The following is a 144,179-nucleotide window of genomic DNA, read 5'->3' as shown; positions in this document are numbered from 1 at the left end:
ATCAATTATGTGTTAGAGATTACAACATATATTTACAGGTATAAAACTTGGTAAGTAATATTTTGTTTCCAAAGGGAATATTTATAAAATGGCAGATGAAAAGTCTTAACTAGATACTAGCTTGCTCCGAGGTTTAGATGGGGCAGGAGGATTAGGAAGCATAGATGTGCTGTAGCTTCCCATTGGTGCTATTATCAGCCGTATAACACAGTAAAACACATTCATCCAGTGAATACTTCTCATGAGGAAAAAAGAAAACTAGAAAGTAAGAAAGGAAAAGCAAAACTATGGTACAAACAAGGAGTAATAAAACTACTTTTCCTTTTTTTCTTCTACAGATGCATAGTTAAAGTAATATATAAAGATATAAATTTATATGAATGCATATGTATGTGTGTGTGTATAGACAGACAGACAGACAGAGAACTACTAACAGAAAAAGGTCAAGGCATCCATAGAAATGCGAGAAACAAGACACAGAATATACAAGAAGGAAATTAAAAGGAAACAATATTCAACTTTACATATTCTCATTAGCAAGAAGGGAATTATTTAATTACCTAGACTAATAGATAAGAAATGCAAAGTTTAACTGGGATAAAGAAAGGTTTGACCAAAAGGCAAGATATGTAATGTAATATATCTGAAATAACCAAGCTAATAGGAAATTTTTCCGTGTAGAAGATAATAGAATGGAAGCTGTACAAAGCAAAACTACTATTTCAATATTGTCAATTGAGCTTTTTTAATATTTTATGAAATAATGAATAAAAATTATATTAAAAAAACTAGAAACTCGTGGCAATGGATAGCGAAGACAACAGGATTTCTATACAACAATGTCTGGGCAAGAGCAATCTGCTTGAGTTAATAAGAACTTATTAAGAAGACTTGCTATTAATAAGAATTAAAATAATAAGTCTTCTTACAGTCTGTGTCCATTTTATTACCAGTCCAGTGATGCTGGTTCCATTAGAGGAAGGAAGCAGACCATGTACAACTCCAAGTCAAGTAGAGCAGTAGACTTTTGCCCCTAAATCCTGCCCCAGTGGGCAGAATGTAATGTGCAATGCAAGTCAGCACTTCTTAGTTTTTCTCTCACAGACCACTTGAAAACTTTTCACCTGTCATTGTGGACCACTCACACATACACACAATAATAATAATAATAATAATAATAATAATAATAATAATAATAATAATTTGCCTTCTACAGCCCCAATTATGGAAGACAATGGGACAAATAAGGAATTGTTTCTTTACTAAAACCCCAATTATAATGCATTAAGCAGCTTGGATCTTGTATTTCTAAGCACACTTACTTGGATGTATGTGGCACTGAAACATATAAACAACAATATTACAACAATAAAAACAACATTACAGCAATAAAAACTACTGTACCATATACAATACATTCAATAAAACAGTGACATTATTAATACGTTAACTAAATTAGCATCTAAAATACATACAATTACAAACAGAAGTGGAGTATTTTTGAATCTCTTATAACAGATTGGGTGGATAGGCCTGGTGGAAGAGATCCGTCTTAAGTGTTTTCTTAAAGGCATCTAAGGTGGTAATAAGACGGATCTCCTCCGGCAAGCCATTCCACAGTTTAGGGGCTACAGCAGTGAATGCTCTGTGGGAAGTTGTTGTTAACCTGGTCTTTCCATGCATACATTGTTTTATGAAGCACAGCGATACAATGCAGCGCTACACAATGCACAGTACATACATGATTCATATTTTAATAATGTTTGTCACACAGAGTTGCTTTTATCATCAAAATAATTGCTATATGATATGAGCATTTTAGAATAAGATAATAGAAATATAAATCAGAGTAAATGCATTGGCAGATATAATATGAATTCTGGCATTGTTCGTCTTTCAAATCTGGATGTTCTGTTTTTGACAGCCATTTTCCTATTAATGTGCACAGAGAAAACCAGGGCTGCAGTCTTATGCACTTTTACTAGGAGTCAAATCTATTGATTTCAGTATGTTTTACTTGAATGTAGACATACATAGGGTAGCATGGGAAGTGTAAGGGATCTTACAGTATGGGCTAAAAGACAGGATGCATGTACTTTCTCCTTACTTCATACATTTTCTTATATGTGAAGAGCCTGCCCAGCAGCATGCTCAATGAAGCCTATCAAAATATCACTGTAATTTTGTCATGGAGCATAATCATCCAAGAGGGAGAAGTCTATGGAAATGTGGATGGTGTTTGTCATACTTCTGAAACTTCACACCTCCTCAGCCAAAAGTTTTAAGACTTTGGACCCAGCACACAACCTGATACCGTATTCACTACCTTGTGTTTTCACATTTTCAGGATTGTTTCCGCAATCATGAAGGGAACTTTTCTTCCAAAGCAAGACTGGCATAAGCAGAGGCTGGTCAGCAGTCTCTTCTTCACATTTTCATCAGAGTCTACCCACCTGCCTCTCCCCACATGTCATTTCATGCCCCACCAACATTTAACAGATTAAAAGTGGGAGACATGTGACCAAGCAACATCAGAGCATGGCCAAGATGGCAAAACTTAATAATTATGGTTTTCCATTTCAAAAAGTGCAAAACTGAATTTTGGGACTCAAAATTTTGGCCTTTGTCTATCAACAAAATCTATCCACTCCCTTTCCTTCCTTCCCAGCTGACTGTTGCTCAGTGGAGAGATTCTTTTCTTTTTATACTGACTTCCAAGTGAACTGCTATATCCTAGATAAATCTATTTTTACCAATTGCATTATGTGGGCTCATGTAGCAAGCCAATTATTCTGAGTAGACACAACATCTCTAAAATATCATGTTTGGGCAGATTCTGAAGAAACATTCATGCAGTGTGCTGCACAAGTGCCCAACTTGTAATTTTTCAGATTAAGGATATAAATCTTTAGCAGTTTCACTCTCAATGGAAGCAGTAAGTAATTTTAGCAATTTTCTTTCTGCTGAACATCTTCAAAAACTGCAGAAAGAAATAACTGCAGAATAAAACCTGAACTGTGAAGAGTCTCTTCAATCCAAGATTCTTTTTCAGGACTTCTCAATATTCAAGAAATTTCATTTTTAATATTGAGCTGCAACTCCTATTAGCTGTAGTCAAAATAGCCAATGGTTGATGACGTTTGCAGTCCAGTAACATCTGGAGGATCACAAATTGCATGACTTATGGTGACCCCATGAATTTCATAGGGTTTTCTTAGGCTAGGAATCCTCAGAGGTGGATTCTTCTGTCAGTTCCTTCTTCTGAAATATAGCCTAGAGCCCCTGGTGTTTGTTGGTGGTCTCTCATTCAAGTACTAACCGTGGCTGAGCCTGTTTAGTTGCCTAGATCGGGCAGTATCATGATAATACTGTTTCTGCTTTATGCATCTCTTTACATGTTCCTAGTACTCTGTATATATTATTTTATTATAATCTGTGGAATAACATGCCAGGTCAGTATATATAATTACTTTGAAGAATTATAGTATGGATTTTATCACACAAGGTTAAAAAGCAGAATTTTAACAGGATAAAAGCATCTTTGGTGATATATATTGCATGATGTCATGTTGATCCTGCTTCTGCCTTGCATTCTTTTTTTTCTTGTAGTGCACCTTTTCACTGATGGGCAAAACCTGTCAATACACTCTCAATCTCGCTGCCATTCTATTACTGCCTTCATGCAATAGGCCTCTTACACTGCAGTTCCACTTCTCAGGCAGTCATGTAGTGTGAGGGAGTGTGATTCTGCTTCTCTTCTCCCTCCTCCTCACAGTGACTGAGGCCACCAACAGCTTTCCTGGCTGCTGTGCATACATTCACACTGAAGCCAGGTTTGGAGGTGGTTGGTGGCTGTGCACACAAGAGCCCCATGCTTCAGAAGCTGGAAGGAATTGGCTGAAAAGTGCATATCCATACAGCAGCTGGCTTCAAGTAGTAGTTGGCAGCCATGATCGCTGAGTCCCACCCTTCCTTCTGGAAGATGGTGTCTGGCAATGTGGAAAACAGATAATCCAACCATGGATTGTTAATGCACTATTTGTGGGGGAAAGTGTGGTAAAAAATTATGTCAAACCTGTATGTTTCCATTCTTAAACTAGCATGACTAAGGCTGGACAGCAAGCTGGTGTGATAAGATCCTGTGTTGGAGCCTGAAGTTACCTGGTGAATTAATGGCAGGGGCAGAATCTGCTCCAAGGATTTCCTGATTTTATTGTATTACCAGTTAATATTATACAGTGCGCCCGCGTCATATGTGGCTTTCAGCGTGTCCCATTGCAACTAATGGGGTGTGTGCCTGTGGAGCGTGCATGCCACTGTGTGCACAAGCCCCATTCAGTTAAATGGGACTTGAGCATGCGTGGTATTTGCTTTACGCGGGGGAGTCCGGAACAGATCCCCCACGTAAAGCAAGGGCAGACTGTACCTAGTCATGATGCGGTTAACATAGCCATGGGTCAGTAGCCTCTTAAATTTGATTCATGTGACTACACTTATCAGAAGGTGGCGGGAATAATGGTACTGTCACAGTAGTGCCAAAGAATAGCAGAAACACTTGGCATGAAGCTGCAGTATCAGTAAAGCAGATTTAGTATATTTTCATTGCACCAAATAACATCCACTTGGCTTGTTATTAGAACAAATGGCATACATTAGTGACAGGCATTTGCAAAAATGAAGAACTTACAGAAGCCTGCACGGCTCATTAGACTCTTGTTGTATGCTAAAGAGGGCCATACCTTATTATAAAGAGAAGATAAAACCAGTAATGTACCAAATGCATACATAAATTCAGTATTAATAAATGTGAACATGTTCTTTGTGAAAATAATAACAACAAAACAATAAATTACTACTACTGCTACTACTATTACTACTGCAACAATAATGGAAATCATTTTAGAAATATACCACTGACAATCAAGCACAAAGGCCTAAATATATATGTCATTTTGGACACTGAATTAGTATCTCTGCTGACATCAGTTCTGACTATCCAGTACTCCATTTTCATAACACATGAAGGATTCATATTTCCCCCATTAAAAAATATGGGAGAAAGGGCACATGAGCACAATCCATGATGACTCACATGAGGTTCAGCTACTCAGATGAGGATTGACATCGGGTTCAATGGAGCTGTCCCATCTTTGTTGCTTTCCCTGACTTGTTATTTGTTCATGTATTGGGCTATGCATGTCACAGAATGTTCCTTATGGCATAAACTGGAAAGTCCTCCTTATACTTGTCCAGTTTTACGAAAGGCAAACAGTTCTTTTAGGAGAAAATGAACACCCCAGTGGATGAAAGGTTTAAGAGATTTATTAATACAAAAGCACAGTTCATAAGACATAAGACAGTAAAGATGGTACAATTGCAAAGCTCACTGAACCCTACTAAGCAGACTTACCTCTCTGTTCAGCTGTTGTGAGTCCTGGGAGACAATAATAGAGATGTCCCAGGCTGTCTTTGTACAACAGCCTTACTGGCTGGCCTCACTGGCCTGAGCTTCCTTAGAACAATTCTCTCAGGAGGTTTTATAAGCAAATCCTTGCTGGAATACAGGCTATTTTCCTCCTCCCACCAAATCACATCAGTCTCAAATTAGGCATGTATGGTATAGGGGGTTGAATGTCGGACCAGGATTCTGGAGACCATGATTCAATTCCTAGCTTGGCCATTAAACCCTTTGTGTGACCGTGGGCAAGTCACATGCTCTCAGGTTTAGAGGAAGGATACAGAATGGAGGTGGGGATTATCATTCACTAAATTGCTGCTGAACCATCGCCATCAGCCCAGGTCCCAGCCACACTCCGCCAGCACTTTTTAAAATTCGGAAGGTTTTCCCACTTCTAAAAAGTGCTGGCAGAGCACAGCTTGGACCCAGCTGGGGCCCAGGCTGATGGTGGATGGTGGTTCAGTGGTGATTTAGTGAGTGATAATCCCCACCTCCACCCAACTTCCTGACTCCAGCCAGGAAGGCTGGAGCCGGTTCAAAATGCTGAGTGATAAGCTCCTAAAACTGAAACCCAGAGCAGATTCACCCACTCTTCTGCCATCAGAGCTACCTGCCTCCACTGAACAAATGGAGATGCACTCCTGTTCAGACCCTGCTGCTCAACAAGGCAAGGTAAGAAAAGGTTCAGAGAGGGTGCTGGATAGGGCACACACATAGCTAAAAAGGATGGGAGCAAAGGACATAACAGCCTTCTCTCTTAATCACATGCAGTTGCTGAATATTTTAACATGGCTTCTGTAGTTCAATTCAATCACCATTCTCCACAAGCCAGAGGCACAGTTTGAATTTGGCATCTGGAAGGGAACAAAACTAGTTTTTGTTTCACAGCTGGAAAAAAATCCCCAAATTTTAAAATGACTATGTACTCTAAAATATTTTAAAATAACACTTAATATTAGGGTTGCCCCCCCCCTCACCTTGCTGGTTCCACAGGTCTGTATGTTGAACTTCATCATCATGATCATTATCCGATGATGATGATGATGATGATGATGATGATGATGATGATGATGATGATATCCATTTGATTAGGATTTTTGTCAAGCTGGAGGCAGGAATCAATAAATGTGGTGCACTATGAGCAAAATAAAATGAAAAGATGCAGACTGAATTTTAATAGCATAAATAGCTTTGTGAGGCAAGAAGTTTCTATGCTGACATTACAATCTAGAGAATCATCTGGCAAAGAAATGAAGGCAGAAGAAGTGTTCAAGGCTGAATGCACACAGGGAAATATTTAATACTGTCTAGTGCGGGGAGCTGTATTTCAAGTTTTTTATGGCAGTATTTAGAATTATTTTTTTTCTGACGGCTGGACTAAGGAGCTGATTGTGGGCAATTGTAGCCAGAATGGGGCCATGATGTGAGTTCTTTCATTTGCATCCCTGATATCAGGCTTGAGATGAAAAACTTGTAGTCAGGAGCAGCCCAGATAAGGGGAGATCTCTGGTAAATCTGGTGGACTCCAATCCAGCTTAATTTGGTCTTCCTCTGACATAATTGCCCGATCCTAGTGAGCCTAGCATACTATTCCAATATGTGCCAGTCAGTTGCTAGCTGTTTTATATTGCTTACCCTGCATGATGTACTTTAATTTCCATGGGAAATTCAGAGTGGTGGTCATTTTCTCAAATACAGTGGCTGCAATCATAAACCTATGGGCTGGGGAATAGGTAGGAGAGCTCACCTTGTGCACCAGTGTGCCATTCCAGGTGATGAACCTGGCCATTGCCCAAGGGTACTATACTGTTGACAGTTTTGTCTCAAGCCTAAAGTGTAGCCAGTAGAAAGTACTACTCTGTTGACTGATAGAGTGCCAAACTCCTAGTAGCTGTACCTTGTCTGATCAGTCCAAAGGCTTCATCTCATCTGCCAACTGTAGAAGATGATGTTGTGTACTCTGTTGCCTGCTGCATATATAGTGAACTTTAGGGCCAATAATAAGCATTTTTATAGCCTACAACTGAGTCTCATATCTGGAGGTGCCAGGTTCCTTGTTCAAGAATCTCTCTTAGGCTGCTGCCACACTGCAAAATTAATACAGTTTGACACTGCATAACCTACCACTGACTCTCATATCTGGAAGTGCAAGGTTCCTTGTTCAAGACTGTACCTCTCTCTGAGGCTGCTGCCACACTGCAGAATTAATGCAGTTTTACACCACTTAGACACCATCCTGTGGAATTGTGGGATCTGTAGTTTGTTCTGGCACCAGAGTTCTGTGACAGAGAAGGCTAAATATTACAAAACTACAAAGCCCAGAATTCCATAGCAGTGAGCCATGGCAGTTAAAGCAGTGTTAAACTGTGTTAATTCTGCAGTATAAATTCAGCCTTAGAATAAGGAAGCTTTGGGGGTGGTAAATGTCTGTATTATGACTCCCACATACTGGACCTTTTGGAGATAAAGGTTTACTCCCAATCTGTTTTTTTTTTTGGGGGGGGGGGCAAAATAATCTCTCAGGAACTTCTTGCTGCTAAGAAGAGTCCTCATTGATTTCATTCTTGCAGATCATTTTCTTGCATTGCAATGAATGGGGGAAGCAGGTCTGTAGTTCTGTATCAAGAATGCATCACTTGATCTTACCTGTTGAAATCACTTACCTTCAGAACAACCTTCCCCAAACTAACACCAACCCCAATACTTTGGATTGCACCTCTTAGCAACTCCAGCCATCGGTTCTGTGGGGTGATGGACATTACAGTCTAACACCAGGTTTGGAAATACTGCCTTAGAACAAAATAAAACTTTTGACTTATTCAAGACAAATTAAAACAAAACAAAACAAAAAGTCTCTACCATATATTTTATTACTAAAATAGGACTGCATCACTGCCCTCAGTCTGAAATAAACTGGAACCTTCTCATTTTCTCTATTTTAGAACTATGGAAATAACATTTGTTTCAACAACAATGCTATTTTTTTCTGCAGTAACCACCGATTTTAATCACTGTGTGTGTCTAACAAAGTTGGCATTTATATAAAGCCGCTGCTATCTCCAGATTTGTTACCACAACACTGGGAATAGATTTTATTTGTTTTATTCAAAATTTATTAGTCTCTTTATATAGCTGCAGCAGTTTGCCAACGAACACTGCATCATTACATTTTGTAAGTTGCACTATAAATGTGCAACTTCATCCAAAATTGTACTCTATGACACATTCTTGGCTATTATTCATGTTCTTTGCATTAAATTGCTGGTTCAAAACCTACAGCTAAATGGATGAAGCCCATATCCAGTCCATAGGGTTACCTGCACATATTTGCTATGGTTACTTTTTTACAGTAACGAGGGCATAACAATATTTCTTTTGCAAAATAATTAACTGGTATTGTTAAATTTTGATATAATGAGTAACATTTTGGCATTATTTCCAAATGTATTGTTCTGGGAGGAGGGATTTTTTTTGCCATTTTTGTATTTCTAAAAAACACATGAAAAATAATATTTTGTTGCTTTTAATGGCTGTCAAGTTGACTTTGACTTGTGATGATCCTATGAATGAGACATCTCTTTAGCTTTCTTAAAAAAACCCTTCAAGCATTGTCACTGTTTCACCTCTCTCTGTGATACAACCAGGTGAAAAGGCAGATGACTGAGGTGAATCTTAGAATGTTAGGACTGACTACCAGGGGCTCTTTGACACTACGCATTTATAGCACTATGGTTCCATTTTAACTACCATGGCAATATCCTATGGAATCTTGAGATTTGAAATTTAGGAGGGGCATTTTGAATTTCCACTTAGAGACTGAACTACAAACCCCAAGATTCCATGTTGGGAAGGCAGTTAAAGTGGAATCGTGGCATTATAATTCTATATTATCCAAGGGCCCCAGGAGGAGTTCCACACTAGCCTCTTTTTGTATTACTGGCACTGTTTGTTCATTCATTTATCATTGAAAATTCAGATGATCCTTGCATTTCCCATGTCTTCACTCTTTGCTGTTAGATTTATTTAAAGAGTTTGTTCTCTTTGAGACGTTTTGGATTTTCAGGTTCATATATAGAGGTCAGCAATGGAGATGCAATGGGCTACAATGCTCTGCTGTTCATAACACTTTATTGCCACATCAAAATGGTATCATATTCAATGAAACTCTGAAGATTATTGCACCGGAGTTAAAATGTTCCCCGGTGCGTTCTAATGGGGGCAAGCACGGAGCGTGATGGGAACCCGATGGGGCCCAGAACGCTAGTTTACTGCACACAGGGACGCCGCCACTGCCATCACACGTTCCCATTGCGTTCCCATTGAGTTCCAGGGGACGCCATTTCTGGGGACGCTTTGAAACAGTTCCCAGAAATGGCGTCCCCTGGAACTTAATGGGAATGCAATGGGAAAGCGCGGCGTCGGCATTCCTGTGTGCAGTAAACTAGCGTTCTGGCCCCCATCGGGTTCTCATAACGCTCTGTGCTCACCCCTATTAGAATGCACTGGGGAATGTTTTAACCCTGGTGCGATAATCTCCAGTGTGTGTATGTGTGCCTTCAGGTCACCTGTTGACCTATGGTGATTCCATGAATTTCACAGGGTTTTCTTAGATGGGTAATCAGAGGTGATTTTGCCAGTTCCTTCCTCTGAAATATAGCCTACAGAAGCTGGTATTCATTGTTGGTCTCCCACCTAAGTACTAATCAGGTCTGATCCTGCTTCACCTCCAAGACCAGAAGGGATCTGATGCCTTTAGGATATTTAGGCTTTACATTATTATAGCATATCCCAGTTCAACCCCACTTAAATAATGCATCAATTTACTGATTGTTTGACAATTTCAAGCAGAGCTGGTAATGGTTGGGTACAGGGTTTTGGAAGCTGTAGTACAAACACATAACTTTTCCACACTATCATTAGAAGTAATGTAAGAGATCCCAGGGCAGTGTATGCAACATTTTGAAAGGACAAATAGAGTATGAAAAATACTTCAGTTATTAATGAAGAGGCTTTAAGAACTTTTAAAGAAGGAAACTAAAAAAAAATCTTCACCAGTCTATTAAAAATTAAAAGTTTAAATATAACATTTAAACTGTGAAATTTAAAATGACTGGGCAAAGAGGAATGTTTTAATGTGGAAGTGAAAAGAAAACACGTTGGTGCCAATTTTATTTTCAGTGGAAGGGCTTTTCTATGGATGAAATGTTGAACTTTGTAACAAATCAGATACATCTCTCTTCATATGCAATTTCTTTTTAATGAGGGAAAGATTATCCAGATTTGTTGAACTAAAATGACTAGCGCCCCCAACCCCAATGGAATGATTATGAGAGTTATATTCCAGCACATCTGGAGGGCACCCATTGGAAAGATTATTATAAATATTCAGAAAATTATTTTTTTATTTCTTTTCAAGAAAAAAGTTCTTTGTGAATCAGATCTACATAGATTTTTACTCATTAATCAAAACAGGGAAACATGTTTTGCCAAAAATATCTAGTGAGTCATAAATTTCTGTATATCTCGATGTATTTTGGTTTCATAATATATTGCTTCAAGTTTCTAAAACAACAAGAGGCGCATTAAAATATTTCCCTTTTTTGTTTCATTTCAAGCACGTTTACCATTCACTGCTTAGCTTCATTATGTATCATACTCTGAATCTACAAATCAAGTATAATTGGACTTAGGGAACTGATTGGATTTCTAATTAAGCTACATTGGAAACAACAATGTGCAATCAGTAAATATTCTGACTATGTACATTTTAAAGAGCAACTCTTGGGCTTTTTGCTGATGACTAGACACCAGTGTCATTAAATTTGTTGGTGGCAAGCAAATTTGAAAGCTAAAATAGAGGCAATTAGGAGAGATCTTGAAATATTTAATCACGTTTGTCCAATTAGTGCGCAATTAGGCAATGGTGTGGCGTGGGACAAACATTCTGCCTCAGAGTTTGGTGGAAAAGGATCCCTTTGAAATTTTGCTGTTTAGTTTATTGATATATAAAAAGGAAGTTATGGCTGTAATTTCCAATTTTAAAAAATACTGTGCAGATGGTCTGACTATATATTTAACAGTGTTAAACAAAACTAAACAACAGTAGCATGTTACCTGAAATTACACAGCTGTGATCAGTGAATGTGCTCCAGATCATGGTAGATTACAGCTGGGTTTAGTGTGTTTGTTGGCGTTGCCAGGTATTCTCTGTCAGAAGAAGCCTAAACTCATCACCAGCCATGTGTTCCAATGCTGATGATTCATTGTCTGAGTCATTTGGGGAGATCCTATTCCCCACATGCCTTCGTCTTCAGGGACTTCTTTTGTTGATGTGCTCTTCAGTTCTACTGTTGACCTTGGTGTGGTTGATTGTTGATAGCTTATTAAGGTTATTTGCTTTAATGAGTGTTTGCTTGCTTGATTTTAGGATATACTCTGTTAAGATTAGTCAGGTCAGCAGGAAATAAGCCCAAGGTCAAATTGAGATACAGTGCATTCAAATAGATGATGATGACGATGACGATGATGCCAGTACATGCTACTGTTATATATTGGTGAGGATATCTGCTTAGTTTCATGTGATTAATGATGCCCTTCAGTGATAGCAATTTTAATTTTAATTTTAGCAATGTGTTTATTGATAGCAATTACAAAAATCACCTTTCCCAACTAGCCTGATGATACTGGTGTCTCTACATCCCTTCAGTGTTCCAGTAGGGAAGGTCAGAGGGAATCACACAACCCTTCTTTTTTGGGCCATGCAGCTATTATTAGGCATGGAAAGCAACTGCCATGCATTTACTTCTATTGTATTTATTTATTTCACTTATATCTTGCCTTTCCCCTATCACAAAACCAAAGGCTGATTGCAACAAAGTGAAAATGAGGTGCAACTAAAAAATCAATAAGAAAGCAAGTTAAAACATAATTGAACAAGGTATCATATTAAAACACCATGCTAAAATAAATGGATTTGGGACTATTTAAATTCCTGAATGCATTAAATTACAAGCCTTTGAATTCTAATTTGAATTTTTCTCTATTAAAAAAAATATCAGAAACTGGCCTTCTAGATCAAGGAATCCATGTTGTTTTGTAGCTGAATTAACGGAACTTCTGTTTGTATCTCTTTCCCCTCAATGCCGCAGACACCCACCATTTTGACAAGATTTCCATGAGAGTAAGTATGCTTTTCCTCCATAGCACATCAGTTCCATTTCATCACTCAAAAGGAGAAACACAGACTGTGTCCAGATGGGAGGTCTTCTCCCATGGTTGCAATGCTACAGATGGCTTCTGCTATATGAGGAGAAGCCATCTGCACTGCTGTCCCTGTCCCCGTGTTATATAAGGTGCATAGGCTATCTTTGTAATGCAGCCAGCCTTGTCTGGGTGGCAAATTGCATTCTTTTTTTTTTTTAAAGATGTGGGAGTCATGTGCTCCAGTGCTCTTTCCAGTGAGCATAGAGCCCTTGGAAAAAGATTAAACCAAGCAAAACACAGAATGAAAACCCTGGTCAAACTATTACAAATACAGGGACAGGGACGTGTTCAAAATGATGCAGAGAAGGGGCTTGTGATGGGCCCTCAAGCATCCAAAAGGTGACTACAGCAGTAACACAACAACTCTCCCAATGGTCCCCTTGCTGGACACAAAGCCTGCTGTTCTACACAGTGTTACGCATAGTTTTGTTGTTGCTGTTGTGTACCTTCAAATCGTTTCTGACCTATGGCAACCCTAAGGCAAACCTATCATGAGGTTTTTGGGGGTTGAGAGTATATGACTTGCCCAAGGCCATCCAGTGGGTTTCCATGGCCAAATGGGGAAACAAATCTTGATCTCCAGAGTCATAGTCTATCACTCAAACCACTACACTACATTGGCTCTCTAAGCAATTTCTTAATTTTCTGCCCTGAGCATGGAAATGGTATGTTTTTGGAGGTTAGTTCCAAGAGCATCCAATCAATGTGGCTGGTGATTCTGAGAGCTCCAGTTAAAAAGTAGAATTTCCAGGCTCTGGGTTTGAATTCCCTCAATAGTTTGTGGAATCATCAACAATGGATTGTCTTCAGTTTAAACTTGATATTTGGAAGAGAGAAAACGTAGCGCCCTGCTACTTCTGGCTATATAACTAAGGTAGAGAAGGGAAAAAACAAGAGATATGTGGGAAGAAGTGAAGTCAAGCCTGAGAGTCTGTAGGTGATGATGGAAGCAAAACAATATAAAGGGGACACATACCAGTGAGCCCTAACTACCTGCCTTTCCCTCTCTTGCCCCCTAGAGATGTATAGTCACTTTACAAGTGTGATGGAACAGTTCCTCAATTTGTTTTTTATATGTTTCATTTTACTTGAAGAACAGAAGCTTTATGCTGAGTTCTGTGTGATAAAGTCAGTTTTATTTCATGCCATTCACCTTCTTTGTTAAGATATAAGTACAGTATGCCCCTGTTAGAAAAAAGCAATATATATATATATATATATATATATATGTCTAATACACTGGGGAATAAGAAATATGTTTATCTTTGCTTGGCAGACCATGCTGTAGTAGATGGTTGCCATAATAATTTACTAACTATGTGTGTTGGCACATCTTGATTTATTTATTTGTAAATTATCTCTTTTCTTTCCCTTGCCTTTCATTCAGTGAGTCAAAACTGTTACCAAAAATACACATTATTTCAAAAGATATATTACACATAAAATAACAAGACAGCTGACAAAAATAAATGTACAAGCCCTCAAACTGATAAAATATATGTTTGTTAGGAATCAGGTGGCCCTCCAGCTGTTGTTGGACTGCAAAGTCCACAAGGAGTGTTGGAAGTTGCAGTATAACATCTGGAGGGTCACATTAGTCCCATGCCTCATATTCATCATTATATGAAACGATATCCAGGGGTAACCCTGCTGGCCATATAACAATGTATAATAACAATCAAAATCCATAAAAGAGTGATTCAGTGGGACCTTATAAGCTGCTGGGGTTTGGTTCCAGGACCCCGCCCCCCATGGATACCAAAATTTGAGGATGCTCAAGTCCTATTAAATACAATGGCATAGTAAAATTGTGTCCCTTATATATAAAATGGCAAAATGAAGGTTTGATTTTTTGTATTTATCTATTTTTAAAATATTTTCAAGCTGTGGTTGCTTGAATCCATGGATGAGGAATCTATTGATATGGAGGGACAACTGTACCTTTACTGTGCCAAGCAAAATGCAGAGAATACATGATGCAAGCTTTCAAAGTCCATTAGCTTCTTCATCAGGCAAAGGTGTTAAAAATCAAACAGGAGAAAGAAAGAAAATGATGAAAAAAATTATCCCCGTTTGATTTTTAACACCTTTGCCTGATGAGGAAGGTAGTTGCGGTTCAAAGGTTTGCATTATGTCTTGTGTTCATTTTGATTGGTCCAATAAAGGTACAACTGTTTTGTGGATTTTGGATATTATTGTATATCACCTTGAATTTTTGACATTCTCGAATTCTATAAATATATTTTCATCAGAGAAAGATGGACATTTGAATGCATTTTCGTGCTGAATTTGGAAAAAGGAACAATTAAGATTGCCAAGCTGTCCTGATGAGCTGTATCAGCTACTAAACCAGGGGTAAGATGCTTGTTCACATTACTAGATGGCTATCCAATTGCTGCTTTTCACATATAGTTGACAATTGCTGGCTACAACTAAGATTGCAGATTGTTTCTGTTTATAGCTTCCTCTCACCCACCTACCTCCCAATCCTAGACAAAATTACTTTGTTTTTCCTGCATATCGAGTGCAAACACTTTTTGGTTTTTTTAACTTCATTGCAAGGGTGAAAAAATAGCCTGCTAATACTTTCTCTCTTCTGTTATGGACACAGTCCAAATCAGAACTTGGAAAAATTGCCTTTTCGGGCTGTGCTGGTCTCAGCTCCTCCAAACAGCAGGGCTACTTGTCCAAGAGCTTATTCAAACATTTCTGCAGCTTACAATATTAATTTGGGGGCAGACTTCTTGGAACTTCCTTCCTTGGGAGGTCCGGTTGACCCTCCTTGCTGTCTTTTCCCCAGCAGGTAAAGGTCTTTTTCATTGAAGGAGGCATTTCTTTTTTAATATGTTGTAGCAGATGGAGCTTTTAATGGGAAGTGTTGTATTTCTCTTTTATTACGCTTCAGTATGTTTTTAAAACTTGTGTAGTCAAAGGCTTTCATGGCCAGCATCCATAGTTTTTTGTGGTTTTTTGGGCTATGTGGCTATGTTCTAGAAGAGTTTATTCCTGAAATTTTGCCAGTATCTGTGGCTGGCATCTTCAGAGAATGCTGGCATGGAAAACAGTGGGGCATATACATACTGTGTGACCCTGGCTAGGAAGGCGTGATTTCCATGTTAATCTGTATATTGTTCTGTTGTTGAATGGCAAGACCTCAGGGTGGGAGAATATGCAATGAGAATTAATGTCTGTTTAGTTAGTGATCATTGCCTGCTGGGAAAACCCCTGACCCGGGGTGGTTTTCATTTGCATTTTGCTGGGTCTTGATTTTAGTGTTTTTCAAGACTGGTAGCCAAACTTTGCTAACTTTAATGGTTTCTTCTTTCCTGTTGATGTTGTCTTGGTATTTGTGGATTTCAATGTCTTCTCTGTTCATTCTGACCTGATAGCTGGTGGCATGGCCCAGAATTTCAGCGTTTTCAAATAGCATTTTATGCCCAGGATGGTTTATAACATGTTCTGCTACTGCTGATTTTTCCATCTGACTCATTCTTCAGTGTCTCTAATGTTCTTTGATTCGTGTTTGAACACTGCATTTGGTGGTCCCTATGTAGCCTTGTCTGCAGCTGCTTGGTATGTGGTAAACTCCTGTGACTGTGAGAGGGTCTCTCCTTCCTTCACTGAGTGCAGCATTTGCAGGATTTTCTTGGTTGGTTTGTAAATTATTTGAAGATTGTGTTTGCTCAACTGGAAAGGGTGCGATAGCCACTGTGCCACAGCTGTACGGCTCTCTTACGGTACTGCATTGTCCAGACACAGTGCTGGAGGAGTGCCGTGATGCCATGTGCTGTGTGGAGCGGCATGCAGCATCACAGCACCTTGGGGGCGGAGCTGGGGTGTGCAACATGTAGACGTGATGCCCTGACTCTGCCCCTTAATGGCCAGTCTGAAGAGCCCCTCAGTCTCAAAGGTGCTACAAGATCTCTCTACATAGTATTCTACAAACTAAGATGGCTATAGCTTAGAATTCTGGAGATCAGGGTTTGATTCCCTGCTCACAGATCAAAATCCACTGGGTAGCCTTGGGCAAGTCACACTCTCTTAGCCTCAGGGATGGCAATGGCAAAACCCCTCTTAAGAAACCTGCCAAGAAAACCCTATGATAGGTTTGACTTATGGTTACCATAAGTCAAAAATGACTTGGAGGCACGCAACAATAACAGCAAGCTGCCTTGAATCTTGTGCTGGAAGAAAAGCGGGATATAATCAAAAAATTAAATAAATATGACCAGATATGGAGCTTATTATGGAGCTTATTATGAACCTCCCCCCTCCAACCTCACCATCTTTTTAGACTTTGGAGAGCTCCCTGTGCTTCCTGGTTTCCCACAATCACTGCTGCTGTTTGAATCTCAGAGAGAAACAGCATCTGAAAGGAGAGGACCTGGTCAATGTGTGATAATTCAATGGTCACTGGCAACTCTCCTTTTATCTTTTAGGTTTGGCGGGCCCATCAGCCCAGCTTGTGCATTGTTGTATTTGCCACACACATCCTGGGACCAATGGGGTGGGCCACACACACGCACACATCTCGCCTCCAGAAGGAGCTGAACAGCTGTGCCTTGAAAGAATGATGCTAATGTGGCTGTGTGATTTGGCAACTCGACTAATGTGGTTTGATCAGATCTCTTCCCATGACACTGTCAACAGTGTCTGCTGCGCCACATTCTGCTGCCTCCCAGTAACATATATGTAATGAGTGACAGGAAATCAAACCCCTACTTCCCACTCAGTAGCACACAGCAACTGCCTGTCAAAATCACACAGATGGCTTGGAATCCAGGGTTTGTTTTGTTAGGAAAGGGGTGGGGGTGGAGGAGGGGGGTAGAAAGAGACACAGAGAGAAAAGATTGTTTTTCCGACCCTCTTTCCATATTGTACTCCAGACTGTATGAATTTGCGAGAAGGGTCTGTGGAAATTAATTATACTCTGAGTGCTTAGTAACCAATGAATTGTAAATTGTACATTATTAAAACAGCATCAGAGCACTGACTGATGTATTATTCTCGGGTGGGGGGGGAGTGAATGAAGATTAGACCTTTTTGTGCTTTTGAGGTCTTTTCTAGATACCATACAGCAAGCTTTGAAAAGAAAATATTGCAGCAGGGGGTTTCTCCCCCCCTCGTCTTTTTGTTTCTCCGTCAACAGCAATTGTATTGTTTGTGAAATTTATATGCATATTTTTGTATGTCAGAAAAGCATTCCAATCTCAAGATCCAGACCAGAACAGTAGGACTTGTAGATCTCCCCACCTCCTTCAAGTCTGCCAGCTAGACAATTGGTGTGAAAAGATGTCTTCACAGGCTGGTCCAGTATCACACATATATCTCCCTGTCTGTGAATGTTAAAATACACAAATTCAGAAGTCCCTTGACCCTCCCCAACATATCTCTTTATATTTCCTTTCTTCTCTCCCTCTCTCTCTGTCTTTCTCTGTATTTGTGTGCATGCATGTGTGCATGTATTAGACATTTACATAAATTGGGACTGTGAATTAATCACCCTGGCTTCCAATGCCTTGCCCTCAAAGTCCTTGGCAGAGATTTGGAGGCAATGCATTAGAGGAATTGCAGTTACCTGTAATAAGTTTGTTTTTGTTTTATTTTTGCTAATGAGTGTGAGAGGGAAAGTAGCATAACAAGTAGGAATAAAGTTATTGTATTGGAATTATGAATAACATTCCCTAGTTACTTTCAAGGCCTACTTTTAAAGTGCATTTTTTGCTATTTTATAGGCATTTTGTCTGGAATTTTTCAAGTTTTATGTCACTTGATTCTTTTAAGTAATGGAAAAGCAGCAAGCAATGCAGCACATTGTTTTCAAACACTGTGTTGAGTAATGGCAACAAATTACTTTTTTAAATGCTATACAAAATTGCAGAGGGAAATTACTTTTTTTAAAATTATGTTTTTACAGGTGATAGTCCCTTGTTCTTATGGAACTTTTAGCCTTCCTTCCTACACATGTACAATTCTGGGACTCGTAATTGTTGACAGAACCTGTCATGCAGGCAAGCAAACATCATCCCATCATTCAAACTACAAATTGTAATTTAACTGTACAAGTACACTTTGCCTGTCTTAGAGGAGGGCCTGGACCAGAAAATCACTTTTTGGAATATTTCTTCTTTTGCTTAAAAACTGCTTCTGACTGACTCCTGCAAACCTCACAAGATCTACACAATAGTTTTAGGAAAGTTAGTTTTCATAAATATCGATCAGGCTGAACTACAGTGTGATCTCCATTACCCCTTTTGGTAACAGAAACACAATCTGGGCCACATCCTTTTGGCTCTCTGGTACCATTAGAGTATACAGTTATGCTGGACCCTGGAAAGAGAGCCCATGCAAGCCATTATATGTGTTCAGGATGTCATCAGCACAGTTGGGAACCCTGAAAAAGTATTAACTCCTAATCATACAGAGTAAGCCCTCTGTATGTCCGTTTGTATGCATGTAGGGCTGTTTTCAAATGTGCAAATGAATGAGCTGCAGGTGGTGTTGCAAGATCATGGCATTAAGCTTTTCCTCAACTTTATGCATATATTAATTTGAGTGTGAGGAGAAGGCTCCAAAGCATGCCACATGGCTTTCATTGCATGAGAGGAAGCTCTGAAATAGCTCTCTGCATGTTGACCTGCATTTCCTTTTGTTTATTGCATCAGTTTATATCTCACCTTCCTATTAAAACAATCTTCCAGAGAACTTACAATTTATAAGTAAAAGTGCAAATGCACAAGTATAAACATGTAGTCAAAGCAGCAGCCATTTGCAACACCATGAAAGAGGCAATATGATAATTAAATACAAAAATGGAGGTAGCTGTGTTGGTCTGTAAGAAACATGAAAGTCGAAAACTCTGGATAAATATTTCAGCCATGAGATTTCCAGTTATACTAAGTCCCAAGAAGAGCCATTGGTAAGCATGCAGGTATCAAATTACACCTACCAGCCTCTGCTGGGATAGAGAAAAGTTAGTTGGTATCTCTGTCCACTGATAACCTGCATGTGGGCACCATTCAAACATTCATCTGACAGCCATTGAATGGTGAGTTGTAGAGAAAAGGTACATGTAGATGTATTCTTCCTTGCGTCATGACCTGTGATGACATAATTTGAGATATTAGTTGATGGATATGTATGTGTGAATCAGGACTTGCTTTCATGTCCTAATAAATCTTGGTGCCTTTTGTGTGTCCTCAGCTATTTTTATCTTTGAGGTCTTTATCAAGCACTTTGGGGCATTTTAAAGGACTCTGTTTCTGATGCTTGTCCTGCATGTTGCCCATATGAGTCACTGTTTTCAGTACTCCAGAATGTCCTGGACTGATTGACTTTGCATTGCCTTTGGTCACTGTAGGAGATTTTAAATGGCAGTTGTTAGCTGTCAACAAGTAACCCCATATTCAAGCAGAGCATCCAGGTATGAAGGGGAAGAGCTTGGGAAAGGCTTTTTGAACAACGGATGGGTTCAAACCAGAGCTTTGAGATATTACAAGTTGAATCTCTCTTATCCAGAATTTCAAAATGTGAAATACTCTATAATCCAAAACTGATATAGTGAGACCTTTGCTTTCTGATGGTTAAGTATATGTAACCTTCTTTCATGGACAAAATTACACACACTGAACCATCAGAAAGCAAAGGTGTCACTGTGTCAACCACACCTGAAAATTGTCTTATTTTTTATTTTAAAATATTGTGTGTAAAATTACCTTCAGGCTATGTGTGTAATGTGTATATGAAACATAAATGAATTTTATGTGCTATCTCCAAGATATCTTATTATGTATATGCAAATATCATCAGAAAAATCAAAAATACCAAACACTTCTGGTCTCAAGCATTTCAGATAAGGGAGACTCAACCTGCATGGTTTTGTTTTTTTTAAAACTACACCTCCCAGAAATTCCTAGCCAGCATGGCCCCTGGATGAGTGTTTCCAAAACAATAACCTTCTGGAGCTCTTGGAGGGAGCCCATTATGGGCACTGTGCTGAAGATCCTTCAAATGTAGAGCTGTTTGTGATTGTTCTCTTTCTCCCTTAGCATCATCTTTCTCTCTCTGGTTGGCATGTTGTTGTTGTTGTTGTTGTTGTTGTGCGCCTGCAAGTCATTTCCAACTCATAGTGAACCTAAGGTTTATGGTGACTTATGATTTATGAGTTATGGCTTATGATTTATGGCAACCCTATCGTGAGATTTGCTTGGCAAGATTGGTTCAGAGGAGATTTGCCATTGCCTTCCCTTGAGTCCAAGAGCGTGCGACTTGCCCAAGATCACCCAGTGCATTTGATGACTGAGCTGGGAATCAAACCCTGGTCTCCAGAGTGGCAGTCCAACACTCAAACCACTACATTACACTGGTTGCCATTGTGCCTGTGAATAGTCAGAAAAGTGATGGTAAAAATCAAGCACACAAGTGCAACTGAAATTATTGATAACGATTTTGAATATTTTAAACAGAACATAATGTAATACTGCACATGGCTATATCAATGCCATGTAACAGTAGAAGACTGGCCTATCTTTCAAAACCCTCATCTCACAGTTATAACACTGGAGAGGTCTTGTGGTCAGTTTTTCATCCCCCATAGGCAATTCTCTCACCTGTGTAAAGTGCAGTTCCTACTAGCATTCAAAAGAGGGCAGCAGTTTACCTTGGCTGCCAGGAAGCCAAGGAGGGAGGAAGCAGGAGAAAGAATGTCTTAAGCAAAAATCAGTGGTTATGAAAAGCACACATCATGTTCTAAAAGATTAATTTTAATGTACAATGAATTTATGTTCTTGGGGCTGTATATTTACATAGAAATGTTTTTAATTGATCACAGTTATTAGCAAATTCATTTGGCTTTTTGAAACGACTCCTTGTTGCATGTCCACGGCTGTCATTATAAAATATATGCATCGGGATGACTGTGCATCCAAATGAACAATATCCTCATGTTGTATGTTGAAATGAAATGCTGTAAGAAATGTTCGGCTTTACAGGACAGTACTGGGGCGGGGGGGGGAGGAGATCCATGTTACTTCGTTATCAACACGGTTATTATGCACCTGCTTTGGATAACCATAATGGCAGGCAGGGTACAGAATCAAGCCTAAAGCCAATAGACGCTGTGTCTTTAGAATAATTGTGTTGAGACTTCAAGTTAAGAGAAACAGTTGTAATTCTCTCACTGGTCTTTGGATTTTAAAAATTACCCAAGACATTGTGGTTGCTCTTGATGATATGATAGCCAGAAACCATTTCCTGAGTTGCAGGAAAACTCTGGTAGCCTTCCCACTATAAGATGCAGAATGGTTACAGTGTCTTACCACACTGAGGCTAGCACAGCCAACCAATGACCCTTTATGCTTTCAGACCATCGTTGCAGAAAAAGTAGGGGACATGGCCTTTTCTTCTTGTACTGCATTGACAAACATACCATTTTTACACTAGACTGAGGCCAGGGCTGCCCCTGATCAGTAAGCTCTCCTTGTCTGATCTTCTCTTGACACCTGGTCCTTGGTCTGTTTATTAATTTTGGGGAGTCCTTGGTATCTGCTGGGGTGTGGTCCCAGGACACACACACACACACACACACACACACACACACACACACCCTGTGGATCCCAAAATCCATGGATGCTCAAGTCCCATTAAATACAATGCTGTAGTAAAATAGCATTTCTCATATAAAAAGGGAACATCAAGGCTTGTTTTTTGGAATGTTTAAAATTTATTTTTTTAAAAATATTTCCAAGCTGTGGATGTTTGAATCCATGGACAAGGAATCTATGCATATGGCAGGCCAGCTATACTGGCAAGCTTGACAATAGCAGATTTTAATTGCAAAGTTAGGGGAATGTGAAAGGTTTGTTCTCATGAGTCAACTCTGGCCCCTAAATATTTTGCGTGAAAGAGATGTATTGTGACACCCAAGAGCCCTACAATACCCACCTCTCTGGAAGTCTGAAAAGAATCCTATTATTCTCCTTTTCCCAATGGTTTACTACTTCTTTGTTGTCACATGCCCTAAAAATATTGCCATCCCAAGTGGTCACTTATTAGAGTCCTAAATATATCCTTTCAGTTCATAGGATGAATCTACACTGCAGAAACAATGCTACCATTTTAACTGCAGTGGCTTCATCCTACAGAACCCTGAGAATTGTAGTTTTGTGGGACACCAGGATGTTTTGGCAGAGAAGGCTAAAGATCTTGTAAAACAAAAAATCCCAAGATTTTGTAGGATAGAACTACAGCACTTAAAGTGGTGTCAAACTGTATTATTTCTACAGTGTATATGCACCCTGAGCCTCACTGAGTTCAGTCAGTGGATTTTACTCTCAATAATGTGAGTATAGGTATGCTGTCAACCAATCTAGTCCTGCTCCTTCTGTATTGGTCATTTTATTTATCCTACTTTTATATGGTACCCCTTCACCATTTGACCCTTCACATCTATTTTGTAAGGTAGATTAGGCCAAGAGAGAATGACAGGCCCAAAGTTATGGTGTGAGTTTCATGGCTAAATGGGGATTTGAGGATGGATCTGCTGGGTCTTAGTCCCAAGCTTTGACTACTTGGGTCCCAAGCTTTTGACTACTGCACCACATTGATTCTTCATTGGCATACTTCTTTATGGGTTTCACACCAGATGTGCTGCAGCTGAACCTGGGACATCATGTCTCAAAGATTTAAGAGGACAAGTTTTTCTCTTACACATTATAGTGATTATACCCCAAAAAACACATTAGTAAATTAGATGTTTGTGTGTCAGCTTTTGCCTGAAAATCAAGATGCAGGAAAGAATATGAATTCTCATTAAAATAGGATTCTGGATAAATCTGATGGCTTCTTCCAGACAATCCTGTTTATATAATCTCTAGTGCAGCTATTGACGGTAGTGTGGAAAAATCTGGTGCATTTATTACTTAGATTGTAGTGAAACAGAGTGGGTGGTTTGCTGCTAAAATATGTTGTTTTCTGGAATTCTGGATGACTCTAGGAGGATCATATGTGACAACATATTGGTTACAATGTTTGGGACTTTTTAGTTTAGAAAAAAAACAAGCAAGGGGAAGATGATTGAGATGTATAAAATAATGTGTGGTAAGGAACTCCCTCCCTGCTTTCCTTTCAACGAAAGGCAAATGTCGTTTTATTTAAGCAGGCTTTCCATTTGTAATCAGGGGAGCTTCTGACTGCAATGTTATGTTTTATTATTTTTTTAAACTTTTGTATATTGTTAAACCATTGTTACCTCAAGATCCCTCTTCCTTTCACCCCTCCCCCCTCTTTCTGATATTAAATTAATATAAAAAGGAATGTTTGAGCCCCCAGCCTGAGGAAACAACCACACCATAAAAGGAGATCTGGGACTGTATTTGGAGATCTGGAAGGCTCAGCATGGAGAGGTGCAAGAGCATGTAGCTGAGAAGAGATTAACCAAGATCGGAGTCTGCACAATCCATTCATTGATGGTACAAGTAAACAGAAATCCATGAGTATCTCCCTCTGGGAGCCATATTCTTCTGTCCAGGGACATTTGCATTGATTATGTGACCATTCCCAACTTTCCCTCCCCTTTTTCTCTCCTGGAAAATCCACTCTAATTCTGAATTCTGCCTTGGGATAGGTTTTACAATATCAATATGCCTACTTGGGCACCACCAATTTGATTTTGCTTGAAGTCAGACAAGCCCTTTTTGTTTACATCTTGCTCGATTCTTCAGCTTGCTAGCCACGACATGAACCCCAGGCAGCTTCCACTTCATGGTGTCCCCCTGATTGGAGTTCCATTTCTGGAGTCTGTATAGTACTGCCCTCTGCGTCCCCTTACGTTGCTGTCTGCTACCGCCTTCTATATTGTTAGTTCTTGGATGTGTGCATGAGAGAGTGTCTTTGCGTGGATGGTAACTTCCTTCAATTAATAAATGAAACTAATTTTGACCTCTCACTTTGAAGTTCTATTTTTGGAAGCAATATACACAGGCTAGATCCCCACTTCTGTTGCCTGAGCCCTCTTGCTGCTTTCAATTGAGCTAATAAAATTCTCCCATTGAATATTAATTGTGAGTGCCCTCTTGGGACCCTTGCATGTGGACAACATGATTTTATATTTTTAATGTGTGGATTTTTAATTTGTAAAAAAATTTTTAATTGAATGTTTAAAATTTTACTTTCTTTGGTAGCTGCCTTGAGTCCTGCTCTGAGAGAAAAGCAGCAAATTGAATGAATGAATGAATGAATGAATGAATGAATAGGCTGTTTCCCACTCCACTCTCCCAGCGATACTAGAATTCAGGATCATTCCAGTAAGCTACATGATGGGACATTCAAGACAACAAAAGGAAGTACACATTATGAAACTACAACAGAATGTAGTGATGGCTGCCAATTTGGACAGCCTTGAAAGACAATTAAACAAATTCACGAATGACAAGGCTGACAAAGGCTACTAAAAATTACCTTCAGTATCATCGTATCCATGCTTCTCAGTATCAGTTGCTGGGGAACACAAGTAGGAAGGTGCTATTCCCTGTGGGTTTCCAGTAGGCATCTGGTTGACCATTGGGGGAACAGAATGCTGGGCCAGAGAAGCATCACTTTTCTGAATACCAAAATAAATATCTGTTTTCATGCCAAACCAATATTGTTTACAACTAATGTAATGTACATGCAAGTTCTTATCAATGGAATATGCACTCTTCCTCTTTCTTCTTCTGTGGCTAAGCTGCGTGTCCTTGTTGGTACACTAAAGAAACCAATGCTCTCTAGTAGGCACGTTGTAAGGGAGTGAGGTGGAGATGTAGCAGTAAGATGCTGCCAAATAATACACATGTGATATTATGATACCACTGTGGTTCAATTCACTGATGGTTGTTCTGCATTCTCTGTGGTAGTTTCTGGGTGATAATTAGAAGAGGAGGAAACTGCACTGAAATTCCCTTTTTATGTGTGTTTAAATGAATCTCAAAAGAGCCATGTGGCGGTTTTTATTTATATTAATTCTCCCCTATCCCTCCTTTTCGGAAACCTTCACCCACTTCTACTTTGTGGTGAGGAAGTCAATTTTGTGGTAAAGAAGCAAACCGAAACAAAAACAAACAAAAGGGAAGGGAAGGCAGGGAAAGGAAATGGAAAAAGATATATGTATTTTCAGTAAATATTTACTGAGCCAGTCTATTATTGTATTCACAGAGATACAAGGGTCAAAAAGGTGACATAGGCAAGTGGTGGAAATGAGCTGTACTACACACTATAGGTCTGAGTGTGACCCAGCTTTACAAGCAAATGCTGTGCAAGTAGGGTTGCCATAGCACCGGACCTCCAAACCAGGAAAAATGTAGGACAAAAATTTCAAATGTAGGACACACAAAAATGTGTCCTACATTTGAAAATTATGTCCTACATTTTTCCTCGCGATCGCGGCGGGGAGCGGAGGCCAAGCGGCGAGGGAAAGCCTCCACTTAAGGAGGCTTTTCCTCCCCGCCTGGGCCCCGGGCCTCGCCGTGATCAGAGGCCAGGATCGGGGCCTCGCCTCCTTCTTGGCCCCCGCAGGGACCAGGAAGGAGGTGAGCAGGCCGGCGGCGACCTCCGCGGCCTCGCCTCGTTCCTGGCCCCCGCAGGGACCAGGAAGGAGGTGAGCAGGCCGGCGGCGACCTCCGCGGCCTCGCCTCGTTCCTGGCCCCCGCAGGGACCAAGAAGGAGGTGAGCAGGCCGGCGGCGATCGCCGCGGCCTCGCCTTGTTCCTGGCCCCTGCAGGGACCAGGAACAAGGTGAGGAGGCTGCAGGGAGGTGGGGAGGTTGGCGCGGCTGCTCTGTCCCAGGCCTCGCTGCCCTCCTTTTCCTCCACGCTGTCATGGCCAGCCAAGATCAGCTCTCGGAGGATGAGGAGGAGGATGAGCCTCCTCCAGAGCAAGGGCTGATTGAGGCAACGCCAGGTGCTGTTCCTGCCCTGCCAGGTCCCAGCTGTGATCCTCCAGTCCCAGAGGAGGAGATTCAACCAGGTCCTAGTGCCACAGAGAGGCTTCCTTCGGTACCACAGCCTAGTGGTGAGTCTGGAGACGAAGCTTGCCTGCAGGTGCCTTCCTATCAAGAGAGAAGGGCCGAGAGTGCTTGCAGGCGCAGATCCAGGAGGATTGCAGAAAGACAGTTAGCAAATCAGCCTCAGGTGGCTCGAGGGAGAGCTTCCCTGATTTAAGTGGAAGAGAGGCTTGAGTTTGTTGCTAGAGTTTATTGCATGAGCCCTTGGTGTGATTGCTGTCGCTCTAGCTCCAGACATCTTGTTACCTTGCTTCCTTGCTACCTTGACCTCGGACCGGACCTTTGTTATCTCTTGGCTATTGTGACCTCGGACTGTTTTGACCACGCTGCTTTCTGGCTTCCTGACCTCGGCTCGTCTTTCGGCATGCTTGACTTTCTGCAACCCCGACACCGGCTTGTTTCCTCGGCTTGCTCTTTGACTGCTTCTCCACAAGGTTTGTTTTGCCTACACGTATCAGCATAAGTCAGAGATTGCTGGCAGCAATCCCGGACACACGCGGCCATGCGCGGTGGAGGAGGAGGAGGAGGAGGGCAGCGAGGCCCCAGGGTTGCCTAACAACCCCGCTGCAACCGGGCTTTTCCCGGTTTTTGGCGGCACCCGTGCCGTGACCGGGCAGGCGCCGCCAAAACCGGGAAAAACCTGGTTGCAACCGGGTTATGGCAACCCTATGTGCAAGAGCAATTCCTAACTCTGTGACATTCTGGCATCCTCAGAGATGCTACAAAGGATCCAGGGAGTCTAGATTGCACAGTGAAGCCAAATGATAGCAAAATGTGCTGAATGAAAAGGACAAGAGTAGATGTTTTGATCCTTGGTTTCCACATTATTAGTGTGTAACAAGGAGCAAGTGAAACAGAGTTTTCTTGTCTTCTACTTCCCCTGGCTGCCCCCAAAATCTTCCTGGGAGGATCCTCAAATCTCTGGTGCAGATTTTGGAATGATATAAGTGGCTGCAAGCAGGAGCAGGAATTTGCTTCACTAGGAGATGCTGTTCCATTGGTGGGCAGATATACTTGAATGTTGCCCATTCTGCCTGTCTTGTTTATTTTTCTGTAGCATTTCTTTTTAAAGAAAAAGCCATGTTAATCTGTTGCATCATAAAAAGAAACTGAAAGAACCCAGCATGAGCTTCAAGATCAACTGGTATATTTTAACATGAACTTTCATGGATTTCAACCCACTTTTTTAGACATGTGTGTCTGAGGAACTGGATTGGTATCCATGGAAAGCTCATAATAAAATAAACCAGTTAATCTTGAAGGTGCTGCTGTATTCCTTTCCCCTTCCTCGCCTTTTCCTTTCTGTCTTTTCCTGTACAGGATAGACTTGCTACTTGTTCCAAATGCCCCTGAACAATTTGTTATTAAAAATATGCAGAGGTGGAGTTAGCAAACCACAGCCCTGGATTAAAGAGACTTGGAGCAGTTCGAATAAGAAGATACCCTTTGTGCATGTGTAAACAACTGTTTGGGAGTGCCAACTGTATGCTATAGTGTACAGGCTTGGCAATATTGCTAGACCAAGAGGAGCCCTCCTTGAGCAGGACCTACAGAAAGGGACATTTTGGGCATCCTGCCCCCAACCTGTATCCCTGTTGGCACAGCTGAAACTGGAATCCAGTGGCAACAACCCCAACTTCAGCCTCTTCAGTCACTAGAAAATGTAAATAGAAAATAAATGGTAAATACTAGTGGTAAAAATAGTGGCAAATGGTGGCAAAGATGTAAAGAGAGTTGCCCCCACCTCTGGAGCATTGTTCTCTGTATACCATGGTATCAGATGATATTTGATTTTTTTTTTATATGTGTGCATGTGCACTATACCAGCACCAGCATGGGGCCTGTAGCCACCAAAGACCCTGGAGCATTTGCTCTCGTTCTGCCATTGATGATCCAGTCTTGACAACAGGCTGTTCCTTTTCAAGAGATCTCCCGGAGCTGGTGAAAACCAATTTAATTAAATACATTATGCACCCTCTAAAATACAGTTCTGACACATGCCATACATCATTTTCTTGCAGTCTCACTACATGCTCACATTTTGAGAACGCTTCATATGGCAAGCACAGTGGGGTAACAGAGTAAAGCTGAGCCCGTGACCGACCCGAGAGGATATATTCATCTGCTCTATGTCCTCTATGGCAGGAAGAAGGAAACAGAAATAGGTTGGGGAAAGTGCACAATTGCAGTCTTACTGAGGAAGATGGGACTTCTGTTAATCAGTGATGCTATTATACTGTGGGATCTGTGGATTTATCCCACTTTTGCCTCAGCCTTATCGTATGATATCATGGCTCACCCAGTGTTGCTGTGATGTGGAGTCGCTGGGAATTTGATTTTTTTTTTTTTTTAGTGCTGCAAATAATCTGTTAAGGACCCCCTTTCCTGCTATGGTTCAGTAACCAGTCTGTGTGTGAATGCCTCATTCTGCTTCATTGCAGGAATGATTGACTAGTGGGTGTTGTGTGGTTGTGCTCTAGTTATTCCTCCCTTGGGGATTCTAAAGGCAATCTCTGGCAAGAAAGCCTTAGACTAGTTCTAGTGCTTGGGAGGGGAGGACAAGATTTCCCAAGAGAAAAGCTGTTACTCCTGGTCTGTTTTCTATGCTCTGCATTCTTGTAACCCTTCTTAGATTTTTTTGGTAATGTTTTAAAATATAATTGTTTTGCTCTTATAGTGCAATAATTGGGGAAATCATGACTTGTTAACCTTTGGAAATCACTATTCAGATGCCTTTACTTAACAGGGGTGTTTTTCAAAGATCTCTCTTTTGCTTTCCTATCGTATCTTGTGTCATAGTATTACTGCCACAGTGCTCGTTTTTTCTTAAGGTAGTAAATGTCATAGCACCACAGCATTGTGCCATAATTGTGTCACTATAGCTTAATTTCATTTATAAGTTTTTTAAAAAAGGAAATCAATCACGATGCAGGAGGAAGGTTTAACGGCAGTGTGAACAGCATTGTCAGTACTGAAGAACTTATGGTGAGGAAAAGAAAAACAGGGGATGTTTCACTATTAAAGTGCAAATATAATGAGAGAACAATATATAGCATCAGTATGCAGCTATCTTTGCGAGGGCTGGCAAAGCATTTTTGAAATGGGACAAAACAACTGACCAGTGTGATAAGCACCCTTGTCCCCATCTGCAGGGATCAACCAAGTTTACATTTCTAGTTGGCATCAGGAATTTCTTCAGTTATGTTTTAGGTTTGTTTGCTTTTTAGTTTTGTTTCCTAGAGCACACCAAAACTGAAAGTAAGAATACACTGTGTTACTTTAAAGTGGGCCAGCAGACAACATGGAAATTTTAGGCAGCTATATTTCATCATTTTCCTCTTGTACAGGAAAATTGGGTCATTAAACTATTTGTAGCTAAGTTTCTCATCAAGTAGAAGTAAAAAAAAAAATCACTTTATTTGCTTTATGCTTAAAACTCTTGAAAGCAGAACTAAAACTATTTCAACAAATAAATGTGCTGTGTAGTCTGCAGCATTTTGTAGGTTGTCCCTGGAAACATTGCCATTGTGTCATTTGACATATTAGTTGTTCCTCCTGAATAAGTTGTAAGAAATTCCATGTAAAAGGAGGATGCTTATGAAGAATGCCCCCCTGCTTCTTCTCTTGATAAATGTACAAATAATTGAAAGGAAGCACTGCATTCAGACTTAATGGAATCAGTGGGACTTAATTTAGTAATGATTTCAATGAGTTTACTATAAACATGACAAGAAAATTTTTCCTGTTTCAATGAGACTATTCTAAACATCACAAGTAATCCTATATACGAAGTTAGCCCTCTTAAGTCCAGTGAATTCCAGTTAATTCTGTATATGTTTGCAACCTAAGTCTGGATCCCGATTTGGTAGGGACATCCCAATTAATCCACTGTCATCCCACTGTTTCAGCTGTTTTTAAAATATCCCAGTTTCTCTCTCCTCCTCCACTTTCCCCCTTTGCCCCTAGCTTGCTTCAATTGCTGCATACTGAGTTCAAAGTGCAAAATTAATGTAAGGTCAATTAACTCTATAGGAGGGAGAGGAGAGGAAGAGGCAGAATGTTGCCTTTCCCAATAGGCTCAGGCTAAAGCAAACTACTGCAACTCTCCAAGCTTGTCTTCTTCCTCATTGATAACTTTTGTTGTCTTGACCACACTCGGAAGTTGCTTGGCTATACATGTGCTGGTTTTCCTTTATGAAATGTTGACAGGTATACATTCTGTTATGTGTCCTGTCTCACTTACCCCAGTATTGACAGTACAGGATGATGGTGCCTTGCAAGACTTGTAAGGAGGACAGGAAATTGGATTATGGATGTTTAAAAATGTTTGAAGAATTTATAACATTTGCACAAATTCACCTGTTTTGTTTATGCTTTGGATGGAATGAATCTGGGGTTTTAAGCAGTCAGATTTGAGAGAAATTGACAGATCTGTCCATCCAGCCCAGGGCATTTATTTAAAACTTAAAAAATTGGATTTGAAACTCTGATATTCAGCCATGGTACAGTGCTGAATTAGAGCTGCCATCTCTCTCTCTCTCTCTTAATCTAAGAGGTTCCCCATCTCGAACACCTATATGGGAAATGCAATGCAATACTCTCTATGCTGAGAATAACTACACTTTTTGAACTTAATTGGTGCAAAAGTGGGATACGTTTGTTCTGTTTCAGTTCTGAAGAATTTATCAAAATTCACAAGTGTTTTTGTACTCAAGACAGAAAGACCCTAAGCTGGAAACATTCAAATATGAGAAAAGGCGAAACTATCAGTGGTGTAGTGGTTTGTGGTTTCTAGGACTCAGAGAGGCCAAGATTTGAATCTCCACTCAGTCATGGAAACCCACTGGGTTACCACTCTCTCAGCCTACCAGGAATGCCCTCTGAAGAAATCGTGCCAAGAAAATTATGTGACAGGCTCAATATAAATCAGAGTCTACTTGAAGGCACATAATGACAAAGATATGATAATTTTGTAGCTAAGATTTCTCTCCAGGGAGAGCAATAGTGATATCCCCTCTGGCGACATCAAACTCCCAAAAGCCTTTGAGAGATTGCATTATATATAACATGAAGTCAGCACTGCCACAGTGCCATTTCAAGTAATCTATTTTTAAGTGAACATTTTTTAAAGTATATACCTACTGTGTGTCATATACATCAACAAATCAACAAGCCCAGTGTTGCTTTTGTTTAAAAGAAAAGTGGCTTCTCGAAAAAAAGTGTAGTGTAGAATGGAAAAGCTGTAGCATAGGAAGCAAGCTTAGCCCTACCATTTGGCAGATATAGACAGCCAGCATAGGTGACAGATGGTGAGAACAGCAGCAATGGCAATCCATCGGCTGTTCATACTAATCCTGCCCTGCACATATTCTCTTTGTTTGGATGACAGAGTTGTGTTATGTCACATATCCAGATATTGTGGAGGATACTATTTCATTACTGGCACTGCCCTCCATATCCAAGAATTCTGCATCCACATATTCAATCATCCACAGCTTGAAAATATTTTTTAAAATATTTTTTTTAAAAAGCGTTATTTTGTCATTTCAGAGTATATAAGAGACACACTTTTACTACGCCACTGTATTTAATGGAATTTGAGCATTTATGGATTTTGGTATCCACAAAGGGTCCTGGAACCAAACCTCAGCAGATACAAAGGACCCACTATATTCATCTGGAAGCCTCATCAGTTTCTGTATGGGCAAAGGGGCAGGAGGAACCATCTTGTCCTTAGCCTCAGGAAGTAAAAGGTCTTTGGTAAGCAGCAAAAGGGAAGAGTCCAAGCTACTGTTCTCCCTACTTAGCAGCTTCATTTATATACCACTTAATACTGCCTAAGCAGTCTCTAAGCAGTTTACAACTGTAAGCTAATTGGGTGCTCATTTTAGGGACCTCAGAAGGATGCAAGGCTGAGTCGAGCTTGAGCCCTTGGCTGGTATTGAACTTGCAACCTTAAGGTTTGTGAGTGAGTGGCTGCAGTACAGCATTTAACCACTGCACCACCAGGGCTCCTAATCTACTTGTTCATATTATTTTCAAATCACACCCACAAACAAACACACTGCAAGTGGCTTTTCTCCTTACAGAGTTCTGAAAGTATGGAGATTATCGCACTGCGTTCTGAGAACGTTCCTATCATCACGTGATGAGAACGTTCCTGGAACAGATATTACTGCATTAGTAAACTAGAACGTGATCAGAACGTGATCAGAACTGCATTTTACCGCACAGCGATTCCTGAAACCGTTCCGAGAACATATTCCACCAAGGCCGCCTCCGTCTCCTGATTGGCTGAAAGAATGACAGGGAGGGAGGCAGGGAAGCAGGCAGGCGAGCGACTGCAGTGAGGGAAGGGGTGTGTGTGTGAGAGAGAGGGGGGAAAGAAGGAGGGAGGGAAGGGAAGGAAGAAGGAGGGATCGGGAGGAAGGCAGGGAGAAAGAGAAATGGGGAGAGATGAGCCTTGCAAGTTACATTCCAAACCTCCTTTGCAAGGCTGGGAAGAAGGAGGAGCTCCATGCAGGTCTCTTCAAGCCGAAGGAAAGCAAGTTGCCAGGGAGGGACTGGGCCAATGGCAGAGCCCCGGCAGCCATAGCAGCTCTTTAAACCGGTTAGAAAAGAAGAGTCCTCTGCTGTCATCCCAATTCCACATTTTGGCTGCTTGTCACCCTTTTGCCTCCTGTGTGTGCGCGCATGTAATGTGTGCCTTCATAGAATCATAGAATCATAGAGTTGGAAGAGACCACAAGGGCCATCCAGTCCAACCCCATTCTGCCATGCAGGAAATCACAATCAAAGCATCCCCAACAGATGGCCATCCAGCCTCTGCTTAAAGACCTCCAAGGAAGGAGACTCCACTACACTCTGAGGAAAGAGTGTGTTCCACTGTCGAACAGCCCTTACTCTCAGGAAGTTCCTCCTAATATTGAGGTGGGATCTCTTTTCCTGGAGCTTGCATCCATTGCTCCGGGTCCTAGTCTCTGGAGCAGCAGAAAACAAGCTTGCTCCCTCATCAATGTGACATCCCTTCAAATATTTAAACAGGGCTATCATATCACCTCTTAATCTTCTCTTCTCCAGGCTAAACATCCCCAGCTCCCTAAGTCGTTCCTTGTAGGGCATGGTTTCCAGACCTTTCACCATTTTAGTCGCCCTCCTTTGGACACGCTCCTTTTTGAATTGTGGTGCCCAGAACTGGACACAATATTCCAGGTGGGGCCTGTGAGCTTCCCTCCCCGCTTTAATTCTTGTCTGGCTCTTTGCGATGGAATTCTGGGAGTTGTTTGCTTGCTTTTGTGTGTTGCTCCAAACAGAGGAGCTTTTGTGGGTTCCTTCCTGGAGGGAAGGAGGAGAAGGTCCTGGGCATCCCTGCCATCCTTGCCTCCTGCAGGCTGCCAGCACAGGAGCCCCGCTGGACATGACACTAGAGGCCCCGCAGAAGCAGCCAGACCCTCTCCCTCTTGCTCTCTGCTCTGGCCCCCCTGTTTCCCTCTCTCTTTCTCTCTCTTTCCCTTCTTTCCTCTTCTCTCACTTGTCCCAACTTTCCTCCCTTCCCTCCCTCCTTCTTTCTCCCCTCACACACACACACCTTCCCTCACTGCAGTCGCTCGCCTGCCTGCCTCCCTCCCTGCCTGTCATTCTTTCAGCCAATCAGGAGACGGAGGAATGAGAGAACAGATTTGAGAACACATAAGAATATCGCACACACCTCTGTTGGAACGTTCTCATCACGTTTCAGCTCTCTGGGAACACATTCATATCTGTACCCTCCTGGAACACATTTGGAACACATTTAAACGTTCTGAGAACCCGATTGGAACACATACGTGCGGTATACTCAAATGCGTTCCATTCTCATCACGTGATGAGAACGTTCTCAGAACGCAGTGCGATAATCTCCAGAGTTGCATTTCCAAACTGCAGAGCCATCACTTGTCATCTTAATGTTCAACTAAAATGTACCTTCCTATAACTTAAGATCTGATCCTCTTGGTACTCTTTGCCCTCTTTTGAGTGAATGTTCCAGTAGTGCATGTACTAAATTCTTGTTGTTAACTGTCATCAAGTCAACTTTGACTTATGATGACCCTATGAATGAGAGACTTCTGAGTCACCTTCATGCTCAGGCCTTGCAGACTCAGGAGTTGGCTTCCTTGATTGAATTCATTCACCTGCATTGTGGTCTTCCTCTTTTCCTACTTCCAAGTTCTTGCATGTCTTTGTGCACCCTTGCACATTTCTAAATAAAATACTTTATTTATTGAAACTGGAGCTCTCACTGAAGTTATTACCAGTATATACAGCTGAAATGATCCTTGCAGTTACCCTCCTCTTGCAGGCCTTCTTTTGAACTATAATTCCCCCCAATTTCATGGAGATGTTCCCTTTGTGGGTGGGGACTTCCAGTGTCCCCCACCTTTTAGGGTAACACTACAGTTTAGAATGAAAACTTGTATGCAATTTCCCTTGCCTTTGTAACTGACCACTTACCTTTAGAATTGCTGCTGAAATACTATAAAGAGGCCTTTGCTTACTGTGGGCTAACTAGTGCTACTTCCCTTACATACAGAATACTGGCATGAAGGGGGTCAATGTAGATATTAAGCAGAAAGTATATTTCCTGAAGTTAACCAATTTCCTCTCTGCCAGGGGGATTGCCTTAGATCACAGACTTGCAAATTAAGCCTGTGTTAATTTTCTAATGATTGTCAATCACAAAATTTAGCACACCAAATGAAAGATATGTAGGTGCAGAAATTCATGTGCTATAACATGAAGACCCACCTTTTATGGGAGCAGCTCTGTGAAAGAAATGCAACACATCTAATTTGACCCTGGGTAAAAGCTGGTTTCCCTAATATCTACATATCTGTGGAGAGAGTTTTTATACACTTTTGCCCCTTTGTGAACCATAGCATGTAAGCCACAATCACAGGCTTACCACCTTAGTTTTACAGTATTTTCAGTCTGCAGATAAGGAACTTGACTGAAAGACAGTGATTGGTTCAATCTGGCCAACATGTACATTTGCCAAGGTGAAATTCCCTGGCTGTAAACCACTAGTCCGGGGTTAGATAAATTAGCCAAGGCCCAAACACAAAAAAAGGGTTTAAATGACAGAGATGACAGTTTCTCCAGTTCCCACCAGTACTTATTCAGGGAGTCCCAAAGCTCAGTCGGAAACTTGTTGTAAGCCGGGATATATACAGACACAGAGAGTGCGAGTGACGTTGTGGGGTTTTCCCCCTTCTTTTTTGAAGTATAACCTCTAGCAGATGCTAGCCTTACTATTGAAAATGGAAAACAAGGAAACTGATTTACATGTTTCTCTCATTATTTCACACATACATATATAGGACCAAATTTGAACAAAGCCATATTTATCCCCTGAGCCCTCTTCTGATGTTAATACCCAGGTGTTTAACACTCTGTCTTTCTCCTCCTCTATGTGTACAGAAATAGCTCTCAAAGACTCAGAGGCAGCGTTGCACAGCTGCTCTTGCCCTCAATACACTCTTCATTTTTTCATCTCACTGTGGTCACTAGTCAAAGTGGTTGTCCAAGGTTTTGTAGTGCTGTGAGCCATACTCCATCTGAAGAACAATCATATCAAAATAAGTTCCCAAATATATTTTTAGAAGTGTACTGCGACTCTGCGAACCCTGCAGAGAAATGCAGATGTTATTCAGACAGTCTTCAGGAATGCCATGTAATTCTTCGTTCTCCTCTGGTCCTAGAATGGTCTAGAAATGTTGTCCTAATTATTTTTTTATGTGAAAGAATAAACACATAATCCTTTTTTTTAAAAAAGCATCTTGGAAACATTATTTTTTCGACTGCAATTCTCAGAATCTTTCAGCCAGATTGGCTAGTCACCATGCTGCCTAGGGGATTCTGGGAGTTGTAGTCTAAAAAGCAATTGTCTTAATCTCTGATTAAAAGTAATGAAGCTACACACTTTGCAAAAGCAGTACTGTCTTTTTCAAGAAGTGAGGTTCCTTTGCTTCCTTATGGTTATCAAGTTATGAAAGCAGTATCAAGCCTGATTCCACTACACCATTTATACCTACCTGCATCTTAAATTCATCTTCATACATCTTATTCCTCGTGCCCACACTAAATGATGTGTGAGAGCTTTCTTGTATATGGAAAGCAGCCTTTTACAGGGATGTCTTGAACCTGGAGTATTTATTAAGATCTGTTGGAGCAAAAAGCAGTGCTTGACTTTAATCTCCCAGTTACGCATAGCTTGTACATGTAAAGTCAGCTCTCCATATCCAAAGACTCTTTATCCATGGATTCAACCATCCATGGTTTTAATATATTTTTAAAAGTATAAATTCCCAAAAGCAAACCTTGATTTTGTCTTTTTATATTGAGGACATCATTTGACTACTCTGTTGTGTCTAATGGGACTTGAGCATCCATGGATTTTGGTATCCTGGAACCAAAACCCAGTGGATACGAAGGGCCCATTGTATTTACAGTATTTATTTTGCTGCAGCTGTTAGTTTTATTTATTTCATTGTAATGCAGTATTTTTACTCTATAATTGCTTATTATTGCCTAACAAAGCAATTCTATCTAAGGCGGGTTACAGACGGGCAAAAAGGGGTGTGTTCATGACGTCATGAAGGTGTAGCCTTTAGACGGGCCTTACCTGAATGCCGCCATGAACGCGCCGCCCGCACGCCCCAAGCGGGAAGAAGCGGCATTAAAAAGGTGCCGCTTTTTCCCGCTTCTTTTTGATAAGCGGCGTACGTGCGCATCTCCGTATGTAAGCTGCTGCACCGATATGCCAGAATTGTTACGCTGCTAATTTAAGTTGCCCATTTAAAAGCTCCATGTCTGCTGCATCGCATAATGAGTCGGGGTCCCGGGACATGCGCGGTTTGCAGTCAGGCTTTAATTGCAGCGTCAGATGCCAGGCAGCTGTGGAAGCTGCGGCACAGCTGCACTCTATTTTAATGCTCGTAACCCTAACCCTAGAGCAACATGTACGCATGCGCTGCTAGAATTATGGAAAGTTTGGAATTTAAAGTGAACCCCTACACACATTCCTGCGCCATTTTCACCTAACAATAAAAAACCACTAAAACTTTAAATATTTACATATGTACAAGGGAGGTGATGGGGGATGGCAGGGAGACAGCAGTGGCAGCGGTGGCAGTGGCGACAGCTGTGGCTGTGCATTGCAGATTCAGCAAGAGCACGGGGACCAAAGGAGAGGAGGCATCCATGATGCCAGTGAGACTGGCAACGTGCAAGCGGACAAGGATGCCATCACCAGCTGGCAGGAGGCCACCTTTGTTCTTGGGTAGGGTGGGGGGAAAAGTTTAAAGGGGCCTGGGCGCTTTAAATGTGCACATACGCTTTATGCCGCCGGTGCTGACTGCCGCAGCTGCGCAGCTGCGCATCCGCCAGCCGGCAAAAGAAAAAAAAAAGCCGCATTTTTGGCCGCCCGTGCGGAAGCTGCCTTTCTCTTTGCAGCGTCCTGCAAGGCGGCGGTATGGAAGCTGCGGGTAAGAAACGGCCCCAGGTGAGGCGTCTTCACTACCCCCAGTGTGGAAGCCCCATCCACCTTAGCCACGCCCCCGGGGCGGGCGGTCTGGAGGCTCCGTATTCAGGTGAAGACACCTTCAAGACGTCTTCCCCTGCCCGTCTGTAGCCCGCCAATGTCATTTTTCTTCTTCTTTATGGACCTCTATCAAAGATAATGAGAGGGAATTAGTCTATATGAGATAGGGGAGAGCTGCTGATTTCTGATCAGTGTGTGTGTGTGTGTGTGTGTGTGTGTGTGTGTGTGGACAGAAGGAGCTATTGTCAGCCCTTCCACCCCTGTCCCCCCTGCCTTTGAACTTTCTTTCTTTACTTTCTTCAATAATCATTCTAAATCTTCAATATTTTCTGCTAGTACTATGGTGTCATCTGCATACAAAATCGTTGATGTTCCTTCATCCAGTTTTCACACCTCCTTCCTCCAGCTCTAATCCTGCTTTATGTATTTTGGTTAAACATATAAAATGCATGGGAGAAATGACAGTGTTTACTGGCATGAAGGGGGTCAATGAAAATATTAAGGGGAAAGTATATTTCCTGAAATTAACCCATTTTTCCTCTCTCTTTCCCACTCTCTGACATTGGAGTTTTCATGCTGGAGAGTGACTGATGGTGACGGTTGGACCTCCTCTTCTAAAAGGTAGCTCTGGCTGCTCTTTGCCCTTGGAGCAGGATACATGATCAGTGGCCCTTGAGATGCCATCACAAGAGTGCAGATTTTGTTTTATGATCGTATATATTTTATTATTATCTACCTAGAGACTGCTAGTTGATGGGTAGCATCCAAGTGTAGTAAACAAAATAAATAAATGAACAGCAACAAACAAGCCTGTCCCATTGCTTTACAGAAATAATTGCCTGTAAACATTCTCTGTTTAGGAATGGAAATGAATTATTTATTTAAACAAACAAACTTTCTTGCTTACTAAGACAGAATTGACAAATAATGGATTTTCACTGATAAGAAACAGGGGTTGCTTCAGATATGTCTGTTTATTAGGCAGGTAAAATTTATTTATTTGTTTATTTGGGCCATTTGTTTAATTTAATTTTTTTTAACAAAGTGCAAATTTCAACATCTGCCACTATCTATGTATCAATTATTCATTTTAAAATGTCATAATTTTTTTTACAATACCTTCCCCACATTAGAATAAATATAGTACAATCCTTGTTAGGTTCATCCTTATAAGCTATTCTGTTTCTTCTGCTGTCCAGTTCTGTTATAACACCTCTTTATGATAAATTCATTCCCTTTGTATATAATACGACGGTGTATCTATCCATTTTCTAATACCAATTTAGTATACAAAGACAGTATACTATTATGCTCTATCCATACTTAAGTTTATGTATAATATCTCGAATTCCAAGTTTTCTCTCTTCTTGAAGTCTCAATAATTAGGTAATTCTTGTGTGCAAGAGCTACTGTGATGCCCTATTTCTCTTCCCAAAATTTTGACACGGTACTACTAAGGTCATTTATTAAGGTCACTGGTGCTTCCTACTTTCCATGGAGTAAGAAGACGGTGATCCCCTGAAGACTAGTTAAACACGTCAGTATGTACAATTGTTACAACTGGTGAGCTTTGGTTATTACATGCATAGCTCTGCCCCAATTGCTAACTCCAGCAACGCTTAAATACTCACAGTGTAGCAACACCTCACACACCTGTTCAAATAATAACAATAATCACCCCTGTTACCTTCTGTTGACACTAACCCGTATGCTTTTGCTTCATATAATAAGTGCCTGTAGTGAGCAGTGAACTGACAGCTTGGTGGGTGGGGGCGGGAGTAACTAGAGCTCTTTGTTTACCCATATCCAGTTTGTTACCACAGATACTCCCAGCCAAGAGTTGAACAAAGATTGGTTTGACATCCTTGTTGAGCAGGATTTGCCCCCTCCCATAATGCTTCTCCACCTCCCCAAAACCTGGTGATTCTGTGCAGAGTTGCACAGGTGTTCCCTCACACCTGTCTGACAGAGAACAGAGTAGGGTTTGTTAGTAACCTTGGACTTACCTGGCATCAAGTATTTGTTTTAAGGTTTCTGTGAATCCAAGTAAACAAAGCATGATAGTACGGCTCACATTGAGCACTGAAGCTTAACGGCACGAACAATTAAATCCAAACAATCTTCATAAACGCTTAATCCTCTTCCTATAGATGACAATGGCCAAGTTCCTGTTGACTTCGATACCAACGAAGAGAGATGTATCACATTACGTCAACACATTATGATGTGAGCTCCGTTTTCAGGGGAGCTCAAGCACAGCTATTGAGGCATGATGTGACTATGCAATACAGCCACAGGAACCAAGGTACTTCAGCACACAGCATATTTGTAAGCAAATAGAATATAGAGGCAGTAGCTGGTGATAGTCCTCCAGTTACATTATTTGCATATACGACCTGCAGTGATTTCCTCGGTTATATTCCCACATCCTGCCCTCCCCGATTCTTCAGATCTTAGTCCTGAACCTTTCTGAATCATCTTGAGAAATATACTTTCCTCCCCTAATTTCCTCTTCAGTATTCTCTTGCGATCCCTACACATGGCTTCTCTTTCCTTCTGATGATAATACATAGGGGAATAAATCCTCTGAATTTGCCTGTATCACAAGCTGCAGCTGTATATGGCACTACAGATTCAAAATAAATCCACACAGGCAATTCTAATGTGTGAATTGGCTTCCAAAACCCAAACTGAGGCTTCATGCATTCTAGAGATCACAGTTCTATACCCCAAATTTGCTTTTATGAGTTCAGAGCTGGCCCCAAAATTGGTTTTTGGGGATCATGGAATACATACACTTTTGATGGTAGATTCCAAACAAATGCCATCAGTATTAATGGACAACAGGATCTCGGATAAACATTAGAGGCACAGATGAGTCAAAATATTTCTTTTTTCTCCAAGATGTATTGGCAAAGAAAGCCACATTACCAAAACATGTTAACAAATCCTAAGAAACTTTTACATGGCTAGATTTTAACACATTTGAGTATGTGGATTTTCTGAACACGCTGCTACTGCCATCCCATGCTCCCTTCCTTTTATTTTTATTGTGTTTCCATAGCACATGATGAGGTCTCTGTTGGATAAGTTAACACCAATAAAATAAATGAGAATGAGAAGTTTAGATGGGCACACAAACAACTTTCAGATTAGATTTTGTGAACTGCTTTCATTTTACAAGCAAGCTAGTTTGGGAAAGTAATTTTAGCTTTCTTATTATTAGAATTGCAGATTTGCTGTTTACATGGAAGCTTTGATTTTTATTTCACTCTAAATGGGATTCTGTAGTGCAGTTGAAAAACCCTTAGATCCTCCGCAGAGACCAATACTATATGACAAACTCATGATTTTAAGCAAAAATACTGCTTTCCTAACTCTGCTTCCCCTTTAGCTGACAGAGACCTTTTGGGCTGGATCCAGGGGTTCTGCTGGAATGGTGGGATTTTCCAGTCTACTGCTGGAATGGTGGGATCCAACAGAATGGAGGCAGGGCAATCCCCTTTTCCACTGCAGCTTCCCTGTATACTCCAAATCTCCCCCTGAGGGGTTTTAAAAACATCAACCTATGGATCTGGGGCATGACAAGTTTCCACTGTGACCAAGCACAACTATGGATTTTCCTCCATACCAGTAAGCATGTAAATAAATAGAAAATGAAATAAAAATCTCTTATCGGGAGATAATGAACCATCTTCTGACTTGTAAAACTCTTCAGAAACAACTATGTTAGAGCTATTGAATTGTATTAAAGATATATGTTGAGAAGTACAGTTAGTGCAAGGAAAAGGCAGTGAACTGAATCAAAACAAAACAAAACATAAAATCTATCTCCCTCATCTCCACTGTTCTTTCAGTGGTCCATGGGGATTCAACACAGATCCAGTGACTCAACAGTAAAAATTAAGACAACATTTTAAGGGAGAAGCTGTAATTCCTCCTCTCCCTTCCCCGATGCAAAAGACTAAAGATGATAGACTCTGTGGGAAAGGGGTAGGATTTGATGATGCTATAGGATTTGGACAAATCTGCTACTTCTGGGAGTGTCCCGGATATGTAATGTTTGGGAACATATTTTAACTGCGGGAATCCCCAAGGCTTGTTTACTGTATATACTACATCCACTTGCTAGACTGTGGCCTTGTGATTAACTGACCTTTAGAGAAAAAGAGAAGCTTTAGGAGAATGTTTCTGTGATTTTTACTGGGCATGTTAACCAATAATAAAGATTGCTTGTAGTACTATGTACTTGACTGAAGAAGAGAACATATAGAAAGGTTTGATGCGCTATAGGGGGCAATCCTGACATACATCCAAGTCAGCCTGAAGTGGACCCAGTTCTTCCAACCTAGAAGAGGAGGCAGAGACCCACCACAAAAATCTTTAAGCTGATTAGGCTAAAGCTAATTGTTCTAGAAATATAGCACGTCAGTGACTCTCTTCTTGAGTGCAGGTGCATTTGATCTTTCGAGTGCTCCATCTTTCAAGTGAAGTAATCAGCTTTATCAATCCCTTAATATCATATAGTTGTTTCTGGACTGCTAACTGGAAGCCTACTCATTTAGCTAATATCAGCAAGCAGACGGTTGGTTCACTGACTGCTCTCCTTTTTGATAAAGTAGTACAGGATGTGGTGCTGCAATTGGGTTTTCCAGCAAATTCTTAGTTGGAGATCCCCATAAGTCTTAAAGTACTCCAAAACCTACTATCACTGGAACTTACTTCCAGCAATCAGATAATGAATTTCACCCCATCCAGTTCCTGTATCTATTGATGTCCACAAAGAGAAATAATTTTGTTGCCCAAAGGTAATTTATCTATTTGGAGGGAAGCAGAATGGTATTTACAGTATAACTGATGAAAAAGCATCTGCATCTTTCCATACTTTGTAGCAAAGGTGGAACTATGTATTGGACTGTTTTACTGTAAGCCAACTCAGTCCTAGTTGGAGTAGGTGGGATATAAATAAAAGTAGTAGTAGTTGTTGTTTTGGTTTTTGTTGTTGTTGTTATTATTATTATTATTATTATTATTATTATTATTATGGTGCTCCAGAGGTTTTGGGCTTCATCTCCCAGAAGTCCCAGCCATTCTGGCCAAGGATAAGAGATTATGAGAGTTGTAGTCCCAGTATCAAAGGTCCACCACTCCAATTTTATAAAATGGAAGATAGCAAATACAGTATGATGAAATGGTGATCAAAGAAAAGTTTAACTTATCTACGTATATCAGGCTCAGGGAATTTGCAGCTACATCTATGAAAAGTATTTGTCATGCACATCCCATGGAATATGTTGCAGGGCTTTCATATATAATACCACAGAGGGTGAAAAAACCTGTTATGTTCCTGTGCCTTGAAACCAAGGTTCTTTCTCTATACACCTGTCAGCTTCTACATGTAGAGGCCTTTTACTAAGCAGTTCATCCACAGTGTTATGCATTTATGACATGAACATATATGAACCAGCACATGGAAAGACATTCTCTTGCAAGCCGCCCTGGTTTATGCTACAATCTGTTTTGGTGCCTTTGAGTATGTTCCTCCTGATTAATTTTTCCAGAAGAGCTCTTCCAATCTGTTGATGACATGAAGAGAGATTTATCTTTAAATGGACTAAATACATATTTAGATGATAGAATGAAGAATCTCTGAAAGAAGTGATAGCCTATTGAATAAATAATGCATCTTTTAAAAAGTCTAAATGCGACTTTACAAGATAAAGTGCAAGTGCTTCAAAGGAACCATTGATCTATGGAGTACATAATATGCATGTTAAAAAATGTTTGAAATACTTATTTACATGACATACAGCTCAGAAGGAGCCATTACGCTCTTCAAGTAAATGGGATGCATTGTAAAAAATGTCTAAGCGTTGCTTTTATCAACTGCTAGGGAATCATGTTCTCAGTTAAACAAGCTAAGCTAGTAAAAAAGATGTTAATTTGCAAATGAGCAAGAACATTGCCCCCAAATTAGAATCTAGAAATTCTAGCCCAGTGCTCATTAGACAGCTATGCCACCCATCCAAACAACATCCTTCATTTTTGCTCACATGGTGGTTATCAGTACATATATTTGCATGTTAAATTGTACTCTCAAGAGCTGATGAAACACAGCCAGGATCTACTATAAAATGACTGTCGTCATTGTTTGATTCACTCATAGTCTGTTATGGATACACTTTGTTCACATTTGATCGAGTACAAAGGTTTATGGGCCCAAAACGTCTTATTAGAGTTTGGATCTAGCAATAGTTGGAAAATTTACTGTCAAGAAATCCACATCCATTTTCACTCTGAATAGTAATGCAAATTGAAGTCCATAATTACTGGGTATGGAATATGAATTTGTTCATACCAATGTTACAAACTGAGCACTATTTCCTCCAGAAGTTATTTTCCACATTGAAGCACCATGAGACTTTGTGCATTGAAACCAGTGTTCAGAGGACCAGGTGCACAAAGCCAGCTGCTTTGTAAATGCATATGGAAAAATTATTTCAGCTAGCCACTTAATCTCAGTAAAATTGTTGTTGATTGCTGCCTCCCCATGTAGCCAGATTATCTGACCAAATTTTTTTTTTTTTTTTTTTTTTTTGCTGGATGATTATCATTCACTTCTCACAACTTTTCCTTGAAAACATTTGTTTGTAGTCCCTGATACAACTTGAAGAGCCAGCGTGGTGTAGTGGTTTGACCGCTGGACTAGGTCCCTGGTTCAAATCTCTGCTTGGCTGTGGAAACCCATAGGATGTTCTTGGGCAAGTCACATTTTTTCAGCCTCAGAGGAAGGCAATGAGAATCCCTCTCTGAGTCTGAACAATTCATGCTGAGAAACCCTTGTTATAAATTTGCCTTAAGGTTGCCATAAGTCAGAAATGACTTGAAGGCACACGACAACAACAACAACAACAACAACAACCAGAATCTCCATAAATTAGTAATGACTTGAAGGTACATAATATCTAAATGTTCTTCTTATTCTTGGGTATGATTTAGGGGACAGCTGTGGTAGCTGGTGGCTTCTACATCATTCCACTCCAGGTTTGTATACTTAAAAGAGCTTTCCAAAGGGCTGAATCTATTTTGGGAATAAGGTTAAGTACCTTGGCTTTTTCATTTAAAGTCTGGATGAAAACCTGGAGCACATTCATTGCCCCAGTGACACAGATGCTACCAGCCAGCACTGGGAGAGTAAGGACTGGAACAAATTGCAGAAGTAATCCAGCTTGAACTGCTTTAATGGCCCTTACTCAAGTGCTAGGGGATTTGGGGAACTGTAGTTTGTTGTGGCACTAAGGGCCTTTACAGACGGGGGAAAAGGGTGGACAGAGGTCACCCCTTTCTCCCCCTAGCTCGTGGCCGTGCCAACCAAATGGTGCAGCAACGATGCACCATGAAAAAAGGAGCCAAAAATGCAGCTCCTTTCTTTGCCGCTGCTGAGGTGCCATTAGTGCCCTGGAGTGGCGCAGTGATGTCCCCTGGGTACTGCACCATTTGGATGCAGCGCACGAGGCACGTCATTGGCATGCACACCATCTGAACGCACACATGCCAAGATGGCACCCGGACAGCATGGTAGGGCTCAGGAGTGTGCAGATGTTTCGCTGTCCCAAACCCTAATTTTGGCCCAAGGCATAGTGCCCGTCTCTACCAGGCCTAAGTCTCCAACACGATTCTGACAGGGAAGATGTACTGCCCCTCAGGAATGAGTCAAACCAAAGTGCTATTCCTAAGGGTGATACAATAAAATCTGGCATTGTCAGTGGCTACCACAGCATTACAAATCAGGAAACAGCTTTGAGGAAACATATGTTTCCCCCAAAATAGCTTCTGAGAAATGCCAAGCAGATTCCGAATTTACACAAGGGAAGTACATCCATCACTGCTTCTGATGTCTAGAAGGATTTGTAGCAAATCTTACAAGGCAGTAATTCTATATGCCAATCAATCTTGTGTGTATGCAGTGACATATCCCTCCCACTTTAATGTACTGGCCATCACCACATTTTTCTCATGTAATTACAATGTCTACTGGTTTTCCCCTTGGAGTGGGAGCTACTAACCCTTGAGCATATATGTTCATTAGCACCTGGCAGCTCTAGTGTCACTGAATCCTTTCTGCTTTTTAGTATGAATTTTAAAAGAGCTGTCCAATGTGCTGAACCTATGAATCATAGAGTTGGAAGAGACCACAAAGGCCATCCACTTCAACCTCTTGCCATGAAGGAATACACAATCAAAGAATAATAATAGCTCCTTTTAAGTTCCGGCTAAAACCTGGAGAGGATTCATCACTACAGTGACATTGGAGCCATCAGATGGCACAGAATATGCCATAGAAGTAGTATTCACATTTAGGTGAGATCAGGGTTGGGCAAAGTGCAGGAATATAGGCATATATGAGGAGGGACTCATCTGTTACTATTATATATGCATTGGCAGATGTTTCAAACATCACCAGTAAAATAAATCCAGTGAATAGGCTGGCATATATTTCCATGACAATGCTGTAGCAAAGGCATACTGCATATGCAAGTATATTTGTTTTTTAATTTTATTTTCCAGTTGTTTGTTGTTGTTGTTGTTGCTGCTGTCTGTCTTCAAGTCATTTCCAACTTATTGTGACCCTAAGGCATACCTGTCATTGGGTTTTCTGGGACTGAGAGTGTGTGACTTGCCCAAAGTCACCCAGCAGGTTTCTATAGCTGAGCAGGGAATTGACCTTTGATCTTCCAAGTTGTAGTCCAACACTCAAACCGCTACAGCACACTGGCTCTCAATTTTCCAGTGAAACTCAAGTAAATCAAAGACTTATAGTAAGTATCTATTATTATCAGTCATCCATTGATAACTCCCTCAAACTCCAGCATACGTGAAGTGTTTTAGGCTGTTGCCACATTACCATTTTGTTGTTCAGATCTTGACAATGACATGTAGAGCAACATACATAGTGGCATAATAAAATGAATCTCATACACAAGAACCACACTTTAAAAAAAAGGACGGTATCATAGAGAGAAGAGGAAGTAGAAGTGTCTTTATGCATTTTGCTTTTCTATATTTCTGTTTTGCCTGAATCAGACTTCTTCTATTTGAGAGTTGTGAATGTTTTGTTACAGATGAGGTAATACAGCAGGCCCTTGGTATCTGCTGGGGTTGAGTTCCATGATGCCCCTTGGGTAACAACATCTGTGGATGCTCAGATCCCATTAAATACAATGGTATAGTAAAATGGTGTCCTTTATATAAAATTGTAAAATCAAGGTTTGCTTATTGGAATTTATACTTTTTTGGAATATTTTCAAGCCATGAATGCTTGAATCCGTGGATAAAGAATCCATTGATGAGGGCCAACTGTATGACTATAGACTGTATAGGACATTCTGTATGCTCCTCTGGGTATATGAATCTGTTGTGGAAGGAATTTAATAATGCAAACAAATGTTATGATAGCCAGGACAGATTTTTGAAATGATCACTGCTTTATGCTGAAGTATATGAATATAATTTCACAGTTGAAGGAACAGCGTTTTAATTTTCTCTGGAACTTGAAGTTTATATTTTTAAATAACCTTGCGTGAGATAGTGCAATGTAGTTATAAAGATCATGTTCAAGTCTCTACTGAACCACAGAGGGTGACTTTTGACCACTCACACACTCTCTGGGTGCAAAGGTGTCACTGTGTTATTGTGATGAGAATGGGGGAAGAGTAACACCGTGTAAAGCCTTGAGCACCATGCCCAACCTTGAGCTGGAAGAAAGACAGGATACAAATAAGACATACTAGTCGTGTGACAGCCAGATAGATAGATAGATAGATAGATAGATAGATAGATAGGGCATTCCAATGAGCAATATTCCACCTTTTCTCAAAATCTAGAAGAGGAAGGAATAGTTGGGCTCTTCTCTTCTTTTATTATCTGCATAGCAGAAAGCAGCTCAGCAGCATCTTTCACCACAGCACCATAACTATGCATCATTAGTCTGTCTACTCCTCCATGCAGAACTATTAGAAGTACAGGAGATATTTTGGGGTCAGAGATTTGGCAGTGTATACAGAACTAAACAGAACTCTATCAAGCCCATACCTTTTAAAAAATGAGAACACATGGAGGCTGCCACTCAGCATAAGTAGCCCTTGAAGACTATGACCAGAATATGGCTTCTGCTCTGCTAGACTGCAGAGATCAAACAATGCAGAAAGTAGAGTCTTTCCGCACTGTTTATTAAACCAAGGGTGTTTCCAAACAAGGCCTTTATTGCATACTTGCCCAGTTCTCCTTAGGGGATCCTGACATCTTCCTTAGTTTGTAACTCTTGTGTATCCCATTGCTTCTTCTATAATTTTCTCACCAGAAACAAGAAGCAATATAATGGGAAAAGTTGGAACCACTGAACAATGCCTTTTGAGTAGCAGTGCTAAGAATCCTTCATCTAGAAAATACCCTCAGACTAGAAAATCTTCTTGGAAATCTGTACCATAGCAGATGATGGCCAATTTGATCAAGATGCAAACAATGCACCCCACTTCTTTTTTTTTTTTTTTTTTTTGTATTTTTGCTGCTTTCATTCCATAGGGTTAAGATCCTTCACGTGGAAAATTATGTACCTTGATGGCAGTAGCTGAAAGACCCATACCCAAATGACAGCTGACTGGCTGTGGCACAAGAAGATCTGTGCAGTACTCATGAAACATTCAAAGCGGGATGAACAATTAGGTTATTATCCCTAATGCCCATGCATTGATTTGTATACATTTTCTTTTGCTTTGCACATTGATCAAAAGCAGGAATCATCAACCCTTTACTAGACCTCAAAATTTCTCTGCACTGAACACTTTATGCTTCATGCAGGTCACATCAATCATTGGGGGATCCAGCATTCCTTAAACCTTTGTCACTTGAATTACCTTTTTTAGAAGACACCTCACCACAAAACATGGTGGTAACAGTACATTAGCCATAAAATGCTTCTAATGAGAATGATGTCAGCTAAGGGTTGTCATCAAGCATTAGATATGTTTTTGGGGGAGGAAGGGTAAGCACCATTCTCAAGGCAGAAGTTCTAGAGTGAGATACACAACTCACATTCCCTAACAGCCTTAACTGAAGACTTCATATGCTTCCCACAGTGAACTCCACTTTGCTAGGAATTACTCCTTCTATGCTATTAAAGGCAGAGGTTGAGCCACCCTGTCCCACATTGACCCTGAAGAAACCCCTGTCCATCCCCACAACAATCTTAAACAGGAACATTGGTATAGGAATAATGTGAACACTTTCTACTAACCCTGTGTGCTGGGGCAGGAGTAGAAGGAAAGGGTATATGTATGTGCATGCATCCTTTATGTTGACTTTAAATATCTTCCAAGGTTGAAAAGTGTGCACTCCTGTTCTGGAATCTTCCAACATGAGCTCTAAATATCCACAAACTCCTATGTGGGAATGCAGAAAAATCACAGAAGAAGAGCATACAAAGAATATTCCATCTGTCTCCTTGTGGATTACTACCTATTTCCATGACAGGATAAGAAGCATGTGTGATAGAAACATTTTGTGCTGGAAACATGCATCATTGTAAAGAAACCCAGTGATGAAAGCCTAAAGATTTTATGCATTTATTTGTTATAATTTTAAGAAAAGTAGATTTTTGCAGAGCAATTGAATAGAGGCTGAAAACCAAGAAATAAAGTTGACATTTGGAACATAAAATACAGATTATAAAATGGAAATAAAACCAGTGCACAAAGTTCTTGTGGGTTTTTTAAATAATGGAAGTGTTTGAAGCATAATAATGCTGTATTTGTACTTTTCTTCCTAAGAATGTTATGTTTCTTCTTAAGAAACACCACCTTCTACAAGTATTTATTAGCAATGTACAATGCTATAATGGGAGAATATATATTTTCTACCAGTACTGTACATTCACCTGCAATGTGAGACTCATGCTGGAATAACGTGAGCAAAATGTAAGTAAGCATTTCCTACATTTTGACACCAGCACCTCTGCATCCATATCACTGTATGGAGAAGGCAAGAACTCACCATCTTCCCTTGTAGTATACCCACAGTGAGACCTGCTCTTTCTGTCTGTCCTTTTTCTGCATTGATTTTATAAAGCACAGAATCAAAAGTGTATTGTAATCCTTTCATTTTAACAATCCTTCAGAGCCCCTTCACACTACCAAGCAAGAGTTGAAATCTTGGTCACACATTATATAGGAAATAGGTTCCAGTGAACTCTATGGGCTTGACATCAGAGTAAAAGTGGACTCGTTATTTTCCTTCCAAGTAGAAGAGTATCTATAGTGGAATTCAGAGATGTTTTTGTCAAGTCATGGCTAATGACCAACTATTTCACAGAGGAAAGGAAACATCAACATATTGTAGGTGATCCATATGTCTGATCAAGGCCAATCTCTGCTAAGCAAGATCTTACTAAAATCTACACTAAGATCCTCAATGTTCCCATTGATTCCCAGTGTGGATGCTACAGGGTTATTCAAGGATTGGTGCAATCACTGCATGAAACAGTGATTACTCATGCATCCTCTGTTTCCTCACACAAACTTCCTACAGTTAGTACAACCAATTGAAATAGTTTCTCTGTAATCATTTGCTTAGTGTTTCTTATGTGCAAGGCAGTAGTAACTATTTCCTACTTGCTCTTTGGAATGATTATGTTGCTGATCTTAATGCAACAGATGCTGCACAATGCTCCCCCCTGCTGGGGACAAACAAGCCTATTCTGCCTAAAGTATAGGGAAACTTTTACCCTCCATATATAATGGACCAAAACTCCCATAAATTCCTTATCATGGACTATGCTGGCTGGGGCATCTGTGAGTTGTAGTCCAAAAAATCTGGATGACCAAAGTTACCCCATCCTGGCCTTCAGTATACTTCTTCACCTGTCAAATACATTCCAAGGTTGAAATCCCCAGTAAATCTTAATTCTTGGATGTAAGATGCATTTGGATTTTTGTAGACTTACGTTTATGCATTAATTTTTCTCCTTTTCTTTCCTGAAGGAATGTTCTTAAGTTACCACCTTGAATCACAGTTTTGGGAAGAACACAGGTATAAATAATTGAAAAATGTAATTGCTACTCAATTGATGTACATTGATTTCTTAGGCTCAGTCTACACAGGCTAAAAATGCATCCTTACCTCGATCCCAGTCCTGTTGGAATACAGAATATTCCTCTCCTTCCCATGTGAAAACACTTTTTTTAAATGCCTGAGGGCTTTAGGCGATTTTTAAAAACCCCATTTACTGTGCTGTTTTGGGGAAGAATTGGGTTTTTAAAAGGTGTGGTTTGACCCCCAAATTGGGATCCTGGTGGAATTGGAGGTTGGGGGGGGGGGTTGGTGGTTGGTCACTTGTTTGTTCCTGACACAGAAGGGCAGCTTCCTTGTTTGTATTGGCTTCCAGAATAGGTGGTGTTGCTTTATTGGGGAGGGGGGATTTGTTTGTATGCACACATTCACAGGTTAGCATTTCACCTTCACCTTCTTTAGGAGCTTCACTTTAGAGAAATGCAGGTGGGCAATCAAAGAGAAAACAAAGGCAATCTGATTAAGCATATATGCAAAGGTGTACATGCATTGTGGGAATCCCACCCAAAAAGCCCTGCAGCTGTGGTTGTGTGACCAGACATAAACCAATACAGTGAACAACACGTGCACACAGTAGAAAACTCCCCTTGTGCCAATGTGGCTACGTAATGGGGGTCCTGTGTGGCTTTCCAAACTGCTGTCAGTTTGAATTAAAGCATGTGTGTGGGGGAGTAAAGGGGTCAGTCTGGGACAGGGACAGTCGAGTGGAGCTCTAGTGTCCCTCATGCAGACTCAGCCCACCATCATGTTTTATGCTATTTTGTGCCTCAAAATCAACTCTGGATAACAAATATAATACAACTACGAGTCTGCCCTCTTTAACCTCACGCAACAGCATCTGCCAATAATTCTTAAAAATATTATATATTAAATGGCACATTGTAAGAGTTAATTTTTGCGGCACAATTCCTCTAGAACCATTCAATTAAAGGTAGAAAATGAAATTGTTAAAAATAAAAGCATTACTTGGAGGGATGAACTAAATGGGGCTATTCTGAAGTACAGTGAAAGAGGCTCATAATACACTGCTTTAAAAAAAACCTATTCCAATGAAGTGTATTGTCAGATGCTCATTACACAGTTGGGCCTCTTTTTGCAGATTTCAGCTACTTGTACAAGTTTCACTGCTTTTTCATAGTGCAACTGGAGTTTCAGCTTTCATAGGCGGACTTGCATGGCTTTCACTGTGTAACCAAACCTCTCTCCCATTTACAAGGATGTACTTGCTTTTCAATGTCACTATGCAAGGAATGATAACCATCGAACTGAGCAGTCAGCAGCACAGAAGGTAGCTTTCAGTACATGACAGTACTAGATCACTTCAGAAGGAGTCCTTTTAATTGAAACTAATGAGAGTGGAAATAGTTTCAAGGTTTTGAGGGAACAAGGTCATTTTAAAGAGCCATACTTGGATCTCTCTCTCTCTATCTATCTGTCTCTTTGTATTTCTTGTGCTCAATACACGGATCAGTTGAAAAGATGCAATGACACAAACATACATGCTTTTTACAAAAAAACAACAACACTTTCTTCTGCTCACTATACTGTATTTTTAGTGTCACTTGTGAAAATGCCCTAGGTGACTTCCCAAACTAACCAGGAATGTATTGAAAGTAGTTCCAAGAAAACATGTGAAAGACTCTTTTGGTTCCAACTCTCCATACCTCTATTCACTAGAGGAACATTTTTCTATTTGCCCTTAAAAAGAGAAACAAGAGAATAATAATATGAGTGTAAACCACCTGAGGCAATTTTGAATATTCCCATCGTTTTCCTGTATGTTAATACCCAAGATAAGTGTCCCTTACATGAAGGCAAGTGCAGGTCTTTGACCTTAACCAAACTCAGGCTTCAATATATTATAAATACTGCCTCCAGCAGAAACCTGCTTCAAAATCTTTTTCTTTTCCCATTTGCAAGTAATAAAGGACAACATGAACTAGTCCTCTTTGTCAAAGTAGCCTTTCATCATTCATTTGAATTTCCTTGTTTCCAAGAATGATTGCTTTATGAAAGAGCTGCTATTTTTGTTCATTAAAGATAATCAGGCTAGAGTAACAGACATTTCAACTCAGGTGTCTTTTTCAGGGTTTTACCTGAATAACCTCCATTCACCAGATTAATAATCATCATCCTCATGAGTGTACAATGCCCCATATTTGCAATGTTATTCTCATGTTTTGGCTCACATCATGTCAGTATCAAGCATTTTGGTAAGAAAACAGTGATCTTGATGACATTTACTATATCAATAGCTATGGTATTTTGCTATGTTTATTTCCTCAGAAATATTTACCGTAATTGAAAAGACAATCCCTTATATCAGAGCATGAGACTTTTTAAAATCAAGTCTTCCCATATATATACATTTTTTTTAAAGCTAACCAAACCACACAGTTGGTTGTATACAAAACATCCAATTAATTCCTTCTTAATTCACCCACTTTCAGGAAAATCCTTTCTTACAGAAGCATGGACTTACTATCACAAGAAATAACTTTCTCAGAAGCTGTCTGGACAGAAGGTGGAACTGGACTTTACAAACTGTTGCTATAAGATTAACTATTAAGCATCATGCAGGAGGAAAGTGAAGCAGATGTATAGAGCTCTGGAAGTATTGAAAGAAGGAAGAAAGAAGAGAATCACAGCACAAGGCACGTCAATCTAGTTTAATGTTTACATGAAGAAGTTACACATAACAGAGACTGAACAGGATTTTCAGATGTAACAGAGCTGCAATGAAATGAAGGCTGCTGCATATTAGAAAAATAATTTTGATACAGTCATCTGATTCTGTTTTTGGTCTACATAAGTTCTTTGAAATTGATTTACACCAATAATCAGACTGAAAATGTCCCTGTTGTCCCTCCCTACCCTCCAAGTTTCAGTATCAATAGTCTTTGGATGAAACAGTGACTGTACATTTGTTGATAGTTTGCCCTTTGGTTAGAAGCAGAAAACTTTTTTTTTACTGTTTTTCCAAGGTAAAATGCCACAGGGTTAAATTCTGGGGTCCCAGGTCCCCTTGGTGTTACAAAACCAATGTTTTGGTCAATGTTTTGTGATAATTTTCGGTAACATTTTTTAAAAAATAAATGTTAATTATCCCTCAGCACAGTACCCATATTGGAAAAAAGTAGTCATCTCAGTTAATAACAAATAAAATTCTGACATCTCAATGCTGTTGCGCATATTTTGTAATATAAACCTCGGTACCTAACAGACAAAAGGTAGTTCCAAAATTGTATGCTACAAACATATTTTAAATCTGAATTAGAAGAGAGGAATAAACCCACATTTGTATGGATAGAACAAGTTTATTTGTGGTTAGATATTGCATGCATTCTTGCAGGACTGACTCAGCTCTACCTACAGCTGTAGCTTTCAAATTTAAAAGGGAGTGAGGAGGTGGGGAACTATCCATCAGAGACATCCCTCAGCATCCAATATAATCTCATTATCAGCAGTTCTGCACTTGAGCCAGAAAACAATTTTCCCTAAAGAAGTATTCCCACAGATTTCAAAAGAAAACATACACATCTTTATAATATTTACAAAAAATATTTAATTAAAAATATTTTATAATTACAGTAGGTCTATTAAAGCATATACTTTTCTCACTTACACTTATAGAACCTCTCTCTATATACATAGTATGAAATGTCGCTTTCTCCTCTTCTTCTTCATTTTTTTTAATCTATACAATATGTAACATTCCTTCAGGGAGAAGAAAGTCCCCGAGGAAACAATAAAACCATCTATTTTAAACAATAGATGTCCAAACAAAAGTTATCTACAATGCCTCTGGTAGATTAGTAAAGCTTCAGATTTCAGCTGCTCAGCACATTAAAAGTTAAAACTTCTACACTCCCCATTTGTCCTTGATCTTCTCTCTATCCAACAGAAGAGCCACACTCATGCTGAAGATTTAAACCCCCTCCCTCCCAGACAAGAGTACAATTCACATCTGATCTAAAAACAAAAGAATTAAGAGACATGTGTGTAAAATGCTATGAACGTGCAAAAGTCGTGAAAAATTCTCCTCTCTTTCTCTCTAAAGGAAGTATGGAAAGAATTCAGGAGTAGGTTTTGTTTTTTTCCTTTTTGCCCAGTGGCTGATATTTCTTTCTTTTCCCCCCCTCCCTCTAATGTGTCTTTCTTTCTGCTTCTCTGGCTCAGGATCTGCCTGCCGCACACCTGTGGAAGAGGAATGAATAGAGGGGGGGTGTGAACCATTCTGCTCCAGACTGACTGGCGCCACCAACAAAACAGAAGACATGCTTGATCAACAACCCAAAACAAACCAGGTCAAACAACAACCGCAGCTCCCAGGCTAGGCCAAGCAGAGGAACACACAGCTGCAAGTCCAAGCTAGAGAAGAAAAGAGAGAAGGCGACTGTGGAGGCGCCCTCCTAAAGTCTCCTTCCTCCAACCCTGTTACTGCAGATCAGGCATGGTGTGTCTGCAGGGGACATTTTGCACCCCAGTCTTATTACAGAGCTTCTCTTGTTGCAGAGAGTTCAGTGGGACTTGCTTCCCAGTAAATGGGTAGAGATCACAACCTTGTTGCCAAAGAAAAAGCTGTGTAAGAGAACCAACATCATTTCCATCATGTATTTTTTCATCACATTTAGGGAAAGGGAAAGGAACTCCTCAGGAATGTGCTAAGAAGGCAAGCTGATCTGTGAGGCAATTAAAAGCCCTTACAGTTCAGAAAGCATTTCTTTTTCTTTTCCTACTTCAAGCAATATGACGCAAGTGCTCCACTTTCTTTGTATTTTGTTGTTTGTCTCCCTCTGGAACAAGTGGGAAAGCTTGATTTAACCTAGATCAAGCCTTTAATATATATAAGTATATATAAGTTTAGAATCTGACTTGCCCCTTTGAAGTCTAGAATTGATCAGAAAATATTATTAAAAAAACTGCACACCATGCCACTTCGTAAAACTATTAAGCTAGGCAAATAAAAATGAAAAACAATGGGATCACACTGATTTAAATCAAAGTAGACTAACTGAATTTGTTGGTGGAGGTTGCAGCTTACTGTTCCAATTCTCCATACACTTTTGATACATATTTTTCTCCTACTGATTTCAGTCATTTAGGGCAAGTCTCCCTTATCTGGAATTCCAAAATCTGGAATACTCCAAATTCCAAAACTGGTGGCTCAGTGTACATAAACTTTGTTTTATGTACAAAACTGTCAAAAATATTATGCACAAAATTATCTACAGGCTATGTTTAGAAGATATATATGAAACATAACTTAATTTCATGTTTAGATTTGGGACCCATCTCCAAGATTCCTCATTATCACAAATATCCCCAAATCTGAAAATATCCAAAATCTGAAACACTTCTGGTCCCAAGCATTTCAGATAAGGGAGACTCAACCTGTACTGAATTTCCAATAAGCGTACCTAAGAACCAAAGTGCTCTATGGTTTAGGTAGAACTCTGACCTGATCCTAATTACATTTACTCAGATGTAAGGGCCACTGATTTCAACAGGGCTTACTTCCAAGTAAGTGTTCTTAGGGGTCACAGTCCTGGACGAAACATTTCCTACCAAACACATTGTATAAAACAGTAGAAATGCCATGTTCTGAGCTCCACTAACATACCAGTCTCAAGAGAGGACACTCACCTTAGAAGTGCATGCAGTTCAGCGGCACAGAATACTGTCCCCTTGCTTATTCACAGCACCTGCCTGCAAAAGAACAACAGAAACAAGAGTGGGAAATTAGAGTTGGTGCAAATGACAGGCTTAAGCAAGCAAAAAAGATTTTCATTGTCCAGCTATACCTTCTTTAGACACACTCAGGCAAAGGAAGCTGGAGGGACGAGTCCTGTTTTTCTACAGACCCTCTCCCAATGTAGCCATTAGTGACACAAGCTGTAAGCTGTCAGGTGTGGCAGCCTTTTGCTTCATAGCCCCACAAGGACCACCAACTGCAGCAGAAGCTCACACACTTTCACAGGGCAGCACAACCAAGCAAGAGCAAAATCTAGAGCTCTCCATAGAACTGTGATATTTAGATAAATACCTGTCACATGGATTCTTTCTCTGAGCCTACTTTTACTACTGGGGATGATGGATTGGAAAGATGGTATTCTCCACTCTCACATAACATATAACCTTAAGTGAAACAAAGACTATTTACATTTGCCTATCTGTCATCTAAATGCTCAGAGTCCTTCTAACAGTTTAGATCTAAACACACTGACCCCAATCCAGCTATAATCACAAATACCACAACTAATGGACAATCTCTCTTCGCTTCCCAAGATGTGCTCAGCCCATTCTGAGATGCCCAGGTCATCTATGGGATGTAGATGTATACTGTACTCAGATGTCCATTTTATACATAATGGTCACACCTGAAAAAGACTGCTATTTGGGTAGCCCTCCCTTGCTAACCCAGGGCAAATGTGGAGAAATCTACCCGTGTAAGAAATGGAAATGGCGTCCTTTTAACCTGTGTGTGTGCGAATGCCTTTAAAGTCACCTGTTGACTTATGGCAACCCCACTAATTTCATAAGGTTTCCTTAGGCAAGGAATACTCAGAGGTGGTTTTGCCAGGTCCTTCCTCTGAAATATAGCCTACAACACCAGGCATTCATTGCTAGTCTCCCATCCAAGTACTAACTAGAGCTGACCCTGCTCAGCTTTCAAGATCAGATGGGATCTGGTGCCTTGAGGGTATTTAGGGAGAATACACATTTGGTGAAGTGAACTGAGCTGAACACGCAAGGCTATCTACATTTCGCTGCATACTACTCTTTAAAGAATGCCGATGCAGTGCATGGATAGTTAACTGAATGGCAAAGCTTGGCAACATACACAAGTGCCATTGCATCTCCTAGGATGTTAAGAGTGTGTAGGTATGCACCTGTGTTCACATCTACAGAGAAACATATGGAGTCCCATTGCATCTGGACTTCAATATCTAGGCTGCCCTGCAACCCTCCAGCCAATTAACCCATATTCTGAATCTTTGAGAAGCTTCCCTTCCAGAGAGATTGGCTCCAATTGCACCCATAAGCAGGCATTTTATGGGGTACTAGGGAATGACACCTGTCTCTGTCGCTTGGCCTCAACACTCTTGCCTCAAAAAAGGGAGATCTAAGAGAAGAGGGTTTGACTGAAGACAAGGCTGAGTCGCAGAAAGGAAGAGGGACTAGGACACTGAGAGGCCAGGGTTTGAAGCCCGTCTTGGCCATGGAAACCCACTGGGGTAACCTTGCTCAAGTCACACTCTCTCAGCCTCAGAAAATGGCCATGGCAAAACCCTTCTGAAGAAACTTGCCAAGAAAACCCCATCAGAAGGTCACTATGAGTCAGAAGCAACCTACAAACACACAACAAGGGTGGTTAAACTAGTAGCAGGTCCCCTACACCAAAAACCCCAAACTATTTCTTCAGTCCTGTTAAAACAGGATTGGGGGGGGTCCATTTCTTTAGCACTGTCAGAACAAAATGGGTGTGTATGTGCGCACAACCCATTTCTTCTGTCAGAACCGGACGGGGATGGAGGGGGGTGTCCATTTCCTTAGTCTGGAGTCAGGGGAAAGCAGTACATTTCTTCAGTCCTGTCAGAAAAGGAAGGGGGTGTCCATTTCTTTAGCACTGTCAAAACAAGATTAGTTTGTGTGTATGTGTCAATTTCTTTACTCCTGTCAGAATAGGATGAGGATGGGGAAGGGTGTCCATTTCTTTAGTTGTTAGAACAGGATGTGTGTGTGTGTGTCCATCTCTTTATTTTTGTCAGGACAGGACAGTGGGGGCGGTGTGTGTGTTGTGTCCATTCCTTTAGCCCTGTGGGAACAGGATGGGTGTGTGCGCGCGCCCACTTCTTTACTCCTGTGAGAACAGGATGGGGGTGGAGGGGGTCCATCTTGTTACTTCTGTCAGAAAAGGATTGTGTGTGTGTGTGTCCTGCCAGAACAGGATGGCTGCTCTCTGTCCATTTCTTTAGTCCTGTCAGAACAGGATGGGGGGGGGGGGGAGGCACCCATTTCTTTACTCCTGTCCAAACAAGATGTGTGTGTGTGTGTGTATGTCCATTCCTTTTGCCCTGTCTGAACAAGATGGGTGTGTATGTCCATTCCTTTACTCCTGTCAGGATGAGTGTGTGTGTGTATTTCTTTACTCCTGTCAGAATAGGATGAGTGTGTGTATCTGTCCATTTATTTAACTGTGTGAATAAGATGTGTGAGTGTGTCCATTCCTTTACTCCGATCAGGAAATGTGTGTGTGTGTGTGTGTTATTTCTTCAGTCCTGTCAGAATAGGATGAGTGAGTGGGTCTATCTATTTCTTCAGTCCTGTCTGAACAAGATATGTGTGTCCATTTCTTTAGTCCTTTCTGAACAAGATGTGTGCCTGTGTGTATTTCTTCAGTCCTGTCAGAAAAGGATGTGTGTGTGTCCATTCCTTTACTCCTGTCAGGATGAGCGTTTGTGTGTGTGTGTGTCTATTTCTTTACTCCTGTCCGAACAAGATGGGTGTGTGTGTGTGTCCATTTCTTTAGCTCTATCTGAAGGTGTGTGTGTGTGTGTCCATTCCTTTACTCCTGTCAGGATGAGTGTTACATCCTAACAGGAGTAAAGAGCGTGTGTGTGTGTGTGTGTGTGTATTTCTTCAGTTCTGTCAGAACGATGTGTGTGTGTGTGTGTGAGTCCATTTCTTTACTCCTATCAAAACTGGATGAGTGTTTTTGTGTGTGTATGAGTATTTCTTCAGTCCTGTCCGAACAAAATGTGTGTGTGTCCATTTCTTTACTCCTGACAGGTTGTGTGTGTGTCCATTTACTCCTGTCAAAACTGGGTGAGTGTTTGTGTGTGTGTGTTTCTTCAGTCCTGTCCGAACAAGATGGGTGTGTGTGTCCATTTCTTTACTTGTCAGGATGTGTGTGTGTGTGTCCCCCTTCCTCCCGTCCTTCCAGAGGGCTTCCCTCGCCTTAGTGCCTGGGAGAGAGAGGCGACTCAGAGGCGCCCTCCTTTCCCGGTCCGGAGCCTGAGGAGGAGGCGGGAGCCTTACCGGGTCGGCGTTGAGGGCGCTGAGCGGAGTCCTGGGAGGCCCCGCCGGGAGGAGGACGGAGCCCGGGGGCGGCGGCGGGGGCTGGATGGGGGCTTGCTGCTGCTGCTGGCGGAGGAGGGCCGGGTGGGTCTCGAGGGCCAGCTGCAGGTCGAGGATGTAGTCGATGACGTGCTGGAGGATCTCCACTTTGCTGACCCGCTTGTTGGGGGGGATGGTGGGCACCAGCTTCCGCAGGCGGCTGTAGCAGTCGTTCATGTCGCACTGGAGGCACAGGGACCCCGCCGCCGCCGCCGCCGAGGCCGCCCGGTCCTCCTGCTCCTCCTGGGCCGAGGGAGGGCTCCCCTTCAAGCAGCCCGGAGCGGCCTCAGCCAGGCAGCGCACCGGCACCTCCACGCCGACGCCGCCTCCGTCGCCGCAACAGCAGCCGCCGCCGCCGCCGCCGGCCAGCGCCTTCCTGCTCGGGTGCCGCACGGGGCTCACCGCCTTCATGGCGGATCCGGGGCCCAGGGGACGGCGAGGAGCAAGGAGCGAGAGGGGGGTCCCTCGGCAAAAGAGAGGGAATGGGTTTGCAAGGGAGAAGGGAAGGGAAGGGAAAGAGGCTCCTGGGCAAAGGAGGGAGGGAAATGGGTTTGCGAAGGAGGGAAACAATTGCTAATTGCAATTTAATTGCAAAGGAGGAAGGTTTGGGGAAAAGCAAAGGCGGGTGACAAAAATAATGCACCCTGTCTAGATATATCTCTATATAGATATATAGGAGACAAGGAAAAGGATCCCAGAGTTTTCCTCCTCTGCCTGCCTCTCGCTGCTGCTCCCAGCTCAGCCGCCTCTGCTGCTCAGCCCAGTTTGTAACGCCGCTGTATATATAGAGCGGGCTCCGGTGCAGGCTGGGCGGGGCTCAAGCGCTACAGGAGCCCGAAGAGGAGGAGGAGGAGGAAGGGAAGGGGAGAAGGAGGGAGGAGAAAGGAGAAGGAGGAGAGCGAAGGAGCGGGTCGGTGGGAGGGAGAGAAGAGTAAGAAGAGAGGAGGGAGGCTGTGTCTGTGGGAAGGGAAGAGCGGAGAGTAGGGCGCCGCCGCGCCTTAGCCAATCAGAGGCAGCGGCTCCCTCTGTGGAACGTTGCCTCAGCCAATGGCGGCCGGCTTCGTCCTGTCAAACGCTGTGTAGGGTCTGGGGAAGAAAGGCAGGCAGTGGAGCCCCAGGGAAGAGAAGGAGAGAGAGAGAGACGGAGGGAAGCTGGTGAAGAAGGGCGAGATATATATAAAGTGCAAATGCAATGCACTTTATCCTCCCTTCCCAAGAAAGTGATCATAACCAGTGGATTGCAACCTGCAGGATGGAACCCAGAAGCCCAGCATCCACTGGTTCTGATCACTTTCTTGGGAAGGGAGGATAAAGTGCATTGCATTTGCATCTCTTCTTCAGGGATGCTCCATTCATTATCATTTCATCCTCTCCTTTTTGGAAAGCAGCAGCAGCAGTCCCTAGTTTGCTCCTATGCATTTCCAAATCCCTTCCCTTCTCTCCCATCTCCCTCTGCAACTGGGATATTTTAGTGTTAGACAGCCATCCACTTCCAACTCTGAGTGCAGAGAAGAAGTTCTTGAGGGCAGAGAAGGAAGGAAGGAAGGAAGGAAGGAAGGAAGGAAGGAAGGGGGAGTTGTAGAGGATATTCCCCCCCTTAAGAAAAGCAATCACCTTGCAACATTAAATTAGAGCACCATAACGATTAAAAATTCATGGCGATAGGTTATTTAAAATTCCTCCACGCCATATAATATTAATCCATTTAATGTAAAATTCATACCTGTAACTTGATTTGCCTCATTACTGCCCCACATCACGTATTAGTTCAGCATACCGTGTTTTAAATACGACGCTGTAAAAAAAAATGCCCGGATGTGTGTGCTTTTTTGAGGCGGCACATTAAAATTAACATGTGCACAACCGCCCTGGCTGTAGTGGACTTGCAGCCTTTTAATTTAATAATGTGCCTTCCGCCAACTTTTGGAGATTCGAAATGGAAAGCCATCAGAGCGCTGCGTAATGAGCTAAAACTTCAACCGTTAGGAAACAAAATATCATCTTGCGTATTTTTAACTCTGCGGTTTTATGCTCCATGGAATAACACAGTCCCTCAAGATTAGTAGGATGCTTTTGCAGGCTTGACTGCACTGGATGGAGATGGAAGGTGCCATCTTGTCTTTTCTTACTTTGGGTAGCCAAATGGTGCCTTGGGCCAGCCTAGTTTTCTTTTTCAGGGCTGGCCCAAGACATATTGCAATCCATGCTGAAAGGCAAGATGACACTTTCCATCTCCATCGCCTGCTAAAGCTTATTTCACTGCTTTCAATTTGTCTTTTATTACGGTGGGCCCTTGGTATCTACTGGGGTTTGGTTATAGTGGTATCCCTACTGATACCAAATTCTGTGGATGTTCAAATCCCATTAAATACAATGGCCTAGTAAAATGGTGTCCCTGATATCAAATGGCAAAATCAAGGTTTGCTATTTGGAATTATCTAATCTATCTGTCTATAGTAATATATTACAGTGGGCCCTTGGTATCCACTGGGGTTTGGTTATAGGACCCCCATTGATACCAAATTCTGTGGATGTTCAAGTCCCATTAAATACAATGGCCTAGTAAAATGCTGTCCCTGATTTCAAATGGCGAAATCAAGGTTTGCCATTTGGAATCTATCTAATCTGTCTGTCTATAGTAATATTTTCAAGCCATGGATAGTTGAATCTGTGGATAAGGAATCTGTACATACTGAGAACCAACTGTACCTGTCATTCAGCAACTAGTTTAGGAGGTTCTGGAAGAAGTTATGTGCCATACATAGCTCTGTCCTCCAAGAGATGGGAACAGCCAAGGGGTTCAGGAAAAACAGCCAAGCAGCAACCACTATGCCTCCCCCCCAGTGTCTGCTGCCTGAAACAATCACCTTGTTTGGGTTAATAGCAATAGTAGCTGACCGTCCAATTGTCCCAATGGCAAGGACAGTAGTAGTCCTCTGTCAGCCCACTCTTTTAGCTGCTTTCAAAATGCTTTAAAAAAAGATCTCTCTTCCCACTTTTGCCCTTGGTCCTTGGCTTACTTCAATTGCTGCTAGTTTGCACTCAGCAAGGAAGGGAAGGAATGTTGCCCTTCCCTGTAGGCTCCGTCAAAAACAAACTGCTGCATCCCCTCCTAGCTTGTCTGTTCTTCCTCAGTAATAACTTTTGCCATCTTAACTGCACTCTGATGTCTCCTGGCCATGCATGCCTTGCTTTTCACCTGTGACATATTGGAAGGTAAGGAATCATTGGCTGAACTCCCTTTTGCCTAGGAACCTGGGCCAATGCTACTGAATCTTATTAAGGCTTCTCTATTAAAATATTATGGGACCTGAAAGTCTTTCTGCATAGCAGCTTAAAGCCTTTTTTACCTTGGGAGTTTGCACACATTGCACCTGCATTCTGCCGAGGAACAATCATCCAAGGTCAAGTGAAGGAATCTCTTTTTAAAAATTCAAATTTTATTTTATTACAGTTCAGGAATTGTATGACAGTTGAAACTCTGACTGATCTCTGTGGCAAGAGGGTCATTTCTCTATAGATGGCGGCCTCTGCTTTCCTCCATAGATCTCTTTGTCTGTCGGTTTTAAAGTTCTGTTTTTAAACCAGTTTTGTTCAAAGATCAGCCCTTCACTGCATTTTTAAAAAAAATGGTAATTGAATAGTTCTCAGGCCTGAAATGCTGTGGCTTCTTCTGGTTATTAGAATCTATTTGAGGACTTGGATGCAACAGAAGTGGATTGGAGTAAACAGCTGGAAGAGGAACACAGAAAGAAGTAGGAACACAAGAAGTAGGTACACAAGTCAACATATACTCGTGTGTGTGTGTAACTTAGGATTCATCCAGACTGAATGAAAAAAAAGAATGAGAAAGCCCCTGATTTTGCTCCTGTTCTTTCCAGTTTTATTTTGGAGATCCATAACTATTTTGTTTACTCCAGAATATTTCCTATCAGCTTCATGTACAAACAGAATTTTTTTTAAAATCAGGTCAGTTTATTTTAACCCAGTATAAAATCAGAATGAAATACCACAAAATCTGGGATTTTTAAATCAGTCTGGATGCACTATCAGCTGCTTCAGTTACTCTGCCTTCCCCCTTCACTACAGCAACTTAGGGGCCATTCGCACTATATAGTTATAGTGCTATTATTCCATTTTACTACTATGGTTCCACCCTCTAGAATCCTGGGATTTGTAGTCTGTTGACCACTGGAGTACTCTGGTTGAGGATTAAAATGCCCCTCCCTAAACTGCAAATCCCAGAATTCCTTAGGATCATTGCACTTAAAAGTTGAGTAATGGCACTAAATGCTTAGTGTGAATAGGCTGCTAGTATAAAAACTGTCTGCTGGGCTGTTCCCCGACCAGGAGACAAATTGCTGCAGGATGTTTTCCTTCCCATGCTCTCTTAACCCACCCTCTTTGCCCATTCTCTCTCAGATGACTTAGCCCCTATTCCTATAGCATCGCCCACCCCACATGCACCAGTAGCCTTTCAGAATTGGGGCTGTTTTATGCAGCTCAGCCATACAACATCGACAGAAATGTTTATGCTGTTTCCTTCACATTTAAATCTGGTATGTAGAAGAGTATTTTGCTACAGTCATTTAATGTTTTAAGTTCGCTTTTGGAATTCATATAGTAATATTTTCACACCCTTCACGTTCATGCTAATTCCCAAAAGTGATAGAGTGATTTGACTCTATGCATTTGGTAACTAAAAAGTCTTTTAAATAATACTTCCTGAGCATATGTATGTGTGTGCATGCATTACTGGGAGAAAATGCCAAGACATGCTAAAGCCAAAGCTCAAGATCTCCTGTAAGCACTCATCTCATGACAAACATGAGTTCATGTATATACCTCTACAGAGAACATGCATTGACACAGGAGAACAGTAATTAATTTTGTTAAATGATGATTATATGCTCCTATTTCTCTGTTGAGGGTTAATCATCCTCTTGATTCTGGAATACCAGGAATTTCTGGGCTGTGGACTGAGTTGCTAGAACTGAAAGGTACAGGAGAACACACAACTATAACTAGTACTTTGTTGTGGTGTGCCATCAAGTCATTTTCGAGCTATGGCAACCTCGCTTCCACAAAGATGAATCTATCTTAAACGTTTTCTTGGCAAAATTTGTTCAGAGGGTTTTTTGCCTTTGCCTTCCTCTGAGGCTGAGACAGTGTGACTTGCCCAGTGGGTTTACATGGCTGAACAGGCATTGGAACCCTGGTCTACAGTCGTAATCCAATGCTTAAACCACTATACCTCTCTAACTCTACTACTGTTTTAACTAGTACACAGATATTACATTTTGTTTGACTGTGTGCCCTTGAAAAATATATCTGACAACATTCATTGTTTAAGTAACTACCTTTGTGCTTACAGCTGAAATCATTACTCTCAAGTAAGCCCTGTTAAAGAGAGCCAGCGTGGCGTAGTGGTTTGAGTGTTGGACTAGTATTCTGGAGCCCAGGGTTCAATATCCTCCTTGGCCATAAAACCCACTGAAACCTTGGGTGAGTAACATAGTCTGAGGGAAAGGCAATGGAAAACCTCCTCTGAACAAACATTCCCAAGAAAATCCAATGACGAGTTCTCTTTAGGGTTGCCATAAAATGAAAATGACTTGAAGGAACACAACAACACAGCTTCAAACTTGACACACACATAAGATCAGGATGTGTGTTCCTATTCCGAGTGACCAAGTTCGGGATGTGGCTGCTAGTCATATTAATATCTCAACCCAAAATAGACTAGCCCAATCAAATTTACTTGGAAGTAAATCCCATTGACCTGAGTAGAATAACGATAATTGTATTAGAAATGAGATGTCATTGCACTAAGCAATGGAGAGGTGAAGATTAGTTGTTCTTCCACTTTTTACTCAGTATTTACTTGGCTACATAATTTATTTCTGAATACTTATCACTGTTAGAAATAGTAGTTTCTAAATTTCTTAGTGCTAATAATTTTCCTCTTCTATAGTGTCCTGATAATATATTATCCCCTACACCATCCCCCATAAATTAACCTGATCTGTAGACTGAGTAGGTGAACTAAAATCTTACTGTTCTCATCTTAATTAAAATCTGTGTGAAACTAGATATACTACTGTAGTTAATTGTTTTGGTTGTATAGAATCAGTTCTTAGAGCTAATCTGATTTCACTTTAGGAAACTGGTGGGAAATCCCAGTGTGGATCCCATTCTCCCGGTGCCAATCTGGTCTGAACAGATGTGCACATGTTTTTAAAGGACTCTCAGTGCTGAACTGTTCTTGAATCTTCAGCAACAAGCTTGCAGCAGGAAGGGGTCTGTGGCAGAATCTTCTAAATCGCATGGTTTGGGATGTTATACCCCCACCTCAAAGTCACAGTATGTAGAATCCAACCTGCAAAGTATATAATAAGGATTAAAATAATTAGCCAGCACATGTTTAAATTGAAATATTTCTTTTAAGTGCATTGGCTTGCTGAATTTGGCATGTTATCCCTCCTCCATTTTGCTAATGCGTGAAGTGATGCGTGAAATACTGAGCAACTGAGAGCTTTGGGGAAAGGGCGATGGCTGGGAAAAAAAGATCTGTGTGGAGTATAAAAGCCATTTTTGTCAGCATATTTTCTTTCAAAGCCTTATATCTCCTTTCACAATCCTAAATAGCATACAATACATATAATATTCTAAAAAAAAAATACAATGATAATAAAAGCATGCAGATAGAGCCTAAATATCAGTCTGAAAATAAACCTTGGATCTCCTGTAAAGCCTAATGAAGCAATAATATCTTAATCCAAAAAGAATGCAAAAGATGAGGTGGGAATTTATGGACCTAAATAGGGAAGAAAGTTCCCTATTTATTCCACAACCTTAGAGCACAGAAGATGCTGTGACACCTCCAAAGTGTTCTGAGTCTGACTCCTTTTCCTGTGATGATCCATAAGATCACCCTTACCTCTGTCTCTTGTAGGCCTCATTCACTTTTATGCTTTTGCGCTGAATAGATCCGAATCGTGTCATCAATGTGACACCGAATTGAAGTTCCCACTAAGTTTGCCACAATCGAAGCTGTCCTTGGCAATTTAACACACTTCATGTTCACATTTCCTTTTGAATCAATTCAAATGAAATGCTGGTTTTTTTAACTGTCAATCAAATGAGGCACATCTATGTCACACCGCTTCAATGATGTTTTTTCTGGCTGTTCAACATTAAACACCATTCCCTTGGGGGGAATCCCCCCTCTGTTATCCTCGGAGGATCATGGCAATGGCAAGCCCCTCTGAAGAACCCTTGCTGAGAAACCCCCATGATAGGTCTGCCCCTGTGTACATAAGCCCTCCCTCCTGAGTTCTCAAATGGGATTGACAGCACATTCCCATTGGCGGCTGACTCCAAAAACCTGGTTCATTTTAAAAGAGGCATTGGAACTCCCAGTTCCAAAAGAACCAGGGTAAGTGGGGATTTTGCTCACACATGCCCACTGCAAACTGCACCAAGTGTGCTTGGCAGGAGTATGAACGCTCCCCCTTTAACCCAGTTTCCACACTGGGTTATTTCGTAGTGTAAATGGGCCCTTATGGAGACTTTAGGAAGTCACAGATTTTCCCATGTCTGTTTCTTTTTCTGCAAAAAAATAGTCTACAATCAGCCGTCCACATTTTCAGCTTTGACTTTTTCAGCTTTGGTTATTTATGGATTTAATTAATATATTCGCTTTAGAAATCTCTAGGTCCTCCAATGCAACTCTGCCAGAAATTGACTGTAGAGGACCTAGAGATTCCTAGAGAGATGTTCTCTCAGGTAAAAAAAAAAAAGTCATTTTTTGTTTGCGATTTTTCCACTTTCATGGGGTTCCTCTGCCCCTAACCCCAGCAAATGTGGAGGGCCCACTGTAGTTCAACGTGCTTCCAACTGCCTTGAGAGCGTCCTATATGTATATAGGTTACTATTTAGAAATTAACATCTGGAATGGCACTAATATTAATATCATTGAGTTATCCATCTCTTTAGTATCAGTAGGTCAAACTAAGCTGTACAAAAAGGAAATGCTCAGCAGCAGCCTTTGGGAAAAATCCCATGTTACTCATGACTAGACTCATTGAAATCATAACACACAAGACTGATAAGTCCCATTCATTTAAATGAGTTTGCTCTAGTTGGGACTAATTTTGGATTAGCCCTTTAAACACAACTACTCTATTAAAACGTAGCTGGTTACCAAAACAGTCCATCATTGAGGTCCTGCCTATCAAAGTGCAAGTTAGAATGAGAAAGGAGACAATTCTACCATTTTGTGTTTTGTGACTTTTAAAGATTTTTAAAAAATAATTTAAAAGTTAAATTAAAGGCAAGGCTTTCAGTGCCTTGGCAGAAAGATATAGAAATGTAGTAAGGAGATAAAAGAGGAAAGAAAGAAGCAAGCAAACAAATTTACTCAATCCATTCTGTTTTCCAGTTCTGAGTTTCCTGAATGGGTCATTATATGCCTGCCACATTCAACACAAACATTGCCAAATTTCACTCCACACCTCAGATTCTGTGTCTATGTAAAATAATCATATTTTTCTCCCTATTTCTGATATTCAGAAGTAGCACCCAGCTCTTATACAACACAAAAGGGAAGCATCAACAGATTCAGTGACAGTTTTGCAGCGGAGAGGCAATGAAGGGAAATCTTCCCAAAACATCCCAATGAAGATTGAGGTTGCTGCTCACTGACTTTGATATACTGACTGTTGGGGAATAAAAACTAGAAAACTAGGTTGAAGGGAACAGAGAATAGAGTAATTCGAAGGGAAGGAGGGCATGGCTGAATGCATGAACCATGGTAGAGGAGCATTGCATGGATATACCCTAAAACTGTCCCAGTTAACAGGGAACGTCCCAATTAATCCTTTGTTATCCCACTTGTTCAGCTGTTTTAAAAATGCCCCACTTTCTCTCTCTTTGAATTTCCCTCCCTTGTCCTCAGTTTACTTCAACAAAGTACCTTCATAGTTCAAATGTAATTTGCTCTCAATTTTGGGTGGGGATGTTACTCTTCCCAGTAGGCTCAGGAAAAACCAAACTGCTGCAGCCCCTTCTAGCTTGTATGTTCTTCCTCATTAATAACTTTTGTCATCTTGACATATTCTGATGTTGCTTGGCCACTTGTGTCCTGGGCTTCATCTGTAACCGGTTGGAGGATATAATTGTGGCAACATTTTGCTGCAGATCCCACTCGTATCCCAGAATACAGTGTTCCTCTTATAACAGAATAGCTTCTTCATGAAGCCTCCCTCATCTGCATCTGCTTTCCAGAGCTTTTATCTGACACTCACTTTTTTCAAATGTGTCAAATGTAGCAGAACATTATCGTTTTATTCTGCTCTTTTAAGTGCAATCTGTAAATCTTTGAGGATGCCTAGTCATACTCATCTTTTGTGAGCCTAAATTATACATTTCCAAGCCTTGTCCTTTTAAGCATTTTCACTCTCAAAGAAATTGTATAATGGTGTGAACATTATAGCAGAGAGAGAAAGACAGTCAACATAATGCAGATGCTAATGGGTTGGGTCCACATCATTGCATGCGTTCAAATGTGTGACCATGGGAAAGTCATTGTTTTTCCAATACCTAAAAAAGGTTGAAGAATTCTCATGAGTATCCTGGAAGAAGGATAGAATTCAAATGCAGCCACTAGGATTTATATTTTTGTCTTTAGCAATATGCAAATAAATATCAAGCAATCTGTATAGATTATACAAATGTACATTGACCATATGTGTTTCCAGCAATTAGAAGTTATAAATGGAATTTTCAGTTTTAAAAGGAAGCAGAAGATTACATTTTTAAAAAGAGAAGACGATCTACATATCCTTCTAAGGATATTTCTTTACCATCTTTCCCAGTTCATATCTTTACCATCAAATTAGTCCAGTTGACAAAGTTGGTGTTCTGAGTATGGCAAACTGAATTTAGCTCTCTGTCTCTGAATCCGTGGATGTATAGTTCACTTCAGACAATTTCTTCATTGACATTTCTTTTATCTAGGTCATGCCTCCTCGGGATTCCATATACTGTCAACCAGTGACGATAGCTGGCAATAATTCTTGCAACAGAAGAGGAACTGAAACATGTGCAGTAACATTACCACTGAATTTACAGGTGCCTTGCACATGAAATTACAGAACACCTTTAGATTAATGGGTTGCCGCACAGGAATTACATTTAGGGTCATAAATTCATTTTTGTACCCCTTGGTTAAATTAAGCAAATACAGGTGCTATTATTGTTGTTATTTATTTATTTCATTTGTATGCCACCTTTCTCCCAGGAGGCACCCAAGGCAGCTCAGCCTCTGGTTTTAAAAACTCTATTTTATAGTCTTTTTCTGCCCATCCAAACACTTCAGTTTTCCATCTTGTGCTCTGCCTATGTAGAAGTTGTTTTTTTAAAACAACGACACAACAACCACAATAACAACAGTATAGGCATTGGAAAGGGTGTCTGCAGTAAACAGTGTTATGAAATTTGAACTGGGAAAGAGTAGGATATGCCTCAGCCAGTCCCACTCCAATTGTGTGTGCCTGCCTACAACACGCAAAGTAATAGCATGTTTTAAAAAATATGTAACTTTGGCCACCAAAGTGGAAATATTAACAAAAGCAGAAGCAGAAGCTGTTCAAAGAAAAAGTATCTCTATGTGCATTTCTGAAGAAGCTTTCAAGTGTTCTATAGGAAGTTCACAATTGTTTTGTTTACTTGTGCAAAGTTACCTGACCTGTTTGTTTCACTCCACACGTGCGTACTGTTAGTTTTGAATAAAAACTTTGGTGAGACATTCAAAGACATAGCCGTATTAGTCTGGAAAATCAGTATGCAAAGGGATCTTGTAGCACCTTTGAGACTAACTGTAAGAAAGAAGTTGGCAGCATGAGCTTCTGTAGACTTCAGCCTACTTCCTCAGATGCATGTTTGGAGTGGAGAACCTAGAGACAGATGTATATAAACTGAACTGTTCTTCAGGTTTGTTGTTGTTGTATAGGAACTTACCCCTATTCTTTCCATGCTAATTCTGCCCCTGGTACCAATTTTTCTGGTAAAGAAGTAGTGTCCAGGAACACATCTACTTTGTTAACTGAGGTATAGTCAAGTAATCTAGGATTTTTTTTAATAAACAGGAAGATGTATGAGGTGCTGCCCAAGCAATTATTTATATTTATTTATTAGAATATTTACATCCTGTCCTTTATCCAAAGATCTCAGGGTGGCTTACAATAAAATAAATTTAAAACAATAAACAATTATAAAAGTTTTAAAAGATTCAAATATATTAAATAGTTTCCCTATTAAAAACATAATTTAAAACCAAGTAAAACAAGCTTGAATAATATAACCATAAAACATGTGTGGACAGGATGAAATCAGTCTGGCCTAAAGGGAATGTTGGAATCCCACCAGTGAGGTGGAATTCCACAATCGAGGTGCTATCATAGAATCATAGAATCATAGAATCGTAGAGTTGGAAGAGACCACTAGGGCCATCCAGTCCAACCCCATTCTGCCATGCAGGAAATCACAATCAAAGCATCCCCAACAGATGGCCATCCAGCCTCTGCTTAAAGACCTCCAAGGAAGGAGACTCCACTACACTCTGAGGAAAGAGTGTGTTCCACTGTCGAACAGCCCTTACTCTCAGGAAGTTCCTCCTAATATTGAGGTGGGATCTCTTTTCCTGGAGCTTGCATCCATTGCTCCGGGTCCTAGTCTCTGGAGCAGCAGAAAACAAGCTTGCTCCCTCATCAATGTGACATCCCTTCAAATATTTAAACAGGGCTATCATATCACCTCTTAATCTTCTCTTCTCCAGGCTAAACATCCCCAGCTCCCTAAGTCGTTCCTTGTAGGGCATGGTTTCCAGACCTTTCACCATTTTAGTCGCCCTTCTTTTGACACGCTCCAGTTTCTCAATGTCCTTTTTGAATTGTGGTGCCCAGAACTGGACACAATATTCCAGGTGGGGCCTGTGAGCTTCCCTCCTCGCTTTAATTCTTGTCTGGCTCTTTGCTATGGAATTCTGGGAGTTGTTTGCTTGCTTTTGTGTGTTGCTCCAAACAGAGGAGCTTTTGTGGGTTCCTTCCTGGAGGGAAGGAGGAGAAGGTCCTGGGCATCCCTGCCATCCTTGCCTCCTGCAGGCTGCCAGCACAGGAGCCCCGCTGGACATGACACCAGAACCCCCCCCCCCCCACAGAAGCAGCCAGACCCTCTCCCTCTTGCTCTCTGCTCTGGCCCCCCTGTTTCCCTCTCTCTTTCTCTCTCTTTCCCTCCTTTCCTCTTCTCTCACTTGTCCCAACTTTCCTCCCTTCCCTCCCTCCTTCTTCCCCCCCCCCACACACACCTTCCCTCACTGCAGTCGCTCGCCTGCCTGCCTCCCTGCCTGTCATTCTTTCAGCCAATCAGGAGACGGAGGAATGAGAGAACGGATTTGAGAACGGATAAGAATACCGCACACACCTCAGTTGGAACGTTCTCATCACGTTTCAGCTCTCTGGGAACACATTCAATCTGTACCCTCCTGGAACACATGTGGAACACATTTAAACGTTCTGAGAACCCGATTGGAACACATACGTGCGGTATACTCAAATGTGTTCCGTTCTCATCACGTGATGAGAACGGTCTCAGAACGCAGTGCGATAATCTCCATAGTGTCTGCTCTGCTGAGAATCACTGCTAATCCTTTCACTGATAGATCTATATTCTATGTACAGTGGACCCTTGTTATACGCTGGGGGTTGGTTCCAAGATCCCCCATGTATAACAAAATCTGTGTATTCTCAAGTCCCGCTAAATATAATGACATAGCAAAATTGTGTCCCTTATAAAAAATGGAAAATCAAGGTTTGATATTTGAAATTTATACTTTTTTGGAACATTTTCAAACCTTGGATGCTTGAATCCACGTATAAAAAATCAGTGTATAAGAAGGGCCGACTGTATTTAGGTAATGTTATCTAATCCTTTGAAAAGCCCTGTATCTTGAGGGCCCTCAAAGCACACTGAAGCAGTACCTTTTGTAAATGTATATGCATGGTGTAGTTGTTCTGAGGGCTGGACTAGGACACAGGAAGACAAAGGTTAGAGCCTCTGCTTGGTCATGAAACCTACTAGGTGACCTTGTACAAGACACACACTCTCAGCCTCAAAGGAAGGGAAGGGCAAACTCCCTCTGAACAAATTCTGCCAAGAAATCCTTATGATAGGTTTGCCTTATAGGTCAGAAATGACTTGGAGTCACACAACATGCTGTGTAACCAAATATTTCCTCTTAATTTCCCTAATTAAATCTCATGTGAGTCATCAAAGGTGGATGATGACCACCAGTATTTTCAGAACCTGTTCTTGTATTTTCAAAGAGTGTGCATATCTTTTATTATTTCATTCTTCTCTTGGAGTAATGAATTTATAACTGGTGTGCTATACAGATGATAGTTTGTTTTAATCAGCTATATTACTCTGACCATTTTAAGTCCTAATGATAATAAATTTTATTATCCTTTTCTTTACCCTAGTCGTAACACTTGAGGAAAAGGAGAACTTGGATTGCTGTTGTGGTGTAACAGCTACCATGCTGAGTGTGATGCATAGTCTCATTAAGATAAGAGATATAAGATACAGGGCTCTTGGAAGGATATTGTGTTATCTTACCAATAACCATAACTATCTAATATATATAAAAAAGATTCAACAGAAATAGTTTTTACATAGTGCTTGCTTGATAATTTGCCATTATGGCTCAATGACTGCTGTTTCATACTTGGCTATTACATCTCTAGTTTCCGCATATAATTTGCTAACTATGCTCTTCCTAGATAGGTTTTGTTTTGGTGGTATGCCTTGAAGTCGTTCCTGAATCCTGACATGTGGTGATCCTATCATTGGGTTTTCTTGGCAAGATTTGTTCAGAGGGGTTTTTGCCTTTATCACCTTCTGAGGCTGTGACAACGTAATTTGCCCAAAATCACCCAGTGGGTTTCTATGGCTGAGTGGGGATTCAGACCCTCTTCTTCACAGTTCTAGATAGATTTTCAAAAACTGCTATAAATGGTAAGGTGTATGTTATGAAAACCCATAAGTCAGAAATTACTTCACATAGCAACAACAATGCTTGCTTTGGCGCCAGATTATTCAGGTTCAATGCTGATATCTGGCCTGGCACTCAGTTGTTGAAAAAAAACATTTGTCTTCAATTCACTATACCACCCACTATTCTTGAATCCCAACTTGGGCAAATTCCCTTTCAGGGAAACTGATGAACTATGATAAATGGAATTAGTAGAGCTGCTGGACTTTACCTATTTTTGGAAAACTGGAAATGCTCTGCAAATACTTAATCTAATTTTCCTTGAGAGCTCTCAGAATTTAGTAACTTCGCATCTTCTAAAATTTTCTCTGGTTGAGAAAACATTTGCTTCAGTATAGCCACTGTGGGTGCCAGTTGGGTGGACAGCTCATCCTCCCTGCAAATCTGAAAGCCCCAATGGTGAGCCACGTTTTTCTGTCAGTGTGGACATAGCCAAGATCTCACACATGTAAGCCAGTCTTATGGAAATGTCTACATTTTACTACATGTACATGTATGGTTGACAAATGAAGCTAAAACCTGATCATTTCCTGTGTTTGCACAAAAGGACTTCATCCCTTTTTGGAAAAGTAATTTGCTTGTAGTTTAAAAGTGTGGAAAAGTTGTTGTTGTTGTTGTTGTTGTTGTTGTTATTTGTATCACAAATCCTTAAACCCTCTCTTCCTTTACCCCAAGACATCTAGGAAAATCTGGGACTTGCAGGACAAGAACTTCCCAGCTTTCCCAAGCACGGGACTTTACTGTGTGTTTCATGCTGATCCTTTCTTTTTCAGATATTTTTGTTGGTATGATTAAGTTAGCCCAAACAGTATGTAAAAACTCCTCATGCCAATGAGTCCCCTGGGGGTCAGTGACACCTGTGAGATTTGTGTACCTTGTGGGAACCCAAGAATGGGACCTAAGTCAACATACATTTTTTGAGGATCATGACCTAGGTGTCTTCTTTCACAAAGCATGGTCATCCAGCTGTAGTGGCAGTGTTCCCTTTCATGTTTAATGTTTTAGAAAGGGAAGTCATCTCTCCTTTCATCCTTATAATCTACAGTTTCACCCATCTCCTAACACAGTAACAAATATAGTCCCTTAGATTCTCACTGGTTGTGTCCCCCCCCTCCACTCTCATTGCACTGAGAGAAAAGACATTTCCCTCGGCTAGAGCCTCGGGTTGCTACAACATCAGCACCAACTGAAACTTAACTTGATACTATAGAAACACAGCACACAATGGGCAGGCTCTTGAGACGTCATTTATTTCCAGTTGTTATTGATGGCCTTTCATACTTTGCTCGTGGGTCTACTTTACCTTGTCACTTATGAGCTACGAGGTTATCAATAACTCATGGAAATAAATGTCTTATTGATAGCTCGCTGTATAGTCAATGCTTTGTTTCTCTTGTTCTCTCTCACACACATATATAAAAATATACCCGGTCATATATAATGCAAAGCAAGGAGAGAATGAATAAAAATGTTTGATGTTACCTTTCCTCTTATCATTGAATATTGAGGCTCTTAAGACTCAAGGGGTTTTATTCCCCCTTCCTTTCTTCCAAAGGCATTTCACAAAGATCTGTCCCTAATTTATTTATTAAGGTAAGCCTGAAGAACAAGGTAAAATTACCAGACTGGCCGATCAGTGCCTTTATATACACACAAGCGCATTCATATTTAATGGAACAGTCTATAGTGTTGTGTCTAGAATAAACTTAAGGTCAGATCTCTGGGAGACCAAATCATGCTATTATGCCTGATGAGAAATGAATACATGCAGGAACTAAAAAGTGCTGAGCTGAAAGGGAACCGTATTGAATGCAAAAGAGGCATTTTGAACAATTCATTCCTAAGTGAAAGTGCTTTTTCCCCTTAGTTTTCCTTCCTTGCCTTGATCTAACTAAAACTGTTGTTGAGGCAGGTTAATGATTGACCTTTGCAAGAACCACATACCAATCTTTGTTCCCTAGCAGTCAGAAGCTTGCAGGGGCTAGAAATCTTTGACAGAAAGAATAGGATTAAATTGTTGTAAGAAGTCCGCTGCAGGTGATGATCAATGGCAAAGGGAGGAAAATGGTTTCTCAGAACACTTCTACATTGCTTGAAGAGTGCCATCACAGCAGATCTCTGGCACATTTATTAAAGATGTATATTCTCGAAATGTAACAGTTATTTTTCTTTAGTCAGAGTCTTGAAAACTATGCCTTATTTAAATACCATGAAATTGTGTTTTTTAAAAAAGGAGCAAAAATTTAGACAGTTTGAATTAAGAAATTAGATAACAATTAAACAACTTCATTATATAACTATTAAAAATTGAATAAATGAAAATCTGTTCAGATTGCTGTCTAATTAATACTAATCATTACTTTCTTATTAATATTAGTCATGAAAAGAAATTGAGACACATTGGGAATTATTTCTGTAAGCATTTATTTAGTACAGTCTTTAGTCAACAAGAATCTGAAAGAGCAGCATAATTAAGAATAGGGTATTAATAAATTCAAGTAATCATTATACAACATATCAAGTCATAGTTTAGGGGAATTTAACATGCCCTTTTACCTGCTGAACAATGAACTCAGAGAAACTGGTTGCTTGTTTGGATTATCTTAAATCCATTGCAAGACAAGGGATGCACATGTTTGCCTTTTAAATAAACAAGAACAACAATGCTGTGAGAACAAACTGTTTTGGAAAAAAAATCTGGAGAGAGCTTGGTTCAAATTTTGAGTCAAGAAGTGATTGATTAATCAGACAATGGATTGATTTATCAGCAGGTCAATGAATTTTTCAGCGCAACAGCGATTTTGTATTAAAACAGTAAATTAAATATTTTAAATAGCATACAGCAAAAATGCAGGCAATGACACACTGAGTCTATTTAAAGTGATAATAATATTTTAATAAAAAACAACCATAATTAAGTTCCTTTACAGATCTAACCTCAACTCTTGCCATATCAGGTCTGCATGCTAAATTTAGCCATTATGGTTCAAAATGTTTAAACTAATTCTTTGTTTCAACTATTTTGTGTGCTTACTAATATATGTGTTTACTAATATGTCAAGTTCTAGAAAGCAAATATATTTATTTAAAAAATCCTCAACTGTTATTATGAGCCAGAACAAATGAGCCAGAACAAATGTGCAGTCCACATTTTAGTTTGAAAAGTGCTCCTGCCTAAGCAATATTGTGCTGCAGTTAAAATCGCATTGCATGCAGTCCCTATTTGAGTCACCTCAAAAGTAGATTCAAAGTACTATAGTTCAAAGTTATTCCCAGGTAAATTAGTACAGGATAGTATTGGACTGTAGCTTTAAAGACTCCTCCAAAAGATGGGAGAGGGGAAAATATGACTCAGACAAATTAAGCATTTTTAACTCCCACTGATTTTAGAGAAAGAATTAAAAACATGCTTACATTTCCCCCATTAATGGGACTTTAAAACATGCCTAATTTGTCTGGGTGGTGTCCAAGGTAATTTATTTTGAGTGCTTTAATAACCTAGGCAGTGGCAGTGCTAGTGCCATAATCCATAATCCATATCCTGTTCCATGTAACGCATGGGAGAAGTAAGCTTGTTGTAGGGAGGGAGATCGCCATTTAAAAAAATAATTGGATAGATGCACTCCAGTCCTTTGTTGGGAGAGTGCTGAGTTTAGAAAGAATTAAATAAAAAGTTCAGACTAAAATAAAAGAAATGGCTACATAAAATGCTCTCCCGCTGACTCAGAGGAAAGGGATAGTGGTGGTGGTGGTGATTACCAAATTCCTTTCTGCAGTGTCCACCTTGGTTTTGGTAGGGATCAGAACTGTGTGTTCCCCAGATTTTGTTGGACTGTGACTCCTAGCATCCTCCACCATTGCCTAGGCAGGCTATGCTGGTTAGGTTTGATGGAAGTTACAGTACAACTGCAACAGGAAGGCCACACAATTTTCACCGTTGGTTTCAGGGAATTTATGTTGAAGTGGTACATCATCTAAAGTGGTATACTAAACAATAAATGAACAGTTAATTAAATCAGGTTAAAAGCACCAACCTGTGGGCATGCTATGTCTGTGTACTTTGCTCATTAACAGCAAAATCACGGTATGGAGATTGGCCAGTAGGCACCCATTATACTTGCATAACCAAATGCCAGTCAAGGTATTAGGTGGGGGAAAGGATAGTGAAAATAATATCATCCAAGTGACAAAACACTGCCAGTTGAATTAATCTATTTGAATGTTTAAATGACCTGGGACTAGAACACAAATGTATGGCAAGTGAGGTGTTTCATGGTTGCTGCTCATGGAGAAATGGCATATTAAGAGGTAAAATCTAAAGCTGGTATTTATTCATTCATTCATGTATTTACACAGATAGGACATTGGGTGGGCTTTCATTAAGGAATTTCCCTCCAAGTAATGCTTTATTATTGTACAAATAACATCTTGCAAGAGTAGGATCCATGTGCAAAAGTGGTGGGATTTCTGAACCCAAAGACATCAGACTATATAATTACCTGACAATTAAGAAAGCTTGATTGTCTGGCTGAGTAAGAAGGCACGGCTTTGAAATGTTTACTGGGAAACTGGAGCGAGCTACTTTCTCTTGTGTATGCAATGTAACATGTATTGTCCTTGAGAAGGAAAAGGGTGGGAAGCAGGAATATGTTATTTGATAGAATTTGCCCTGTGCTTGAAAATTTTTAAATATACCAATCTTACCAAATTGGACATTTCTTCCCAACTGCATGGACTAGAACTAATTATTGTTATGGAGAGCCAGCATGGTGTAGTGGTCTGAGCATTGGACAGCGATTTTGGAGACCAATGCTCAAATCTTGCCTGAGCATAAAAACCCACAGGGTGACCTTGGGCAAGCCACAATTTCTCAGCCTCAGAGGATGGCAGTGGCAAACACCCGCTGAAGAAATAAGGGTTGCCTTAGGTTCAACAACAAACCACTGATGTATTTTAGTGCCCTATTAAATGAGTGGATGTTGCCAGGTCCTTGTGTTCTTTATGCAATTTGCTATTCTGCCAAATTATCTTTATTTCTTCTCAGAAGAAGAAATACTGTACCGATACTATACAATGGTACTTTATAGTGTCTGATGAACAACAAATAGGCAGGTCCTTTTTTTGGTCAGGGAATTTACAATCTAGAAGAGCTGTCAGTTCCCTCTGCATACAGCTCTTGCATATTTCACATTTCAGTTGGCCAATAAAGGTATCACTGATAGATTTTTGTTTGTATTTGTTAAATGGCCAACACAGCTACCCCTGCATGTTTTTTGCATATTTCGCTAAGAAACCAACCATCAATCCCGCAAGTAGTTTTGTACCCTCTTTTTTTAAAAAAGAAAAGAAAACTAAACAAAATATGAGTGAGATGGCAAATGTGGTATTTTCATTTCTGTTTTGTTAAAAAGCAAACAGCCTGCCTGAAGCAGGAGGACTGGTGACTGAGTCAGAATTTGTTTTCTGAGTATGCACGCATGTTATTTCAGTTGTAAAGCTGGAAAGAAGCTGGGATTGCACAGCAGCTGAACAATTCTCGGTGAGCTCCACTTTTATATTAGGTCTGTCATCGCCTTTAGTTACAGCTGGTAACTGGGATTAAAGGACTGAGCCAAGGGCTTTGTGGGAAAAGGAAAAGAAAATGGGGGGTCAAGGAAGCCGGTATGAAGGAAGAGGGACAGCCTGGTTTCAGGTGGCTCCATGAGGGATGAATAGATTAAAATAGGATTTGGTCCCTGACTGGTGCAAAAAAGCCATTTTATAGTCTTGACCCTGGTTGGTGGAGGAAGCACTGTTTAGGTTCCATTTCAGAAAGAAAGGTTTATTGGGTTGGCACCTCCCTCATTCCCCTGGTTGCATCCAGTGATGGCTTTGTGCATAAAAGTATGTTCACTCATGCTGGTAACCCTAATGTTCTTACTGCAATGTCCTGCCTTGGCACCATGTTCCACTATTTGGAGGGTCCTCCAAATTGCTCCAATCATCCACAGATGTCTTTGGTAGGCACAGGGGGCTGTAGTGGTAGAGTAAGATCAGCATAAAGCAAGTACATTATCCTACATATAGATAGATGTGCCCATGGTGACTAGAGGTCCTCCTTTTTCAGGACATGTTTTACATTCTGTCAAGAAAGATTCCAAAATGTTCTCCATTATGACCATATATTTTTATGCTGCCTTTCTCCGAAAGGGGACCCAAGACGGCTCACAATATAAAAACACAGTAAAACGATTTTTTAAAGACAATGAAAATAGCCTAATTAAAACACTACAAAGTTAAAATTTAAACATACAAAAGTTAAAAAACACAATCTAAAACAACAACACCCCCCCCCCATCAAACCAGGCTTGCATGATTTTAGAAGCATGACGATGAAGCATGAATTTATATTTATATGAGCATTTTTAGCTTTTCTTTGGTAAGATCTTAGAGATTTTTCTTGAAATGTCCTACATTTTGCAATGCCTTGTCCTCCTTTGTGGTTAGGACATCTGGTCACCTTGGATATACCTTCCACTAGAACAAAGCTACAATTAGTGTTTTCAGGTAACTAGCTCCAAATACCTAGTTCATTATTTATTTATTTATTTATTTATGCAGCAACATTACAAATGTAGGCTGCGTCTATCTGCAGAATTAATGCAGTTTGACACCGCTTTAACTGTCAAGGCTCTGCCTGAGGGATTCCTGGGATTTGTAGTTTGTTGTGGCACCAGAGCTCTCTGACAGGAGGCTTATTATTATTATTATTATTATTATTATTATTATTATTATTAATTTATTTATTTATATAGCACTGTAGATACTATAAACCCCAGAATTCCATAGCATTGAACCATGACAGGTAAAGCGGTGTCAAACTGCAATAATTCTGCAGTGTAGATGCAGCCATAATTTGATAAGAAATAACAGCAGTATTTTCACAGTGTAACCATAACTTTTTAAGTGTTATTTTTCTAGGGGTAGGCATGGCCTCCCTAAATGGTGGAGGAGGAGTATCACATGGTTGAAGTGCTGGCTTCTACTGCTGCTTTATTATGGCTATTGAACTGATGGTGAGATGGATGGGAGCTTTTTGGTACCACAGGCTTGCAATACTCTGATCTTTAAACAAGTGGTGAAGAAGTAACTGGTTAGTTGCTGTTGAGAAATGGAAAACTAAAGTAGTATGTATGAAAATGGCAATTACTGTGGCAGCTAACTACTTGATGAGAGGGACTTTGGAACTATATATATATATATATATATATATATATATGAGATTGTAATCTTGAGGGCAGGGAACTGTCAAATTAATAATCTGTAAGACACCCTGAGAGCCTTTGTGGTTGAAGAGCTGGGTATAAATACCCTAAATAAATAAATAAATACTCAAGAATTCTTTTACATTTTTTTACAAGTTCTGGGAAAAAAACTGAGATTGAGTTGAAGGACTGGAAGTTGCACGTTGAGATAAAATAGAAACAACATACGATAGAGTGGAGCAAGTACAGATGAGGCAAGGATCCTTGCTGTAAAAGGATCTATTAAATGGTGATAAAAAGCAAATAATTATTTTGGTAGCATACCTTTCAATAACGAAGTGAATTTCAGTACAGGAAAAAGGAAGTAGTAATTATCAAACTGGCAGATGACCAGAACATGTAACCAGAATTTTTCAGTTGAGGGATCAGAGGAGGGGGGCATGTGAGCATATTCTAAGTTTTTCAAATTTGTTGGAAATTACCAACGTGACAACAATACACTGTGTTCAAACTAGTAATTTCTACATTGTACACCAGTGTAATTAACTTACGGAAAATGCATTATTGCATTAGGTTGCAGACGACAGAGGTGGTGAAAAACTACAAGTGTTTCCAGGCCGAAGAGTTTTGGTTGTTCACCTACAATACAAAAATATGACTAATTACTCCAAGATGAGAACGAAATAACAGAACAAAAACAAAACCATGACACAATCCTGTCCTTGTAGTAAATAAATGCATTACAGAGGGTTCATTTTGTGTCACACCATAAGCTGCATCTGGGACAGAGGACTCTACTATCTCTTATTAGGTGTGAATGTTGGTAAGCGGGAAGCATACAAATATAATTAAATATATTAACAGACCAGTGTAGCTGAGTGTTTAATTCCGTCCATTTACGCCATAGTTGCTTTCTTATTCCTTTTCCAGATTTCTTGGGGGAAAGAGAAAGCCACTCCATAGAGTTTATCGCATGGGGGTTAAACCGCTCCCCAGCGCGTTCTAACGGGGGCGAGCGGGGGCGTGCATGGAACGCGATGGGCACCGGATGGGGCCCAAAACGCGACTTTATCGCATGGGGGGATGCCGCCGCCGCCGCCACGCGTTCCCATCGCGTCCCAATTCGGTTCCAGAGGGCGCCATTTCTGGGAACTGTTTCAAAGCGTCCCCAGAAATGGCGCCCTCTGGAACTGAATTGGGACGCGATGGGAACGCGCGGCGGCGGCGTCCCCCCGTGCGATAAAGTCGCGTTTTGGGCCCCATCCGGGGCCCATCACGTTCCGTGCGCGCCCCCGCTCGCCCCCGTTAGAACGCGCTGGGGAGCGGTTTAACCCCCATGCGATAAACTTCCATGTCACTTTTAGACTAGATCCATAGGCCTTTTGATTCACAGACTGGGGAAGAAGAAAGAGGATTGTCACTTTAGCAGGATGCTTTGGCCAACAGATGCAGGACAGACAGAAATTTCTGTTCTCCTCAACCCTTTCCATAATGGAGGACTGGAAGATTGAGGAGGATAGATACCAGAAGGTTTAGTATGTTGTAGAAGGCAAGAGAAAGTAGCTGAAGGTATGGGTATGTCCTAGGTAGAAAGAGGGAAGGAGTAGAGCAGGGGTAGGCAACTTTTTTGGGCCGGCGGCCGGGTTGCTGTCCCTCAGGCGACTGGGGGGCCGAAGCCAGGGGTGCAGCTTCCACCCTCTGGGGGCGGGGCCGCATGCCGGGGGTGGAGCTTCCACCCTCCGGGGCGGGGCCACATGCTGGGGGTGGCCCTGTCAGAGGCCGGCAAAAAAGCCTCTTGGAGGACCCCAGTGACGGCACCGGGCCTCCTGGAGGCCCGCTGCCGCCGCTGGAGCCCTGTTGGAGGGCACCACTGACGGCATCGGGCCTCCAGGAGGCCCGCTGCCGCTGCCGGAGCCCTCAAACAGGGCTGCGACGGCGGCATTGGACCTTCCAGGGGGCCGCTGCCGCCGCCGGAGCCCTGTTGGAGGGCGCCAGCGACGGCATCGGGCCTCCAGGAGGCCCGATGCCGTTGCCGGGGCCTTCGAACAGGGCTCCGACGGCTTCAGCGGGCCTTCCAGAGGCCCGATGCTGCCGTCGGAGCCCTATTCAAGGGCTCCCTCGGCCGCATCGGGCCTCCTGGAGGCCGAAGTCTCGCGCAACCTTGTTTGAAGTTGCGTGAGACTTCGCCTCTGGGCGCTGCCATTTTTTCGCCCAAAATGGCGCTGAACTCTCGCGCGACCTCAAAGAAGGTCGCGTGAGAGTTCGGCGCCATTTTGGGTGAAAAATGGCGGTGCCCAGCGCGGCTTTTTGCTGCTATGGGCGCCGTTATTTTTTCGCGCGGCGGCGGCAACCGCCCCCGGGGGCTGCAATGAAGGCCTCCGGGGGCCGGATCCGGCCCGCGGGCCGGAGGTTGCCAACCCCTGGAGTAGAGGTAGAGGGAAGGTATAAGAGAGAGGTGTTAGAATAATGAGAGAGAAACTAGAAGTGGGTAAGGTAAGATTTTTTAGATAGAAAGAACAGAATAGAGGGGGGAAAAGAAATGAAGGTACCGATCCTTCAAGGTTAATTCAGTAAATATATCTATAGTAACATAGTAAATATTAGTATAGCAAATATGTGTTTTAGATATATGTTAATTAAAGATTGTTTATGTTAATTTACTTTCTTCCGGCAGGCCTACCCATCTGATCTTTTATAAGAGATCTTAAATACTCTGCTTCTGATCTGATTGTATGAATGTTAGTGTGAATGTTAGTTGATGATCCGTTATTTGAGTGAATTAATAGTAATGTCATTGTTTTAACCATTGTATTTTATATGGAATTGTTTTATTGTAATTCAGCCTCGATCCGCAGGGAGAGGCAGGAAATAATAATAATAATAATAATAATAATAATAATAATAATAATTTAATATGTGTGTCTTATTGTTATATGAGTGTCTATAGATGTTGATGTATATGTATCTATGTCTTTTAATGTTTAATAAAAAACCCACTTCCTTTCCATAATGGGAAAAGCTGCCCTTGTTGATATTCACTTGCCACACATCTGCTGAATGCTGATGTGACAAGACAACTGATGGCCATGCTATGCCACCTTCCTTGGTCTATCTGTGCAAGACATGTGGTATTTCAAAGTTTAGGCAGATGTGAAGGACCAAGAAATGAAACAGCTTTGCTTTAAAGGAAACAAAATCCAAATGATTTACATTTTGAAAGTCTGAACAATCTAGAAACCACCTGTGGTGAGAGGTGTCATGTCATTAGTTTGGGAGGATGAGGATCAGTATTTTTGCAGAGTAGTAGAATATATCCTCCAGATCCTCTCCTGCATATATGGTTGCCACACTGAAAAGTGGAGAAAACTCCTGTACTTTCGAGGGTTGTGTAGAAGAGGGCATTTCAGCAGGTGTCGATGGTCGTGCAACCAGCTGAAATTCTCTATCATTAGAAGGGAAGAACCATCTCCAGTTTTCACTCTGGCAACCCTACTTAACATTAAAATGCTTCAGGTTCTATTACTAGGTAGAGTAAAATTGGTGCATACAGCGTGGCAGAGTGGTTTGAGTGTTGGATTACAACAGTGGTCCCCAAACAGTGCCCTTTAAGAGAATTGGACTTCAGCTCCCAGAAGCCTCAGGCATGTTGGCCAATACTCTGGGATTCTGGGAGCTGAAGTCCAAAATCCCTTAAAGAGCACCGTTTGGGGACCGTTGGATTACAACTCTGGAGACCAGGGTTTGATTTCCATCTTGGCCATGAAACCCACTGAGTGACCTCGGGCAAGTCACATACTCTCAGCCTCAGGAGAAGGCAATGGCAAACCTCTTCTGAAGAAATGTGCCAAGAAACCCCCAGGAAAGGTTTGAGCAGTGGTCCCCAAACTGTGTCCTTTAAGGCATTTTGGACTTCAGCTCCCAGAATCTCAGACTATTGGCCAACATGACTGAGGCTTCTGGGAGCTGAAGTCCAAAAAAAGGGCCACGACACTAGAGGCTGGCCTGGTCCCCCTCTCCTTGCTTGCCTTTCAACTACAACATTTTTTTATTTAAGCAGGTGTTTTAATATATAATCATGCAGGGTAATTTTAACTGCAGTGGTTTTAACTGTATTTTATTACAGCTTTGTTGTATTATGGATTGTTTTAAGGAGGGAGGGGATACTGGGATTTATTTTATTGTACTGTATGTTTTATTGATGTAAGCCACCTCAATCTTATTGAATAAAATATATATGTTTATATCTATATATAATATATATCTATATCTATAATTATTATATATAATATAATATAAATGACAGTATGTAATATATAATGTATTATATAATATATAATAATAATATATAATGTAATGTAAATATATATCTATAGCTATATATATCTATATTATATCTATATTATATATTATTATTAATATATATATATTATTAGATATTATATTATATAATACATTATATATATAGAAATAATTTATTATTATTATTATTATTATTATTATTATAAGGGTGGGGTTTTGTGTGTGAGTCATGCCTTTTAGCTTTGGTGTATTTTCATGTGGTTTTATAGAAGATTTTAAATGTTTTATGTTATTACTGTATTATGTTTTTTTAAAATGCTTTTTTCTTGTGAGCCGCCTTGGGTCCCTTCTGGGAGAAAGGCGGCATACAAATGAAATAAATAAATAAGTAGAGGGCAAAACCGTCCATTGAAACTCCCAGTTTCCATCCTGGCAGCCCTTCCTGCCTATTGGCGCAGCTGGCCCTCCAGAGAGCCGGCCAGCCTCCAGCCACTCTGCCTAGAAGAAGAAGGCTTCCTTCCTCTCCTCTAGTCAGCTGGTTCCTTGGCCCTGGCTGCCCAGACGGGTCGGCGCCTGGCCTGTGACGTCACCCATTCACACATCAGCCTCGCGGGGCCGCCCGGACGGTCACCATGGCAACGGGGACGCCTCCAGTGCGCATGCGCAGGAGGGGTTTTCCTCCCCTCAGTGCCTACTAGCCTTGCCTCCTGGAGTCCTGTGAAAAAAGTGGCAGACTGTGGTCCAAAACACACTTTAGAAATAATCCAGATTGGGACCCCTTTAACTGCCCTGGTTAAATGCTAGGATATTCTGGGAAGTGTAGTTTGTGAGACACTTAGGCTTCTCTGTCAGAAAGAGCTGTGGTGCCACAATAAACTACAATTCCCAGGATTCTCTAGCATTGAGCCAGGGGCAGGTAAAGGAGTCTCAAACTGGATTATTTCTGCATTGTGTTTTGGACCTTGGGCTTCATCCACACTGTAGAAATAGTTCAAGTTGACCCCATTTTAACTGCCCTGGCTCCATGCTATGGGATTCTGGGGATTATAGTTTTGTGGGACATTTAGCCTTCTCTGTCAGAGAGCTCTGGTGCCACAGAAAACTACAAATCCCAGCATTCCATGGAAGTTTAAATGGTGTCAACCTGGATAATGTCTGCAGTGTGAATAGGAGAGAATGCCCTGTTGTCCACAAGGTGAAGGAGCAATGTGGCCAGGTGTCCTCTCCGCAAAGGAGGACAGGGAACGGCAAAATGTAAGACATTCAAGGAAAATAAGACATAAGCAAATAAAAGCCAAAAACATCCACAGAAATATAAACTCAGGCTTCTTAGTCTTGCTCAAAATGGGAGACATTCAAAAAACATTCAAGCCGCTCTGAGAGCCTTTAGGGCTGAAGGGTGGGGTATAAATACCGTAAATAATAAATAAGAAAAACAGAGGACATAAAGAAAAGCTGAAAACACTCATAGAAATGCACATTCAAGTTTCTTGGGCTCAAAATGGAAGACATTGAAGAAAAATGGAGGACACGACTAAATAAAAGATAAAAACATGCACAGAACTATAAATTCAGGCTTCTTAGTCCTGCTCAGAATGGAGGACATTTTGAAATTCTTCCTGGGCAGAAGGTTGAAATGTATGTAGAACATGTCCTGGAAAAGGAGGAAATCTGGTCACCCTGTGAAGAAGATTTGGATGATGGTCCCTCAGCACAGTTTGAAAGACAAGGTTACAGCTTTCTTGCTGGCTTGAGCTAGGAAGAAGCATTTTGGCCCATGGTTTCAGATGACTAAAGGAGGAGTACCTCCAGGCCATCAAATGAGTCTGAATTATGCTGTTGAAGGAACCTGAGCAAGGCATTATTTGGGGTGTGGCAAAGGGGCAGCAAATCATTAGTTATTTAATTTGTTATTATTGTATTCTCATTGATGAGTTCATGAGAAGAGACATCTGCACCTTGTACCAAAATACTACTTAGTGGTGGGTTGCAATATTATCTTCTGTGTGTCTGAGGTTACATGTTTTGCACCTGGTATTTGTTGGTGGTCTCCCATCCAAATACTAAGCAAGCTGACCCTGCTTAGCTTCAAAGATCGTATGGGATATAGGAGACAAATGTGGAGGCATGAGGAGCTACAAAAGTGTGGACCTAAACAAACAAACAAAAAAAGCACTTTATAAAATTGCAAGTATCTCTACAACTCTGTTCTGATTCTGCTACCTAGTTTGTCAATTTCGTTGAATGAATTGTGTGAATCATGCACAAATAATTGTTTCAACTGTAGTAAGAGTGTTTAGATCATTTTAGATCAGTGCTTTATGCTGTCCTTATATCTTGAGTTGGACCTAATAGTATAATATTATGAGATTTTCATGCCTTTGATAGCCAAGATTGGAATGTCTGGGTTTGGGAGACAGCATACCTCTGATTATAAAAGGCTGCAGAGTATCAGAGATATTTAATTGCTATTTACCTGAAATGCTGGGTTACCAAAGCCTTCATTAGATGGAACGTTGTAAGAGCAAAAGCAAGCATCAGCATCAAATGCATACTTTTCTGTTGGATTCTAACTCAAGTTAACACCTAAGCATTTTCTGGAAGCAGGGGTTAAATCCAATATTATGTGTCAAGACTCTCTTCTGCAGTGCCCTACATCAGTGCTACTGAAAGCGATGGTCCATGGACCACTGCCAGTCCAAAAGCAATGAGTTGCCAGTCCATGGAAAGTTTTCAGGAGACAAAGAAACAATGGGCATCAAAGTGGTACTGTTCCTGGCATATTGGGAGGTGGGAAATATTTGCTGGCCCCTCAACATCAGATAACTCAAGAAGCATTCCTCTACACCACTCAAAAACCTGCTGTAGAGGATTTTCCTTACATAAATGGACTAATTCTGCTGGATCTTGGACACAGAGAGAGTGAAACGGTGATGGTTTAATTGTAGCTGGGGCTTTATGTTTATAATACATTTCTTCTTCTTCGTGGTCTCTGCGAATCATACAAATGGGTTTTACTGCGCCTGCGCAGTGCTGCTCGGAACCTTCTGGAATCACTGGGCAAAGTTTACTTTGCAACATATAGAAACTTTTTGGCGGTAACTCCGCCCACCCGTTATAAGGCCCCTGCCTTCCTGCTCTTTCCCCAGTTACTTTTTTCCGCCGCACTAGCTGCTTGAAGGAACTTTCACTCGCTCTTGCTTGTTACGGAATCACTCTCACTAGACCTCGGACTGTTTTTTGACCACTCTCTTTCTCCCGCCCCGGTAACTTCGGACTTCTCGGCTCATTTGACTTCGCTTTGGATTCTCCCTTTGACTAGACAACTTGGAAGGATGCCCGCACCCTTCAAAAAATGTGATGTCTGCGGGGGCAAGATGCCCGTCCAGGACCCTCACTCCTCCTGCCTGCTGTGCCTGGGAAAGGACCACGATGCCAGAGCCTGCCTCCTTTGTAAGTCTCTGTCCTCCCAGGCCAGGAAAAACCGGGAGTCCCGGCTTACGTCAGCTATTGCCCTGGGGAAGGTCCGGGAGGGTCATTCCCGCTCGTCGTCGCTCCCTCCGGCCGCGCCACCTGCGTCTTCGTCCCGGGCCAGCGCTTCAAGTGTGGTTTCTGTCCCGGCCGGGACACGGTCTCCTACCACCTCCGATGTGACCCGTGGTCCCCCGAGGCCCAGTGTCACCGACGAACCCTCCAAGCGCCCCCATAAGACCTCGGGGACTGAGGGTTTCGAGCCCAGGGAGAGATCCGGGAGGAAGCCATCCCCGGAGGGCTCACGCTCGAGAGAGCGTGTGGAGGCAGAGGTCCGGATCGCTTCGCCTCTGGCCTCCAAGGCGTCGTCGAAGGCATCTCGACACGCATCCAAGTTGCTCGAGACGGACGCATCTTCCTCGGGGAAGGCGGCACCATCGGATAAGGCTAAGCCAGCCAAGGCCCACTCCAAGGGAGCCGCTGTCCTACATGACTTGCCGGACAACCCCTTCTTCCCTCCCGAAGACCAGACGGTAACTCCGACGTCTTCCAAGAAGAGGCGTCATAAGGAGGGGACCGAGGTAGCTCCACCCAAGAAGTCCAAGACCAAGGACCACGCCGGGTCAGAGCGCCCAGCCAAGTCAAAGGAGCGTGCTTCACACAAGCAACGCTCCCCTTCCAAAAGGGCCTCAGAAATGGTCCCCCCGCGTCCGGAGACGTCTGTCTCAGCGCATGCGGCCACGGTACTGACCACACCGCTGCCACCGGCACAAGACCTTGCCGCGGTCAGCGAGCCAACCTCCCCTCAGAGGGAACCATCTCCACTCTCCTTCCACTCGGATGCGGAGGAAGCTGACCCTGGTTCTGACATGGACGAGCCACAGGAGCCAGACACTGACATGTTCTTCGATACCGAGACTCAGAGGTACTACATGTCAGTCCCGAAGGAGACGGCCTTCAGGGAATTCACCAGGCTCAACTTGCGTCCGGCGGTTCCCCAGGGAGATAAACCACCATCTTCCCATGCTGTGGCTTCGACTTCGGTACCTCGCCGCCCACCTTCCGAGCCACCGATCCCTCAGATCCCAGCTCGCGCTCCATCCCGAGCCAAGGTGGCAGACATCCCCCTGACGTCTGACTCCGATTCCGACCAGGATCCCTTGCCTCCATCGCAGGAACCTTCGGACAGAGAAGAGGACCCATCCGAGCCGCCCTCGCCACAGGCGATGCACCACCGAGGCTCCTCATCGCCAACCGATGATGTTCGCTCCTTCAGCGAACACATCATTAGGATGTGCCGGACTCTAGACATCGAGCTCTCCCCGCCTGAGGAGGAGGCCCACGATCCTGTAGAGCGCCGGGTCCTCGGTCGTGTCCCCACACCACCCTGCATCCCAATGTTGCCTTCGTTACAGTCCATCATCCAGAGGTCATGGGATGCCCCGACTTCGCTCGCCGCATCCTCCAGGAAGGTCGAGACGCTGTACCGAATCTCCCCGCCGGGCTGTCCGTGGTTGGCCGACCATCCCAAACAAAACTCGGCGATTGTGGAGGGGGCACAGCAGACCTTCGTGCCGAAACAAGCGACGTCCCCAGCAGACCGAGAGGCCAAGAAGATCGATGGCCTAGCCAAAAAGGCCTACTCTTCGGCCGCCCTCATCGTTAAGGCCATAAACTACAACGCCTGTATGGGGGCCTACATTCAGGCCTTGATGGAGGGGATTTCACCCATCATCCCTGACGTCCCAGATGAGGTCCAACGTCGCTTGGTGGAGATCCGCGATGAGGCCCACTCCATCGGGAGCTGGATCATCACCGCCTCCAGGAACGTCGCCGACTGCGCGGGTCGTGGCATGGCAGCATCGCTGGCTTTGCGCCGACATGCCTGGCTGAGGGGGTCAGACCTCAACGCCAACGTCAAATCGGCGATTGAAGAGATGCCCCTGGACGGTACCGGCCTTTTCCACGCCAACACTGACGAGCGTCTGAACCGCAAGTTCAGAATGAAGGCTACAGCACTAAAAAGCACGGGATGTCGTCGACCCCCATCTCGCCCTTCAGAAGGAGGCACCGTCCTTGGCCACCGCAAGGTCAGTCCCAGGGCTCTTTTTCTCAGGACCGACAGCAGCAGCAGCAGCAGGGCTCACAGAGGCGCCGTTATCCCTCGCAGTCTTCCTCCTCCTCTGGCCGTTGTAATTTCCCGCCTCGGTACCGCAAGTCCTGCCGGCAGGACACCGACCAGGGGAAGAAGAGAGCCTGAAGGGACGCAGCGCACTTCGTTTCCTCTCCGCCCCTGTTCTTTTTGGACATCCTGAGGCCCTTTGTTAACACCTGGGCCTCAATAACATCGGACTCGTGGGTTCTCAACATCGTCCGTAGGGGATATGCCCTCGAGTTCCAGGAGCTCCCTCCAACCGGAGCCTTTATGTCCACTCTCCCCTCGGACACCCTTCTCGACGAAGTGCGCACTCTACTGGAAAAAGGGGCAATCTCCCCTTTACCGCCCGAACAATGTTCTAGGGCTTTTTTCTCCAGGTACTTCACGGTACCGAAGGCGGATGGGGGCATCAGGCCCATCCTGGACTTGAGACAATTGAATCTGTTCCTTGAATACCGTCGCTTTCGAATGGTAACCTTGGCCTCCATTCTGCCTCTGCTCCATCAGGGCCTGTGGTTTGCAACCGTCGACCTGAAGGATGCCTACTTCCACATCGGGATCCGGGAGTCCCACCGAAGATTCCTCGCCTTCGCGGTGGGCTCCGCCTCGTACCACTACAACGTCCTCCCTTTCGGCCTTGCCACGGCACCGAGAGTCTTCACGAAGTGCATGGCACCGGTGGTGGCCTACCTTCATCAGAAAGGGTTCATGGTCTTCCCGTACCTGGACGACTGGCTGTTCGCTGCCGAATCCCAGAGAGAACTGCAGGAGGCACTCTCATTCGCCTTACACCTTTTAGACTCCCTCGGTCTGGTCATCAACCGAGAAAAGTCCCATTTCACACCTTCCAGGCAGGTCAAGTTCATCGGGGCCATCCTCGACTCCGAAACATGCTCCGCCTTTCTCCCTCCGGACCGTTTCCAGGCACTGACGATATCGATCGGGCCTTGCATCTCTCACAGAAGGGTGAGGGCCAGGGATGTCCAAGTCGCCCTGGGCTACATGGCATCGACGACGTTCGTCACACCATGGTCAAGACTCCGCCTTCGACCTCTTCAGTCCTGGTTCCTCTCGGCCTTCTCCCCGATGAAAGACCCTCCGTCCCAAGTGGCTCATGGTACCGAGACCTGTAGCCGCTTCCCTCAGCTGGTGGTTGGACCGCCGCAACGTGTGCATCGGAATGCCCTTTCATCAGCCTCAGCCCCAGCTGACTCTGACAACAGATGCATCCCTGGAGGGATGGGGCGCCCACCTGCTCGACCTGCTCGTCAAGGACAGGTGGTCCGCCCAAGACAAGATCCTCCATATCAACGCTCTGGAAATGCTGGCAGTAGAGAAGGCACTGAGGGCATTCGAATCCATTGTCACAGACAAGGTGGTCCTCCTGAGGACGGACAACACCACCGTGATGTACTACATCAACAAACAAGGAGGCACCAAGTCAAAGACCCTGCTCGACCTCACTCTCCGCATCTGGGACTGGTGCATCCAGAGGCATGTCCTCCTCCAGGCGATTCATCTTCCCAGAGAGGACAACGAGCTGGCGGATCGCCTGAGCAGATCCCCTTCGACGTGCCACGAGTGGAGGCTCCATCCCGAGACGGTCGGCGACCTCTTCGACCGGTGGGGAAATCCCCGGATCGACCTCTTCGCGACCAGTTGGAACAGCCACTGTCCCCAGTTCTGCTCCAGGAAGCAAATGGACGGATCCCTCGGAGACGCGTTCGCCTTCCTCTGGACGGGAGAGCTCCTCTACGCCTTCCCTCCATTCCCTCTCATCATCAGGGTGGTGTCCAAGATGACAACGGACCGTTCGCATGCGATCCTGATCACCCCGTGGTGTCCGAGACAGCCCTGGTTCGCTTCTCTTCTCCACCTCTCCAAGAGATGCTTCCTCCGCCTCGATCCTCGCCCGGACCTGCTGTCGATCCAGGACGGACGGATTCTTCACCCGGACATCGAGAGCCTACCACTGGTGGCCTGGAGGATACAGCCCTGACCGCCCTGCCAGAGGCAGTGAGGATGGTGATCCTGGCTGCAAGGAAGCCTTCCACCCAGCGGTCCTACGCCCTGAAATGGAGAAGGTTTAATCTCTTCCTTGATCGAAAGGGCTTGTCTCCTGCTCAGGTGTCCACTCCAGTGGTGCTGGAGTTTTTGATGGTGCTTTTGGATGAAGGGCTGTGCCTCGCATCCATCAAGTGCTATTTGTCTGCCATTTGTGCCAAGTACCAATTCGGGGGGAGGGCTTCCTTTTTTAGGGATCCCTTGGTAAAGGGGTTCCTTAAGGGATGTGCCAACCTGCATCCTCCTGTGTCGGTACCGGCGCCGGCTTGGAGCTTGGAGGCGGTACTGTCCGCACTCCTATCCAAGCCCTTTGAACCGATGGCCATGGTGGACTTGAGACTACTGACTTGGAAAACCACCTTTCTTGTGGCCATCACTTCTGCCCGCCGTGTGGGCGAACTCTGTGCCTTGCGGAGGGACCAGCCCTTCCTGAGGTTTCACAAGGACAAGGTGGTCCTGCGGACAGACATTACTTTCTTGCCTAAGGTTGTGTCTGCTTTCCACATGTGCCAGGACATTGTGTTGCCGACCCTCGCTTCCAATCTGACTTCGGATGCGGAGCGGAGCCTGCACTCTCTTGATGTCAGGAGAGCACTGGCGTTTTACCTGGACAGAACTGCTGCCTCCAGTCGGTCCGAGAGACTTTTCCAATGCTACTCGGAACCGAAAAAGGGGTTGCCTGTGTCTGCGCAGAGGTTTTCCAAATGGGTGGCCGGTACCATCCACCTCTCCTATGAACTCCTGGGCAAACCTCTCCCTGGCAGGGTTCAGTCCCACTCCACAAGGGCAGTGTCAGCATCCTCTGCATTCCTGTCGGGGATTCCCTTGGAGGATGTTTGCAAGGCTGCTATTTGGTCCCAACCTCTGACTTTTATCAAACATTATAGGTTGGACACCAGAGCCATTCGAGACGCAGCTTTCGGGAGGGCTGTGTTGGTTTCAGGGTTGCATTGATTGCACTACTGATGGTTGTGTTTCAGCATTTGTGTATATAATGCCTTTGCGTTTACATTCTGTTGAATGTTGATTTGCACAATTTCAATGGGATGGGTCTTGCACGACCTTATCTCCCCTTCTCAGGTTTAGCAATGTTGTTGCTATGTTTGGTTTGTGCAAGAACAAAAAGACTGACTCCTTTTATGGTTCAAGGTGTTTATTGTTGTAATAAATGTACCTTTGGTTTACCATAGCTTTGGTCTCAGGACACTCCCTCCGCCGCATACCTAAGCTTGTCAGTCTAAACCCATTTGTATGATTCGCAGAGACCACGAAGAAGAAGGACAGGTTGCTTACCTGTAACGGTATTTCTTCGAGTGGTCATCTGCGAATACATACAAATCCCACCCGTCCATCCCCTCAGTGTCCTGCTCTGATTGGCTCTTTCCATCGCCTGCTTGGCGGAAAAATTGCGGAACTGGGGAAAGAGCGGGAAGGCAGGGGCCTTATAACGGGTGGGCGGAGTTACCGCCAAAAAGTTTCTATATGTTGCAAAGTAAACTTTGCCCAGTGATTCCAGAAGGTTCCGAGCAGCACTGCGCAGGCGCAGTAAAACCCATTTGTATGTATTCGCAGATGACCACTCGAAGAAATACTGTTACAGGTAAGCAACCTGTCCTTACTCATCCTTAACACTTGGGATTGGGTGAGCTGTAAATGAGATTAAACAAACAATGGTTGCATGAATCTACATTAGTTTCACTCACTCATCAGAAGACATTGGTTTAGCACTGTGTCAGTCACACTGTTGTTTTGTACTGATATACGTACTTGAACTTAGTTTAAAGTGAATATGATCAACCGGATAATTGTCATTTACTCAGTGTCCATCTGTACTTAATACCCCATTTTATTTATTTTTAAACCTTTAAGCCATTGTTTTGACAGGGGGGAAAAGCTGCACTCCCTCCCTTCAGACTTGTAGTGTTTTTTAAAAAATACACACGAGAAAAAAAGATATGGAAAGAAAGGAAGGGGGGAAGCAAGTTTAGATACCAATTTTTTGCTACACATTGTTGCAAATTTAATTAGATCTTGTCTCAAGTCAAAGATCCTCTAGATTTTTCTTCTCTCTGGTATTCTCCTCCCTGTGTGTAATCTGGGTGCATATCCCCCTCCTCTTTTGCTGAGATTTTTAATTAGTTTCTTTCTAACGATACTGTTTTTGTTCTCCTGACTAAGAAAATCTCTTCAAACAGCTTTGATTTTTTAAAATGAACCTTGACATGATCCTTTCTCTGAGGATGTCTCTTTATATTCACTGGAGCTATGCTGTTTCCACTCTTCCTTCGGAGCCATTCTCTAGACCCCTAAGTAGGGGAAGTTATCAGAATTTCATTTGGTTCCTGAAATTGGAAGCCCAAATTCCCAGATAGTGCTGTGGGATTTTTACCGAAAGTTGTTCAGCTTAAATATCTTATCTCCAATTCCTTTTCTTCCTGAGATTTGTTACATCATTTCAACTAAGTGGTATTGTCTGTAATTCAAAGTGTCATCTCATTTTGCTCATCAATGTGATTTTCCTCCACCAACCTACTCCTGGTAATTATGAGTATGTTTTGAATAACAATGCCTAGGTTCCATTATGGCTTTCAGGAACTAACACTAAATTCATATTTTAAACTGGCTGTTGTTGTTGTGTGCCTTCTCAGAGTGTGGTGGAGTGTCCTTCTTTGGAGGTTTTTAATCAGATGCTGGATGAGCATCTGTCCAGGGTGCTTTGATTCTGTGTTCCTGCATGGCAGGGGATTGGACTGGATGGACCTTGGGGTCTCTTCCAACTCTATGTTTCTATCATTCTAATAGTTTCTTGCTTCTGGCGACCTTAAAGTGAACCCTTCACAGTTTTTTCTGCGGCTGAGAGTGTGTGATTCACCCAAGGTCACCCAGTTGGTTTCCATAACTGAACAGGGGGTTCAGAGTAATTCTTCATAGTTCGCTTGTGAACTGGCCTAAACTCTGTTGTTAGTCCTGACAAGAGTTGGCCCATTAAATCAGTGGAATTTACCTATCTATTAATTGAGTTGGAACTAAGCAACATGATGTCAGCTGAATAGCAGAGAGAGTGTGATGCAAATAGCCTGTTTGCTCCTCTCCCCATTGTGGCATCACAGAGTTCTTTGAACATCTGTTTTGGAAATAAAACACCACTGAAAAAAAGATAGATCAATTGATATTTGACATCTGGGTGGTGGTGGTTAGTGGTGGGAGAGAGAGGATCACTATCAGTACCACTTGTAGGTAAGCAAGGTCATCTCAGGGTAATTTGGCTTGTTTTGAAATTCAATTCCCAGAATCCTTAGCGAGTGTGGCTTTTTGTTGTTGTTGTGTGCTGTCAAGTGGTTTCTGGCCTAAGGCAATCATGGGGTTTCTTGGCAAGATTTATTCAGAAGTTTGGCATTGCCTTCCTCTGAGGCTGAGAGAGAGTGACTTGCCCAAGGTCACCCAGTGGGTTTCCATGGCCAAGTTGGGAATCGAACCCTGGTCTCCAGAGTCACAGTCCAACACTCAAAGCACTGTGCCATGCTGGCTCTCTGCCAGCTTGGCTAGCAGTCAGGAATTCTGGGAGCTGAAGTCCAAAACATCTGGAGGGGACCACTGGGTTTGGCAGCCACTGAGTTAGAAGGTGGATAGAGTCAAATTCCTTTCTTTTATAGTCTGTCATGTTTTATTTGAATAATGTAAGCAGGATAACCTTTCTTTTCTTTTTATTAAACACATTTCTGAAATGAATTTGATGGTAAAATTTTTTGCTTTGACAACCAAGGAGAATAAGTCTTTGTAATAACTGTTCATTTATTAGGTCTGGTAAATGCTATTAAACTCCTAACCAAGTTTTAAAAATTGAAAGTGGATTATGGAACAATCTTCCTATTGAGTTTGAATTCCACCAGTCCTTTGTGAGCATTAGCAACAACACAGCATGATATCTGCACTGGTACTCATCATGGTTACAGTAACAAGATATTGAACCAGCTTCAACATAAGCTCTGTTCAACATCTTGGACTGCCTGAAGGAAGAGGCCCCTCCCTCCTCAACTGTCATCTCGGCCTCAGAGGGAGCCATCAGGCAGACCCAGCAACATCAGGGACTGCCTGAAGGAAGAGGCCCCTCCCTCCTCAACTGTCATCTCGGCCTCAGAGGGAGCGATCAGGCAGACCCAGCAACATCAGGGACTGCCTGAAGGAAGAGGCCCCTCCCTCCTCAACTGTCATCTTGGCCTCAGAGGGAGCCATCAGGCAGACCCAGCAACATCAGGGACTGCCTGAAGGAAGAGGCCCCTCCCTCCTCAACTGTCATCTTGGCCTCAGAGGGAGCCATCAGGCAGACCCAGCAACATCAGGGACTGCCTGAAGGAAGAGGCCCCTCCCTCCTCAACTGTCATCTCGGCCTCAGAGGGAGCCATCAGGCAGAGCAGCAACATCTTGGACTGCCTGAAGGAAGAGGCCCCTCCCTCCTCAACTGTCATCTTGGCCTCAGAGGGAGCCATCAGGCAGACCCAGCAACATCAGGGACTGCCTGAAGGAAGAGGCCCCTCCCTCCTCAACTGTCATCTCGGCCTCAGAGGGAGCCATCAGGCAGAGCAGCAACATCTTGGACTGCCTGAAGGAAGAGGCCCCTCCCTCCTCAACTGTCATCTCGGCCTCAGAGGGAGCCATCAGGCAGACCAGCAACATCTTGGACTGCCTGAAGGAAGAGGCCCCTCCCTCCTCAACTGTCATCTCGGCCTCAGAGGGAGCCATCAGGCAGACCAGCAACATCTTGGACTGCCTGAAGGAAGAGGCCCCTCCCTCCTCAACTGTCATCTCGGCCTCAGAGGGAGCCATCAGGCAGACCCAGCAACATCAGGGACTGCCTGAAGGAAGAGGCCCCTCCCTCCTCAACTGTCATCTCGGCCTCAGAGGGAGCCATCAGGCAGACCCAGCAACATCTTGGACTGCCTGAAGGAAGAGGCCCCTCCCTCCTCAACTGTCATCTCGGCCTCAGAGGGAGCCATCAGGCAGACCCAGCAACATCAGGGACTGCCTGAAGGAAGAGGCCCCTCCCTCCTCAACTGTCATCTTGGCCTCAGAGGGAGCCATCAGGCAGACCCAGCAACATCAGGGACTGCCTGAAGGAAGAGGCCCCTCCCTCCTCAACTGTCATCTCGGCCTCAGAGGGAGCCATCAGGCAGAGCAGCAACATGTTGGACTGCCTGAAGGAAGAGGCCCCTCCCTCCTCAACTGTCATCTTGGCCTCAGAGGGAGCCATCAGGCAGACCCAGCAACATCAGGGACTGCCTGAAGGAAGAGGCCCCTCCCTCCTCAACTGTCATCTCGGCCTCAGAGGGAGCCATCAGGCAGAGCAGCAACATCTTGGACTGCCTGAAGGAAGAGGCCCCTCCCTCCTCAACTGTCATCTCGGCCTCAGAGGGAGCCATCAGGCAGACAGCAACATCTTGGACTGCCTGAAGGAAGAGGCCCCTCCCTCCTCAACTGTCATCTCGGCCTCAGAGGGAGCCATCAGGCAGACCAGCAACATCTTGGACTGCCTGAAGGAAGAGGCCCCTCCCTCCTCAACTGTCATCTCGGCCTCAGAGGGAGCCATCAGGCAGACCCAGCAACATCAGGGACTGCCTGAAGGAAGAGGCCCCTCCCTCCTCAACTGTCATCTCGGCCTCAGAGGGAGCCATCAGGCAGACCCAGCAACATCTTGGACTGCCTGAAGGAAGAGGCCCCTCCCTCCTCAACTGTCATCTCGGCCTCAGAGGGAGCCATCAGGCAGACCCAGCAACATCAGGGACTGCCTGAAGGAAGAGGCCCCTCCCTCCTCAACTGTCATCTCGGCCTCAGAGGGAGCCATCAGGCAGAGCAGCAACATCTTGGACTGCCTGAAGGAAGAGGCCCCTCCCTCCTCAACTGTCATCTCGGCCTCAGAGGGAGCGATCAGGCAGACCCAGCAACATCAGGGACTGCCTGAAGGAAGAGGCCCCTCCCTCCTCAACTGTCATCTCGGCCTCAGAGGGAGCCATCAGGCAGAGCAGCAACATCTTGGACTGCCTGAAGGAAGAGGCCCCTCCCTCCTCAACTGTCATCTCGGCCTCAGAGGGAGCGATCAGGCAGACCCAGCAACATCAGGGACTGCCTGAAGGAAGAGGCCCCTCCCTCCTCAACTGTCATCTCGGCCTCAGAGGGAGCGATCAGGCAGACCCAGCAACATCAGGGACTGCCTGAAGGAAGAGGCCCCTCCCTCCTCAACTGTCATCTCGGCCTCAGAGGGAGCCATCAGGCAGACCCAGCAACATCAGGGACTGCCTGAAGGAAGAGGCCCCTCCCTCCTCAACTGTCATCTTGGCCTCAGAGGGAGCGATCAGGCAGACCCAGCAACATCAGGGACTGCCTGAAGGAAGAGGCCCCTCCCTCCTCAACTGTCATCTTGGCCTCAGAGGGAGCCATCAGGCAGACCCAGCAACATCAGGGACTGCCTGAAGGAAGAGGCCCCTCCCTCCTCAACTGTCATCTCGGCCTCAGAGGGAGCCATCAGGCAGAGCAGCAACATCTTGGACTGCCTGAAGGAAGAGGCCCCTCCCTCCTCAACTGTCATCTTGGCCTCAGAGGGAGCGATCAGGCAGACCCAGCAACATCAGGGACTGCCTGAAGGAAGAGGCCCCTCCCTCCTCAACTGTCATCTCGGCCTCAGAGGGAGCCATCAGGCAGACCCAGCAACATCAGGGACTGCCTGAAGGAAGAGGCCCCTCCCTCCTCAACTGTCATCTCGGCCTCAGAGGGAGCCATCAGGCAGACCAGCAACATCTTGGACTGCCTGAAGGACGAGACTTCTCCCTCCTTTAACTGTATTTTGTATTGTATTACGATTTTACTGTACACCGCTATGATCATCGCGGAATAGCGGTCTATAAATAAAACATATTATTATTATTATTAAAAGTTAGTCTTAGCTTTAATGATGGTTAGTGTTGATGCAAGGATAACAGTATATCATGATTAATGACAAGAAGGAATGGAAAGAGAAATGTTGATGGGGAGAATGTTTAGGCAATAAGTAGCATTAGAGAAACAGGACCTGTAGAAGGGAGGAGTGTGGTGAATACAGAGATACTGGATTTTTTTAAAAAAAAACAATTTTTTATTAGCAATTTACACAGTATAATAGTGAATTATCCCCTATCTGCTCTCCCCCACCACACACAACACTGCAGGATTTAAAGTGCAATTGGACAATTACTACTGAAGCAAAATGACTGCAATAGACCATAAACAATTTTCAGAGTCATCATCATGATAGTTTCCAAAATATTGTTTAGTTCAGTCATTGCCAAACTTTGGTATGACAGATGTTTTGGATTTCAGCTCCCCAAATCCTAGACCATTAGCCAAGATGGTTGAGGATTCTGGGAGCTGAAGTCCAAAATACCTGGAGGACCAGAGTTTAGGAACCATTGGTTTAGTAGTTGAATGGTTTCATGGCTAAAATTTGCTGGTAACATATATGTTATGAATGGGTGCTACGTAGTCTCAAAACTGTTTATTTCATCTCTGTCAAGACTGACCCTGAGTATCAGTTTCTCTAACAAGGCAGGAGTTTAAACTCTGTCTAACCAGTGGCAAGTTGATAAATCTTCTAAGTCCTTCAGCATCCTTTCTATTTCTATCCTTTCTTCATACAGCAAGGTAGATATATGATCTCTACACAGGACATTTTCAGTTGTTTTACCATAAATTTTTAAAATCATTAAAGATATTCAAAAGCACATATTTTGACTAGTTATTTTGTTAATCCAATTAGGAACCTCCAGCCAAAATGGAATTATTTTAGGCCAGCAGACATACATATAAGAGCCAGCATGGTGTAGTGGTTTGAATGCTGGAGGTCAGGGTTTGAATCCCTGCTCAGCCATGGAAACCCACTGCATGACCTTGGCTAAGTGACATTTTCTCAGCCTCAGAGAAAGGCAAAATCAAACCCCCCACTGAACAAATTTTGCCAAGAAAACACCATGATAGGTTTACTTTTGATGTTTCAAGCCGGAAAGGACTTAAAAGCATACGACAACAAAGGCACATATGTGTTCCATTGTGCCCGTGTTATTAACAGCCTTTCCAACATTTCCCAGGTACAAACTTTTATTACCAGTATGTGTAATCTTAAGGGGTTCAAATATCAATAATGTATCACTTTAATAGTAACCTCTTATATGGTTACTCCAATAGTAATCTAGACAACAATTTATATGGGAGAGATTTCCAAATTCTGCATCATTTAGTTTCTTTGATCTCTTCTCCAAGCTCAGCTTCTCAGGCACTCTTAGATCTTTTAGTAGATTCATATTTAATTGTTTTATAAATCTCAGAGACCAGTCCCTGAGTTCTGCATATTGGAATTATCATGGAAATATGTCTCAAAAGCTGTACGGAACGGGTGGACTCATATCACTATATAACCTAGAGGTAAATATAAGGAATTGAAATTTATTCTTCCAATTAGCTGTGTATTTTTCCAATTTTCTACTAATTGTCTTGATATAGGCCGATCATTTATAATCAAGTCTTTGAGTCTGTGTACACTTTCCCCCCCAAATAGTAAACTGATTAAATTTATCACCTTGCTGAAAATTAGGTTGTATTAAGAAGTGACATAAAGGAAATTGGGGTGGGGCAAATATTTTAACATAATTAAACTATATCCTGACTGAGCATCTCAATTGCAAAAGGTTTCTCAAGCTGCTTCAATTTTGTCCCTGAAAGTTGGTAGAAAGGTGAAGGAATCAGCTATACCTAGAGTGTCATCCCTTTCCATTTGTGCCCATATAACTATTCCATTAGATTTAATTAATTTCATAGATTGCAGCAAATGAAATGCCAAATAATATTTCTCTAAATTATGAATTGCAAGTCCTTCCATTTAAACTAGGTTATATTCCAACCCACTAACAAATCTTCCTTCCCTCAATAAACTTTTTGATATTAGCCAATTTCAGTTTTATCCCAGGGTATTTTGATACAGGATTTTGAATATGGTTTTTATACAGAATCCTATGTCTTTCACCACAGCATTTGTTACTATACTGAAGAGCTCCTCCGCCCCCTATTTCTCATTTCCTTTTTTGCTGGATGCTTGCTGATAATGAGGGGTATTTTGTTCAGTAACAGGAATGAGAGACAAAATGATCCACATTTCATTAGAAGTAAAATCAATTATTACTTTTTGGGGGGGTGGGAAACTACCTGCTTTCAATTAAGCAGGAAATTATCTAACCGATTACTTAATTTACTCTGCCCGGCAATCCCACAACTGCTTTATGCTGAATGAAGCATGAAATTAAATATGTAACAACTACCTTAATGGTTATGTTTTGAGAATACTGCATTTTGAGAGCACCGGTGCCTGTTTGTTACGAAAAATAATAAAAACATAAGAAGAGATGATTGCTGTAGCAAAACATTGGTTATCCAAAAGAATTTATTTTGCTACAGATTATTTCAGCTTTTAATATACAATAAAAGAATGGTATATATTTGGATGCCGGCTCATTTCCTTTTTTCCTTAATGTTTGAAGCACTCTGGATTTCATTCCGCCCCCCGCCCCCAATATCTATCAAATTAGAACTGACATTACAGATGGGTTGATGGTAATGGGATATCAAGAATGGATTTATATTTTATTTAATTCTTATTCTAGCAATTGCTTTTGGTGTTTTGTTTATGAAAACATAACATGAACTCTCCTGGATCAGATCAACACCTACTTTAGCATTCCTCACAAGCCTGACATGAGTGCAATATTATCCTTCCAACTGTATTCCTCAGTACTGGGAATAATGTAATCTGTAATACTAGAGATAATCTGTGCCCATCATCACCAGTAGCCACTGATGGCCTTATTATCCTCCCTGTAACAGTTGGCCATCTTGTAGTAGTGACTTCTGTAGTTTAACTATGCACTTAAGGAAGAAGTACATCCTTTTATTTTCCTTGAATCTCCCTCCATTCGGTTTCAGTTCTTGTGGATGATCTACATTCTTATGACAGAGGACAGGGGATGGAATGGAGCAGTACTGCAGATCCACACAGCAATATTTTTGTTGCAGGTTCCACTTGTAATTATTGCTTGAAACTATATTCTGTTGGTTTACCAGTGCTACTTAGTGACTAACTTATATATGCTTTTCTCTAAGGAACTCACAGATGGAAGGGCCATTCACACTACACAAGTATAGTGCAATGGTATTATTCCATCTAAACGGCCATGGCTGCCTCCTATGGAACCAAAGGTTTGTAGTTTAGTGAAGTACTGGAGTCTTCTGGATGAGAATTTTAAATTCCCCTCCCTAAATGGCCAGTCCTAGGATTCCATGGGATGGAAGCATGACAATTGAATTTGAAGGCTTCACCTTATAAAACTTGGGGGTACAGTCTGTTCTAATGGCAGGCAATGCATCTGCTTTGGCTTCTAGCTCAAATTTTAAAAGAAGGTGTTCAACATAACTCATTTTAGTTCCTTTAGGGTTTAGTTCTATTAAACTGGAAATGATTCTCTCCCATAATGTGGAAGCCACCAGTTACCACTGGTCTAACTCCCCAACAGCTTTCTTTTGACTGGACACAAGCAGTATTAAGTTACAAAGACTGGAACATCTGGAAGAGGCTAAACCTATAAACAAATAATTTGAATTCAGTGAAAGTCATTCATTATGAGTTGATCAAATCAGTGCAAATATATATCTCATAATCATTGTAATGAACTGGAAAAAAATCTTGGAAGTGTCTATAAGAAATCTAAAGGAAATATGAAATTGTAAAAATAGAAAAATGACTCTGAGGAAGTAGGCTGAAGTCGATGAAAGCTCATGCTCCCAGCTTCTTTCTTTCAGTTTGTCTCAAAGGTGCTACCAGATCCCTTTGCATACTGGCTGTTTAAGAGGTAAAGAAACATTACGGTATTGATTTTGAAGGAGATAAGGCATACAGGTGAAAACCAGCATTATAGAGAAAGAAAGATTTATCTGTTTATTATTGTCTATTATTTGTTTATTTGATTGTTGAAATGGTTATTGTTTGTGACTGGGGTTTTTTTTTTGTGTGTGTCTTAAATGTCAGGTTTGTGTTAATAATTGTATTAATAAACTTTAAAAAAAGACTGGAAGATCTGGAAGGAAGCAGAGACTAAGAATCATATCAGAAAGCCATCAGGATAACCATAGTAGAAGCAAGAAAAGAACCACAAAACATGCCAAATCTTAGGTAAACCTCATTACTCAAACAAAATTTTCCTGAGTCAGAAGTACCTTTTAATATGCTTTCATGCCTAGGAGGAGCCAATGGCTTTGAATGTTCTCTGAGAAGATATATAGTGACATGAGTCATCACATGAGACACTGGTGAGCAATTGCTCAGAGAGGGACATTACTGACCATTACCTCCCATGGGTGGCCTGTATCTCCCATACGTGTTTCTCACATGCAGCTCCTCTATGGGGTTGATGTACCGTAATGATGTTTGCTTTGGGTGGGAACCAATTCTGCTGTTTGGTGCTTTTGGACTAAACAAGAAGTGTTGAAAGCCTCCCTTGGTTAAAGAGAGAGAGAGAGCGAGAGAGAGAGAGAGAGAGCTTCCAAATTGAAACTCTTCTAGTACACCAAAGTCTATGAAATGAAGTACAAAGGAGAATAATGTATCGTGCAGTATTGTTGCAACGGATTCTACATCCTTTCTGACTAAGCATCACATATAGATTCTTGGAGAAGAGCAGGGCTAGGTTTAAGTTTTATTTGATGAAATAACATTGGATGTAGAATCCTTTGCAACAGTTAACACCAAAAATGTTTCCATGGATTTAGGGTCAGATCTGAAAAGGGAGAGTGGAGATTGAATACATATTATGGGACATATTTTTCCAAGGCTATTTTCTCATTTATCTTTGAACACAACACAAGTGGTAAGTTTATTTATCAACCACAAGAAGAAGACAGATGTTCTTTGTAAGAAATAAAGAACTAAGGATTTTGGATGTGACATAAGAGTAATTTCTAGCTGTTTTGTTCAGGAGAACTATCAATGGAATCTTGTCTTTGGGACAACTGGAGAACCTACCAGTAGGTTGCTGTTACCTATTATCATTGGCAGGGAGTACGATGTTTGCTAGGAGCAGTCTTGGCTGGTCTCCCAGAAGCCACTGAGAAATACAGCTGCTTTCTGTCAGGGGACAAGTCCTCCATTTGCGGGTGATGGTGGTATTTCGGTGGCTTTCCCAGACAGAACCACTGGCACCACTGTCTTTGGAACGAAAGTCACAGTAAACAAATAACAGTAGTAATGTAGTTTCATTAACAGTGTAAGAAGACATCAAGACTAAGAAGTATGTGTAGTCAACTGCTGGGGCTGTTTTTCTTAATAGGGAAAAAAAATCAAAATGTTATGAGTTCCAAATCTTGCTTTATTTACATAAAATATTTATATATCAAGGCAGACAATTTCACATCTTTGAAATGTATTATCCAATTGGATTAATCTTTTCATATGCTAACCACATTACAAGTAAACATTTTCATACTCTCCTCTGCATGAATATGGCTAAAAGCTTCCTTGTTATTTTATAGTTACAGCATTTTAAATGTTTCTTCCTCCCCTCTTTTTTTTTTTACATGGTTAGGCACCATGCCAGCTTTACTGCTAAATTACAGCAAAGAAAAATACTCGAAAGGATTTGATTAAATTTCTTCCTTCTCCCCATGAGCAAGCAAGACAAGACAAATTGGCATTGGTAAAACTACAAGGAAGATTGTTAAGAACAGCACAGATTACAGTCTTCCCCTTTTGTAATGTTATAAATAAATGCAACCATTTGTAATTGTAATTAGCCCTTATTGAACAACACAAAACTCGACAAATGTTAGTATATAAGGGACTGTGTAATTGAGGAAATCCCTATCTGTTAATAGAGTTCTTCTTTGCTTCACTTTTTTGTATATATAGATATGTGCTCAGAGTCCTCCTCTTCACTGCATTTTCTTTCCTTTTGTCCATTGCTTTCCTGGTATGATCTTCATGTGTTAGGCATTCAAATTATAAGCTCCCCTCCTCTCCTCCTCAATAAATGATGGATTTGTGTTATTGTTTGCCCTCTGTGCACATTCAGATGGCACTGCAACCCTGACTTCAAGCTTTGAAGGGTTATTCAGATGGTGAAAATAATTCTGGTAGAATCTGGGTTGAATCTTTGTTGTTCAGATGCATTTCGAATGCATCCAATTAAGTTGATGGGGGCTACCAAAATGCCCACTTAATCTGAGATGGTTGATCTTGGGTTTTTCCCCTGAGTTTTTCTAAAAGATTTAGATTGTTGGCTGTGTGAATAACTGATGTGAATAAATGCGGGTTAAATAGGGATACAATTCTGTATGCCTTGATTATGTTTGGAATACATCTGCATCACTGAATCCTTCATTTTTTGCAATGCTGACATGTGTAAGCAACAGAACTTGCAGATCCGCAGTTCTGATTTTAAAAAATAGTGTGAACAACAAAACCAGAATGTGTGAATGAGATTATTTGCATAATTACACTTAAAAAAAACCTGATGTTGTTGTTGTGTGCCTTCAAGCCATTTCTGACTTATGGTGACACTAAACTGAACCCATCATGGGATTTTCTTGGCAAGATTTGTTCAGAGGAGGGCTGCCTTTCTCTTCTCTTGAGGCTGAAAGAGTGTGATTTGCCCAGGTTCACCCAGTAGTCACCAATGGTTGAGTGGGGAATCAAACCCTGATCTCATGTTGTAGTTCAACACTCAAACCACCACACCATGCTGGCTTTTAAGACGTTGCTTAAGGATTAATAACAGATAGAGGAGTCAACGGCCTGAAGTATAAGTGGAGGCCACCTTGCTATTAATCTCCATTATGTATTACTGTATCTCAGTTCTCCAGTTTCAAAGAAGGACCAACCAGAATTCTACTCGGTTTCTACCATTTCACTCTCTTCTTACTCTTTTCCTTAGAACAGAGATGGGCAAAATGTTGTCCATAGTCCATATTTTGAACTCCCCAGGGCCTCCCCTTTTTTTGTCTTCCAAAAATTAGGGTGCCAGAGCATTTTTGCCACTTTTTGCCTGCCCCCCCCCCCCCCCAGGACCTGGAGGGAGCTTTTTTTGAAACAGACTTTTGCAGTTATGATACTTCTATTGTAGTAATGGGATATTTCACTTGGGGTAAAATCCATGGTGGGTTGCAGTTGAATGACAGCTTTGGAACTAGACAAAGGAAGAAGAGAAGAAGGCAATTGTTTCTTACTTCCTGACAGTAAGGGCTGTTCGACAGTGGAACAAACTCCCTCGGAGTCTCCTTCCTTAGAGGTTTTTAAACAGAGGCTGGATGGCCATCTGTCAGGGATGCTTTGATTTAGATTTCCTGCATGGCAGGGGGTTGGACTGGATGGCCCTTGCGGTCTCTTTCAACTCTATGATTCTATAAACTTTTGTATTACAGTGGACCCTTGTTATACGCTGGGGTTTGGTTCCAAGATCCCCCGTGTATAACAAAATCCATGTATGCTCAAGTCCCATTAGATATAATGACAAAGCAAAATGGTGTCCCTAATAATAAATGGAAAATCAAGGTTTGATATTGGAAATTTATACTTTTTTTTAACATTTTCAAACCGTGTATGCTTGAATCCGTGTATAACAAATCCGTGTATAAGAAGGGCCGACTGTAATAGGTTTTTAAAAACTGTACCATGATTTTTACAGTCTTTCAAAGCTGCCTTAGGTCCTTTATAAGGAGAAAAGAAGGCTGTAAATCAAAAGAAACAAATATTATCATTATTATAATTAATTAATTTATATAATTAATTGAATATTGAAATGAAGGGGTCAAACTGCATACAAGGATCACAGATTCGCTTGGTGCCTCACAGCTTTTTATAGTCTGTCATGTTTTACTTGAATAATGTAAGCAGGATAACCTTTCTTTTCTTTTTATTAAACATATTTCTGAAATGAAATGGCGCACCGCCATTGACAACAAAGGTCCCTCTCCTCCCCTCCTCTTTCCCTCCCTCCCTGCCTCCCTCCCTCTTTCCCTCCCTGCTTACCTTCTCACCACAACTGCCTCCTCGTCTCCGCCATGGGACAGGCCAAGTGGTAGTGTTGGAGGCCAAGAGGCCTCCAGACTGCACCCGGCCCTTCGGCGGCGGCGGCAGTGAGGAGAACGAAGATTGGCCTCGTCCTCCTCGGCTCTGCCACAGAAGGGCCGGGTGGCAGCCTGGAGGCCTCTTGGCCTCCTCCACCACCACCACCTGGCCTTTCCCACGGCAGCAGCGGTAATAAGGAGGTGGCGGCGGCAGCGACAAGAAGATAAGCAGGGAGGGAAAGAGGGAGGGAGGGAAGGTAGGAATGAGGGAGGGAGGGAAAGAGGAGGGGGAAATGGGACTTGAGCATACGCACATTTTGGTATACGTGGGGGGTCCGGAACGTATCCCCCACGTATACCAAGGGCCGACTGTAATTTAACAATCTGTTCTTTGTAAGCTATGCAATGCAAGAATGAACCCAGAGCTTGAAGAAGTTAATTTTTTTTTTACTTACATTTCCTTTGTGACCATGATTGCTGGGAAATTCCAGGAGTTTCTGCACAAGAAAATAACACTTACATGTTTGGAATCAGGCTGCTTTCCATTCACTGCAGCATGGTTCTATTCAGTTCAGTGGAACTGTGAAAAGGAAGGTGTTATATGAAAATGTCTTGCAAATGTGGAGAGAATTTCTTATAAGAAAATGCTAAATTGGTTAATGACCAAAAAGCAGAACAAAAGCAGGCTCAGTTTTGTGCAAGTTATCTTAAAACCCCTTCCTTATATAGTAGTTATCAGCAGAGTATTCTGGCATGTAGTATTCTTCCTCTTTGTGAGATATGGGCTATGATACAAGTAAGAACAACTTTAATAGGTTGTGAGACAAGTGGTTCATATTATGTAGTTTGTTAAAGCAGCCCACATTAGAATTGTTGCCATCAAATCAACGTTGACTTACAGTGACTCTATGAATGAGAGACCTGTAAAATACCTGGTCATCAACTGCCCTAGTCAGGTCTTACAAACTCAAAGCTGTGACTTCCTCCACTGAAACAATCCACTTATGATATGGTTTCCCTTTTTCCCTAATGCCTTCCTCTTTACCAAGTATTATAATCTTTTCCAGTGAGTCACAAATTGTCCAAAGTATGATGTCAGACATTTTGTTGAAACATATAAAGGCATAGGGCATAAATGAAGCATTTCAGTCCATACCAGACTCTGACAATGGCTTAATTATAAATTCTCCATGAATACCTGATGTCTGTCATATGGACCAAATGACAAACTGGGGATCCTGGATCAATGGCAGCACATAAGCCATCCTCTGCCAGTTTGCAGATAGTTGCTAGGAAAGAAAGTTGTAGCCCATGGGCACAAATTTGTATGTTGTTGTTGCTGCTGTTACAATTATTGGTATTCCCCCCCCCCCCCCCCCCCAAATGTAAGGACTCATATTAACTCACAATTTACAAGAACAAAATAAAAACATACAAAAAACATTCAAAGCTGAGTCCAGGAGTACACCCAGACAGCAAACCTGTGTCTTCAGGGGAATGTAACCCCATCTAACACAGGCTGAATCCCTATGGATTTAGTCCCGGTACAGATTAGAAGAAAGGGACGGCCAGAGGCTGTGACAATGATCCACTGCAAAAAGGAGTTCTGAAATGGAGCTCCTTCCCACAATGCCACCAAGGTGCCATTTGTGCCCTGGGGCGTCACGATGATGTGTTTTGTGCTCCACACCATTTGCACATATCGCACAAGCCATGTCATGAACGCTTGTGCCGTATGGACGGCGCTGCGTCAAGATGGCGCCACCCATATGTATTAGGGTTCAGGAGTATGCGGTTGCTGTGTGCTCCTGAACCCTAAAATCACCACCACCATGCCACAAAGCGCCCGTTTGTACCAGGCCTTAGAAAGAAGAAGAAAAAACATTAGAAAAGTTGCTGGATCCCCACAATAGGGAGTCTGAAAAGCAGACTCAGTTATAGTCACTGATAATAACATCTGCTATTAATTTCTGTGATGTCCCTTTTTTAATCCTGATTATCCTGACAACAATTTATTGTTTTTCCCAGCTACCTTTTAAAGTTTTCTCTTTAAAATGGTACTTTATTCAAATCTCCATTTTCCTCTCAATTGGCAATACTATAGAAGGGGTGGGAAAGTGTATATGTAAAGAAAAGGAAGTAGGTACAGACCAGGGCGAGTTCAATCTTGTATGTACAGTCTATTAGGAAATGCTGATCTTCAGTGAAGGAGGAATAAGTACTTTTTCATGAACAGTAGGTCATTTATTCACTTGTGCCCTTGCTTTCCATTTATTAATCATCAGTAAATGCAACTTCTCTTCTCTAAGTCTCCAGATCTGTCCGTAGCGATTCACTGAATTTTTAACTCAATGGACACTGAATTCCTTCCTACTCTAAATATAATTTCTGTGACCCATTGAACAGTGATGCTGTCACCTGTTACCCAAAAAGGTAAGGGGGACTTAGGATCCCCACCAACTGTGTCAGTGTCTCCTTTAAATGTTATGGGAGTGGCTTAGCTCAGGGAGGCCTGCAAGAGGCTGCGTAACCTGAGGAACATTTTAATCTGTGTATACCGGTACTAATTGGGGGAGGGCTCCAAGTGTGATGAATATAAGAAGGTTTTCATTAAGAAATATAGAAAAGTGCACCCAAACACACAATAGCAATTCAAACAAAAACAGAAACACCATACAGAGCTAACTGAAAAAGAGATTTGGAAATTGGATAGCAGAAGCTTAAGGTTGCAGAGGGTACCTGTCCTGAAGAGGAAACAGAAAGCAGGGTGTGACTCAGATGATGTTTGAGGGTGACACAGGACCTGGAGGGGCGGCTTGATGGTGCCCCTTTGATCGCTGGATCAGGGCTGTGGCAACCACACACCACAGCCCTGATGTAGCTTTTTGTCAGCTCATAAAGAAGCAGCAGAAAGCCGTGCTGCTAGAGCACTGCAAAGCTGCCTGCCATGTGGGCGGGCTGGTGGCTACATGGTGCCAGCATCATCTAAACGGCATGCTACCAAGCTACCAGGAAGCTGCCGCAGAAGAGCAGTCCGTTTCACCCCACAGTGACTGGAAAAAGCTCTCTGTGCATAGACAAGGCTAGAGCTGGGGCTGATATTTATACATGATATCCTAACCTTGAGGGGTGCTTAATGTTCCCACATGAATTAAGAAGGGTTGAGTGCTTTCTCATGTAATTGACAAAAGGGGCAATTTTGGTAGATGGTCCTGATTTTGGATTAATAAAACAGTGATTGGATGTAGGACAATCCCAAAACAGATGCATAGGGAAGTCGGCTGGGAACATGGCAGGTAGGTAGGAAGTATGGTGGTCACATGGCAGGTAGATAGGAAGTATGGTGGTCTTACTTCCCTTTGCCTTTGCCTCCTGTACAAGAAGAGGTGCAGAAAGCATGGGGGGGGGGGAGGATGGAGTGATCAGCAAATCCATTTAACCTTTATCTTGGTATTACCTGGGTCCTTTACATGTCCTTGGGTTTATGTGCCCTTCCCATGGGAAAATTTCCTCTTGTTCCAAAGGTCATTGTGACCTCTTAAGAACATGCCTGGCACCAGATGTGAAAATATGGAAACCTCATATACAGCATGTATGTGTGTGTCAGGTATGCTAACACACTTCAAGCGAAGTATTGAATGGAATGGAATAATGATGCTTCAGGATGCTTCCATTGTACTGATATTGCTTCTAATCCAGTTTCTCATGGAGAGGAATGGAAGGTCACATTCATATCACTGGGTTTGCTCTAGTCAGAAATAATATCAAATTTAGCCCTGTAACTGCTTCTTAAATGTTAATGTATTTTCATGTTGCCTGTAATATAGAATGTCCACTGTGTCATTGCCATGCAGCTTTGCTTTATTTTTTTGGCATTTCCCCCTGAGAAACTGTTAACTTTCTACAGTGCAGAATTCATTGTTTCTATGGGCATAAAATAAAGAGGAGATCTTTGAGTGTGACAAAGCTAATTTTCTCCATGAATAAATAATGTAAGTTTAATTGTAAAATACCATCTTTGTAACAATGTGTTGTGACACATTCATTTTCCTTCCATGAAACAAACCATTTTTAAAAAACTATGAGGGAAAATGCTTTTCTAAATGTAGAAGCTGCGAAGCAGAAAATACTGTGTGGTGTGGTTGCTGCTCCGTTTCAAAACTGGATAATTTTTCCTTATTTTTCTGCAAAAAGAGAACATCCTATGAAAAGTCACATGCTTGTTTAGGATTCTTGCATAATACGAAATGTTCAATGATTGCTCTCTATACTTGTGTGGTTCCAATTTTCCTTCATTTTGCCAAACCAAATCTGGTTTCTCTTATTATTTTTATAATATTATCAGATATATCATTGCCTTTGGGGAATAAACATTTATTGCTTTACAGCTCTGCTGCTACTTTTTATGATATAGCTGGATGCTATATCCAAACCCTGTCTTGGCAATGGATTTAACTTGGTCTAAATCTAATTTTTAGTCCCAACTAAAGTAAATCCATGGTATGTCAACACTTATATGAGTTGCATTGATTCAACAGGGCTACTCTAGTTGGGATCACCAATAGGAATTTGAGTTTGGCTTTGTGACTCTTAGGTTTAGTTATTATTTATTCAAGAAATTTAATTATCACCTCTTGACTCACCAGGTTAAATGGCAAACTATGTTAAATGTGTAGTGTGCAGCTGAAATTTATTTGCTTTTTCACATACAAATTACTATGCAGCGGGCCTTACCCAAACTAGAGTTCTTTGTGGCAGTGGCATCTTGGACTATGGGGTCACCCGGTGCTGGGGCAAGGCAACTGGTCAGGGGTGGAGATTCAGAACTGGAAGGGGCGGGGCTTCCACAAAGAGGTGGGGGCAGGCCCACCACCCCTCCTTTCTGTGGCTTGGTTTTTCTAAGGGAGAACCAAGCCATAGCAAGGAGCCAGGCTGAGTGCATGTACGCGCCCCTGCTCCTCCTTGTCGTCACTTGATTTTCCTCATGGGAGAACCAAGCCAGGGGGCAACGAGATGTGGGGAGCACGTGTGCACTTGGCCTGGCTCCTTGCTGTTGTTCCTTTTGCAAGTGGCTTTCTCCCGAGGCAAACCAAGTCATGGAAAGAAGGTTGGGAGCCCGACTGGGTGTCATGCCCCTCTGGGGTGTCACCTGGTGCGCTATGCATCCCCTGCACCCCCAGTGACATCACTGCTTTGTGGTTATTTGTGGTTATTTTCGAGTGAAAATGCAAACAAATCGCCCCAGCATGCTATGCATTTAATGCATTGTGCAGTTCAATCTTGAATTTGAAATCTGTTAAAATTGGAATTTATATTCGTTTATTATACTTACGTTTCACTTTTCCACATGATCCTCACGGTCAGAGCAGGAACACTGGTGGGGACATTTCTAACCCTCCCACCCTTTAGTTTTCTCCAGTAGGGGAAATAACTTGATGTAGAGGAGACTCATTGGAAAAAAACAATAAAGCTAAGAAGTAGAAAGGGAGGAAGGCCACATGCTAGATGGATGGATTCTATTAACGAGGTCACGGTATTATTTTGCAGGAACTAAGCAGAACAGTGGAGAACAGGGAGTCTGGGGGTACTCATCCACAGGTTCGCGATGGGTTGAGATTGAGTTGAGGACAGTTAACAACAACAACAAAAAAAGAGAGGAGATGCTGAGGATAGAAGGGAAATAGATGCCATGATCCAGCTCAGGTCCATCTTTTGGCCAAAGCATTGGTAAACTGGGTTGTATTATCTCCTCCACTGATACAGTACACTGCTTGGGTTTGCACATTCCCTAATTCAGTTTATGGAAAGTTTCAGAATTCTCAAGAATTTGGCTTTATCACTGATGAGGCAGCAAACTGGTGCATGATATAAGTTGTTCCTTCTGCAAGTGGCTTTGTTTATCATGATGTCAAAACCTGGTAGAGTGGGACCTTGGCATCTACTGGGGTTTATCCTGTGGATACCAAAATTGGTGGATGCTCAAGTCCCATTAAATACAATGGCACAGTGAAAAGGTGTCCCTTATATAAAATGGCAAAACAAGGGTTGCTTTGGGAATTTATATAATTTTAAAAAATATTTTCAAGCTGTGGATGGTTGAATCTGTGGACAAAAAAATCTGTGGATACAGAAGGCCAACTGTATTCTGGCTTGTCTCTCCTCCAACAAGCCAGAGACAGAAACCAAGGACAAATCCTGGCTTGTTAGGTCTCTGACTTGTTATGGGAGCAACCATCAACTTCAGATGTAACGATAAACAAACCATGGATGGGAGGTCTATGACTTGATTGGTGGTTCCCAATCAATGTTTACCAGTACATTTGCTTGTTCATGGTAAACCAGAATTATCCAAAAACTGACATGGTACCTGAACATTCCCACTGAAAGTTAATGCCGTTTCCCCATATGTTTGCAAGATACATAGCCTAGCAAGTGTGGGATGCTGATTGATGAGAAGGTACTTCTCCTATATTTCGTGCAAAGAAGTCCTTATTTATTTCATCTTTTTAAAAAAGTTCCTCTTTCTTCCTTTGCTTTTTCATTATATCATTTGAACAGGAGATGACTCATGTGTTGAAGTGCTGGGGACAATAGCTGTGATTCTTCTCTAGCATTGGCTTGGCAATCATGTACAGTAGCTGAATTGGCAGTAGCAGAATCACTTTGTAATCCACTTAGACCATTCATAAAAGAATTAAGGCCAATGGCTCTTGGTCCAACTGAAAGCAACCAAGCTAGAAGCTGGTCTACCAAGTGAGCTTAAATGCCTCTACTAACATCCATGCAAAATATGTTTCAAGATTCAAATAGCACACACAGTCTTTCCTTGTGCTGCCTTTCCTGTCTTCTGAATATACTTTGAGTCAAAAGCCTTTTCACAAAGTTTCAGACCATTTTTTTTCACAATAGTGTGTTGTGCTTGGCAGTCAGTGCTAACATATGATTCGCATTCAGCTAGGTCAATGAGTGATGTACAACAGCCCTATTGTATATTCAAAGTAACCTTCCAAGTTTGCTGTCATCTTTTGGGCTTTCAGATGCCTGTGATTTTTAGTCTCATATTTAATGTGGGTGATTGGATTAGAGTGGAGAACACAAGTTGCATGACTCAGTGGAACTGGACATATTTCACAAGGTTCTTCTTCCAAAGGAGTAGAAGAGATTTTCTGTGCTCTGTCTCATCTGGAGTGTAGAACACTGGCCCCAAAATCCACAGTTTGGCAATACCTTTATTTAGACCAGGGGTCTGTTGCTCTAAAAGGTGGGGGATGTTACCCTCACCCAAAGGTTCGTTTAGTGTCTCTTTGAAAACTCGGGGAAATTATAGGAGGCCTGCGAGAGGGGAGTAACTGGGGAGATCTTTTCACCTATGTATATTGGTGCTAACTGCAGAGAGTGCTCGAGTTTAAGTAAATAGTGTTTCATTTAGAAATGTGCAAAGGTGCACTCAGACATACAGGAACTGGGGTGACCTTAGGAATCATACATATTTACCAGAAAGAATGGTGTGGAAGGTTGAATAGAGAGAAAAGTCAGGTTAAAGAGGGTCATAATTACCGGTCCTGAAAGGATGTCCATGGAAAACAGCACTGCATTCAGAGGGGTTTGCAAGGTTTGGATTGGCTCAGACTATGTCTGAGGGTTACACATAGGGAATCCTGATCTGTGAACCATGTGGAAAAGGCTGAGGTGGATATTTATACCCCCATTTCATACCTGCAAGGGGTACATTGCCCTGGTGGCGCAGTGGTTAAATGCCTGTACTGCAGCCATTCACTCGAAACCACAAGGTTGTGAGTTCAAGACCAGCAAAAGGGCCCAAGCTCGACTCAGGGCTGCATCCTTCCGAGGTCGCTAAAATGAGTATCCAGACTGTTGTGGGCAAATTAGCTTACTTGCTAATTAGCTTACTTGCTGTTCACCGCTATGATCTTTGGAATAGCAGTATATAAATAAAACAAATTAATTAATTAATTAATTACATTGCATTATATTCGATATGACAGAGGCCTTAATGGCATTCCCAGGAACTGACAAAAGGATCTGGGGTAATTGATGGCATTAGCTCCAGAATGACAATACATTGATTAGATCTGAGAAAATTGGGTAGGAAAGATGTGTAGCAACATCATCATAAGGTGGGATAAAGGGCATGGTCACTGATTGCTTTAGGACTTCCTTTTCTTCCAATTGAAATGCAAAGAGGCTGGGGGGTGGGGAGCAAGGTGATAATCAAACCCAATAATATTTATCTTAGTTTTATCTAGATCTCTACATGTTATCTATTCAGCATGACTCTGACACATGTTTTTCCTCAGGCCATCATGACCCTGAAAGATGCCAAGCTCTAGATATTCATTATGAAACCGCATATCCAGCAAGAAGGGTGGTGTAGGGTGTGCTAACTGATGGGTGATTGCAAACAGGGAAGGGGCCATTTTTCCTTCCTGTGCATGACTGGTGGGCTACAGCAGCACATTTCAGAGTGCCTAAAGTCATATTATGCCACTTCTGGCTGACATTTTGGCCAATTTTCAACAAATTTCTTCCTCCTCTTCCTCTTCTCCTTCTCCTTGTTTTTGGTCTGTTTTGGGTAGGTTTGTGGTGCTGGGGCAGGGGTTAGGGGAGCAAACCAGAGAGTTGGAATGGTTTGTGGTAAAAATTGCCCCAAATTCAAACTGATTTTTTTTAAAAATAGGGGGATCTGGGGCTTTGGGGGCACCAAGGGCCACACTTAGGGGTCACAAGGGCTACATGTGGCCCATGAGTCTGGCTTTGCCCTGATTTAGATTAGTCAAAAGTATGTGCAAGCTTCTGTGTTATCCAGAATTCTTCATCAAACTAGCGGGTACAAAAAGGGAAGGTGAAGGAACAGAAAAATCCAAAACCCAAGCAAAACATTGTCACCATAAGTTCTGCAATTTAGATTTAGTCTCAAAATAGACTGTAGATTAAATGAAAATAGATGGTAGGGCAAGTGAATGTGTCTGTGGTAGATGCTGCAGGTATCAGATTATATCTGGGAATGTGAGATGAAAAAGAAGTTCCTAATCACAATTTATGAAAACAACAACAAAAACAGTTGAAATAATGTGTTAGTATTGCCCCAAATTCATCAGACCTAATGAACTAGATGTGTTAATAACCCTTTTAGTTGAATATATAGTATGTTGTCTTTTTTTCTGTGCCATTTTGATTTTGGAAGGATAAATTCATGTAATGTGTCTTGGGGTAGAAGAAAAGTAGGTGTACTTCTGAAGGCTGTTTTATGTGTACATGGAACACTGCCATTAGTCCGCTGCCACACTATGCTAGGGTTAGGGACCATGTGGTTGGTGCGCGGTCCCTAAGCCTAGAATTGGCAGCGGCGTGGCACTTTGGGACCATCTGTCCCGCACCTAAATTAGTATAAACAAAGATGTCTTCCCTTTTAGTGATGTGTCATTGATCTCTCAGTGTATTCATGAACTAAACCCTGGAAAGTTCTCATCAGACAGAGAAGCATTTAAACCTAAACACAAATGTGTGTAGTGGTGAACTTCAGGTTCCTTGAAGGTTATACTTTTTGCTTTGATTTTTATCTCCATGCCAGGAAAAAGCTTCACCTGCTAATTTTTGAAGATCAGGCTCTTGTTAAATGCACAGGAGCATGTCTATAAGGTCATAAACAGTCTTTATCATTGAATAAAGTGTGCTCAATGAAGCCAGATGGGTACAGGTGGGACCTCTTCCTCTCTGCTGCTTTGCAGATCTCAGTGTATATGTTATAATGATTTTGTGCAAACCAAATTACACAGTCTGTTCTTTGGCTTTTTCAAAGAATAGCCAACCTGAGTTTTAAATAGACCAAGAATAATTTTGAATGTAACTAGAAAGGGATTGCCATTGCCTATTTGGCAAGCACATTCAGTCTTCTGAAACTGAAATTTTTGAAAATGTGCTAACACATGTGTGTTTGCATGTATGTTCATGCAGATGCTTGTTATATGGTCTGAATTGGTCGGCTGTGTGAAAACTCCTCTTACATTGTGAGGCATTTAAAAGTCAAACTAAACCCTTTCTAGAAGACGAGTGCCTTCAAGTAATAAAAAATGTCTGTTTACTATAGTATCCTCACCTTAGTATCTTGTATTTAGCATGTTTTGTTTTGTGACTGGTTATTGAAAGATAAATATGGTTAATCCTTGGGAATACACATTCCTTTTCATGTGTAGTTTGGCACTCAGGCTCCCCCTTCAGTTTGCAGCTGAATAAATCTCCCCAGGCACACAGATTATCTTTGGGCTGATTATCCTTAAATGCAGTTTGAGGAGCTGAGGTCAGTAAAATGGCTGACTGTCTTAAATATAATTTCAGACTATGAGGTTTTGCTTCTTTGTGCTTCCTTTCTACTTACTTCTCTATTGGACAGCAATTAGATTGATTTCCCCCTCTGATTGTGAAACATATTCTTCCTTGGACTGCCAACAAAATTTTAGATTTGTTTGGTGGCACATTTTAACTTTACACGCTTCAGACCTGAGAAGGATTTTTGTTGGCTTTGTAGTCAATGAAAATAATAAGTACAACCCTGAGCATGGAATGATATTAATTCTGTTTTCTTTGAGGACTCTGTTAATTGCCTATTGCCAGTTATCTTGTTTCACTTGTTTCCCCCCTGCCACTGGAAAGAGTGAACCGGCCACTTTTACAGTAGATTCTGGAAGTGATGGCAAGGTGTTGGGAGGACAGAGTCAAATTCATTGAATGGCTTTTGCTGTGCTTTTTTACCTTACCAACACAGACTGTCTTCAGATATGGTGTAGGAGAATGTCCATTGCCAGTTTGTAGTAAGACTTAATGATGGAACTTTGTATATGGAAGAGGGGACGTGCCAGCTTGCCTTCCGTTCTCCTCAGATAGCAAAATGTCTCAGTCAGTCCCTGTGGATATGGCAAGGAAACAGGCTGTTTGGAGTCTCAGCAGCACCTGTGCAGGATTTTTAAGGACAGTCTGTTTACAGGACCTAGGGGTTTAACAGACTGCCCCAAAAGAATGGTCTGCAGCCACCTCTGCTGGATCAGAGCCACGGCAACCACACAGCACGGCCTTTCCATGACACAAAAAGAAGCAATAAAAAGCAGCTCCTTTGTGCACCATGGAAAGGACACTGTAGCTGCCGGCGCCATAGCTTTTTGGCACTCCTCTGGTGCTGCGTCATCTAGAGGAGGCCTATGATGCTGCCTGCCATGCAGTGGGGCACGCGGCATCATGCCGGCATGGAATTGAGTCAGGGCATTCATCATGTGGGCACCACGCCCCCATTCCACCCTGATGCCGGCCTTTATCACTGGTCTGTCGAGGCTGCTAGGTGTGGGACTCTTTGACATTTTGCTTAGGATGATACCAAGCTTCCTTTATTTTCTTTTAGGGTGATGAGGAAAGTAGCAGTTTCACACTCATTTTATGGCACCTTTTTCTAGACTTGACGTGCATTTCCTCAGGGAAAATCTTCCAGGATGTGTGTGTGAGAGAGAGACTCTAGCCAGAACTGGAGCCAAAGCTATGTGGGCTAGGTTCTCCTCCCCAATTTTTTTTTTTGTCACTCCACTATACCCATTCACACTCACCAGCCTATTCAATTCTGTGTCCTCCTTCCTTTCTCTGTTTCATCCCCCCCTCTCTTTTTGTTTCTGTTCTCCCCTTTTGCCTACTTCCCACCCATTTCTCTCAGTTGTTTCTTTCACCTTGTCCCTTTCTAACCATCTTTTTTCTTTTTCTCCCCCTCCCCTCACTTCATGATTTAAAAAACTGCTATTGTTACCAATAGATAGTTTTTAGAAGTCTAAGGAATGCATGGGTGGGTGGAAATGTGTATCCATCACTGTGTGTGTGAGAGAGAAAAAAATCAAAATCCAGAAGATCTTATATCAGCCTTTACTAATGATTAAGGTTCCTGTATGTACTAATATACATACTAACGCAAGTACCAGTGTGGCATAGTGGGCTGAGTATTAGACTGTGATTCTAGAGACCAGGGTTTGATTCCCCGCTCAACCATAAAACCCAGTGGGGGACCTTGGGCAAGTTGCATGCTCTCAGCCTCAGGGGAAGGTAATTGCAAACCTTGTCTGAACAAATCTTGTCAACAAAACCCTATGAAAGGTTCACTTTAGGGTTGCCATAAGTTGGAAACAACTTGAAGGCACACTACAACAATAAAAATCTACTAACTTTGGGGCAAGTCCCACAGTTGTCAGTGAGCTTGACTTGAAAAAATACATGATATAAGTAACCAAAAAGGGAATGAGTTTATTACCATCATTATTAGAAAAAGGAATTGAATTCAAATATGTTCTTATTTATAACTTGTTATGTTCAAGCTGTTCTTCTCTCCAGCCCTCGCTCTTGACTTACTCTTCCTTCCGGGTTTGTTTTCCAGTATTGACTGCTGGCTGGTTCCATAAATCCTAGTTCCCAGCTCTTGGTTAACCTCAGGCAGATTACCCATGGCCCAGTCCAAACAAAGATGAGACTTTTAGAAATAGAAGTCTTGCTTGTAGCTAATTTTGGTGCAACCTAGGAAATCCTGTGGTGCTTGACTGGAAATAAGCTGTGGCTATCAAAAAAATCTCAAGCACTGTTCTGAAATAACAAGAACATGGGTATTGAAATTTGCCAGTGAATGGAATGCAGCTGTATTATTCAGCCCATTTCAACATTGCTTCATAATAACTGAAGCTGAGGCAACACACACATGCAAAAACACTAATGTAATGGCAGAGATGATAGAGATTTCCTTCCTCCTCCCTCACCCCCCAATACTTTTGAAATAAAATGCATTCCATTTTTATCTGTCTTCCACAGCAGTTTATTACTGGACTTTAATAAGATACTTCTCAATGTGAATTGCTAAGTTTAGTTTGAAAAGACTGTGATATTCAATGCATTTTGAGCAGTTTTCTTCTTTTTTTGTAGCCAGACAGATTATATACTCTTTTCCTCCAGCAAAGGAATTCATGCCTCCCCCCCCTTTGGGGGGGGGGGGCTAGAGACTGTGGGATATGCGCCATTCAGAATGTGTCTTATGGGAATGGTGATTGGGGATGATACATACAATGTCATCTTACCATCATTACCATACAGGCATCAGGTGAGAAACAAGTGTATCACTTACAAAATTGTGAACTAACAGTATCACAGCAGTTTTTAAAAATCTGAAAAGGGAAGGTTTCATCTCAGCCCCTTCTATAATATCTTTGTGAAGTTGCTAGTTGAGATGATAGCCAGGAGCTCTGTTTCTCTTCGCCATCACAGTCTGATGAAGCTGCATGTGTTGAACTGTGGCCTGCATTAAAGTACAGGCATATTTCAGTTAATAGAATAGATGTGTTCCTGGGGATTACTTCTTTAACATAAAATTTGGTGCCATGGAAATAGCATGGTAAAAATAGGGATGGTAAATGACAAACCTGGTCAGGTAAGCCTTTCATAGCCAAACAAAAACCATTTTGAACCTCGAGAGCCAGTGTGGTTAAGTGGTTTGAGAATCTGACTATGACTTTGAGACCAGGGTTTGTATCCCCCGCTTGGCCATGAAGCCCACTGGGTGACCCTGGGCAAGTCACACTCTTTAAGCCTCAAAGGATGGCAATAGCAAACCCCCTCTGAAGAAACATGCCAAGAAAACCCCATGATAGGGTCGCCACAAGTCAGAAATTATTTGAAAGCAGACAAAAACAACAACCACCTGAAAACTTTCTCCAAAATGCATCCTGGGATCTTTCTTTCTTTCTTTCACCATCCTCCACAAAGTGTGTATCTCTAACCTTTCATCATTCTCCCAGTGCCATATTCAGTGGTATGAACTGAATGGCACATTTAATTTTATCTTTCTGTCATGTATGGGGAAATGATGATGATTTACGTACAGGTGTTCATTTGAAATCCCCCAAGAAAATACTTTCTCTGTGAAGTAGTGAAAAGATTCTTAAAGTCCCAGTGTTGTTCTGTGGTGTGTGTATATATAGATATAGTTTTATTGTGTTCTCCCATCCTGCAGTATAGTTATGCCATCCCAAATGTAAACAGTGTTCACTGATGGCAGATGTTCAGGTTATTTTTACTTAATGAAAGGAGCAACAGAAATTGAACCATTCCGATATATTCAAACAGCCTCCTTTTTAATGGGTTTGTATCTCTGTGGTGTCCAACAGTACAATTGCTTCTTTAATAAGTGTCCATTGTTGCTTAATTGTAAGTTCAGCAAGTTTGTAACGTATCATTGACTTATGACGCCTGGAGAGAACATAATAAATCCTTTTTTCCATACACAAGGCACAAACATCTCTTTTCTTGGCAGAATTTTAAATTTTATTTTAGGAAAAGGAGAAAGCAAAATATGTAAATAGCAATATGTTAATGTTCTAAAATAAATATGTGGAAGCTTTTTCTCACAGTCAGCTCCTAGAAAAACTGTCCAGTTTTCATCAAGAAAGGGTCAGAAATTCAAAGTTCCCAGAGAGTCAAAAATGACTTTATGTTTCATACCAGACACCCCTCACACTTCCCCCTAAAGGATAAATGATAGATGGTTCTCAGCTGTTCATGGATGCTAAAGTCTCGTCTACTGTGGCAACTGTAGGCTGAGACACATGAGGATCTGAAGGGATGTTTGGATTGCTGAGAGAAAGAGATTTCTGGAGTTTTTGTGTTCATGTTTTGAGCCTGGTTCATTTTCATTTGTTGTACTGTGGGAGTGCTGTAGATCCTGCCCAAGTGATACAAAGGCACAGTGTATCTGATGGAACGTCATGAACTCATCTTGCCCTGGACTGAAGTTTTGGTGAGGCAGTGTCAGTCAAGTTGGAACAAACTTGTGGAGACAGCTTTGTTTTTCCAGACAAGTGTTTTTATTCTTTGAATCAGATGTGTAGACAAGAAGCATCTGCAGGAAAACACGTTGGGAGACAAGGAGGGTAACTAAATTCATCAGTTTATAAACAAACAAGTAACCAGCCTACCAACCAATCCAACTTCTGACCAAGGAAACTCATTCAGCACTGACTATCTGAAAATGCTGTTTCAGACAGGCACAGACGTGTTCCGTAGAACCACACCTTCCAACTTTTCATTTTATGTCCAAGAATGGGTGCTGCAGACTATGATCAGTATGACCGGATAGCCGTAACAGTCAGGTAAAGTGTAGTTGCAAGAATTTTGAGCACTTCTCATAGCAATGCTGTGTTGGAGATTTGAAGGGGAAGATAGAATTATAATTAAACAAGGTGAGAGAGTCATTTTTAAAATGAGGGGCTTATCCCATTAACAAATATGCCATCTTACCTCTTCCAGCTTTAATTCAGGATCTGGAATGCCCCTGGATGTTGTCATACCTAAATCGCCATCTATCTAGCTAGGATGCCACCACCTGGATGCATCCCGGGTCGAAGCCTCACTCAGCCAGCACTTTTTTTTTAAAGTCGGAGAGCTTCCGACTTAAAAAATTGGCTGCTGAGCGAGGCTTCGACCTGGAATGAATGCAAGCAGCAGCATCCCAGCTAGATAGGCGGCAATTTAGGTATGATAACATCCCGGGGCATCCTGGATCCTGAATTCAAGGCGGAAGAGGTAAGCCAGATTATTTGTTAATAGGATAAGCTCTTAAATATGATTCTCCTTTAAACCAAATTCAGTCTCAGCATTTTGGGGGGAAGGAGTGCTATAGGTTAAATGAATGAATGTATAAACATATATATAAATCTAGGAAAACCAAGGTGGATCTGTCACTCACCACACTGCTAAGTTTGTATGTTTTGATCAGGACGTAATCGTGCATAGAATCAAGCTTTTGACTAACTTAAATCCAGTTGATTTGAATGAATCTACTCCAGAATGGGTATGGGATAAGTCTTGGGGGCACATCACATTTGAGTACTTTTGGCTCCTCCTTATTTTTCTCCTTTTTTTCAAACAAGAAATGAGTGTCCAGTCACTGACTGTTTGGAAAATAGCTTTGTTCAGGACTACAAAATGAGGAGCCCCCCAAATACAAGGAAATAGCTAGTAGTACCCCCAAAAGGCATTGGGGCTACTATTGGATTTTTGACTCTCTCCCAGATTTGGAGTGGATGTTAGGAAACAAATCCTTGGGATTAAGATGAGGTTTACAATCATGTTTTCCCCACCCTGGTCTATTCTTAAGTATGGCTAAATCTGGATCTGGAGCTAACTTATTTTTTTCAAGGGGAGAACATGCAGAATTGCCTTTCTTTTCTTTTCTTTTCTTTTCTTTTCTTTTCTTTCCTCCTTCCCTTCCCTTCCCCACAACTGCTGATTCTATCACATTATTCTAGCTTTGTGTGAAAATTCTGTACATATGTCTAGGACTGCATTTACACAGAAATGCTAATTAAATAAACTTAGGAGGAGAACCACCTCTCTTAGTAAACTATCAATTTGGGTGAAGAAAAGGGTGATTAAAGCCTATGGAGGGGTAACTAATCCATACATACTGACCTCATCAAAAATCCCTAAGACTGGTATTAGCATTAAGGAGCAAAAGGGCTTGAAAAGGTGAACTGCTACATGTTTTTGGAGGACCTTGCAATCAACTTAACTTCAAATGTGCTTTAATTACTAATGCACTGGGTCATTGACTTCGACAATGACAACAAGACTATCACTTTTACCTTAATTAGCTTCATTGAGAAATGTGCTGGCACATTTCAGCTCTTGGTAAATAGAGCAGCTTTCTAATTAAAAGAAGAAGAAAAACAATCCACAAAAACGACACTCAGATTTGCATGGGAAACTACCGAGAGAGAAAGAGAAACAGTGAGGTAAGGTTCTAAAGCTCACACATGAATTCTTCTTTATCAAATTTATACTGAATTCTCTTGGGTATTGTAAGAGAATACTACAATAGAAAAGCACATAGTTCAGGTTTTGCATTGGTTGGAGGGGAATGAAGAAATGAACATGACTGGTTTCTACTCCTTTGTGTCTTTGCTAAACAACCAAGTGCGTTTTACTTTTTGTGACTCCACAGGTGTAGAAATTTGGCTGGATTCTAGTATCTAGGATTGTGCTTTGTTTTCTGTTTTATTTCCAGGAATTAGATGTTCCAGCTTTCTATTTCTAGAAGAACTGGGTTGCTAGATTGGAGGAGTCAGGGAAAGAGAGGATTGGTTCTGGAGACAAGAGTATATATCTTCAAACATGCTTTGAACCACAGCAATGGGCATAGTAGAAGAGCTTGCCTAGAAAAATAGAAATACTGAATTGTGATTGATTAGCCATTTTTATCACACAAAAATATGATGCTTGCATTCATACTCTAAATTGCCAGTCTGAATTGCTTGTGCTTACCTAAATCAATATGCTTAGCAGGGTACGCCTGCTGAATTAGTACACTTCATCCAGCTAGTACTATACACAGGTAGTTTTCATGTTCATTCTATGGGTGTTAATTAGGATAGTCTTCCATACAGATGCACTTCCAAATCTGGGTTTGCATTGAACCTGTGAACCTAGTTGCACCTGAAATGCTTTGCAAAGGCATCCATGGGTTTGGGGAGGGGCTATTCAGAAGGAATCAATTGACAGCTGGCATATCTGCTTTGCAGGGTGGGTCAGTTACAGATTTGGAATTCATCCCCCCTTCTTTCTTCATTGACAGGGCCTGTTCTCTATAGAAAGCCCATTGGCTTTTCACGTTTTAATGACGAACAATGTTTTAACAGACAAAGGAGCTTCTAGTTTATTATTGTGCTGTCCTGGACTAGGACTAGATGCTGGGAAAAATGGTAATTCACAGTATGAATTCTTCTCTTCCCATGATGTGGGCTAGAGCTCAACACAGATCATGTATATTGCCTGAAGTACAATGGCGTACATTGTAAGAAAAGCACAAATTGCTGTGCTCCCTCCTTTTTTTCAATAGCCAAGTAATCACAGGCCTTTCATTAAAAATAATAATAAGAAGGGTACAGTTAAAACAAACCCACGAACATCCTCTAAAAATGTATTGCTGGAAGTAGTTAACAGTGTTAGTTTGCAAATGGATACCCTCCCAAAACGAACACTATACTTTTAGGAGAACTATGTTCTGCAAGTTTTGCCTTGCAAACCAAACCCAAGAATTTCTGTGATTTCTCACAATGGAAATACAGAGCAAGCATCTCCCTCCACCTTTCTTTGACACCCTGCACAGTGTTGTTACAGGTTTAATAGTGTTCAGGAAATGGAAAACACAGACTGTCCTTTGTAAATGGTTCAATTCTGCAAGGGGGTTTATCATCCAATGTAAAGCTATTTTAAAGGGGAAAGTTATGGAATGTTTTCCTCCCCCCTCCCCAATCTTAGCTTATGTGGATGGCTCTGTTCTCCCATCTTTGCTGAGCTTTGGGGAGTACTCAGCTAGTATGTTTTATTGTATCGCGAAGAGAGAGTCAGAAATCCAAAAGGGACTGAGAAATTGTAGGAGGGTAGAGGATAAAAGAGGAAGGGATATCTCAAACAAGCAAGTTAGACGTTTTTGATTCAATATTCTGATATTCTTATCAAGGCTTTCCAGAGTGTGGCACGAATGCAAAGTGCAAAGAATGGGGAGAAAGTGACAAACATGTATCCCTGTCTTTCTAGCTGCACAATGATTTCCCCCCCTACACCTCCAAATATTTTAAGTATAATGGTGCAAATAAGAAGCTAAGGGAAATTATAGGCCAGTGTGTATTCGACTTCAGCAGTAGAAATGATTTTAATTTTTTTAATAAAAAAAAAAAACCCACACAGCTCTCTGTTTTAATTTATTGAACCTAAGCCAGATTTACTCAATTAAGATAATACACTTCAAGGTTAACTATCATTTGCTGTTACTTACATAACCTATTGTATGATTATGTAAATTTCAGAAACAGAACACTACTAGAGTGTCTTAATTACAGCCAAAACAAAAAAGGAGAGAGTGTGATTTAAATATGAATAAGTGAATTGTTGCTTGTATTTCCTGCTCACTGTGCTAGAGCTTTAAAGTTAAGTTACAAAACTGGTTGTCTGGATTGATTCTTCATCCCTTCCCTTTGTAAACACATGTATCTCATGGTATGTTGAAAAAAGTAAAAAATGCAGAACAATAGAAAAGTAGAAGAACTGACTACTGATTTGGGCTGCTTGCTGTATAATTAGTCCCACTAGAGGAATAATGATGCAATTCCATATTTAAGTGTACTATTAATATGTATACTCTTCTTTTTAAAAACCTGGATAAAAACCATATATGTATGTTTAACAAATGGAACCATATTTATGTTCTTTGCGAAGTACCTTTTTAATTAGACAAAAGGAAACCAAGGACTAAGTCTTGAATCTTGCATAGACATATAGTTTGGCTATGGACTTTACTGTTCTAAAAAAAAAAAAAAAGAATTAGAGTGGTTCTCAACCTTTGGCTTTGCAGATGTTTTGGACTTCAATTCCCAGTAACCTTGACAATGGACCATGTTGGCTGGGATGCTTGGGCATTGAAGTCTAAAACATCTGAAGGACCAAAAGTTGAGAAACTCTAGAATCCGATTAAATCTAGGCAAGATATCTCTAAATTTGAGAACCAACAATGAGAAAGAGCTATGACCTGTATGCCTAGCTTGTGTGCTTCCAAAAGGAATTCAACTGGTTGCTATTAGTCTGAAGTCACTGCAAAATACTGGATTAGATAACAGCTGTAGTTTGGTCTGACAGACCTCTTCTTGTGCTCTTATTTCCAGATAGGCATACTGAGAATCAGATAAGCATACTGCGATTAGGTATATAGACTACATAGCTGGAAGCAAAAGATGGAGAAGCACTAGACCAGGAGCTGATTGTGGCACAGACCAGGAACTACTCATAACAAAAATCAGAGTTAAGCTGAAGAAGAAAGCAAAAACTATCATTTATATCAAAATATGGCCTGAATAACATTTCAGATGAATTTAAGGACAATGTAAGAAACAGATTTGAACCTGAAGAACTGTGGAAAGAAGTCAAAAACATAATCAAGGATGAACGCAAGAAATCACTAACAGTGGCCTAAAAGAAAGATAAGAAACAATGGATAATGGATGAAACATTGCATGCAATAAAAAAGAAAAGCAAAAGCAAAGTGTGATAGGAACAAAGCCAGAAGTATGAACACAACTGTCCAATGGGGTTATGAGCAAGGGCTCGCAGGATCTGGTGCCCCAACAAACTAAAATCCCAGGATTCCATACGATGGAATCATAGCAGTTGAAGCAGTATTAAACTGCATTAATTCTGTAGTATGGCAGCATTCTCTGCCAATTTCCAGAGAAGAAACATTTTTTTCCTTGCAGGCTAGTAACTTTTGTGGACTTCTTTACAAGAGTGGTTTAACATTTCAGATATAGCCTGAACAACTACACCCTTCCCCTGCTTACAATATGATGCTAATAAGAGTGACCTACATTGCAGGCTTGTTGTCAATGAGAATTTTGAATAATGCATGTGAAATACTCAGGGGTTGTTCACACTCTGAAAATAATCCAAGATGAATTCAGGTTAAATCTCCATAGCTCACACACAACCCGAATGCACCTGATGAAGTTTTTAGAAGGGGCTGCCAATAACCCCACTTAATCTGGAATAATTGATGCCAGGTTTCCCCCTGTGATTTGTTTTTAAAGATCTGCATTGTGGGTAGTATGAATAACTGATCCAAATAGACCCAGAATAAAATGTTGCATACCAAAAAAGGAGTTCCAAATGCATTTACATCATTGGCTCCATCTTTATTTGAATGCTTGCACATGTGAATAGCTGAACTTGCCAAGATCCAGATTGCTGCACTTCCATAGTGTGAATAACAAACCTGGAATGCATGAGATTATTTGCATTGATATGCTAAAAAACGGCATGTGACTGACCCTTTAGAATAATCAGAGAAATGCTAAATAAATGCTGTCCATTTCAATCACAATTATTTTTATATGTACGTTGTCTGGATTCTGTTTTCCCACCTTCCTACAAAGTTCAAAACAGCTATGCACACAGCTATGTGTGTGCGTGCACAAGTACATCTTATTAATTTAAAAAAAAAAAGAATAAGAAGGAGAAAAAGTATTAAATTACTTTTCAACTATATCTTTTTATTTTAGGACTACATTTTGATTACCTCCCCCCTTCACTGCATTGTTTTTGAGTTGTCTGCATGATTAAAAATGACCTCTGGGGGAAACCAAAATCGGTTCGTAATCAAGCAGATCAAGAAAAGAAGGGCCTATTAGCTAATAAAAAAACCATGGCTCAGTCCTGAAGCTTGTCTACAAGCTAATGGCAGTGTAGTTCTAGGAGCCCTTGAAAGAAAACTCCCATCCTTCAGTGATGTGCTAACAGAGGCTGCTCTCCCCTAGGAGTGAGAGGCTCACTATTCACTCCGTGCCTGCCTCATCCTTTCCAGCATGTTCCCACTGATACATTAAAGGAATTAATTGCTCATAATGATCTCACCATCTGTTAACAGAGGTTCATACCTACAGGCTGGTGGCATGTGGTGGTCCTATTCAGAGCTCAATAGGCAATGCTGGGGGAATGCTTTCCCACATTGCTGTCCATTGCGGCCTGAAAAGGGGAGGAGAACTCTGTGTTGGCCATCTGCTCCTTGTCTTTCTGTGAGAGACCTTGATGCGGTCCAACACAGCTCTGATCTGACTCCAATCTGATTGGAATGTGGCTGATCTGAGAGCCTCTCAAAGCTGTGAAACTGAGTCAAAAGGAGATCCCCTTTGTCCCAGGCCGGCTGAAAGAAAATGATCACTTTAAAATTCATAACTCCCAGGTGCCTGCCATCTATTCATGGAGGTTCAAAATAAAAAAAGAGTATGTGTGTGGGGGAGAGAAACTCTCTGAACTTCTCTTCATTAAAAGAAGAGAGAGGGGGGACAGAGGAGGGAGTTTGATGATGGAGGAAAAAAAGGGAGGAGAGAAAAGGAAGTAGTTTGTGGGAATGTGTAGAGGATTTCAGGCTAAACAAATGAGGAATTTGGATTTCTTTTCTTTTTCTTTTTTTTAAAGGGGAGAGAAAGAGAGGGAAGGATGCATTTGTAAAAGCAATGCCACTACACTGGAGGCCCTTCAAAGAAACGGCTCGGTATTGGAAGCCTTTCCCTGGGGCACTGAAGCAAAACAAAACACATCTTTCTACTTTCCCCAGGATTTTATTTTTCCCACTTTAAAAAATACACGCAACTGCTACTACCAAGGAAGGAGGGATGTGAAGGAGTGTAGGAGGTAACACATGCTCTTACTTTTCAGGGATGGACAGATCTACTGTCTTTCTTCCTGTGCTTTCTTTTTATTTTAATTGGTGTGGATGCTGCCTTAAGATCTCAGTCCTGGGGAGCGTAGCTTTACTCCCACATATAACTAAAATGTGGTAGACTTTAATTCATTGGAGTAGAATTAGAGAAGCATCCAACATTTTTCCTCTCTCAGTACCCCTCACTCCATCCCTAGTAGTTCGTTTACCTTCTACAAGCACTTGACATGGAACTATGAATAAATTTGATTTTTGAATGTTTGGAGTACTATAAATATGTCATGATCTCTGAGCATGTGGCATTCATTTTTTCTTTCACTGTGAGCTTTCCTCTTTCCTCTGAGACATGTACATGTGTGCACATTAAAATAGTACATTAGCTTTGTTTGTTTTTGAGCCTGTTGAGTGTGTGCACCATTGGTACGTTTTCACTTTTGACATCAGTGTAGTGGATAAAATGGAAGCCACAAAGGAACACCGATGTGGTTGTTAGTGAGATTACATGCTCAAGCATTCCTGCAGTTGTCAAGGCCAGCCCTACCATTGGGCAGAATGGGGCAACTGTCTCCAGTAGGAGAAACAGGAATTCCATTCCTCCATTCACTTCTGTTAGAGGTTGTGTGTACCACATGACATACCCTGTTCCCTTAAACTGGCTTGCTTATCCCAGATCTAGTATTCAGCTAGCACTCAAGTCAGCTTTTGACTGTGGAAGGAGTGAGGTGGTTGTCTTGCCCTTTGTCCTTGTTATGTGCCTTCATGTCGTTTCCAACTTATGATGACCCTAAGGCAAGCCTGTCATGGGGTTTTCTTGGCAAGTTTCTTCAGAGGGCATTTGCCACCACTGCCTTCCTTGGAGGCTGGGAGAGTGTGACTTGCCCAAAGTCACCCAGTGGGTTTTCATGGCTGTCAAGAGACATAGTCCAACACTCAGACCACTATGCCCCACTATCTCTCTTCTTTTGTCCAAGGTAGCAAAATATGAATATAAGGAATGGATTTAGACATTGCACATCTTGATGTTTGGAGATTGTACTAGTTGGTATTCATTCATGGACCCTTCCAAACCTACATATTCAGACACCTCCAGTTCTTCATGTTGTTCTTTCCTGTCAGCAGACACTTCAGCCATAGTCACTGTTTCCTTTCACTCATAAATTTCAGCCTCTCTCCCCTTCTTTGCATTTGCATTCACCAGGCCAAATGCTACTCTTATAATAAGCCAAGTCAGTGTATTTGCATAATAATCTCTGGCAAACACTGGAAGGATCTGACCTCTCTGGTGCCTGACTGTTTAAAAAGGTTAATGTCAAATTAACATGTAATAAATCCATATTGAGCAATGATGTTAAATGAAGAGTAATGGTTAAATACACAAACTCCAGATAGGATGCATAACTTAGTGCAGTACTGTTCTCTTGCATATAATTACATTACTATGTTGCATTATATGACCCCCTTCTGATTTTGGCAGGCATTGATCTCTCGCCTGTTCTCTGGTGACTGGTTGGTTCCCATGTCTGGGATGGCAGTGAATCTACTCTGGATTCTAGCTTGAACTTTACAAGCGATGTCCAGGCTCCTGAATCTATTTTGGGGATATAAATTAAGCACCATGGATAGCTCTTTTAATGTTTAGATTAAATTATATGTGGATTCAGAGCCCCATGGACATGGCAGCTATCAGCTGCCACAGCATTTCTCTAGTGGGGATGTTGTTGTATGTTGTGTGCCTTCAAGTAATTTCCAATTTCTAGCAACCTATCATGGGTTTTTCTTGGCAAGATTTGTTCAAAGGAGGTTTGTTATTGCTTTCCCCTGAGGCTGAGAGCATGTGACTTGCCCAAGGTCACCCAGTGGGATTCATGGCTGAATTGGATGCATGGCCTTCTATAATTTTCCAATGTATATAATTGCAACACAATGTTGCAGTATGGATTGCTTTTGCTCAGGCCAACAGCAAACAAACTGCACCCTCTTCCAGGAGACTCAATTTCACCCTCTTCGCCACAAATTGATTTTCCTTTATATGTCACCCCAACATTCAGCCAGCATTCTGTATCCACTTAGCATGTTCAGTCTTCTTTGGACTGTTCCCCTTTCCTTCTGCATATCTTGGGGTTATCCTGAACCTTCCATTTTGCTTATATGTGATTGCCTGAAGAATTAGGATCACTGCTACTCAAGACCATTAATCAATTACAGAACTTCTAATTGCTTCACTTACCAACTTTCTGAATCAACCATTTCAAAGCACTCTTTTTCTAGAAAAAACAGATGATTTGCTGATCTGTTAAGCCTTCTCGAGAGGAAATTTTCTTTTTAAATAGCTGGCAGGTAGGTCCTGCACCAGAAATAGGCAATTGTGGAAAGCTAGGGAAACACGTTAACCATCCGAAGGGGGCATTGGACAGCTGCACTCCCCACTGCACCTGCTCTTATGCAAAAACCAGTAATTTTTTTGCAACCAATTGTCCCTTAGGGGACATAGAGGGCATTTTTTTAAAAAAAGTCTTTCTCTTGACCCAGCCCACATCTCCAAAATGTAGAGAAGGTTTGGGGGAATTTGAGACAAAATAATTTTTGGAAAAATATGCATATTTTTTTTACTGGGGGTTGGTGGGTTTCAAGCATGGTGCAATTTTATTTCCAAGACCAATAGTGTTTTCTTTTTCTATGTTGCCTGGTTCCCCTTCATTGCCTCCCATGGTGTCTTCACTGGAGTCTCTCACTCCATGGTAGGAAGTGGCAACAGCAGCAAGTGGTCTGATTCATGGTGGGTAGAAAAGACCGGAAAGGAGAATGAGTGGTGCAGGAGTGGAAACCCATAGTACACCACCCTGAGGTGCTACGTGTGCATATAGAATGAAACTGCAGAGTAAAGCTTAGATAGACAGAGGACAAGAAATGAAAAGAGAGATGAAGCAGGGAATGGATGGAGGGATTAAACCAATGGGAAAGAAAGAAAGAAGGATGGGTGGTGTGGAGAAAGAGAGAGATATACCCTGGTGGCATAGTGGTCAAATGCTGGGACCGCTGCCACAACATTTTGAGTTTGATCCCAGGGCTCCAAGGTTGACTCAGCCTTCCATCCTTTTGTAGGTTAGTAAAATGAGTACCCAGCTTGTTGGGGGCAATTGGCTTACAGATTGTAAACTGCTTATAGAGTGCTGAGTTCACTATGAAGTGGTATAGAAATATAAATGCTATTGCTGTTGCTACCCACAGAAAGAGAAACAGCAACACAATATACAGACTTGGTAGGGAGGAGGTATCTATATCACACGCAGTGACTAAATAGAAGAGAGTGGAAGAAAGAAGTCACTGGAGATGGACAGCAGCAGAAACATGGATATTGTGGACATTATGGAACCATAGAAGACTTTGAAGGAGGTGAAACAAGAGGATAAGATAGAAGGAAAGCTAGGAACAAAAAGTCCAAATGGACTCTTGCCCCTCCTGTCCCCACATCAACTCTGCATACCTTTTTCTCCACAGGGATATTAGGGAGATCATCTGACTCTTCTTGTGGAGTTTTCTGGGTCCACTGCCTCTGCAACTGCTGCCCCTTCTGCTAGGGGGAAGTTTTCAAGAGTGGCTTGACCAAAAGTAACAGGATTAATAAAATCAAGGATTTTGTTATTTTGTTGTGGTGTGCCTTCAAGTCATTTCTGACTTCTGGCGACCCTAAGGCAACCCTATCATGGGGTTTTCTTGGCAAGTTTCTTCAGAGGGCATTTGCCACCACTGCCTGCCTTTGAGGCTGAGAGAGTGTGACTTGCCCAAGGTCACCCAGTGGGTTTCCATGACTGAGGTAGGATTCAAACCTTGGTCTCCCAGTGTCCTAGTCCAGCACTGAAACCACTATACCACACTGGCTCTTTGAATCAGAGATTACTTTATATGAAATATAATTAATTTTCAACATGATTTTCAAGCAAGTTAGGGGTAGAGTTTTTTTGGTCCAAAATAATACTATATTAAAATGTTCTTGAAAGTTGCACATAAATACGACAAAGCAGAAGTTTTAAAGAAAAATAATTTTTATAAAGAAAATTAGTTCTTTGACCCTAGTTATAAATGGTGGTTTTGCTCAGGATTTCAGTGCAGTAGTAATTATTCCAAATATAAGCTGCCCCTTACAAATGAGGGTTAAAAATACTATAGACATGCAAATCATACATTCATGTGAGCATGTGCATAATGATTACTTTCAATGGTATGTATTTTAGTAAGTGCAAGTGGATATAGGGCTCTTTATTTTAGTATGTGTAAGTAGATTATGACAGTTTATGGTTTTTATACATAAATTAGAAAATTTAAGTATCTTATCTTTTCAGTGCTTTTAGTCTGCAATCCCCAGCATCCCTAGCTAGCATGGTAAGGGATTGGGGAAGTTGCAATTGAAAACCATCTGGATGATCACAGTTGTCCACACCTTGCTTAGGAGCTAACTCTACATCAGAGATGGGAAACCTTCTGTCTTCCAACTGCTTGGTCTAAAATTCCCACCAGCCTTGATTTTAAAACACTTCTCCCCCAAACAGTTGTAAATATTTCCCCCAGCAACATTTCAAAGTAATGAGTAAACATTCCTTGTTACAGTAAAAATAGAAGGATGCTGCAAGTTGTTATATTAGTTTTAAAAAACATCTTCATTAGTCCATCATCAGCATCAGCATTAGCATAATTAGTAAAGCATGGTCTTGTTGGTAATACCATTATTTGAAATACATTAATTCAAAGATCTAATGTGAATAAACGATAGCTCCCAAAAGTTGAGGCATCACCATAACTCTGGTTTCAAAACAAAAGCAAAACTTTCAAAACACTTTTGTCAATGCAAAACATAGTAAGACTGGGGAACAGGGAACACATGAGCCCAAGCCTTGTACACTTAGTGGAAAACCATAGTTTTCCATTCCGAGCTGAACCAATGTTTTGAGACTTCTTGAATTTCAGCAAAACTAACTTCACAGCCTCTTTTCTTAATTTAAGGTACAGATGCAGAAACATTTCACCTTACGGGTTCCATAAGATGCTGGCTTTTGGGTTGCACTTGTATTTCTTTTTGCACCCACTTCTTTTTTCAGTGGGAGGGAGAGAGGAGCTTTCTTTCCATTTTCTTTCTCTATGTGGAAAGAACAGTCTACAGTGGTCCCTCCACATTTGCTAGGGTTAGGAATGAAGGACTCCTGTGAATGTGGAAAAACCACAAATAAAAACACTATTCTTTTTACCTGGGAGAACATGCCTCTAGGAACCTCAGTCTTCCAGTACAACTCTATAATCAACATCTGCCAGAAGTTGATCATAGAATCATGCTGGAGGACCTTCAAATGCTTAGAGAAGTGTTTTCTCTAGGAACATCTAAGTTCTCCAGTACAACTCTATGGTAAATATCTGGCAGAGTTGTGCTAGATAAACAAGAGATTCCTAGAATCAACAAATAGTCAAATCCACAAAAATCAAAGCTGCTAATGTGTGAGAACCAGCTCCATTGGGCTTATTTGCAGGAAGATATAATAACAAACCATTCTGTGAACGTTTATGTCCTTGTGGGTCTGGGGAGGTAGAAACAATGGGGCATGTTTTATTGTATTGCACCTTTTACCGGGATCTGCAGCATTGTTTTATAGCACCAATTTTATAAAAAAAAAAAAAATACCAGATAAACCTGATATATTTTACATTGATTATCTTCTGACTGACCAGCAGCCAGGGATTACAACCAAGGTGGCAAGTTTTTGCGTTGCTGCAAAGGTTTGTAGACGAAAAATGGTGTGTTAATTTTTAATTTTTTATTCCATCAATCTCGTCTAGTATTTGAAGGGATTTCACTCTATATAGTTACTTGAATTTATAGCCTGCAAGCTGTATTCCTATTGTATTTGTATTGTACTGTTTGCATTGGTTTTTTTTTCAATTGGGCATTGTATAATATTGTACTGTTTTATATTGTTTTATGCTAGTCATCGACCATAATAATAAATTTCATTCATTTCCAACTGCATATGGTGATCTCTATGGAAGCCAAGTAAGAGCCTGCTCATCACTCACCTGTATATTCAGATCACTTTTTCTTCACTGATAGCAACAACAGCAATAGTGATTTGTATGAAATAGGAGTGGGTGGGAATTTGTAGCTGTAGAGGCGAGAGGCATTAATGGAAGATGCCCTTAAAACCTGGGTCTCAAAACATTGTCTCAAAACATTGGTGCCACTCCTTGCTTTAAGGAACTCTGACAGAAAGGTAAAAGGAGCGAGTATGGGCTAAAGATTTGAATGTTGGAATAGGATTTTGCAAGACCAAGGTTTGAATCTGTACTTAGATGTTGAAATGCCCTTGATCACCTTGGACAAGTCATACTCTCTCAGCCTTAGAGGAAGACAATTGAGAACCTAGGATAGGGTTGTCATAAACCAGAGTGATCTTGAAGGAGCATAGCAGCAATTGACAGATATAAATGTCAAGGAAGTAAATTTTGAGGTATTATTGTCATTCAGAGCCACATAATTAATTCATAGCAAATATCACTTGAAATTTGTGGTAGAGTCTCCTTCTTTGGAGGTTTTTAAACAGAGGCTGGATGGCCATCTGTTGCGGTTGCTTTGATTGTGTGTTCCTGCATGGCAGAAGGTTGGACTTGATGGCCCTTGAGGTCTCTTCCAACTCTATGATTGTTTGATTCTATCATGTTTGTATTCACCTAACTATTAAGATGTGGGATCACACTGATTTTAGCTTCTTAGAAGACATTATTTTTCTAACATTCAGTGGCAGTATCATGTAGTAAATAACAAACCATGCCTAACCTGTCATTCCAATATTGCTGTGTGTTGATTTGCATTCCATCACCCAATGTGTGTGTATGTCCCTTCAAGTTGCCTGTTGACCTAGAATTATAGGATCATAGAGTTGGAAGAGACCGCAAGGGTCATCCAGTCCAACCCCCTGCCATGCAGGAAATCCAAGTCAAAGCATCCCCGACAGATGGCCATCCAGCCTCCGTTTGAAGACCTCCAAGGAGGGAGACTCCACTACACTCCGAGGAAGTGTGTTCCACTGTCGAACAGCCCTTACTGTCAGTTCCTCCTAATGTTGAGGTGGAATCTCTTTTGCTGCAACTTGCATCCATTGCTCCGGGTCCTAGTCTCTGGAAAACAAGCTTGCTCCCTCCTCAATATGACATCCCTTCAAATATTTAAACAGGGCTATCATATCACCTCTTAACCTTCTTTTCTCCAGGCTAAACATCCCCAGCTCCCTATGGTGACCCCATAAATGTCATGACGTTTTCTTGGGCAAGGAACACTCAGACGTGGTTTTCCCGGTTCCTTCCTCTGAAATATAGCCTACAGCACCTGGTATTTGTTGGTGGTCTCCCATCCAAGTGTGAACCAGGGCTAACTCTGCTTAGCTTCCAAGGTCTGATGGGATCTCATGCCTTTAGAGTATTTAGGCCCTCGTGCAATCACTACAGCAAAGCAATTATATTCTTTCTTTTTCTGTCTTTTATAGGCACTCTTCTATTTAAAAATCCAATATAGGTTTCTAATACTTAGAACAACACAACATTGGATAGTATCATAAATATCCATTTGATTTTAAAAAAACCCTTTCCTTCTTAGCTCTCTGCTTGTCCATCTGAATTCAGAACACACAATGTCTTTCTTTAAAAAACACTTTGAGTTTTGCATTATGCTTGTATCATGAAAGGCAAGGAAGAAATAACCAACCAGGTCTTATTAGGGGCTCTAACGTTTGCACTGGTCAGAATTTTTTCAATTAACACTGCCTTAGAAAGCACAGTTGCTCAGCCTTTGTCCATGTGCTCCAGAAGAATACGAAGAGCAAATAGATTGGAAGAAGTCTGTAGCTGCAGCTCCTGGGAAAATGTAACAGGTGTTATAGCTCAGCTGGGTATGAGCTGCATTAAAAAAAGGCTCACTCAGGCTCTATCCATAGAATTCCCTTTTTCAACCAGAGCTTCAAGTAGGAAGAAACTAATGACTTCATTACCATCTCAATTCTGGGAAATGTTTAGTCCAGACCTGAACCATTAAAGGAAAGGTATAGTACTCTGTGTGACCTTACAAGATCAAAATGTTATTTAGAGCAATTCCATTAGTCAAGGCTATAAACCTGAAAGAACACACCCTAAGTCCATAAAATAAGAAGGGTGGGGAGAGAAGCCAACAGGAATAGACTAAGAAGGCAGACAAGGAATGAAACGCATATTCTACATCCACTTATTATTGTGCTGTTCCACAATTTCCTTTGCTTGCCTTTGACCTACACCTACTTTCCAACACTTCACCCCCTCATTTTGTGTGTGACGCGTTTAATAGGTTTCGCTGGTTTTCATGCTTCTATTGGACTTCAAGATGTGTGTTCTGTGTTTATTTTATTACCTTATTTATTTAAAAACATTTCTATATTGCCTTAATGTCCAAAGAGTTTTAAGCCAGTAATTTAACAATAACAATGAGAAATGATCCTCCTTTTTGAAACATAACAAAAGTCACAAAACTAGAGCAAAAACTAAAATACAATAAAAACCTGCCTGATTAAAACACCAGATTAAAATTACACACACCCTGACTTACTAAAAAGCAAAGTCTTCACCAGCTTTTTCAAGAAATTTGAACTATTATTGTGGAAGTATAATGCTGAAGCCATGTATTACTATAGCATTTTAAATGGTAAAGTGTAAGGCAGATAGAAAAACATTACTGCACTAAGAAAAAGATATCTATAAAACAAATGAGTAAATTTTAAAAAAGGTAGCTATAATATTTGCAGCGTGGTCTAGCACTTTATCTAGAATTAAGAATTACTTGATTTTCTTCAGCATTATTTTTTAAAACCTCAAACAAAATACCCCAACTGCTTTATGTCCCAGTACAGTTGGGCAGCTCCATGCCACCCGTGTTTTCCCCTCATCAGTGCCGCAGCAGCCACACTGCACGGCACCGACACGCTGCCAAAAAGAAGCCGTTCTAAGCAGCTTCCTTTTTGCAGTGCCATAAAAAGGGGAAAGGATGCCGCTATGATGCCACTTCCTGGACATTATGTTCGGATGCTGTGCAGCGGTGACGTCATCATGGCGACTGCTGTGTGGACAGGAGGCCGCCATGATGATGGAGTCCATACGGACTAGGGCTCCAGAGTGTGCAGTAGGTGCACACTCCGGAACCCTAGAATCGGCATGGTCACGCTGCTCTCTGCCCGTCTGAACCGGACCTATGTCAAGTTACATTTTTTTAGTGCAACACCTATTCTTCTCTATTGCTGCAAGCAAAAAGAATCAAGCAAAAAGAATTTTAAGTTAATTTCCCCAAATATTTATTTATTTATTTATGTCAATGCTATGTGTACAGCATATATTTGTATTTATTTGTTTCAGCATTTATTTTTGTAGTCATTGTTGTTGGGTGCCTTCAAGTCATTTCCAGCTTATGGTGACCAGACAGCAAATTTATCATGTTTTCTTTTTCTTTTTGCAAGATTTGTTTAGGAGGGGTTGCCTTTCCCTTCCTCTGAGGCTGAGTGTCATTTGCCCAGGATCATCCAGTGGGTCTCCATGCCTGAGCAGGGATTGGACCCTGGTTTCCAGAGTGTTGAGTCCAACACTCAAACCACTACTTTCCAAACTCTCAATATATTGAAAATGTTAAAAAGCACATTCATCACCTATTAATAATCCTGAAACCCAAACCTGTTAACCACGAACAGTGCTGAAGGCTGCAATCCAATACCCAATCAATAAATAAGGAAATAAAGGTCAGTGAATTCAGTGTGACTCACATCTAAGAAGACATGTTGCATTGCACTGTTAAAATGTTTAACAGCAACCATTAAAGAAATTGTCACCTCCCGAAAAGGTGTGAATATGAAGACACAAGATAGGAAAGCATGACAAAATTGAAACGGCAATCATGAAATGTAGAACACTAAAATATCAGTTAATAGCCTTTTCAAACAAAAACAAAAACAACCATAGTCTTCATGATCTGTTTAAATGGTAAACCTAGGCATTCCAAAAACATGGGGCCATCTCTGGAAAGACCTGCCTGAGCTCAGGGTTGGGTCACTACCAGAGGTTATAGAGATGCATTCCATGAGACCCTGGGGGTTGCTATGCTCCTCCCCATTGTTTCCTTTCAACAATCAATTAATAGGGGAGACCATGAAGGATAGTTTTTCCATGTCTGTCCCTCCTTGGATTGTAATAGGCACGTAAATGCGGGGACATGGGATCTATCTATCTATCTATCTATCTATCTATCTATCTATCTGTTGTGGTCAAGTCGACTTTGACTTATGGCAACTGTATTAATGAGGAATCTCCAAGACACCCTGTCACCAACAGCACTGATCAGGTCTTGCAAATTCAGGGCTGTGGCTTCCTTGATTTATCCACTTGTAATGAGGTTTCCCTCTTTTCCTACTTTCTGTGAATTTATCAGTCATTGTTGTCTTTTTTAATGAACCATGCCATCTCATGGTAGGGCCATAGCACTATTGCCTCAGTTGAATCATTTGGGGTTCTAGGGAGAGTTCAGCCTTGATTTATCTATGACCCACTCATTGGTCTTTTTTGGCTGTCCAAAGTATACATGGAACTCCTCCCCAGCATCATATTTCAAATAAATTTATTATCTTCTTGCCAAGTTTCAACACCAGGGGTAGGGAACCTTTTTGAGCCGGGGGCCGGGTTGCTGTCCCTCAGACAACTGGGGGGCCGAACTCAAAATGGCGCCCGGAGCGGCGCAAAAGCTGCGGCGGGGGCGGCAATTGGCGGCAGGACCGGCCTGGGGCCGGTCCCAAGGCCTCGCCAGGCCAGATCCGGCCCGCGGGCCGTAGGTTGCCGACCCCTGTTCTACACTGTCCAGCTTTCACAATCACACATAGAAACTGGAAATACAATGGCATGAAAGATCCTGACATTGGCATTCAATGATATTATGCAGTTCCTTCACATCCAAGTCACACACACATCCCATTTTTGACTTCTGGGGCCCTCTAGGGATGCATGTGGCCCACCTGCTGCAATTTTCCTACCCCACTCTAATACCAGTCAGTCACATGCCTTTATCTGATGGACCTTATAAGCAGAGCCTTAGGCACTGATCTTAAAGGTCTGGCAGGTTCACACAGATGCAGGTAGAAAAATACAGTTACAAACCATTTAAAGCATTAAAATAATTACTAGTCCTTAAATCAATTTCAGAAGCAAACTGGCAATCAGTGAAGCTGATAGAAAATGAGTGTCCAATAGCCTTTCCCTTCCTGCTTGGGCCTCTGTCGCCTATACCAAAAGACTCTTCCAAACTGTATTCAAAGGCAGCACCACGTACAATATAGTATAATAGTCTAGTCTGGATGTAGCCTGCACATGTGTAACTGGAGCAAGATCCATTTTCTTAAGATAGACCAAGGTTGGAAAAGTAATCTAAGCTGATAACAAGGCACTCAGCCAGCACTGATTCTATCAGCTGGTCATTATGAGAACTACTATGTACATTAATCCTTTGGTGCCAGAGTTTCCTTATTTTCATCTCCTCTCCTCATCCCTTTCCCCTTAGGTTTCTTAGACCATAAGTTGTGGACTGGAATAATTTTGTGTTTATTGATCCTAGGTAACCCTGACAGCCTATCTAAATAAAAATAGGGTGACTAAAGTCTGAAACAAGCAGCCAAAACTGTTTTTATAATGACAGGAGTGTTGACCAGGTTTCAGTTTATGTATTATTTATTACTTACATTTATAGCCCAACTTTACTTCAAAGAGCTCAAGACAGTATACATACATCTTGTGATCCCCACTTTATTTTCACAAGAACACTGTAAGGTAGGTCAGGCTGATGATCACACACTGAGTTTCCTGGCTCACTGGACAACTGAACCTGGATTTGACAAGTCTCTGTCCAACATTTAAGCCACAACACCACATTGTTACACAAGGCATTTGCTTACGCTATTTGTTTAAGGAAATTTTCTACTTCTTGTACTGTCCTTGTTTCTTCATCTCAATTGGGAACTCACATCCCAGGCTGTTAATTGTAAATACTGGATTATTTTGCATATTTAGTCCACATTGGATCTGACACACACTGCCCTCTGGTATGGGGAAGATGATGTGTGGAAGTAAGATTTAGTTCCTGCTGATCCCGTCAGATTTTGTGCGTGGAACAAGAAAGGAGACACTGACTCATTATTTATCTGGAGGATAGTCTACATGTATTGAACTACACAAACTGCTGCTTATTTTCACATATTCACATTGACAGTTAATTGTTTTCACTTTCCTGCACAAATTTGCATCCGTTCATATCTATTCAACCTTCCTCTGCTGAAAATGTGCAGTCCTCTGAATTTATGTGAAGCAGGCTGATGACTACATGTATGATAATGCACATTTCTGCAGATTTCAGTGGATGCTCTGGTAAAATCCGTGTTTAAGCGGTTTTTCACACACCCCTCAAAAGCCAAAAAACCCATGAATCACATTTGGCCAGATCATATTCTATTAGACTGGCATGAGAAGTATTTTAAATGTATAGACCAGTCCTGAGACAGCAAAATGTCTTGGCTCAGACCTACTCAAACATGCACTTCCACAGTTTGATGCCAAGAGGTTGCTCCCCTTTCCATGCTCCCTGTTGCTCTCTTTCATTGTAGAAATAAAACAGAAGGGTGTTAATTCTGTGTTGCTTCATTCTAATGTTGAATAATATAATTAGGTTGCTGAATATTTTCCTAATTCTAACTATTATTTTAGGTTTCCCCACAGAATTGCTGAAGCTGTTACTTCACTAGCTGTTGGA

General features: G+C 41.7%; 1 protein-coding gene and 1 long non-coding RNA gene across 4 annotated transcripts; one reads left to right on the top strand and one right to left on the bottom strand.

Annotated features, from left to right (window-relative positions):
* Positions 1 to 54,115: 54,115 nt before the first annotated feature.
* Positions 54,116 to 61,511, bottom strand: LOC149317084 (DNA-binding protein inhibitor ID-4-like). Its single transcript, XM_089516826.1, has 3 exons — positions 60,498 to 61,511; positions 57,102 to 57,164; positions 54,116 to 55,652 (listed from the first exon to the last, which is right to left on the bottom strand). The coding sequence occupies exons 1-2, from the start codon at positions 60,984 to 60,986 to the stop codon at positions 57,120 to 57,122; spliced, it is 534 nt and encodes a 177-aa protein (XP_089372952.1). The 5' UTR covers positions 60,987 to 61,511; the 3' UTR covers positions 54,116 to 55,652; positions 57,102 to 57,119.
* Positions 60,137 to 106,700, top strand: LOC149317083 (uncharacterized). Of its 3 annotated transcripts, XR_016280573.1 has the most exons (5): positions 63,570 to 64,345; positions 66,738 to 66,938; positions 70,596 to 70,709; positions 105,020 to 105,163; positions 106,572 to 106,700. It is a non-coding gene; the product is annotated as an uncharacterized LOC149317083 (long non-coding RNA). The 3 variants fall into 3 exon arrangements; XR_016280572.1 differs by lacking the exons at positions 105,020 to 105,163; positions 106,572 to 106,700 and adding an exon at positions 60,137 to 60,284 and having other exon boundaries at positions 64,260 to 64,345; positions 70,596 to 71,334; XR_016280571.1 differs by lacking the exons at positions 105,020 to 105,163; positions 106,572 to 106,700 and having other exon boundaries at positions 70,596 to 71,334.
* The last annotated feature ends 37,479 nt before the right edge of the window (positions 106,701 to 144,179 follow it).

Source organism: Sceloporus occidentalis, unplaced genomic scaffold (assembly GCF_023333645.1).
Source record: "Sceloporus occidentalis isolate IW3139 unplaced genomic scaffold, rSceOcc1.0.p SCAF_3, whole genome shotgun sequence".
Taxonomy (NCBI): domain Eukaryota; kingdom Metazoa; phylum Chordata; class Lepidosauria; order Squamata; family Phrynosomatidae; genus Sceloporus; species Sceloporus occidentalis.
This window is presented reverse-complemented; position numbering and strand designations above follow the sequence as displayed.

Bases quoted from the DNA above. Each gene is read 5' to 3' on its own strand.
- LOC149317084 (XM_089516826.1), bottom strand. From the start codon at position 60,986: ATGAAGGCGGTGAGCCCCGTGCGGCACCCGAGCAGGAAGGCGCTGGCC. The intron at 57,165-60,497 runs GTAAGGCTCCCG...GTTCTTTTGCAG, and splicing joins GCGCCCTCAACGCCGACCCG to GCAGGTGCTGTGAATAAGCA.